At 40.7% G+C, this 105200-nt stretch overlaps 6 protein-coding genes across 9 annotated transcripts; 5 read left to right on the top strand and 1 right to left on the bottom strand.

Annotated features, from left to right (window-relative positions):
* The first annotated feature begins 2459 nt into the window (after nt 1–2459).
* Nucleotides 2460–13283, top strand: LOC122785456 (extracellular serine/threonine protein kinase FAM20C-like). The gene is made up of 11 exons (XM_044051256.1): nt 2460–2481; nt 7254–7799; nt 8392–8570; nt 9890–9968; nt 10123–10215; nt 10453–10568; nt 10820–11000; nt 11908–12017; nt 12151–12232; nt 12437–12496; nt 12596–13283. The coding sequence occupies exons 2-11, from the start codon at nt 7255–7257 to the stop codon at nt 12852–12854; spliced, it is 1704 nt and encodes a 567-aa protein (XP_043907191.1). The 5' UTR covers nt 2460–2481; nt 7254; the 3' UTR covers nt 12855–13283.
* Nucleotides 13284–13523: 240 nt separating this feature from the next.
* LOC122785455 (nuclear body protein SP140-like protein) lies at nt 13524–33217 on the top strand. 3 transcript variants are annotated; one of them, XM_044051253.1, is made up of 17 exons: nt 13524–13626; nt 14393–14548; nt 15640–15814; nt 16204–16446; nt 17026–17145; nt 17332–17465; nt 17562–17618; nt 17719–17752; nt 18611–18688; nt 19615–19722; nt 19832–19974; nt 29575–29643; nt 30707–30837; nt 31249–31360; nt 31454–31528; nt 32236–32379; nt 32463–33217. In XM_044051253.1, the coding sequence occupies exons 2-17, from the start codon at nt 14405–14407 to the stop codon at nt 32568–32570; spliced, it is 1875 nt and encodes a 624-aa protein (XP_043907188.1). In that variant the 5' UTR covers nt 13524–13626; nt 14393–14404; the 3' UTR covers nt 32571–33217. The 3 variants fall into 3 exon arrangements, with proteins under 3 accessions (XP_043907188.1, XP_043907187.1, XP_043907190.1); XM_044051252.1 differs by lacking the exons at nt 13524–13626; nt 29575–29643; nt 30707–30837 and adding exons at nt 20709–20777; nt 21086–21216 and having other exon boundaries at nt 14218–14548; XM_044051255.1 differs by lacking the exons at nt 13524–13626; nt 18611–18688 and having other exon boundaries at nt 14218–14548.
* LOC122785489 (nuclear body protein SP140-like protein) lies at nt 23723–27381 on the top strand. 2 transcript variants are annotated; one of them, XM_044051313.1, is made up of 7 exons: nt 23723–24033; nt 25310–25481; nt 25861–26097; nt 26617–26736; nt 26929–27062; nt 27157–27213; nt 27314–27381. In XM_044051313.1, the coding sequence occupies exons 1-7, from the start codon at nt 23890–23892 to the stop codon at nt 27362–27364; spliced, it is 915 nt and encodes a 304-aa protein (XP_043907248.1). In that variant the 5' UTR covers nt 23723–23889; the 3' UTR covers nt 27365–27381. The 2 variants fall into 2 exon arrangements, with proteins under 2 accessions (XP_043907248.1, XP_043907247.1); XM_044051312.1 differs by having other exon boundaries at nt 25307–25481.
* A 474-nt stretch (nt 33218–33691) lies between the features above and the next one.
* si:ch1073-357b18.4 (uncharacterized protein LOC797129 homolog) lies at nt 33692–39510 on the top strand. The gene is made up of 4 exons (XM_044051276.1): nt 33692–34368; nt 34459–34527; nt 35956–36248; nt 37545–39510. Exons 1-4 carry the CDS (start codon nt 34173–34175, stop codon nt 38418–38420), a joined length of 1434 nt encoding a protein of 477 aa, XP_043907211.1. The 5' UTR covers nt 33692–34172; the 3' UTR covers nt 38421–39510.
* A 124-nt stretch (nt 39511–39634) lies between these two features.
* ccdc97 (coiled-coil domain containing 97) lies at nt 39635–42388 on the bottom strand. The gene is made up of 7 exons (XM_044051311.1): nt 41975–42388; nt 41687–41863; nt 40926–41085; nt 40760–40848; nt 40473–40665; nt 40259–40382; nt 39635–39916 (listed from the first exon to the last, which is right to left on the bottom strand). The coding sequence occupies exons 1-7, from the start codon at nt 42128–42130 to the stop codon at nt 39775–39777; spliced, it is 1041 nt and encodes a 346-aa protein (XP_043907246.1). The 5' UTR covers nt 42131–42388; the 3' UTR covers nt 39635–39774.
* A 289-nt stretch (nt 42389–42677) lies between these two features.
* LOC122785447 (myocardin-related transcription factor A-like) lies at nt 42678–75542 on the top strand. The gene is made up of 18 exons (XM_044051237.1): nt 42678–42758; nt 45367–45530; nt 57376–57441; nt 62623–62781; nt 66613–66779; nt 67001–67117; nt 67419–67487; nt 67671–67873; nt 67999–68161; nt 68341–68614; nt 68781–68914; nt 69685–70695; nt 70870–71055; nt 71668–71787; nt 74151–74282; nt 74472–74540; nt 74779–74827; nt 74931–75542. The coding sequence occupies exons 1-18, from the start codon at nt 42706–42708 to the stop codon at nt 75482–75484; spliced, it is 3690 nt and encodes a 1229-aa protein (XP_043907172.1). The 5' UTR covers nt 42678–42705; the 3' UTR covers nt 75485–75542.
* Nucleotides 75543–105200: the final 29658 nt, after the last annotated feature.

The raw sequence follows: 105200 nt of genomic DNA, 5'->3' as shown, positions 1-105200 counted from the left end.
ACGTTTCAAGGTGTGCATATTTGTGCCTGAACAGAACTGTTTAAAAGTCTGTCTCTGTGTTTTGTCCTTCAAATATTGTCGGAGCACAGTTGTGTCCTCTGAGGGCTTGCGGTGCCATCTGCAGGAAATTAATTTCCGACTCTGTGGAGAGATGCATAACACGCAGGTATGCACACACACACACACACACACACACACCTTTGCATAATTTGTACTCTTGGCTTTTTGCTGACAACCTTTTAAAAATGATTCTCTCTCTCTCTCTCTCTCTCTCCAGGATGCAAAATAAACTTGTCAATTAAAAACCACAACCATGTCGCATCTGCGCATATTAACCCTCTCTCTCTCTCATATTCTCAGGTTGTGAATTTCTGTTTGAAGACCATCATCATCAGTGCAGTCATCGTCATGGAGACTGGAGGGGGCTGTTGCAGGTTCATCACACACACACACACACACACACTGACCACCTGAGGCTTTGTTTGTTAGCTTTAATGACCTCTGATCTCGTCCACATCTCCATGGTGATAACCGTGCTCTCGCTCTGCTGTGAAACGAGTTCAGGGAAGCCACGACAGACTTGAGCGAAACAGACACAACACTCGTAACCGGAGTGAACTGATAATAATAATAAGAAGAAGAATACTTCAGTCCGATGCACGGCAGGCTTAGCGCGGGAAACTGGACGCTCTGATAAGATAAGCAATAAGATACTTAACTGTCATTGCAGTTGTACGATGCATCTTTGCAATGGTGCAGAGTTAAATGGGCTATTATGTAAAACATAGCCAGGAAACATAATAGAAGCAGCAGCAGAATCACAGCAGTGGGGGAATTGTCACGATGAGTGAAGACCACAAAGCAGCAGTAACTGGCTGTAAAAACATTACATCCAGGAGAAACAATGGCTTACATTGATTGGCTTACATCTGCATCAGTCTTCACATTTCTCTCGGCTTTCAGGCGCTTCTCCACTGTATAGATCAGGGGTGTCAAACTCATTTTTGTTCAGGGGCCACATACAGCACAATTTTATCTCAAGTGGGCCGGACCAGTAAAAATAGTAAAATAATAGCATGATAACCTATGAACAACAAGAACTCCTTGCTTTTTTTCTCCTTTGTTTTACATTTAATGAAGGATATTTTTTACAAAACATGACATTTCTTGAGAAATATAAGTGCAATTTCAACAATATCGTGCCTAAATGTACTATTTACACATCACACTGGATCTAAAATGGCACAAACATTTAGTCACAGGTATCTGGAAGAGAAAAATATTGTATTTGACGTTTAGATTGTAATCGTAGTGTGAAATTTTAACAAATTTATCCTGTGGGCCAGATTGGACCCTCTGGCGGGCCGGATCTGGCCCCCGGGCCGTATGTTTGACACCCCTGGTAAAGATCCTTGTTTTTCTTCTCCTCTGGTCAAGATCCTTTGGAGAGGAGTAGCAATGTCTTTCAAATTTGGTTACGTTAGGTATTTGCTGTGGCTGAAGCCGCTGTGTTTACCTTACTTGGCTGGCAGTGAGCTGCTTTATTGGGTGGGAGAGCAACAATAGGTCAAAACATCAACACGGTTGATGAATAAACATGCACCGTTTTTATCAGTTGACCAGTTATTCACTTGAATGTGTTTTCATAATCTCTGATGTCATTTTACAAAATATTCCTTCAAAGGTATTCAGGCAAGTTCCGGACATTTTAAGGCGATCACAAAATACCGTCCTAGAGCTAATTATTTAGAAAATAGAAATTCAAGACGAGGCTGCATTAAATCAACAGCAGCAGGAGTGCTAAAACACTGAGTGCATTACATGAGAACAAATCTCATTTACATGTGCAGCGCTTGAAGTCAGTACGTCTGGCATTATAAAAACGTATTTAATACAGTTCAGGGTCATTTTAACGCGCTGTTAGACACATTAACAGTCTTCTGATCTGAGTGCAGTTTATTCACATCAACAATAATCAGTTTGGGGGAGAAACATTGCAAAATATCTGCTGTCACTCCTCAGTAGGTCAGTCAGTGTGATGATGTGACTGTGATGTCATCACCATTTTAGCCTCAGTTTTAAGTATAGCTACCACTTTAATGTGTTTTAATGTTCCGAGCACATCTACACACAAACATTTAGGTGCTTCAACAACCTTTCCCATCACTAATGTACACATTTTCTTTATGATTTCATGGATAAAAAGCCCAGTATATATTTCATTGGAACTAAAAAGTCAATCTTAGGTCTCGTTCTGCTTAATTTTTCCTGTACCTATAATGTTTTGCCTTTATCTTTTTTCCCTTCCTTCCTGTCCTCTTTCCCCCACATGGACATTCACATACAACACGGATCCACACGCCTGTAGCTGCAGCCAATGACAGATTGTCTCATGCGGAGAGAGAGGCACAATTAGATTATCCCACAAGCTGTCACCTTGAAAATGGACGACGGGAGAGAATACGAGAGCGAGAAACGGGGGTATGAAAGATGAATGGAGTGAAGAAATGTAGATGTGAGAGGGATGGGAATGACTCTGCTGGGAACACCGTGGTGCTTGATATCATTTACCACTCAGCTTATTTGTTGTGTCTTTGTTATAGCAAACACACTGTTGCTCTTGTTCTATTTGGTATTCAACATGACATCCCTCCTTGTGGTCTCGCACTCCTTTAACATCCATCATACCTCTCTTCTCCTCATGTTTTGTCTTGTTTCCTCCATTTGCATTTGTTCTTCTTTTGCCTTAATCTGAACCTGGTGCGCTCACCTGTTATTCCCCATTCCTCCGGTCTCTCCCTCTGTTTCACTCTCTTTCTTCCGCCATGTCTTTTCGACCTCACCCGCTACACTGCCCTCACCCCTGATGAAATATTCATGTCCGTATATAGTGGTAGTGGGAGTGCAGCAGCAGCAGCAGCAGCAGCTGAAGCCATGGGAGTCGGGGCTTTCAAAGACTTCAAGGCCTCTGAGCTCGCACAGAAAAAGAGAGAGAATGAGAGGGAGGAAGAGCGACGTTAAAAAAGGAAAGAGACAAGAGGTGAAAATGGAAAAAGAGCAAGTGAAAGACAAGTACAGAGAGACGACATGTGACAACTGAGAAAAGGAAGAGGGGGAGCAGGGAGATGTGTGAAACACCAAGGAGCCTCCTCCATTACATCAAACACCTGGAAACACGTGCACACACGCGCACACTTATTTCCTTGACTTCAGAGGCCTTACATTTGCTGGAGACTAACGCTAACCTTAACCATAACTACTACTGGCCTAATCCTAACTATAACCTAACCCAAACCTCATCCTAACCATCCAACATGTCCCATAAGGAAGACATGTCCCCATCATGTGACTGTGTAAACAGATTTAGGTCCCCACAACATGAGTAATACCTAGTTCTGGACTTCCATTTCTTTGTCACATCCCTAACCTTTGCCATAACCAGTTAATGCCATTGTGTTCAAAGCTTAATCGCGATGACAATGGAAACCACACTCACACACACACACACACACGGAGAAAAACACAGTATATGGTGCTTGTGAGGCTATTTAAAGACACACACACACACACATACACAAAATAGGCTTCTCCTGGACCCAGAACCAAGACAACAAAGCACTACATGCACACGCTTTCTTACACATTATTATGAGCAAAAGTAAGAAACAAAGGGAAATTTTAGGAATTCAGCTTTCATCAAGCCAGGATTGAATAGACCTAATGTATCCTATTCACCCTCTGGAATGCACTTTGTCTCATTATTACCCTGAGTTTGTACAACAGAGTCCCCCTTCTGCCTTATTGTGGGGTGAAGCACACGCACCCTTTAATTAGGTACCAAATTCTGGGTTGTTTCCAGGCAACCTACATTAGGCTGCAACTGCTGCAAGGGAAATGGGGCTTCAAAGCTTTGAAGGATGTTTTCACTCTTTGAAAATGGGTCTTTGTGTGTGCGTGAGTGTGTGAATGGTGAAAAGATAATCAGGAAAGGAGAGATGGAAATTGAAAGCAACAGAAATGTAAGGTATGTCATCTTGAAAGATCATTGTCGTCACTGACGGCGGTGATGATTTATTGATAAGAGCAGAAGACTTTCCTTTTTAGTGTCTTACGCAGCTGAACCTGAAGTGACCCCTGATGAGGAAAAAAGGGAGGGATTCATAACCGAGTACATTACACCACACTTCAGTGAGCAGGACTGTTCTGCGCTATGATCTTTCATTGTCGTACTCACAGGTCGATTTTCAGTGCCAGTCTCAGCTTCACTAACACGGTTTTCCATGTATCCTGTTTACACTGTAAAACTGATGCTTATGGATCTTATTGTGTTGAATTCCACTGACGATGTTCTTCCTGGAATGCAATCATGTGGCTTCAAGGGTGTTTTAAATGAACAAGAACAAGTTGTGTGAAAAACAGTCAGCAAAATTGGCTCTAATTACTACAGTGGGCGGAGAGAGAATAACCTACATACAATAGCTACAGTGTGTGTGCGCCAGGATGATTTAAAATCACTGAACAGCACATACAAATGTAAATCCAGCACTAATTTCACTCACTTCATGCCTGACATCTATGCAGTTGATAATACTGTTTCTGACAATGCACAATTTACTGCGTTTTGATAGCAAACGCAGCTGTTGTTGGGTAAAATATTTAGCCTTTATTAAATATTTAACTATGTAAATGTGAGCTGCTCTCAAAGATTCATGTCTGCAGCGGTGGGAACCACCCTGGGGTTGTTTGCCACTGAAAACAGGAAGAGGTCGTTTTGCTGTTTTTGTTTTTGGTCTTTAGATTTAGGGCTAATAAGGGTTTGGATCATTCTTTGTCATGGCACCTTTTTAAATTTGTATCCTCCAATTGGTCTTAAAATCTACTTTCAAACAATGTGCCAGCAACGGCAGCCATTAAATTGATCGTTTCTCTGCATTACAAAAATTGTAATTACTTTTGTGGAGTGTGTATAGTTCACAAAACTCTTTTCCTAACACTGTCATGCATTCAGGCGACCATACGTGCGGTTATATCAGTTTACTTTACTAACCGCAATGTTATTCTCAAGATGAATAATCACAAATTTGCATTTTACTGCTCGTGTGTGTGCGTGCGTGCTTACACATTGTGACATTTACCAGTTGTAATGAATCCCTCCCATTTCCAGCCTATAATACCACAGCAGCATATTGCTGCAGGTTTGGAAAACATAAGCGAGTTCTACTGGGACCTGCTGCTTCATGCATAATACATTCTGTCTCAGAGCAAATGTAGTTAATTAACACAGACAGACAGTATAGTTGGCTAATTAACACTGAGCGAGAGAACGATTTATCAATTCACAGTCAGAGAAAAGGATTTGCTTTTCGCAGGAAATGTAATGGATGGTTTGTGACTGGGGCAAAGAGACGGGGTGTCTTAAACGGATGAATATTTGATTTCATGTGGACTTTATAGTGTCAGTTTATCACTCTGCATGTTTCTCTCTGTGCAATCCCAGCGTCATTTATGACAAAAGATGCAGCTCACTTCCTGGGATTTTCCAAAAGGAACAAAAAAACACAAGGCGAGAACATTAAGTGCCTGAGGGAAGGAATAACATAACAGAAAAATAATAAAAGAGCTCTAACTGTGTCCTTACAGTGAATACAAAACCAACATGAGCAACTGGTTTGATTAGCTTAGCATAAAGACTGAATGAATGCTAAAAACCAGGTTTGGCTTTGTCTGATGGAAACAAAATCTCCTACTAGCAATTTAAAAGCTCACTATGGTCCCAGCTCGCCTCGCCTCGCCTCGGCATGGTTTAGGTTGCTTTTCCCGACTCAATGTGGGCGGAGTCATCACTGCACGGCTGCATGAAACTGCCGTGACTTTGTTTTTCACGCGACGCACACAAACGAGTGACTCGTGACTTGTAAAGCAGTTGTTTTCAGTGTAACTGAATCCTTCGAAGCAGTTAATTCAAACATTTTGTACAGTACGTCCTCGACCGGAGTCTTTTTAACTGATCTACAGTTCGGCATTGTTCGGCTTGATTCTTGTCTCTTCCTGTGAGGGCACTCTGACCAATCAGTGGCCAGTGACGTCATGGTACCTACTCCAGAGCAGGTACTAAAAAACAGTACCAAGTACACTAATGGAAACGCAACTTAACGGTGGAAACACACCATAATAAACATGTGCAGCTGGGTTGTTTAAACGTGAACATCTTTTGCTCAAAGTGATGTTCCATAGACAGTATAGTATGCCTGTGTTATAATGATAAGTATGAGTTGGTGATACTGTGTCAGCATTCAGTGCAGGATTTCTATTTACACAACCCTGCATTGATCCAGGTACACTAAAGATCATTTGGCAGCAGGGTACACTGATTCCCTTCCTTTTCACTGACGGTCATGCAGACACAGGCCACCGTGACCGCAACACGCTGGCCCTCTCTCTCTCTCTTCTGTTTGGTTTGACTGATATCAAACATAAAAGTGCAATTTTCACGGAAAGGAACTGAATGGGTAAAAAAAAAAAAAAGGGTAAAAACATCACCAAACTCTAAATGTGTCTCATGAGCCGAGGAAGAGAACTGAGGGAAGAAATCCAGGCCTTGAAGGGAAAGAGATGTAAGTAATTCCTCTAACCTCCCGGTTCACACAGGGAATTTGGGACCAGCGAGTCGTTCAATAATGCATTGATTTTCTTAGTGGACTTTTCTTTCTTACGGGATGTGATGCAAATTATTTGTTGACAGTTTGTTGCTTCGGTGATGCTGTGTGTGGGGAATCCATGATTCTACCTCAGTCGATTTACATGTTTGCAACGGCATAATCCGTTTGTACCGTAGGTATTCAGCGCTGTTGCATTCTGCCATTTACAGGCAGAAGAAGGATACATGAATGCACACATGTTCCTGAATGTCTCTCAATAGCTCACCATGTGTAAGTGTCAAACCTTTGAAAACAGCACGAAGAAAAAAGCACAATATAGCACCTTGTTCACTCTAAAGAAAATGCAAGTGTTGCTGTAAGAGTTACGAGTGCACCATGTTTTTAAGATGTCACTGACTGGCATTCACTGAAATCCAACTGTAAAAGATATTTTTCTGTATTTCTGTGTTTTCTGTTCACGCTTGTATGTGTATATGTGGAGTGCAACAAGCGGAAAAAGTTTCATCATGAACAGGTTTGAAGTGCTGGCAGGGCTCCACACAGTCAGCTTGGACTTTAATGTCTGTCCCTGTTTCTTACATTTCTTTCTTCCAGCATGGTGAGAAAGAACCTGGGCCGACCAACTTGCAGCATCTACCTGGGTCTGGCGTGTGTGTCCCTCACCCTCCATCTGCTTCTGGCATTATTTTGTTTGTCCGTCCTCCAGACAGCCTGTGTCCTTCCCGCCTCTTCTTCCTCTTCCTCCTTCTCATCTATTATTCCAAGAACCGATACCCATCGCCATCAGTCTGTTTCTTCCTTCTCATCCTCTGATGCCTCCTCCTCCTCACATAAGTTGCCAACTAGCAACGAGCGTCACAAACTTAATGCAAACACATTACACCACAAAGGGAAAGACTGGTTAAATGGGCCAACTGAGACTGAGAAGAAACTGATTGGAACTGGCAAAGAGTTTCCAAAGGGGAAGGGTCTCTCTGTACTGGAGGCACTGTTCAATCACCCGCTGTACAACCTGCCACATCCAGAGCTGCAAGAAGACGACTGGCTATTGAGGGTGAAAACAGACGAAGATGCAACAGATAAAGAAAGTAGGGAAGATGGAGGAGAAGAAGAGGTCGCAGTCAGTGCTAACAGTCAGTGGTGAGTGAAAATGGTGGAGGAAAAAAGCAGATCAATAATGGTGCTCCACATTTTTCTGTTCATCTTGCAGCTGAGATTTCCTCCTAGCTTGATGAGACACTTTACAGCAGGGGAGTCAAACGTGTGGTCCGTGGGCCAGAACTGGACCACCAGAGGGTCCAATCTGTTCCAATCGCAGTATGAATTTGTTAAAATTTCATATGATGATTGGAATCAAATCATAATGTGACATGCACATGTGTAACTGGTAAACTTAGGCATCATATTGTTGAAATTGCACCTATTTTTCTGAAGAAATTGTATTTATTGTAAAAAGATACTCCATTAATTGTAAAACAAATTCAGAGTTGTTGTTGTTGTTTATAGGTTATTATGCTATTATTTTACTGGTCCGGCCCACTTGAGCTCAAATTGTGCTTTATGTGGCCCCTGAACTAAAATGAGTGTGACACCTCCGCGTTTTCAGTGTGTGTGTGCTTATTAAAAAGTAAATATATATATATATCTATATATAGAGAGAGATAAATATGATATATATAAATGTTTAACTGCTGATTCTGCCTATTTATAACACCCATTTTCACTCCTAAAGGCAGAGTGCCAGTCAGGAGGAGGGCTATGAGAGAGTCACTTGGACGAGCGACGCGGAGACCCATCCTCCTTGGCTACGGTTTCACTTGGGCATTTCTCGCTGGGAGCTGTACAACAGGAAGGATCCCAACGTGCCCCAGCTGACTCACTATTTGGCAACACAACGCGTCCTTAGTGCGGGTGAGCTCATTTTGAGAGGCAAGGCTCGGGGGGGGGGGACTGGTGAGAGGACAAATATATAAAAGCAGTGACAGGAGAAAAGGGTTGAAGAAGGATAACCAGTAACTGTTCCTATATATGCATATGTATATATATACATATTTATGTGTGTGTGTGAGACAAACCTCATATACCACAATATTCCCAAAAGTACTTGTTTTTGATGCAAAATAAGTCCATCGAAAACTGAGAGATAAATCTGAATACAGTAAACTGCTGGAAAGACTCATCCACGTATTCATACAAAGGCTTCACGGACATAAAGTGATAAGCAAGCACAGGCATGAGACCCCTTTAGTGGAGTTTGAAGAATATAGAAAATGAGAACTGTAAATAGCTAAATAGCAGGCGAGTGTGTGTGTCCATGTGTATGTGTAATGTGTAGTGTCATAAATACAATCCTCCCACACACTTACATATAAACACACAGGCACATGCTCATGTTTGGTTTGCTCACCTCATACACCCCTGAATAAATAATATATTATTGAATGTGCAACACTCAAGACAGCATGTGTGTATCTTTAAATCTAGATATTGCGCTATTTTCCTCTTTAATCATAACAGTATTGAATAACCACAGGTCATTTAAATGTGTATTGCAGTATTTATGTGATTTGATGAATTACTTTCAGGATTTGACCCAGGCATATGGCAAACAAAGCACTTTTTTTCCCCTCCCCCCTGAAGGTCTTTGAATTTAATGTGTTCACCAGAAATAATGACAAATAATGATTAATAACAGGGTGGAGAGTGACAAAAAAAGCCATCTTCCGACTTATTCTCTGTGGATGTAAAACGAGTGTGTTGTAAACCAGCTGGTGGAAAAAAGGCTTTCCTTCTTTATGAGTTGCGGGGGGCCACGTTGCTTCAAAACAACAATAATATTTTTGTAGGTTTAACATGGATAATGTATAATATGCTGTGCAAAAAAAAAAAAGCCATTAAGACAGAGCATTAAAATGAATATATTTGTCAGGACTTTTAGTGGTAAAGTCCAAAATGGAGGGCCCAGTGGTTGTTTTAGGCCATCATGTGGAGAAATAGGTGTATTACATTGCAGCGAACAAACAGTCTCATTAAATGATCATTGTGGTGATGCTCTGTATTCTTCTTCACTGGGTCATCAAATGTTTTATTCACGTTAGCTAAAAATCCACAGTTACCCAGCTGTTCAATTGTTCAGCATGTTCAAAGTAAAAGTATATGTTATGATACATATGTTTGTTATGATGATATCTTCAAGTCGATGTTTATAATGTTTCACAAATGTCTCTCAGTCCAGAAGACAGGAGGCACCCAGCTCAAGCTGCTCTTATCATTCCCAAACCACGGACAAGCTCTGCTCAAACCAATGAAGTAAGACCAGTCTACGCTAATACTGTCTGTCTGACTGTGTTATTTTTCGTATTATTAATTTTTGTCCTTTGATAAGAAAATCTGTGCCTTAACACCGTCTATCAGCCAATAGCCTGAATCATGTGTCTTCCTCGGCGTGTGTTTCCGTGTGCAGACAATCCAGAGACGCAGAAACGGACGTGAACCTCTTCTACTTCTCAGACTTTGAAAGACACAACGCAGAGATCGCTGCCTTTCACCTTGACAGGTGCAGACGTTTGCAAACTCTGTCATCTGGGCAGATTTTCTAACTAACAGGTCACTGCTCCAACACTGCAATTACTAATTCATGGAGTTATTATACTGCTCATCTCTTGGGTAAGAGTAAATATTTAAGTTATACCAAGACAATCAATAGGATGGCCATGACGTAGGCTATACAGGGGTTTTATTTCTGATTTATTCTTGCTCAAAGCCTCGGACCGTAACGTATTTTTATTCTCAGAATCCTGGGCTTCAACAGGATCCCTCCAGTGGTCGGTCGACTCATCAACGTCACCACAGAGATCAAAGAGATAACCACTGACCGGAGGCTGTCAAGGACCTTCTTCACTTCCCCTGGTGTGTGTTACCCACAACTTTCAAGGGCTTTTTCAAGGTTAAGACCAGGTTTTAGGGTTAGGGTAACACTTCACTTTAGGCCCTTAGTTGTGATGGTTAAGGTTTTGAGTAAGGGGCTAGGGAATGCGCGATGTCAATGACGTGTCCTCACAAAGACATAACGTCAAGTTACATCATGTTACTTTTGCACCTTCCTAAAGCTGTCGTAACTGAAACACAGTCTCTCCCCCTCTATCTCTCTCTCTCTCTAGTGGGGAACGTGTGTTTCTATGGCCAGTGTGAGTACTACTGTTCAACAGAACACCCAGTGTGCGGTCAGCCACATGCGCTGGAGGTCTCCCTGGCTGCCATGTTACCTGACCTCGCACTTGCTCCCCGCAGGTCCTGGAGGTCACCTTGGAGACGATCTTACAGCCGTACCAAGCTCGCACAGTGAGTTCACTCATGTCTCAATCAATAGTTTCCTTTGTTTCGAATGGTAGGAGCTATATTACTTTATACTTATATAATACTTCTAACTGTGTACACTTCACTGTAGTCATGGTGTTGTTTCTTACTTGACACTGGGGAGCTTTGAGCAGACGTGAGTGTTTGCTGCCCCTCAGTGGCCTGAAAGAGCAGCAAGAACTTTGTTAAATATTAACAAAGAGCATTTTATTTGTTTAGGAGTCAGGTCAGAGGAATTACACAATCCTGAATGAATGTGCAGCCGCTGTTACATTCTATTTGCACAAACATGTTGATAACACAAGAGTAAGGACAATGACACGGGGCTCAATCATCCATCCATCTTCTACCGGTTTATCCTCCACATGAGGGGAAGCTGTGCCAATCTCAGCTGTCATAGGGCGTCAGGCGGGGTACACCCTGGAAAGATCTCCTGTCCATCACAGGGCCACATAGAGACAAACAACCATCCGCACCCACTCTCACTCCTACGGTCAATTTAGATTGTCCAATTTACCTTATCCCCATATTGCATGTTTTTTGAACTGTGGTAGGAAAACCAGAAGGCCCTTGTTCCAACATAATTTTTTTGCCTGTTTTTGGACATTGAGAGAAATTTAAAATGTGTTTCATACTGTTTGAATTTCAAATTTAACACACAAAATCCGTAAAACGACAGCGTTTTTTTCTAAATAAAACTTTTTTGTTTTTCTTTATCCTAAATTGTTAATACACTTGTTCAACATGCAGTAAATTGTAGGTATTGAAGGTTTTTCTGGAAAAATGGTCAAAAGCACTTACTCACAGGACAATTTCTGTTCCTTTTTATGGTTAAAATGAATGAATAAAAAAGGGTTAAAGTGAACATCATTGACTGGGCTGTTGTTTCCAGGTGGCAGAAGGAGCCGGCTTACTGTGACAAGGTCAAGCAGACACCTCCTTACAACCATGGCACCAGACTGGTGGATCTCATAGACATGGCTGTGCTGGACTTCCTCATGAGTCAGTCTCTACATTTTAAACTCAATCCTATAGTCAGCTGGTTTGCAGCATAATTACCTGACCCACTGTAGAATAAGATCAACTAAACTTTAATTAGTATAATCTAGCCTTGTTTTAACTGTTGTAATTACAGGCAACATGGACAGACATCACTATGAGACGTTTGAGAAATTTGGAAATGAGACTTTCCTGCTGCATCTGGATAACGGACGGGCGTGAGTTACCTTCCACTCATGTCAGCTCTGTAGAAGTAACAGCAGAAGAATTGTTTTATTTTATTATCATGAATTAGCTAATAGTCATGTTTGTCAGTGTGATCACTGAAGAGATTATTCCATACAGCACAGGCAACAGCATCTTCCATTTCATTTCTGACTTTGGTGTCGCTCACCAAAATGCTTTTTGAAAATGTTTTTTAGGTTTGGGCGTCACTCTCGGGATGAGCCCTCTATTCTGGTGCCATTGCTACAGTGCTGCAGGTAGTGCAACACCCATAATAATGACTCACAAGGAAGCTGATCAATACAGTTATGGAATGTGGTCTAACCTGATCTCATACTTCTCCAACGCCTTTGTAGGATCCGTCGCTCCACCCTCCTCCGCCTGCGGCTCTTGTCCCTCCCTGGTTTCCGCCTCAGTGACGTCATGCGCAAATCTCTGGCTCGGGACCCTCTGGCAGGCGCGGCCCCCCTCCTGTCGGAACCACACCTCGCCGCTTTGGACCGCCGCCTTGCAACCGTGCTGCAGGCAGTGCATACCTGTCAGGATCAGTGTGGTGATGTTGTTTACAATGACTTGGAAGGATATGACGAGAAACATGATCAACAGCCTGACTGAAGATAGAGAGAAACAAGAAATTATACACCTTTTACCACATCTGTGTCATCATGTTTGTAGCCTTGCAGATTTAAAGAATGTAAAGAATAATCAGCTTATTTATTTCTAATTTATTTTAAGAGTCCATAAAACCTTTGGATCACCTGCTCTTATTTTAAAAACACTGAAGTTGACAAGTGAGGAGAAAGTACAACAGCAACTTCTCTTTCAGTGATAACATATATGCCATATCCTGAATTTACAAACTATATCTTCTTACTTTTAAAGTCTGTTTTTTTACTGTTTATGCTCTGGAAACTTCAAGTCTCCACATCACTGTTGGAACAAATGGGGGGCAGCATGTTAGTTCTCATTGGAGGACAATTAAGTGGCAATAAACAATAAAGATCTTTCTGATTTATGACCATGCTTGCCCACCAAATTGCTTGTGACCAGTGCCAGTATGCAGTATAGGCAAATGCTAAGGGTGCCGCCATCTGGGGGTCGCCACAGTAGGGGAAGAAAAAAAAGTCTGACTTAAAATATTTTTATACTAAAATTATTTGGTGCTATTATTTCTTACTATGAAAAAAATATGTCCACATTGATTTAACTGCATAACAAAGCCTATTAAGTAATAATAACAACACTTAAATAAGCCGCCTCCCCACTGATTAGACTCTACCTGCTCTCTGACAATTTGACTACAATGTCAAAACCACCAAGACTTTCCAGTGCCCAGGGAAAGAAAAAAAAAGAAAAGAAAAGGAAGACAAACATAACAAAGACAGAGGTACAGTAAAGATAATGTCATGTAGTGATTTTTCTGTTGCACAACAATAGTAACCTTTAGCCTAACAGTAGCGTTACATTACTTTGTCCTGTTAGCGTAACTGTTAGCAAAGATGGCTGACATGGTTTACATTATGGGAAGGAGGTCTAAAAAGTGCGGAATTAGCGTTGCAGTTTCAAACCTTGGAACAAAGTCTCACTGGTAGGCAAGTAACAAAAAAACAAGAATGAAGATATTTATCGACTCAAGGGAAACTGAAGTTGGGAAGCACAATTTACGTCAAGAGTTTTCTAAGTGGATAACAAGCTAGCCTCCAATTAAAAAAAAGCACTATGTGCTATAGTAATACATGGGTGAGAACATAGCCCTACAAGTAGCCCTATAAAGTCATAATAACCAGAGCTATTTGGCTGCGGTCAGTAATCCATAATCATTTTGCACACAAATTCAAACATCCCCGTGAAAAAAAGGTCAACATGTTGTGAGGGCCTATGATGTGTGTGTGTACTATCGCCACTAGAAGCTGAACATCCGCGCCCTCTGCTGGCGCTCATCGGAACTGCGACGTACAACATCAGAACATCAGTCTCACATTTTTCTTATGTCACTGAATGTAGATGCGCAACGAGCTCCGTGGTCGGAGAAACGTTCCTCATTTATGATAGAAACTCTCTGTTAATCCAGATACTTTATGTTTCTATTCCTCATATACTGTAAACATCTAGCAACTCCTGGTGTTTTCTTTTCTTTTTCTTTTCTTCTCCAGTCCTGACGAGCGATGGATCCATTGGACTTCCTGGAGCCTGAGCAACTGCGGGAGTTTCTCCGCCGTCATAAAACAGAGCTGTCCTGCATGGAGAAGCCGCAAACCTTCCTCAACCAGCTGAGGGACCAAAAACTCATTCCCGAGGACAGGTACAAGGTGAGCTTTTATTTATTTGTTTTTCTTTATTTAACTTTTCCAGTACACATATCCAAAAATACCTCAAAGGGAATATAAAATTGCATCTCGTCACTCTATTATCAAAAATCAAATCAAATCTACAAGTCTTTGTTGAGGTTACAAATCAAGGCATCCTCTCTAAATGAGACTCCTCTACATCCAATGCTCTGCAGAGCACAGCAGCTTCAATCGGCCCACGAATTCCTTCATATTCATCTGCCAATAAACCTTAGGCTTCGAAGTACTTGTTCAACTTATTTTTATGACACATCAGTGACGGTGATTTACCTTTCCACTTACAAGTGTGTGTGATATTTTCCTAAAATTATAATTATATTAATTAGATCAGACATTTTTTGGGGGACATTTTTATTATATACCAGAACTTGATCCTTATTAAATGGTGTAATGTTATCTGTTTTACTTTTTAACCAGTCATACATGGATTGCCAAAACTGGGGTCACTACCGGACATGAATAAAAAAGGTGCTCAATAGTTTCACTTTCTGATTGACAGAAACCACTTGGCTCCACCTCCAAACCAAATCTTCTTTTTAATGAGTCTGCAGCTGGATAATAACATTGATCATTTTAAATTGTAATTCTTTTGCTTTTGGGTAGATTAGCCATTTCATATATTTAACATGCTTGTTTGAAATTCTTGAGTTGCTTTCGCTTGTTTTAATATTTATAGCTCTTCCAAGATCATGAAAAATAATTCTTTAAACTTGTTCCGTATAACTTTATTGCTGCATTTTTTTTATTTACTTTGGTGTTGAAAGTGAATTTATTTTTCATAAGAAGCTGCCCAGTATGAGCAGCAGGCGGGGCAGCGAGCTATCGTCACTTCCTAGACAGGCCATTTGCATTTTTCATTGTAAGCAAACGGCACCACAGTTCACTTGCAAGCAAACCAAGATCCACATTTTCATGCAGACTGGAGTTCGCTTGTTTGGTCCACACCAGAGATCGGATGAGAAAAATACTAAATCTGTGTCATTATTGAGTCACATAGCATATCATCCAACACCTTGTTTCTTCTTTATATATGTGTGTGTGTGTGTCTGCAGAAGGTGTGTCGCATGAAGAGCAAAGACAACATAAAACAGGGCCTTTATGACATTTTGGACAAGTTGGAGAAGGAGCAGTCTCAGAACATCCACCTGTTCTGGAGCAGCGTGTTTAAGGATACAATCATGAACCACTACCCGCCTCTGCGACTGCTGCGCAGCAGCCTCATGGACGGTAATGGTGATCACTGTGCTGTGTTCATCTTTTCATAGCGTTTGAGTAATATATCATTTAGACGGGCCCTGACACAAATTATATTAACTATAATTATAACATCATTCAAGTATTCCAAACTGAAACATGCAGGTGCTGTCTTTCCTTCACGTCTTTACTTGCATGACATAATTGTCTGTTTTTAATTGATGCTGTGTAGAACTGGTCTGATCTCCTCTTCTACATGAAAAATGGTGACATTCTCCTCACCGTCACTGTAGAAATTAGAATATTTACATGTGCATCTCAGTAGTAAAGTCATTACTTTTTAGTTGCGCTCTTTTAATTTTTCTTAAATATCTATTTGTGTATGATATTTATTGTACCTCCCGCCGTTGATGTCATCACAGGGTCTTTCCAATTTGACACAAAACTGCCTGAGAAGGTGGAAAAGGAAGAGACAAATGAAAGGAAAAAGAAGGAAGACGATAAGGAGGAGGAGCAAGGGAAGTCGGTGAAAAAGAGGAGGAAGCGAACAAAAAGAGTCTGTTATAGCGACGATGATGATGATGATGATGATGATGAGGAGCAGCCTGGTGCATCATCTCAGTCAGCTCCAAGTCAAAGGAAGAAGTCAAGAAAAATATGCTTCGGTGAGTTTCCTCTCACACTCTTTCTCTCCTGTAAAACATATCTGAATATTAGCTTTAGGTTTGACTGCTGCAAAGTGAATGTTGTCGACCAGAAGTTTACATCAGATCAGATGAGAAGGACGCAGGTGGATAATCAAAAGCTTTACTTAGAGAGTATATACTTGTGATCATAAGGCATATACTTAATGTGTTGTCTATGGAAAAAACACACAAGTAAAGTAAGTAAAAACTACAAATCAAACTTTTCCTGTGTCACGGAACGCAGTTTTAAGATCATTTGAGGCAAGAAATTAGTCATTTGGAATTTAAAAATGTGGTCGTAGTTTGGCAGCGACTGTGTGTGATTTTTGCCTTGCTATTGTTGACCTTGTTTCATATCGGTCTTCTGTATTTGTATTTCTCCTGCTCTTACTTTAGACTGTGTTTTCATGCTTTTACCCATAACGTGAATATGTTTATGACTGCCTTCCTTCCTCCTAAATCTGCAATGTATATCAGATATGAACAATAAAATGCACTCACGAAAAGGAATGTGAAGCTCAGCAATAGATTATAATTATTGTGGAACTTTATTTCTAGAGTCTCCTTCAAAGAAGGGAGAGAAGAGTGACATTTGGACGTGGCTCATTTATAAGGAACTGCTACCTGTGACCTGTGGATCCCAGGATGGAATGCTAAGCAGAAACAGACTGGCAAAAGGTCAGAGGGAAAATGTTAACATCACTGACTGAAGTTACTGAAAAAGAGAGTTTGTTATCATTGCCTTTCCTGCAAAGACAAAAAACCCTGTACAAATGAATTTATTATTATTATTATTATTGATTGGAATTAAATAAAGCTTGTAAGTCGAGTTGAACACGTTGTTTTTTTCTCTTTCTGTTTCAGGGGAGAAGTGTATTTCATTCCAGAAACAGTGGTTTACACCAACTGAATTTGAGAGGTTTGCAGGGAAGGGAAGCAATAAAAACTGGAAATTGAGCATTCAGTGTAATGAGACCCCACTGAGAGATCTTATACAGGTCCGTTGTACTGATTTTAGAACATGTACTGACAACTTGATTTACAGTTTGATTTGAAATTTGAGGATTTTTTTTAAATATTTAATTTCAATTTAGGAAGGGCATCTAAAACCTGCAAGCTACAAAAGAAGAAATAAGACGAAACCAAGATTGGTAATGAAATGAATAAATGACTAAATGTTGACTCAGTAATGTATGAAATTGTTTTCAGTTATTCACATCAGGCCCCTTTTGTCCTTTTGTGTCCCCTTAGGCCAAGAAATCCCTGTTCCCATTGACATCGACAGGTTTGTTTTATTATCATCATTATTATTATTATTAGTATTATAATAATAATTAACCTATTAAATTATATAGATTAACCCACGTTTTTATTATTGTGGTGGTGGCGATCAGCGGTGCTGTCCCTAAGTCTTTTTAACTGATTTACAGTTCGGCAGTGTTCGGCTTGATCCTCGTGTCGGACGTCTCTTCCTGTGACGGCACTCTTGCTGTTTTCTGCACACACTGCCATGTTGATATTGTCAGAGAACTAGTGGGGGGAGGGGGAGAGGAATGGAGCGGAGGGAACAGGCGCAGTGAGCGCAGTAAAAAGGAAAAATCAGAAAAATCGATTTTCATTTTTTTAACATCGTCCATACAAATAAATCCAATTTCGATTTAAAATCGATCAATCGCCCAGCCCTAAACGCAATGTTTCCTCCACCAGCCATGTTTCTCCCACGGTTCACATGTAACTCTTGTCATGGTAGCATGGTAGCGACACACCCCCTGGACGAAGTGGGTGTGTTTGCCTGTGTCTCATTTGCATGTAAAGGGACCAGGCACAAAACCGAGCATTCTGAAAGGGGCCGTTTTGGCAGGGTTATTGAACTGCTATGGTGCTTCATCCTTATGGTATTTTGACATGTTCACAGACATGTTCATTAGGACACCAGGGAACTATTTTAACTTGGAGAAATAGGGTATAATATGTCCTTATATAACCCTTTTTTTCTCCTGTGTAGGAATTTATAAAGAAATGAGACTTTTGAGGTGTAAACTTGCATATGTGAGCGAAATGAAAACATTCAAACAGAGCATCAGTCCTTCAAAGGTTAAACGGTCTAAATTTAACATCTTTATCCATTTCAATGCGGATGAAGAAGGAGAACAAGGAGAAGAAGAAATGGACGATGGCGATGAGGAGGACGACCAGGACCAGAGATCTTCAGATGTCACAGGTGCTGGTTAAAGAACAGAAAATGATTTAAGATGCGTCTCCTTTTCCTGTAAAGACACTAATCACTTTAAAAAATGAGGGTGTGATTAGGGTGTGATCTTATTCTCCTTAGAAAAGCCGACGCCATTGGCACGAGTCGACAAGTCGTGTGTTTTTGTTTTTTCTCCCTGATTTAATTGAGAGTTGGAAACCCGGTCCAACCCGATCTACATCTGCCCTAATTATTGATATAAAAAAAATTCTTAACCCTTTAGCAGCCACGTTTTTGTCATGATGCCACCATGTTCTTGGATGGTATTGAAAAACTATTTTCAATATACTACATGCAAAATAAAAAAAAACCAGTCTGTTGATTTATAACAGCATGGGATATGTCAATGATGGTAGCAACAGATTTTTTTTGCATTATCATTTTTTGTGCAGGGTCAAAAACTCACACTCATGCACAGCATAATATGTGCTTTTTAAAAGAAAAAGCTATAAAAAAATATTATACATTATTATATTAGGTTGAACTTGTAGATATACAACCAGATTAAATGCATGTATTATGCTTTACTGGGAGTGGAATCAAAAATTGCTATGTTTTGTTTTGTTTAAACGTCTTTGAAAAGGCTTGTCAGTTCTTTTTTTTTTTTACTATACACATTGACTGTTAACGTTACAGAGAACTTCAATAAAAGTTGCTCATTGTTGTACAGCTGAGTTTCTCCGCTGTGTCAATGTCGACTTGACTTGACTCGTGTAATTTGCTTTTACGAGGTCAATATTGTCTTGTTTGTGCCACATGTGCATTCAGGGTGTGTGTGTCTCTGTGTGTGTGTGTGTGTTCAGAACATGTGATTGGATCACTCAGGAATGGATGTTAATACCTGGTCTGAACAAGGAGTTTCATGTAGCTATGGTCAATCTGTGTGTCTATTTCAGATGAGGATGCAGAGTGTGAGGAGCAGACTGAGCCAGATGAGTGCCAAGTGTTCAAAGTGACATGTAGAGATGTAGCTGCGACCTTACACCGAAAACGCTTTGGCTCAGGTAATGTTTACTCAACCCACATGATAGTTGCTGAGATAACCAAAGACTTGTGAATAGTGCAAAGATTGTGTGGTCTTGAAGTCTTCAGTCTCTGTTCGTCCTCCACCAGGGACGCGTGGGAAATGCATTCGCACTGAGACGAGCTGGTTGACCCCCTTGGAGTTTGTGAAAGTGGCGGCGTCGTGTCAGACAGACGTCAGCTGGAAAAGAGACATCAAGTGGAAAGAAGAACCAATCAATGTTCTCATAGAGGTAACTGTGGCTGTGAGTCTAGACTAGATTCTCTGTTGTTCTCTGCATGTGGCACCAACATGCACAGTTTTAATCCTGGTGCATAATGAGGGAGCTACAGGATTTTGGTTTTTATTGAGAGCCATAATTGATTTTCTCAATGTTACTGTCACAGGACTAAATAAGCCTAAAGCATCTCAACTATTAAACAAAGAGAAAGACAATTGATGGCTTCTTTGTGCATAAATTAACTGCATGGAAAAACTGATAATTTTAAAAAAAAAACAAATATGTCGAAATATCCCATAAAGGTTGTAAATGGTTAAAGAACCTAAATTGGAGTGCAGTAGAAAAACATCCAGCGAATGAATGAAAGATTAAACTTTTGAAACGTCTTTATGGATAGAATATTGTTAAACAAGAGAAACATTTGACACATTTTCTTTGCTATTTCTACATATGAGGGAAAACATTCACAGTAATTACTGTGTGTTGTGTCTCAAATGTGTACTAATATATAGTGTACATAGTCTATATAGTAAGATTATGTCCTATATATATATATATAAATATATATGGACAGATGGATGGTCTATGGTCCTACTACAAAAATAGATGACAAGCAGCAATCCACTGCTGAAATCACACACTTTTTAAACTCTTTATTTACATCAGCAAGTTGTGAGTTATCCTAGGGCATTTTCTGTTTTGTGACATTTCTTAATGGAAACCTGTTGTTGATTTGTCTGTTCCAGGCAAAAATCTTGAGGATCCACCCACTGCTGTGTGAGTGCAGATGTTGCAGTACAGATGAGATCTCTCTTGTAAGTGTATACAAGTTTGTTTGAAGACTAATGGGGTTTTCTTATTCTGCATTAATCCTAGTTCTGCAAAAAATGTTATGTTAAATTGTTATGGTGACGGTGCACAGGGAGTCGCTGAGTCTTTATAAGAGCACTGATCACGTATGGGTGACGGAGAGCGTTTTTTACCACTATATAAGTTTACTATTACCTGCATGATTAAGGTTAGCAAAAGGCGTTGTTAAGGGTGTACAAATGAAATGAACTTGTTGAGTTTTTGGAGAGTGAATACATTTGAGAGTGAAGAGAGAGAGTTTGTGTCTTGGCAGGATGAACAGAAAAATGATGATGTGTGTTGGATCTGCAAAAGGGAAGAAGAGAAGCTGGTCATGTGTGATCACTGCCCACGCTCCTTCCACCAGAAGTGTCACCTACCTCCTGTGGACGATGCAGATGTGGGGTGAGCATGGACAGCATATTACCAAGTAGTGGTTTCATGTTTTAGTGAAGAGATTTTCAACCTTTACTCAGCTGCAGATATTGTGATACATGCTAATCTATTTACGTAATGTGTTGAAAACACAGCTGGTCACAGTCAGTATAAATGATCACAAGAATGATGGACGAGTCCCTTTTATCTTTTTCAGCACCAAACAATTAAAATACTTCAATGTGGATCACATGACTTTGTGTTGTGAGGAAGCTGGTGTTCACAGTCCCTAACAGAGTGAAAGGTTTCACCCATCTGACGAGCTTTTCTGATCAATCTGTGGATCATTGTGTTTTCTCAAAACCTATTTATTGCCATGTGAATGTTTTATTATAAAAAAATGCCTCTAGAAAATCAAATCTTCCCAAATGTTTTTTTTGGCCACTTAAACTTTCCATTCATGCCAACAAGTGCCTGTAAACTGTAAAGGTTTCAATTAATGCTTGTTGCATTTCATGCTTAACACACTAAATGACACATTTTACAGTCCTGAATTTAAAAGATGTGCGCTTTTATTTACTTTATTTAACAGTATTTCCAAAACAGACAGGTCTCAGTAGTAAAATAACAGCTGTAAATAATCCAATTAATGACGGCTGAGTTCTATTTAGCTTCCTCTGTTCGTGATTTGTGAATCCAACATAGCCATTCATATTTTTCACCTGTAACACTTTGTCTGTGCTTTCCCTGCTGAAACATGTCAAAATGGTCGATTCATAAAAAAATAAAACCATTATGTATGATTTCTAATTCAGTTCATGTTACACTAAGTTCATATTTGTGTGTGTCTTTGTGTGTAGGGATAGCAGACCATGGATGTGTACATTCTGTGTCGCCACTCAGGAATGACGTCTCGGTGACCTAGTTTCACCACTTGATGGTGGGAAACCTGTCGAGCTTTCTGAAAAGACGACTTTAGGCCCTACATCAACCGTTCTGTTTCAGCACTTGTTTCAGTATCGCACTGTTACACTATTGTTTCAGAGAACTACAGATAATTCCTTAACCTGAGGTTTGGTGCCGTCATTCACCTTCCATCCTTCAGTGATCACATATAAAACTCTGAAACAGACATTTGTTATTATTAAAAGTTACACATTACAGACTTTTGGCAGAGCAAAATAATTGAATGTTTACATATTGAGGACACAGGGAAGTAAAGGGATTTACAGTATAGCCATATACTTTTTCTATACATTACAATTGATTTTTCCCACTTCTTGCTGGATGATTTCAATCTACACACCTGAAGGTGTATTATGAACTGCCATTTTAACTTTTGTGATTTAACAACTTGGAATGATCGCTTGCTTAATATTTGAATGATTTTTAATCTTTACAAGAGTAAAAAAATAGTAATATAAATATAGTATATATTTTAAGTCAATAATTGTCACTATACAGTGAATAAAGTGTTAACTTGTGCTGCTTTGTTTGGATGTGTTCATTTTATGAATGTAGATAGATGTAAGCATACTTTTGCCCTATGTCATCTGAGATTGGCACCAGTCAGAATTCTGAGAATCTCAGAATCTCAGAATTCGACTTTAATTCGGATTTTAATCTCAGAAACCTCAGAATTCGACTTTAATATCGGAATTCTTTAATTCCGACTAATCCCAGAATTCTTAATTGGTGTCTTTAATCCCAGAATTCTTAATTGGTGTCTTTAATCTCAAAATTCTGTCTTTAATCTCAGAACTCTGACTTTAATTCTGGCTTTAATCTCAGAATTCTGACTTTAATTCTGGCTTTAATCTCAGAATTCTGACTTTAATTCGGATTTTAATCTCAGAACTCGACTTTAATTCGGATTTTAATCCCAGAAACCTCAGAATTCGACTTTAATATCAGAATTCTTTAATTCCGACTAATCCCAGAATTCTTAATTGGTGTTAATGTCAGAATTTGACTTTAATCTCAGTGACTTTAATCTCAGAATTCTGACTTTATTCCCAGAATTCCTTTAATTCTGATTTTCACAGAGAACCTGATTTTTGCAGATATTTTTGATCATCCTGTAAGGAGTTTCAAAGATAAAGCCTACCACTATGTGCTTTTTGTCAGACAACACCTGGTTAAGAATAATAGTAATAGTAATAGTAATAAAAAATATATGATTGAGGGTTAGTTAACCTTCCTTTTTGGACTATGGCCCCAAAAATACATGGGTCGAGAATATAACCCTACAAATTGCCCTATAAAGACATAATAATCAGTGCTATTTGGCTGAGGTCAGTAATACGTAATCATTTTGCCTTGAGATAATGTATGTTATGATTTGGCCCTATACAAATAAAATCGAAATTGAATTGAATTGAAATTCAAACATCCCAATGAAAAAAGATGTCATTAGGGCCTATGATGTGTGTGTGCGCACTATTGTGACTAGAAGCTGAACATCCGCGCCCTCTGCTGGCGCTCACCGGAACTGCGACTTACAATATCAAAACATAAGTTTCACTTTCCCAACGTCACTGAATGTAGACGCGCGACGAGCTCCGTGGTCGCATAAGCGTTCCTCATTTATGATAGAGACTCTCTGTTAGTCCAGAGACTTTATGTTTCGATAACTCATATACTGTAAACATTTCGCAGCTCGTGGTTTTCTTTTCTTTTTTTCTTCTCCAGTCCTGACTAGCGATGAATCCATTGGACTTCCTGGAGCCAGAGCAACTGCTGCGGTTTTTGCACTGTCATAAAACAGAGCTGTCCTGCATGGAGAAGCCGGAAACCTTCCTCAACCAGCTGAGGGACCACAACCTCATTCCCGAGGACAGCCACAAGGTGAGCTGCACAGGTTAATTATGCAATTATAGTATATAATACCAGTCAGGCATCTAAATGAAGTCCTAACCTCTCGTTCGCCCCCTTGTGGTTGGCTGACTTTAGAAAGAGCTTGATTTGATGCGCTGCAGAATCTGCATTTTGTCCACAAACCAAAATGATTCCGTTTTAATGATTTCTTAGTTATACGAAGCAAAGAAAACAGACAATATTCACATCTAAGAAGCTGAAAAATCACAGAAACTGGTTTCAATTATTTAGAAAACACTCAAACCGAATAATCGATTATCAAAATAGTTGACGATTCATTTAGTAATCTATTATTTGAGTAATCGTTTCAGCCCTAGTCTGCATTATAAATGTCAATAAATCATGGCAGCCAAAATGGCAATGGTGATTCAAATTTGATTAATTTGTTGTATTGTCTTTGAAGACACCGACCGAAGACACACATTACTCGCTGGCTTAATTATGGCCATACCCAAACCATCACTACACAACAGTGACATCAGCTTCAGAAGATAACTCCAAGTCATGCATAACATCACTTTCTGTGCCCTCGGCTCCACTTTCAGTCATTCTGCTCTTTCCTTGCTTAACTTACCCAGCAACTCTCAAACGTCAGTGACGCACATTTTTCATCATTTTTCACCTGATTTAGTTTTTTTGTTTAACCCTGTAACATGTAGGAATATCAGAGGGATGAAACTCTAAGGATAAAAAGCTTCTTGTTCCCGCCCGCCCCTGCAATGCCACTGTACACACACACACACACAGAAACATACACAAGTGCTCAGGTCTGATAGTTTTGCTTGACAGAGCCTGGTTCACTTTCACACTGCAGCTGCTTGTTTAAGGCGGTATTGCCTGTATCGAGCACTGACCAGGGAGAAAAAAAACCCAACTCATCGATTGGCCAGGACTGAAAATCCATCCACCACAAAAACAAAGAATGGTGCAACACCAAATATACACAGTCTTGGGGTTTCTGATTTTACTTTGGTGTTGAAAGTGAGTTGATTTTTCATAAGAAGCTGCCCAGTATGAGCAGCAGGCGGGGCAGCGAGCTATCCTCACTTCCTAGACAGGCCATTTGCATTTATCACTGTAAGCGAACACGGTTCACTTGCAAGCAAACCAAGACCCACAGACTGGAGTTCGCTTGTTTTCGGATGAGATAAATACTGTCTAAATGTGTCATTATTGAGTCACATAGCATATCATCCAACACCTTGTTTCTTCTTTATATGTGTGTGTGTGTGTGTGTCTGCAGAAGGTGTGTCGCATGAAGAGCAAACACAACCAAAAACAGGGCGTTTATGACATTTTGGACAAGTTGGAGAAGGAGCAGTCTCAGCACATCCACCTGTTCTGGACCTGCGTGTTTAAGGATACAATCATGAACCACTACCCGCCTCTGCGACTGCTGCGCAGCAGCCTCATGGACGGTAATGGTGATCACTGTGCTGTGTTCATCTTTTCATAGCGTTTGAGTAATATATCATTTAGACGCAGATTATATTAACTATAATTATAACATCATTCAAGTATTCCAAACTGAAACATGCAGGTGCTGTCTTTCCTTCACGTCTTTACTTGCATGACATAATTGTCTGTTTTAATTGATGCTGTGTAGAACTGGTCTGATCTCCTCTTCTACATGAAAAATGGTGACATTCTCCTCACCGTCACTGTAGAAATTAGAATATTTACATGTGCATCTCAGTAGTAAAGTCATTATTTTTTTGGTTGCGCTCTTTTAATTTTTCTTAAAAATCTATTTGTGTATGATATTTATTGTACCTCCCGCCGTTGATGTCATCACAGGGTCTTTCCAATTTGACACAAAACTGCCTGAGAAGGTGGAAAAGAAAGAGACAAATGAAAGGAAAAAGAAGGAAGACGATAAGGAGGAGGAGCAAGGGAAGTCGGTGAAAAAGAGGAGGAAGCGAACAAAAAGAGTCTGTTATAGCGACGATGATGATGATGATGATGAGGAGCAGCCTGGTGCATCATCTCAGTCGGCTCCAAGTCAAAGGAAGAAGTCAAGAAAAATATGTTTCCGTGAGTTTCCTCTCACACTCTTTCTCTCCTGTAAAACATGTCTGAATATTAGCTTTAGGTTTGACTGCTGCAAAGTGAATGTTGATGCTCTGTTCCAGTCTAAATGTTTGTGACTTTGCAGGAGATTCACTGGTGTGACCATGAGAAGTGCAACAAGGCAGTTAGTTGCTGTGAGAGTAGACTGTCTCACTCCTAAAAGACAAAGTGGCTTTGCTCAATCATTTATTTCTGTTAGAGCCAGTCATGGAAAATAACACTTGCTCTTATTTCTCTCGACTTTTTGCCGCCACACTGCTGATGTCTTTGACATGGATGTTAGAGGAGGACTGACTGTAGCCCAAAGTGAAAAGCACCAAATTAAATAAAACCACTGGTCGTTCTCTTGATCTGTCTCTAGTGGGTTGGGCTAATCCAAGATAGTGAAAACAAGGGGGGTGTTCTCTGAAGACACGCTGTACTCACGAAAATGAATGTGAAGCTCAGCAATAGATTATAATTATTGTGGAACTTTATTTCTAGAGTCTCCTTTAAAGAAGGGAGAGAAGAGTGACATTTGGACGGGGCTCATTTTTAAGGAACTGCTACCTGTGACCTGTGGATCCCAGGATGGAACGCTAAGCAGAAACAGACTGGCAAAAGGTCAGAGGGAAAATGTCAACATCACTGACTGAAGTTACTGAAAAAGAGAGTTTGTTATCATTGCCTTTCCTGCAAAGACAAAAAAAATGAATTTATTATTATTATCATTATTATTATTATTATTATTGATTGCAATTAAATAAAACTTGTAAGTCGTGTTGAACACATTGTTTTTTTCTCTTTCTGTTTCAGGGGAGAAGTGTATTTCATTCCAGAAACAGTGGTTTACACCAACTGAATTTGAGAGGTTTGCAGGGAAGGGAAGCTATAAAAACTGGAAATTGAGCATTCAGTGTAATGGGACCCCACTGAGAAATCTTATACAGGTCCGTTGTACTGATTTTAGAACATGTACTGACAACTTTGTACAGTTTGATTTGAAATTTGAGGATTTTTTTTAAATATTTAATTTCAATTTAGGAAGGGCATCTAAAACCTGCAAGCTACAAAAGAAGAAACAAGACGAAACCAAGATTGGTAATGAAATGAATAAATGACTAAATGTTGACTCAGTAATGTATGAAATTGTTTTCAGTTATTCACATCAGGCCCCTTTTGCTCTTTTGTGTCCCCTTAGGCCAAGAAATCCCTGTTCCCATCGACAGGTTTGCATTATCATTATTATTAGTAGTAGTAGTTGTATTATTATTATTATTATTATTATTATTATTATACTATGATATGTTAAGTCAAGTCAACTCTGTGTAGCACGTTTCTAAAGCACGTTTAGAAACATCCAGGTGTGACAACAAGGTGCAAAACACAAAACAATAAAACGTGATAAAAGTAAAACTGTAAAATAATAATGGTAGAAATCTAGTTGGGTCTTTAAACTGGGCATAGAAACTATGGCACTGTAGTGTTTTTAATTTAGGGAAGCACAATATTATCGGCATGATATCAGTATTGGCCGATATTGTGTTTAAAATGTATCCTGTATCAAGATCCCTTGATATGAGGCTCCTACCTCGACTTTTATGATTGTGCTCTCGTTAACTATTATTTTTTTACGTTTATTTATTTTGTACAACAAAGATCTGATAATTACACTGCAGTTGGGGCAGGGAAAGATGGATTTATATCAGTATCAGTATCAGTTATTGGCCCGAGCACTCCTGATGTGCCCTATTTTTAATGGATACAAGGGCATAGTGTTGATATTTGAGTCAAACCTGCAGCCATATAGCAACACTTTTTTTCTCCTGTGCAGGAATTTATAAAGAAATGAGAATGTTGAGGTGTAAACTTGCATATGTGAGCGAAATGAAAACATGCATCAGTGCTTACAAAGGTAAAAATGTCTAAATTTCACATCTTTACATTTTAATGCAGATGAAGAAGGAGAACAAGGAGAAGAAGAAACGGATGATGAGGAGGATGACCGGCACCAAAGTTCTTCAGATATCACAGGTGCTGGTTAAAGAACAGAACAATGATTTAAGACATCTCCTTTTCCTGTAAAGACACCGGGCTGCACTAGGTTAGAGGTTCCAAGTGTGGCAGCGGGCAAGTCTGGTGGGGGTGCGTGTTTTAGCCTTACTGCAGGAGCTGAGCTGGAAATAACAAGATAACATAAACATACACAATCCTGACAAATTTACATGATATCATTATTATTATTTATGCACAAGCATTGACAAAATTATTGAAAAATTGAGCGTGTAAAATATGCACAACTGGCCCTAAGGGTTAATCAGCAATGTCTTTGAAAAGGCATGTTAGTTGTGACTGTTAACGTTACAGAGAACTTTAATAAAAGTTAATACCTGGTCTGAACAAGGAGTTTCATGTAGCTATGGTCGATCTGTGTGTCTATTTCAGATGAGGATGCAGAGTGTGAGGAGCAGACTGAGCCAGATGAGTGCCAAGTGTTCAACGTGACATGCAGAGATGTAGCTGCGACCTTACACCGAAAACGCTTTGGCTCAGGTAATGTTTACTCAACCGTCATGATAGTTGCTGAGATAACCAAAGACTTGTGAATAGTGCAAAGATCGTGTGGTCTTGAAGTCTTCAGTCTCTGTTCGTCCTCCACCAGGGACGCGTGGGAAATGTATTCGCACAGAGACGAGCTGGTTGACCCCCGTGGAGTTTGCGGAGGTGGCGTCGTCGTCGTGTCAGACAGACGTCAGCTGGAAAAGAGACATCAAGTGGAAAGAAGAACCAATCAATGTCCTCATAGAGGTAACTGTGGCTGTGAGTCTAGACTAGATTCTGTGTTCATGTGGCACCAACATGCACAGTTTTTGTCCTGGTGCATAATGAGGGAGCTACAAGATTTGGGTTTTTAATTGATTTTCTCCATGTTACTCTTCTTTTTTTTTACGTGAGTCACAGGACTAAATAAGCCTAAAGCATCTCAACTATTAAACAAAGAGAAAGACAATTGAATGGAAAAACGGATTGACAGAAGATTGAGCTTTTGAAACTTCTCTATGTACAGAATATTGTTAAACAACAGAAACATTTCACACATTTTCTATATATACTATTTCTACATACGAGGGAAAACCCTCACAGTGATCATGTGTTGTGTCTCAATATATAGTCTCTATAGAAAGATTATGTCCACTATATACAGTATACAACCTGGACAGATCGATGGTCTATGGTCCTACTACAAAAATAGATGACAAGCAGCAATCCACTGCTGGAATCACACTCTTTTAAGTCTCAGCAAGTTGTGAGTTATCCTTCTGTGATGGCCTGCACTTGGTGCGCCACCTACTGGTTAAACGTACATTTTATTTGCTTAACAGCATTAGATGGAAACATAAAAAAGGGCATTTTCTGTTTTGAGACACTTCTTAATGGAAACCTGTATGTTGTCTGTTCCAGGCAAATATCTTGAGGATCCACTCACTGCTGTGTGAGTGCAGATGTTGCAGGGCAGATGAGAGCGCTCTTGTAAGTTTGTTGAAAAGTTGATTTGATCAGAGTAGGACACATTGAGACACTTCAGACCTGTAGGGAGTGTGATCTGAGACTTGCAAATCAAACTGTTTTCCTTCTTCTTCTTCTTTTTAAGTCTCCAGGGGCCTCATGTATAAGAGAGTGCGCCGCTTTCAAACTGAAAGACAGCGTATGCACAAAATTTGAAAAGTACGGAGCGCAAAGAAAATCTCAGATTTATAAAAAACCGTGCGCACGCCAAGCCCTGCGCACCTTTTCTTTAAACATCCCATCACACGTGAAACTGAGCGGAGGTGAATGAGTAACACACTCCGCCCCTGTTCCACCCACAAATGAATATACAAGTGACTCTAAAACGCCGTCTCTGACGCCTTCTTCCTGAAGAAAAAGGACAAATGAGGCAGCAAAGAAAGAGGGAAATAAAAGAAAAGAAGGAAAGTGTGCGATCAACGCCTCAATTAATGATGATAAAATATATTATTTTGGTTGTTTGTTTTTTAGGAATTAGTGATAAGCACAAAGGAACTAAAAGTCAGGGTCACAGCGACTGCTCTCATATTAATATTAATATTAATATTGATGCTTAAAAACTGGCTGTGCATTGATAGTTGATCCTGTGCATGTTTTTTTTCTGGTGTTACATGTATGTTTAGACATGACTTATCCGTGTGAGCTGAATTTACAGATCATTTCAACAATCTATAAGTGTCACACGTCATCATCTCCACACATTACGCACCGAATAAACAGACGTGACGATTCATTACTGTCACTGATCGTGTTGTGGAAGCTGGGGAGGGAGGAAGAAGATGCCGGTGTTCCAGAGACGAGCGCGCACCGGCATCGCCTTTCTCTTCCCATGAAAGGCGCAGCGGTGGCGGAATAACTTTTTTGCAGTTATTTCGTTATCGTATGGATTAAAATGGTCTTTTTGTGCGTACGCACAGGTTTATACATGAGGCTCACACAACAGGTGCCTGTTAAGACAATGCAATGGTCAGCAGAGACAACTGCTTGTGTAAATAACATTGCTGTCATGTGACGTGTGTCTTGGTAGGATGATCAGAAAAATGATGATGTGTGTTGGATCTGCAAAAGGGAAGAAGTGGAGCTGGTCATGTGTGATCACTGCCCGCGCTCCTTCCACCAGAAGTGTCACCTACCTCCTGTGGACGATGCAGTTTTGGGGTGAGCATGGACAGCATATTACTAAGTAGTGGTTTCATGTTTTACTGAAGAGATTTTCAGCCTTTACTGTATCTGTTGATCCATTCTGTGGCCATGTGAATGTTTTATTATAGAAAATCTTTCCAAATGTTGCACGTGCACTTTTATTTACTTTATTTAACAGTATTTCCAAAACAGACAGGTCTCAGTAGTAAAACAACAGGTGTAAATAATCAATTTAATGACGGCTGAGTTCCATTTAGCTTCCTCTGTTAGCCCGTTCTTCATGAACTCAACAGAGCCATTCAATATTTTTCACCCGTAACACTTTGTCAAAATGGTCCATTCATAAAAAAATCAAAACATTAAGTATGATTTCTAACTCAGTTCATGTTACACTAAGTTCATATTTGTGTGTGTCTTTGTGTGTAGGGATAGCAGTCCATGGATGTGCACGTTCTGTGTCGCCACTCAGGCATGGCGTCTCGGTGATCAGGTGGAGACGGAGGTCGCTCTGTCTCACCTAGTTTCACCACACTTGATGGTGAGGACACGGCAAGACTCTCTGTCTCCATCCGTCTGTCTTTGGGTCTGTCACGCTTCCGTCACTGATCCATTCTCTCTCTTACCTCACCAGGAATGTCAGTATCTTCTCCTGAGCTTATACAGCACTGATGAGTCACGAAAAATTGCTTCAATTTCGAGTAGTGCTGTAAGTGTCTTTCACCACTGTTCCACTGGTCATACATGTGTAACGTTGATGATTTGAAGGTTCTGAGGCCATCGACGTGTGCTTAATGTGATGAAAGTAAGATACAATGTCAATTATCTCATTTAAAGGTACAAAATTGAAGTAAAATTGTTTACATTTGGCAGCTACAACAGCCCACAGTGGACAAACTAAACAACATTGGAGTTGTAATGCTAACTGAAGGGAGCATAGGTTCCCCAACACACCTGGAGTGAGGAATATTAAGTCGTAACATGCGTATGATCCAGTAAATGTTGCTAAACAGCCTTACTTCCTTCAGTCAACAGATGAAGGGTTAAAATTGTCAAAACTGAGTTGTTAACCTCAATTTCTGATGAAGTTAGAGCGGAAACTAAATTAGATTTCTGATTGTTTCAGCATTTTAAATGTGAATATTTTCTGGATTCTTTGCTCCATAAAACAAAGGAATCATTAAAACTGAAACATGTTGTGTTTGTGGACAAAACGAGACATTTGAGCACATCATCATCAACACTGATCAACATTTTTCAACATTCTATGGACCAAACGATTACTCGATTAAACGCATAATAAATAATCGTTAGTTGCAGATCTAGATGAAGTGTCGCGCAGGTCTCACTCGCTGCATTTGTACCTGAAACCTGAGAGTGTTGAGCATCTCTTTCATTTTTGTTTGACACCGTCAGAGGGAGGATTCCTCCTCTGTCAACCAGACTCCGCCATGGCTGGACAGCATAGCAGACAACCTACAGGCGGAAAAATACCAAAGGATAAAGGATTTTGTGTCAGATGTTCAACACATTTTCACCAACTGTGCCTCAGAACACCAAGTAAGAACTGCCATGGACAGACGGTCCCTTCTAGACCTCTGAATTTCAAGATTGTAACAATGCAATGTTCTTTTTTCCCCCAGAATCATCCAGAAGTCCCTTCCATGGTTGCACGACTAAAGGAGATATTTAACCAAAGATTCAATAGTGTGTTCAACATTTGTGACAGGAGTGTTGGCTGTTTGCACTAAAAACAAGACCAAGGCAGGCAGTAAATCCATCAGAAATAGGGAAACCTGTCGAGCTTTCTGAAAAGACGACTTTAGGCCCATACGTCAACAAGTTCTGTTTCAGTATCGCACTGTTAAACTATTGTTCCAGAGAACTACGGATAATTCCTTAACCTGAGGTTTGGTGCCGTCGTTCGCCTTCCATCCTTCAGTGATCACATATAAAACTCTGTGTCGCCACAGAGTGAAACAGACATTTGTTATTATTAAAAAGTTACACATTACAGACTTTTGGCAGAGCAAAATTGAATGTTTACATATTGAGGACACAGGGAAGTATTCAGGGATTTACAGTATAGCCAGATTTTTATTTGCAGTGTCATAATAATTTTCCACTTTTTTTAATGGTACTTTTTCTATACATTACAATAGATTTTTCCAACTTCCTGTTGGATGATTTTAATCTCCACACCCGTAGGTGCATTATGAACTGCCATTTTAACTTTCTGTGATTTTACCACTTGGAATGATCGCTCGCTTAATATTTGAATGATTGTTAATCTTTACAAGAGTGAGGGAATTGCTCTGGTTTTTATTCTCTAATATAAATATAGTATAAATTTTAAGTCAATAATTGTCACTATGCAGTGAATAAAGGGTTAACTTGTGCTGCTTTGTTTGGATGTGTTGATTTTATGAATGTAGATACATGTAAGCATACTGTAAAAGTATGCTCTTACAGTATGTCATCTGAGATTGGCAACAGTCAGCGTTCTGAGATTAAAGTCAGATTTCTGATTTTAACCTTAGAATTCTGACTTTTTCTTTAACTTCAGAATTCTGCCTTTAATCTCAGAATTCTGACATTAATTCTGACTTTAATCTCAGAATTCTGACATTAATTATGACTTTAATCTCAGAATTCTGACATTAGTTATGGCTTTAATCTCAGAATTCTGACATTAGTTATGGCTTTAATCTCAGAATTCTGACTTTTATCTCAGAATTCTGACTTTAATCTCAGAATTCTGACATTAGTTATGGCTTTAATCTCAGAATTCTGACATTAGTTATGGCTTTAATCTCAGAATTCTGACTTTAATCTCAGAATTCTGACTTTAATCTCAGAATTTTTACTTTAATCTCAGAATTCTTTTTCTTTTTCGTTTGTTTCTTTCATTGTTTTACACGTGGCCCTTATACTCTTATACCCAATACTCTTCCGTAAGAACTAATATATACATATGATAAAACCTGATGTTTTATTTAAGGCGCGGTGTACGCGCGGTCAGGTGACGTCACTGACGCAGTTGCCAGCAGCAGCTGGGAGCTGCGCAGCCGCTCTGCGCATCCGTCGTCTGTAGTGTTGGACAGAGCGCAGCCATTTCCCTGCCCCTCTTTGTGTTTTTTTTAAAAAACCCAAACACTCACATGGTGTCCTGGCGTCTGTCCATCACGCACCTGAACTAACCTTGTGTGCGGGGGTCATGATTTCAGCTGAAGCCCGCGTCACCGACTGACAGATCCGCGGCCTCCAAACTTTCTCCGAAATCAACGCCTGCGCAGACGAACTCTCCTTCTCTCCAGCGCTCAGCTTCATGTCGTCGCCTCTGTGTGTGCGAGATGGAGAGGAACCTGCAAGGAAGCCTCGCAACAATGCATGTGAAGACTGAAGCGGGGGATGAAAACACATCCGCGCCGGAATTGTGCAGCCAGGAGCCGCCTGCACGCAGGGGAGGAGGAGGAGGAGGAGGAGGAGTGGTGGATCAGACTGCAGAGGAGCTGCAGGCAGCCGCGACATCCACTCCTGTGCTGCTGTGTGAGTGGATTTCTTCATAAAATGCACAGTGTTTGACGTGTGAGTGTCTGATGTAACGTCAGTGTTAAATAATGTCACTCTGTGCATCAGATCCTGTGAGCACTGAGAGGTTCTTCACCACAACAGGAGATGGAAAAACCTTCCTGAAGATAGCTCCAGGTAACCAGAAGCGTCATGTTGGAGCAGTTGCACAGACAATTCAGGGGGCAGGAGCTTGAGCTGAAAAAGGGCATCCAGCATAACTATTAATTACAAAAGACACACTTTAAATCAGAAATGCACATTCTTGGTTTTCAATAACTAATCCCAGCTAACAATATTTGGTTCATTTTTTATGGTTTTTTTTATGTATATATATTCAAATAACTAGTTATTTGAATAGATACACATATATGTGTATATATATATATATATATATATATATATATATATATATGTATATGTACATACATACATACATATATATGTATATGTACATACATACATACATATATATGTATATATTCAAATAACCATCAAATAATTAGTGCTGCCTTATGCAAATTACAACTCAAATGCATTTCCAAGCATTGTTTCACACTTTTTTTTATTGATAAATAATACTATGGACCACATTAAAAAGTCAATGAACGATAACAAATTAATCCAAATGTCTTTCAAACGGGGCCCTTACTTAGTCAGGGTGCAGAAAATGGTCACTGGTTGAGCATTCAGTTAATAAAGTGTGTGCAACTATACTAATATTTGAATCCTTTGGGTTTGCCTGTATTCTTATGGTGAGATTTTCAAAAACACAATAATCCTCATTGATCTGCGGCTGCTGGAAAAGCTGGTGTGAGATTATTGTTGCCAGAGGAGAGTCTTTTATTATATCCAGTGGTCCACTCACTCACTCTTTTCACCAGCTCTGTGAATATAATAATGGGTACGTTCAAAATACATTTAAACAGATCATAGACGAGACTATGCCACATATGTAGTGATTTACTGTGATAACTGTATGGAACAATTTAAAGAGTGTTTCACTCAGCCCTCCAAACTGGCAGAGTAATGAGCCTTTAACATTTTATACACTCCTTGGTCAACCAATTAACTGAAAACTGAAGGTCTATATTTTATTCACCGATGATAGAACCAAAGTTAGTTGCAGCCTTTCCTTGCAACAACTCGTATCAGAGCCTAAATAAATGATAATAAACTGAATTTATACCTAGATAATGTGTATTCCCAACCTACCGATCAATACTGATCGATAAAACAATGTTGAGATTTATCTTAAAAACAAAATCCTGCTCTACTATACAGGATTATACTGAATGTTCCCACCATGTTGCAGTTATGGGTTTAAATCTTCATTTCCCTTCCCTGTGTATTGATTATCTGATCTGTTTTAGATTAGGATTATGTGTTTAATCAGATTTAATTGACCGCCAGCTGTCTCCCCTAAACTAATATCCCCTGACCATGTGAAATAACCACAAAAAGAACTTGATAAAAATGGCGTTTACTCAGGAAAAATGTAGGATTCATCACTTATAAGAATCTAATTTAATAACAAATCACTGTTTGTATTGTGTCCTCCCCCAGCTTCAGTGATGCCGCCTGCTTCTTTGGAGAAGACACTTCCCTCTGGCTCAGACTTCTCCTCCAAAGCTGTTCTGTGTCTGATTGAGGCCGTCGGCCGCCGATGGGGCCTGTATGAAACCCGGGAGCGCTCGCAGCTCTTCCAGAGCGTCCAGGAAGAGATGGCCTCCAAGGGGCACGTACTTCCTGTTGAGAAGATCCGTCGCAAATGGAACAACCTTATTGTCACGTACAAGAGGGTCAAGGACCGCAGCCGGGAGACGGGGCATGCAAAAACCTCATGGGAGTTCTTTGACGTGAGTCTAATAATAGAAACCTGAGGTTACTGTAGGTGCTAAACGTCCTCTTCAATCAAAATGATGTCAGACAGGATCAAATATGAAAACACCTGTGTCTGACATTTATACCAGATCAGGTTCTTGTGCCAAGTAGATGTTTTCTCATGAGTTTTGAAAGGTGAACTAGTTTGATGAAACTTCTCTTTCTCCACTCTCTGGTCTCCTCTTCCCCCCCGAAATCCCTTTAACCCTTAGTGCTTACGTGGCATGGATCTGTGCCGCAAGTGCACCCTTGGTAATTTGCTCTAGGAATAATACAAAACTCCTTATATGGACATCCTGGAGGTCACAGGCTTTAAAAAATGCAGGTTTTTTTTTCATCTTCTTACGTGTTGTTGAGACAAAGTTACGATTAATTTCATATCGCATTTTTAGTAGTGATATAAAGTAGCAATAATTGTGCAGAAGTCACAAAATAGAGCGCTTTTCTTTCATGTTGGTTCATAAAAATGAGTCCAGTGAACTTTGAGCTTTCCAAATTTCACAAATTCAGTCCGATTTTAAACATTTTGAGAACCCTTTGCTCAGGTGTGTTTATATAGTTGGTGAAAGAAAGAATATAAGACACTCAATATATAGAATTTTGAGTACATTTAATTTCCATCATTATTCTGAAGTACCTTTTAGCCCTTTCAGAGCAGATGCTGTATATTATTCATTGTTGTAATATGTGCAGTGAATTGGTAGATTCATTGGTAGAATTCATTTATAAAAGGGGGGGAAAAAAACGTTCTTTCACAAATTAGAACCATAGATTGGGATTCCAATATGCTTCAGGAGCACAAATTATTTTAATATTCATAGCAGGTAAGTAGGGATGAGCTGATACAATGGTATCAGTATCTTTCCAATACTGGTCAAAATTGCTGGATCTGATATCGGAAAAATAAGATGGTAAATGTGGATATGATCTCAAAACCTTACATTTAAAGCACTATTTTTACAAGTCTGTAAAAATGTGGGCTTTTTATTTCCTCTATTGGGATTTGAATTACTTGTTGGTTTTGCTAGGTTTTAAATACATCAACACACATGTTGTTAAGAGCTTGGACATTTCAATTAAGTAAAAATGACTGTATTGGACTGATATCGATATTGTTAGAGACTCAGGGATTGTGATATATTGGTGTCGGTATCAGTCAAGTACAAGATAAGCAGCAGTAACATCAGAGATATGTTGTTAGTGCTGAGAGAGAGAGCGAGATCAGCTAATGATCAACTGATCTCTCTCATGTCTGTCTGTTCTCACTCTAGTTGATGGATGCCACGCTCTGTGACACTGTCGGCTCTCAGATCCTCAACAGCAAAAGACACAAAGGTGGCAACTCTGCCTCTACGTCCCCCTGTCCTTTGGCAAAAATTGCTGCAAAACCACAGCTTCCCCAGGCCACAACCATTGTCCGACAGAACAGTGACTTTGCAGTCCCCGGTGGTTTGGAGTCAGCTGGTCAGGGAGCTGCCACCAATCAAATCATCGGTAGCACTGCTGCGATGACCACAGTGGCTACGGCGACCATTAGCCCTACAAGTGCTCCAGAGGTCAAGCCCCTCATCGTCCTCAACGGTGACATTGTTACGACCAGTATTCATCCAGCTCCCATCATGCCATCTCCATCTTTTATCTCCTCACCTTGTTTTACGGAAACAGCCTCCTCTTCTCCTTCCCTTGGATCACCTGGTCACACAGACCTCAACACGTCACACTGTGTAGGCCGTAAAGCTCCGTCCTTCTCGACGGGTGTCATACCTTTCCGTCTCAATGCGGCACCAGCTAGCAACAATCAGAAACTCCTTGGCCTCTCGTCCTCTTTCCCACCTGTATCCCCCTGCCTCACGTCATCTGCTGCCACCACATTACCTGTAGTGTCAGGGAGTGAAGCAGCGAACCAGAAGAGAAGCGAGGAGCAAAGCAGCGTGTCTCTGCTCCACGCGATCCTGAAGGGGCAGGAGGAGCAAGTCTACCAGGACCAAGTAGCTCGCCGCAGGGTTGAAGCCAGAGAGAAGAGGCGTGAGCGGAGGGAGGTGCGCATGGCGGAGGCCCTCGGAAGGATAGCCACGGCTCTTGAGCTGCTATCGTCCAAACAGGACACAGTCATTGCCCTCCTGCAGAGACTGGCTGATCGGAAGTGATATCCACTGAAAGGCTAGAAACAGAAGCTCAGTAACCTTTTTACCGTCTACAGACCATAGTGATGAAAACCATCTGGTACTCGGACATCAAACAAAGCAGATTTAATAAAAAAAGATACTAACTGCTCACTTTTCTTCATTAAGAATAAGCGAAATGCTGTGTTTGTTGTTGCCCTGGCATCTAATAAACCTTCTCAAAGGGACAGTTCAAAGGTTAATTACAATGTTTACTGTGTAATGAAGTACATTAGTTTTGACCGTAGTAGTATAATACTCATTCCAGAGGAGCCCAGGATCGAACTGCTGACGTTCTGGTTGTTTGTCAACTACCGTTTCCAAGATTGCTTCTTTCGATCTCACCAGCTGAATGTGCTGTTTCAGGTTCAGAGCAAGTGGTCACCGGTCGTGACAGCACCCATGCGCTTATATTTTGCAGTTTACTTTTGACTTCTATTCAAATGGATTTATTTTTGCAGCCGCTTGTGGCTATTGAGTATATTGCTACTTCCGGATTGGCTTCAGGAAATAAACTGGAAGACTATCTGTCCAACTTAAGGACACAGAAGATACGAGTTGTATTACACAGGTCTGGAGCGATGCTCAAGAAAGCTAATGTCTGTTGCAAAAGCTGAGTTTTCTGTGGGATCAGAGAGTTGTTATAAATCATTGATTGAGGACTCACAGCTTGAAAGACAGACAGACCAATGGTTCAGTAATAGATGAGCTCTCCTCTGCAGCAGCCATGCACACTGATCCTCACAGACCTATCAGCCATTGTTGGAGAAGTTGATAAAGATGGACAGACAGAAACTGATTCAAGAAATCATCCAAGACCTCAGTCTGCACCAGCTACCTCATCCCCAATTCATCAAAGTGAAGAACAGTCACTCCACCGTCAGCCTCTGTGCCATTAGGTGACGTGTAACGTTAGCACGACACATCCTTTTGGTAATAGAATAGGTAAAGATTTAGAGGAACTGTTCTAATAATAAACCACATAAATATTTCCTTTGAAGCCTCACAGCATTATGTAAAAAAGTTGAAAGAATGGAGGAAAGAGCACGTTGATAAATCAAATGAGTTCAACTACTGTATGATGAGGGTCTCCCCTTCTGCTCCTGACCTGAGTTATTGACAATCATTTTTTTGCAGAACATAAAGTGTGTCCTCATTCAGGGGCAGCATCGTGTTTACCAATGAATGAATATCTCAAATTGCAACAGGCAATATTTATTACAACATTTATACAAACAGCAGTTTGCATTCATGTGTAACACTGAAAAATAGACTACAGATCCTCATTTTGTACATGTATTTACAGTTCAATGTGAGAAATTCAACATTACTACAACTGCTAGTCTTCCATATCGTCTTCCTCTTCATCGTTTTCAACCTCCTCCTCATCATCATCATCATCATCGTCATCAAAGTATTTATCCTCAGCATCTCTGCTGACAATGTCCAAGTTGTCATAGTCCGGGTTCTCATCCACCTCACTATAATAGATACACAAACACAATAAAACACAATTACAATACCCACTTAATGTCAAAGAAATATCTTAATGAAATACAAACTTGAAGAGGAGGCGGAGCACTGCTCAGCTTTTGTATTTCGTTCTGCTGACAGCTTGTTAGGTTATGCAAGACTAGGAATTTAGGAGTGACTTATTATATTATTTTATTTGAAAAATAAATACATTATTGAATGACATTCGTTTTATTTACCTAAATTAACTAAGACTGGCAGAACCATCCACTGTCCACTTAGTGTAGAAGAGGCTATTATCTATCAGTGACACCCATGTCCAGGTATAAATGTATCCTGTGGTGGCTGACCTGTAGTTGAAATCTTTGTCTTTGCCGTCAAGGAAGCGCTGATGCATCTGACTAATGAACTCCTCCCTCAGCAGAGCCTTCTCCTCAGGCGTAGGCTCCCCTTCCTTCTCCTGGACTCTGTTATCTTCAGTAAGAACACAGAGTGAGAGAGACATGCTGGATAAAGCACAGCGATGTGAGAGTAAATTCAGTGCCAAGCATAATCCCCTCTTACCATCATCTTCCTCCTCCTCCTCCTCCTCCTGTGCACCCTCTTCTCTGTCCTGCTCCTCCTGCAGACGATTCTGAATGAGACGCTCCTGGTAGGAATTGAGGAGGAGGTGGGCAAGCCCTCCAGGGCCTCCCGCTGGCGCCCCTGGTCCCCCCTCAGCTCCATCCAACATGGCTTCCTGGGAGCGCTCCAGGACCTAAAGCAATGATGATAACCCCCAATAATTTTAAGAGAAACTGCCTTCAAACCTAAACTGAACAAAAATAATGTATAAAAAAGGTAAATCTCACCTCTTCGTCAGTCAGGTACTGGCCAATATACTGTTCATACAGCAGTGGCTCCCTCATTCGCATTTGTTCTTCACTGAAATATTGACCCTCTGGGACAAAAGGTAGAGCAGAAGAACTGAGGCTTTACATTATATGCTACAAAGTATTTCAGCAGGGGAGCACATACCCTTCTGCAGGGCTCGGAGGGCAGCGAAGCGGTGGTTTCTGACTTGCTTCCTGTCCTTAGATCCTGCAGCTCTTCTCTGTATCACTTGGCTGTAGTGTTGAGCTCGTGGGTCAGAGCAAACGTGAGCAAATGCAGACAGGTCATGGGGTTTAAGACAAGCCTGGTGAGGGAGTGTAAAGAGTGATTTACATAATTATCAATACTTTATGTTAGTAACAATCTAACTTAGTTTTGCTTAAGTGAATCCAGGAACTGTAGATTTACAGTATATCTAAAAGGTGTGTGGTCACTCATAGGTGACCCCAATCATGTAAACAATAGATTCTTGGGAGACACCCAGATTCAGGATGTATGTGTGAAAGTCTTTGAACATTCTCCTGCTTGCCCATTAGTCCTTTAATTAATATCCAAATAATAATAAGCTCATGTGAGAAGACAGTAGGAGACAGTCCAGAGGATCCACAGTGGGTGAATTAGGAGTATTTTGCCTCCAGCATCCTTATACCAGGCAGAACCCCTTGACTGGATCATCCAGCTCTTGTGAATGCAAATGTCCAGTTGTATATATCATTATGTAAATAGAAAACTCTGGAGAATGTATGGACAGTACTTAAAGTTAATGTCTGAAAATAGCTTAAGTGGACATGTAAATCTCCCAAGTTTGAGAGGTTTGGAATCAGCAGACAACTTGCAGCCTGTGTGTTCTCATGTTTTTGATTCTATCTTTAAATGTTGCTTGCTCGCTTGTTGTGTGCACATACATGATACCTCTCCAGGAAAACCAATGGTCTGCTTCTGTACTGACGCAGTAGCTCCTCTTTGCGCTGCTCTTCTGTCAGTTCATCCTCTCCAATCTGTTGGCTCTTCACCGGGCTGCCACTCAAGGCAATGGCTTCTACCATGGCGTTAACACAAATGGTCTCCGCCTGGCTCGTGTACTTAACGATAGAGAAACGACCAACACAAAACACTGAGCATCGTGCTTATGACATCAGCATACTGTGGATATTACACTGTAATTGAAAACAGGCGATGCTGCCGATGCTCACCGGAGTCTCCTGTGGCGGCGGCGGCTCCGTTTGTGTGGGCCGGTGATACTCATATCTCTGGAACTGTGTTACCGGTTCTTCTGGTATTTTACTCGTGTCCTCGCTTTCACACAGACTCGGTTGTGGTTTAACGGGAGTTTCAATTTCACCCCACATGTTAAATTGCGTTTGATAGCGTACCTGCTTCCAGTAGCTCGTAAAGTAATAACAGGTAAATAACTGTAGCTTAATTCTTAAACGAACTACACCTTTCTAATGTTGTATAATACTGGCGGGATTTGTCAATAGAGTATAAGCATAAATAATACTATTGAACTGAATTACAGCTTCATGCATACGCGGTTTTTGAGATATACTTTACATGTTTCAGCTGCCACCATGTCTGTCCGTCATTGTTTTGAGTCCCTTCTTTTCCGCAACCGAAACAATGGTTCCGCCTGGGCGCCCGTACACCTGATTTTGTCGCCATCTGGTGGTGGATTGATTTCAACCATGAAGAATTGGAAAATGATTGTGAATGTGCTTGTGAGCGGAACACATTAATTAGAATACGTGAACCAAATTTAAGTTTAGACAGAAAAAAAGCTTCAAAAAGTATTTATCACCTGATGTCATCCTGTTTTTTTTTTTTATAAACGTTGTATTTTGAAAGTTTTAACAGGATATCGTGGTTTTCCTCTTCCTGTTTCGTGCGCATCGCAGCATATACTTGTGTTCCTCGCCCTGGTGAAATGGTCTGGTGTTCAGGCACTAACATGAAAACCGACAGAGATAAAAAACCAAGGTACGTTTACAAACACAGTTTCTAGCTGAGTGCATGTGTTTGAAATAGGCACAATGTCACAGAATGTTTATTTGGCTAAACATTGCTTCAAACTACGCTATAAACAGACGTTTTAAATATCAGTCAGACAAAAGTTTTTGTATACACTTTATTTGAGATAAACTAAATACATTTTTTGATTTAGCGTTGTCTTCCTGCTCTGACCACACACATCTTTCAAATCCACTAAAACAAACAAACAAATATGGACTGTTTCTTTTTCAGCAGTTCAGCTGTCTATAAAGAAAAGAGTTTGTTTACTTTCCTTTTAGGTTTGGTGACAGGCCCTCTCAGGTTTGTCAGAGACAAAACATTTTCAAGAAACTTGACAGGTAAAGTTCCTATAGCACTTAGGATCAATGATCAATCACCGCATCGCATATGGTACCTCACGATACGATATGCGATACATGGTCAAATAATATCTCGATATAACAATTCTGTGATAATCGATATATTTCAAGACAATCATATAGTGATACATCACAATATCTGAAGAAAACAAAACATCTGTGAAAAGTTAAAAGTGCAGGATTTCTCTATTTATTCACAACATCGAGAATAAAGTGCATAAAGTCTATGTATTAAACGTGGTTGGAGCGTCTCTTAACGTAGCTTTCTTCGCTGTAAACTCCCTCTCCTTTGGCCATGTAACTTCAGCTCATTCATTTGTGCCGCGAGGAGACATTAAATAGTGACGCCTGGCGAATAAAACTGACTTTTCACTTTAGAGCACTTTTATTTGCCAATTAAAATATCGATATTTGCCCTGGCGTATATCGATTATCACATTACAAGAGGAAGGACAGCTATATATCACCAAATCTATATTTTGACCCACCCCTACTTAGGATTGCAACAAATCGTTATCAACATTTGTGTTTTCTGGACCCATTTATCCTACAAATACCAGGTATGTTATTTTGAAGTAGCTTATATTTCCAGTTTACGTCACTGATTTCACAGCTGGAGCAATAAATGTGGAAGGCTGCTGAGTATTGACAACAGAAAGTCATGTCAACCTTTCCTTTTAGAGTTGCCTCTAACAGCTGTTTGCATAAGCAGCTCTCATTACATTTTTTACACTTCAGCACAAACTTAATGAGATGTTGTGAAGATGAATTAAGCCATCAACTCCCCAGTACCCCATATTGCTATATAAACGTAGCTTAAAGTATGAACCACAATTCCCTGTCATAAGTGTGGACATGCATGTGCTGTGGCTACATTTATTATAATACATTACCATGAGTAAAGACTGGAATGAGTCATAGAGCTGGTTTGGCTGACCAAAAATAACTGCGGCAGCTTTTCAGTGATACTGTCACTGAATGTCTGAGACTGTGTCTAATTTGGATCATTAGCCACACAGTGTTGTAGGCAAACAAAATACTCCCAGAGGGCTGGGACTGAGAAATGCTATCTCATTTCACTCTCTCGCCTTAACCCCAGATGGGGATATAAAACATAAATATAACCACTCAGAAAGGTTGTGCAAAAATATTGAATTATAAAGTATAATATCATTTTGGAGAATATACTAGACTTGGGTGCACCCGAAAACAAGGTTGTCATGCTTTGGATGTCTCCACATTAAAGGTTATGCATGATGCTGCAACAACATATAATGTGTTTGTTAATGTTTACATCTTTTGCATTTAAACATGATTTGTCGGGAGAGAAAGTGCCTTTGCATTTTTATATATAGCAGCATTATAGATTATAACACTAACTAATTCTGTGGCAGTTTTACTACTTGATAAAATGTCTCGTTCTTCAGCATTTATTGGCAGGTCACTTTCCTCCTTTTGTGCCACACTTGAGTCATTTTATGCTGTTTATAGTCTTTTTACTAGATTTTATATGTATATATGGTTTTGCTATGGTCTGGACCAATATTTATATTGCTCAGAGCCAATAGTATCCAGTGAGTCAATGTTGACCTCAGCAGGGGTGGTAATCGCAGAGTACCTCATGACATGATGTGATACGTGATGCGATACAGAAAAAAAGTGCATAAAGTCTATGTATTGAAAGTGGATTGGGCATCTCTTAACGTAGCTTTCGCCGATGTAAACTCCCTCTTCTTCAGCCGGGTAACTTCCAGTTCAAGTTTCCCCCGTTCATTTGTGCCGCATCACCGCGAGGAAACATGAAGAGTCAGATAGGGACTTTAGTGCACCTTAATGGATCACCAAAGTAATATTTTGACCCACCCCTAGACCTCAGCCATGGTAGCCTGGCTTAACCTATGAAGCTGAATGGTTGTTTGACAGCTAAAAAGCAAATTGGACATATAACTCAGTTGTCCTGCTGACTGTAGAGATCAAGTGCATCACACGTTTGTGCATATTTAAGTGTATCCACAGGAGCGGATATGGCCTTAGAGCAAGAGAGAGAAAGAGAGACTTGGAGGGAAATACAAAGACGCATGGGGTCTGGAACAGTAGAGTGTGTAGAGAGAGCATACTGGATCTTAATTGGGATAATATACACAATGCTACACAGCATTTGATGTGGTATATTAAGCCTCGAGATGTGTGAGTTCATGCGTTTCTTTGCTTTACAGGTACGTCTACAAGCCTCTCAGAAACGACCATAAAGACCAGGTTTTGAGAGAGAAACGAGAAGCAGATGCCTCCAGTCCTCAGCATGAAGCCGTGGCCAGTGAGCTGCAAGACTTATCTCTGCATCCCACCTCCAGCTTGCCGCCAATTAGAGAGAGGAGCGGCGGTAAGTTACAGCTATTTCCCACGCAGCAATGCATTTGCTTTCATAAATGAACAATGTCACGCACAAACATACTGCCACGACAAATGATGAAATGGTTGTTCACCATATGTGTGAGGCTCCTTTCTCTGTTGTACAAGGAGCTGTGAGAGAAATGTGTTGCAGCACAAATGTCACTAGAGGGCGTCAGATAGTTTGCGCGCTGAGGTTTTTAACAGTATCTGTGCTGCTGTGCTGAGGGAGTTTACATTTCACACGTACTAGATCACATTACATCATCGTAACAGCATGTGCTGACTTCTTCATGCATCCACACACACACGTGCTGAGAAACGTATTTTATCGTGAATACAAAAGAAGCTTCAGATGAAAGTGGCTCTGGAGCAATGTTTGTACCTGTGGGTACTGGTAGGTAGAGTAGAGTGAGGTGATGTTTTCGTACAAAGGTGGTTAACGTGCACAATACCTGAATGAGATGCAGTTTAAACTAAACATGCTTGAGACAATCTACATTCAACAATTCCTGAACAGAACTTAATTTATCTGACAAATCCCATCAATCTGCTCTCTCTCTCTCTCCCTGTCTCTTTCTCTCTCACACTCTCTCTCTCTGTGCAACCCTAGACCTGGTGTGCTCAGATGAAATGAAGGGGTTCCGGATTTAGCAATGTGACCAGCTGGCCCTGCTATTTAAACCAGCAAGAGCAAGTACAGAGGTTAAGAGGAAAGGGAGATATGATATGAGAAGAGGGGTGGGACGGGGTGAGGGAAGTAAAGAATAGGTAATGGCTGAGGACGTGGAGTAAACTGTAAGGACACGAGTAATAAAAAAGAAACAAATTAGAACATAGACTCAGCGTTTTGCAGTGAAAACTGCTCACCTTTGCCGAAAATGATCTTAAAAACTTCACGGTCAATGTGATAGTCAGCCCAAAAATGCCCAACACTCAGAGCATGTTTTGGAGCTGCTAAAATTTGTGACGGACCTTAAAAGTGAGACAGACCTCATTTTGACAGGATCAATAGTTAATAAGGACATTTTGAGTTTGTGGTGAAATAATATATATATATATATATATATATATATATATATATATATATATATATATATATATATATTTAGAGGAATATACATGGCGATGTGCTGGTAGATTTCAAGACTTTCACGGTCACAGAATAAAGTCTACATGTGGCAGGCAGTGAAGAACAAGTGTGAACAGAGAATCGTTCATGGTGGAGAAGGTGCCTGTCGAGAAACAACAGTGGTGATTAAAACCGGCAAGATGGCAGAGGTGTGTAGCACTTGATGACAGTAGGAAATATAGAAATAAAGTCCATGGCCATAGATCAGTCTTTTACATTTCATGATTTTAATCCATCATTATTGTAAAAAAAAGTTATGAAGTTAAAAAGTTTTCCTTTTCATGACCAATACCCCTATGGACACCTGTTAAAAACCTTAATGAATTTTCAAAACTGCTGCTCCACAACAAGCAAACATTAGACCCGTGGCATTAATAAAACAGATAAACAATATTCAGCAATCAGTAGCATTAGCCTGATGTCTCGAGGTAAGGGGAACTAACCCTTTGTGTACTAAAGCCTCAGAGCCAAACTTTAATTTCCTGTAGCATTAAGCAGAGGGATGATTGGTGCTCTCTCTGCAGTATAGAGTCGGGCTTTTATGAACACATGCTGACACATTAGTTCACAGCTGCTCCTTTTGGCATCGACCTTTACTGACCTCCCGTTTCGTCATTTCCTGAGTGACATCACAGCAAATCCTTATAATAGATCTACATCTGCATACATGACAGCCAATGTGGCTGAGCTCTAAGCCAAACATGTTGCAGGTTAATGAGGTTAAACATAAGGCTGAGGAGGTACATTAATATATTTTTTGTTTGTTTACCCGTGCAAACTGTGCACTAGATCAGTTGGCTCGACCACTTTACTTTGCTCAAAGTTAAGTGGTAAGTAAACTGTATACTGACGTTCCCTGTCTCCACAGGATGAATCCCAGCACATTTTGTGATGCTTGACCATCATGAGGCTGTCATTTGTTAAAAAATATTGGACAGACATAAAATAAATATTTGGCAGATTATCTTGCAATTTGATGCCGAGTGACATTTTCCTATTATTTTGTAATACATGTAATTGGGAAATATGTGTGAACATTTACTCGTGTACCAAATGCCACATTTCTCAAGCCTGCCTCATACTAGAGGATTTTCAAATCTGACCACAGACACAACAAATATATACAGACATGGAGGCGGACTGTCCCCGTTGTCAGTTAATAGCTGTTGTGTGCGCGCAATGTTTTGTGCAGAGAAATGCAAAAAAAAAGATGGAATCAACTTGGCTCGTATAAGTTGCAATTCTAAACAAAAGTACGCAACATCCGTTTCCCGGTCAACACATTCTCATTGGCTGTTGCGGGGTTCTGCTCATGCCCCAATTGCCAAGTCCTAAGTATCTAACATGTTTAATACTTACGATTTGAATCCAATGGCCAATTATCCTCTAGTGTGGGGCAGGAAATTTAATTTACACATTATAAACCAATAAAGTCAATTGATATTGCAACATTTTTGTTTTTTAAAACTGTAGTGTAAGGGTTTTTTCCAGGGTTTTTTGCCTTATGTCAGCTGGGATTAGCACCAGCAGCCCGTGACCCTTGATAAATAAATGAATGAATGAATGAAAACTATATTGTAACCAAATATATATGTTATATTCAAATCACTCTCTTTGTGTTTCTCAGTATAGCAGATCTCCTGTCACTCAGCAACTTTTGTGTGCTGCACACAGGAAGTGCGTCATTTTATGTCTAGATAGACAAAGGCAACAGCAACATTGCGCTAGTAAAGTGAGACGGCTGCAAACCGGTTGGAATTTGACTGAAAAGACAAAGACTCACCTACAAAAAAAAGTCAACTATTCTGCTCAAAAAAAGCTGTTTATGTGTTGAAATGCACTATATGCACACAAATGCTCCCTCATTCAGTCTCTTCAGATTAAGGACTCGGCATACCAATGATGTTACATCATTTCTGTTCATGAAGACCAAACAGAGCCAGAATAACCTCATCAACACAAAATCAGCAAAGGTCACGCACTGCAACTTTAAAATGCAAAACAAATACTGGACCCCTTGGAATTTGTTTACATTAGATGGACAATAATATTATAAAAAATCTCATTATTAACCAAATCAAGGTGAATTCATGGAGCACTTATTATATTTCACTGCTTTCAACAACATCCCGTGGTCCAGCTTTGATAAAGCTGACCCATCCGCCCAAACCACAGTTCTGATATCAGTTTCTGTTTATAAATGAAAAAGCAATTAACATCGGCCTCCAGTGATGCAGCGAGACCGAGCCGTGTGGGTGGGAGAGAAAATGGGAAGATGGAGATTTACACTCGGCGCCCTTAGCAACTTGTCAGCCTTTATCTCAACACTGACATCTGATTTGTGGACACTCAGATTTATGCAAACAAGAATACGCAGACACATATGTAGATCCAATTCTACTCACACTTTTATTTAAATTGTCATGTTTTAAGATACACACATAGACATAATGGATTTGCTTACCCTAACCTTAACCATCACAACTGTATGCCTGACCCTAGCCATGACCCTAACCTAAAACCAAGCCTCAAAAAGTCCTGCGGATCAGCCAAAGTGTCCTCACTTCTTTAAGTTTATAAGTGTTTTGGTCCTCACAAAGACACCCATAGGAGAACACACACACACAGCAAAGCAGGATTATCCCTGCAGCGTTATGTTTATGAGCCTATCTGAAGAAATGGCAGATCAAAGTCAGGATTCGTTTCCCTCGTCTCTTGTCTGGAAGGCGTAGGGATTTGCCTGGGGATGCCGTATCTTGCATACGATCGCACTCAGCAGTACGAAGAGCAGACGCATCGTCCTGCTCATTCAACATCGACAGGTTGCGTCCGCGGCGTCCTTTGTTTTTTAATGCGCTCCACGTTTGTTCTTTCATCAACATCATTCGAACATGACGAGCGACGTCAGGTTTCTTGTGTCATCACTGTGATGCGAACCAACAGATGAGATCAGAGCGCTCATTTATTTCTTTTTCGTGTCCTCTCGCACCTTTCACTGTCATGTGGTATTATCTCATGTCAGCTGGGACAAAACCGTAATGATGGCCATGCATGGAAGTGTCAGTTGATGTGAGCAGGTTTACACTGACATGTGGGCAGGCGGAGGAGAAGACAGCCGCCGAGCTGAAAGAGAGCAGTCAAGGATGTTTAAAGGCAGGTACAGGAAGAGAATAGATCGACTGATTGTTGGCTTCCTTTTGTTCTTCTTCTTTTTTAGTCTAATACACCATTGCTGAAGATGATGAGCATTTTGGCAATAGTAAGTAGAACGTTCTGCTTTAAGGTAGGGTTGGAAAAATTGTTTGAGCAGGCATTTTCCATTTTGAATTCAAAAGTCCAAGCCCCTTTCTTCAGACTTCCCTCCGCAGCATCAGTAACTTTCTTTACTTTTCGGTGACGCTAACTTTTTTGGAAAAAACAACAAATACTCTCAAAAGATAACAAAGACATGAAGTGAACCTGTCCAGTAGAAACGGAGCCTTCATGGCATCACTTTGCAGCCCTTTCTGGGATTTCAGTTGTCGCCACTGTTCAAGCACAGTTTGATGTTCACTCTGTTCACTCAGCCTTTTTCTTGGCAGTAGCTTCCCTCCCCAAAAAAAGTATTTTGTTTGCGACCAACACTGACTCATACTTAATTTTTGTGACAATGCATTCATTAATTGGTTAAAATCGGGTTGTGATTTTACGATTTGAAGCGATACAGTAAAAAAAATGCTCCAGAAAATGATCTCCCACCCTGCCTTTAATTAACATCCTGGAGTTGATCTGATAAGGAAAGAAAGTCTGGTTGATTTATGAATTTAATGACTTGTTTTTGTCACCATTGCAGGTTGAACATTAATACTGACTTAATTGTGACATGTAAGTAGAGGACAAATTATACTTGTGATAAAAAATGATGGCAGGAGAGGAAACTAGAGGTTCACCGATGGTATCACAATTGATTATAATGGGAACATGAATGTCTTCACAGCACAGACAATGGAAACTAGATTAGGATATTATTTTTTGCCCCCCATGTTGCCCATTCCTAGTCCACACACAGGTGCATATAAGCCACAGTGAGCTCAGATCGAGTATAAAGTGAGAGAAATTTGGCAAGGATCAAAAGGCCTCGACTCAGAATGTGTGTGTGTGTCTCTCAGTGGTGTGTGTGTGTGTGTGAGCCTGTTTGTGTCCGTCAGCGGCTGAATGACTGAGTGCAGCAACAGCTGTGACAGACTGCTTGATCACGGATTCACCGACACTTGACACACATGAGCACAGGCGAGTGCATCAGTCAGTCCTGTAGCTGCAGTAAATACAGCAGTGGCCCTTTTAACGTTGTGTATTAGCCCTGGAAGCTTTGTATTCCAATAGTCTTTTTCTTTTTTTGGGAGTGTCTGTTCAGATGAAAAGGAGAAGTCTCTCTGAAGGATCTTTGATTTCAGATACTTTGCTGAACTCTTGCTTTGATTTTACGCAGTTGTGCAGTGACTGTAGCAGCTGTCGTTAAAGAGGATTACTTTGCGCCGCTTTCGTGGATGTCCAGACTGGTGACAGCTGGAGCTGACCATCGGCGTCTTGCTCTCATTTTTTTCCAATTCTCGGGTGTCTCGTTCAGAACAATAGTTTGGTGTCACTTGCCATGCTGAAACACCTGCCCTGTGTTGGCATTGACCCCACCCCTTTCAGGCCTCAGCCAATCAGCACCAACAAGGATGAGAGAGCCATACGGTTCCAGCTAAAGCGCCAGGCCTGTCAGAGTCTCAGACAAGGTGGGATGCGTGTGCACATGATCGGTTATATAACCACACGTTCACACACGCAGTACTTTTAAAATGGATGTGATGCTGTGGCGCGTAACTCCTGGTGATGTTGTTGTTGTTGATGTTATTATTCTGCCTTTGTTTCTTTCTCTTTGCGTCCTACATATAAACATGGGCTCTGTCAACCTGACTGAGGGAGCTTTTGCGTGTATGCAGTGGCAGCACAGGGGTTTAGAGGCAAGAAGAATTGATCAAACTTGGAAATGATGACGTTCTCGAATGTCTTGTTTTGTCCACAAAACTGAAAATGATTCAGTGTTACTGATTTCTTTGTTACACGGAGCAAAGAAACCTGAAAAAATTCATATTTAAGAAGTTGAAAAATCCGAAAGCTAAGAGAGTCATCTTTCAACTTAAAGTTTGTGGGTTTGATTCCCTGCTCAGCTCGTCTACATGCCGATGTGTCCTTGGCTCCTGATGGCATCAAGACAAGAAAAGCACTATATACATATATATATGTATATATATGTATATATATGTATATATATATATATATACATATATATATATATATATATATATATATATATATATGTGTGTGTATAAATACAAACAATTTAATCAAACCGATGAATTGATTAATAGAATAGTTGAAGTTTAAATGAATAATCGATTCATGGAATAATCGTTACAGTCCTGCAGTGGTTTGAATGTAACAGACACTTGTTTTTATTTAACATTTACACAGCTTTAAAGCAAAAATGCAATAACTTGCTAAAGGCACCCTCAGGTGATGTTTGTTTTTGTCCATTAAAAAAAATGATATTGCAACTCCAGTGACTGTTTTAGTGTAAAGTATCTTCAGTGTCCTCCAGGTTTATTTTCTGAGCCGAGGTGTTAAGTGGATCAAATTCTCTGCGAATAGCAGAGGACTACAGTTGGGTCTCAGCCAGTGTGGGTGCACACACTTTGCAGTGAGCACATGAACTCAACCCATCGACTTAATCACAGAGGATTTTGCACCGATAGATAGAGACTGATTAACGCGAGATCAAAGATGTCCGCAAACCCTAGAAGACTTTCAGAGCATCCAACCCCTCAAATGTTTAAATTCCATTCTTGTCATTCTTTTGTTTTATTAAGAACTTTAATTTAACCTGACACTCCTCATCTGGGTTTGTTTGGATGTGTGTAGATTACAGTGTAGTGGAAGAGGTGCCTGGTAAATAAAAGTCTGAAGTGTTGATTTTTAGAACATGCTTTCACAGAGAGAGAGAATGCTTAACTTCAACTTTGAAAACTAGCTCGAACTTATAAAGCACACATAGCATTAGGTTTTTGGCAGGAAGGAGAATAAGTCTTACGAATATGTGATGACTATAGGTCTACCAGTATTTGAATAACCAGTGGATATTTTTCATCCATCCATCCATCCATCCAGAGAGAGAACCTAAGCACATATGGTGAGAACATGCAAACACACGGAAAGCATTTCAGTCAAACCAGGATCTAAACTTGGGACGGTCTTGGACTGTGGTAGTCCCTTAGACTACCATGTGGCCCGCATGTTTTTCTAAAAACACTGCTGTTAATAAGCAACAACATTTGTCCTACTAAAAGCAACTTCTTTCTTTCTTTCTTTCTTTCTTTCTTTCTTTCTTTCTTTCTTTCTTTCCAGTGCATGAGGCGAGCATGCTCTTTTGGGTCAGCAATTTACAGTAATGATCCTTTTAACTCACGTGACTCGTCCAGAGGGATTCAATTCAAAAGCAGTTACGACGTCGACACAAATAGAAAACTGAGCAGCGGAGAAAGGGGGAGAGGGAGGAGGAACGATAAGTCAGGGGAAGAAAACAGAGAACGCTAAGTCCAGTAATTAGGCTTTTACAGCGTGAAAAATGGACAGCTAATGCATGAGGATGGTAAAGTAGTTAAATCGCAGAGCCAGTAATAATACGTTTTAAAGTGGGACGGTAGAAAAATGAAGCTAACATGCAAATGCACATGGGTCTGAGGTTACACTAAGTGTTTTAAATTGTACTTGAGGCAGAGTTTTGAAAGATGACACTTGACATCATGTTTGCTCCTCACCACAAGAAGACTAGCAAAACCACCTGTTGCTGAGAGATGCAGTAAATATGAGGAATGAAGGACTAACCTGAAGAATGAAAAATGAAGATCTTGATAATTTATGTACCAGAACTAAAGCACTGTACATAACAAACCAATTCATACAATACCCGTGACATGTTATGTCTGGTATGTTGCACATAATTAAAATAATAAGGTTGATGTTCACTTGGAGCTGGAGAGTAATTTATTTGCAGCTTAATACGTGTCCAATATGTGATGATGACAGGATGACAGATTTATTGTTTCAGCCAATTAAACAAATCCAATCAGACGTTTTACAGCCTATCGATGTTGGCGGAGCCTGGCTCCGATAGCGGTCGATCGGTGTTCTGCCCCTGTTCGTCATGTGCAGAAACAAATCATCGCCCTGCATGGAAAGCTCCACAGTCATGGTTTTTCCTGGCCAGTAACACACCTAGCACAAATGATGGGTCAGTGGCTATATTCGCTCATTTAAAGGCCACTTTTGCTGTGTGTGTATGTGCTTTTCCCTCAATTAAAAGACTCCATGAAACAAAGCCGTGAGTTATTGAGAGTAGCATCCACAACATGCTGAGCGTAGAGGTGCATTCAGCAACCCTCAGAAATTTTAATTACATCTGCAAACACACATGCAGTCCACTAACCAAACCCATGCTAATGATTAGGGCTTTTTTTTAAAGCTACTAATGATGCATTCAAGAAAACTCACAAATTTGAAAAAATGCATGTGGTCTATTAATTGCTTGCTGGTGCTGCCACCTTGTGGTAATAGATACACAACTTTAAAGATGTCATATGAGAAGTATGGAAATAGACTTATTTAAAAAAAAAAAATCTGTGCTATTATTTATCAAACTTATTGCATCACACTGCGTCGTGATCAGTGTGTGAATGGTAATGTATAGCATCTAAAGTGGCTGCATAGGTATCTTAATTGTTGACTTATCGCTTCAGCCTCACACAAGAGGTGCCCCGCCACAGTGTTTACGTCATTTTGTTTACACTCTGTAGTAATCTGAGTCATGTTGCATCTTTATACGTCGTGTATTGTAGACTTGTGTCATTCTTCGTTTGCTTTAAACTGCCACTGAGTGTGCGACACAGTCACATTCAAAGCAAAGAGCTCACTTTCCCAGAATAGGTTGTGCATCAGCACGTTGCATCACTTGCCTGTCATCTATTGGCACACATCATTTGCCTCGAAAACAAGTGTTTTGTTTGTGTGTCTATTTGAGTGCATAGTGAATGTGGGCATGATTCATGATTGTATATTTATAATAATAATACTACTACTATGTGGTCTGTAAGTGGATGGAGATATGAATGTGTGCACTCCAGACCGGTGCATGTTTGTGTGTGTTTGCAAATATTTTCCATGCTCGTCATGAGTGGATGTGTTAGCGTCACTTTTGTTTGTCTTCTTGCCTGGAGCGGCGAGTCAAATCGTTTGTTTCTGCTGCCAAGGCATGAAACTGCACCATCCTGCGTCAGCCATGTCCTCATTGCAGAAATCAAAGGAATGTGCTTATAAGACTCACACACACGCACACACACACACACACGGGGGCTGTCTGCAGATTCTGTCACGGAGGCTGTTCTCATTTCCACCACAGTTGACAAAAAATATAGACAATTCTCAATCACCTGAACGCACACAAATTACTCTCATGTTTTTCCATATTTATATTTTATTCAAAGGTATTTTCGGGTGAAGTTTGTCAGTAAAGACAGGAACTGGGTCGTCACCCTGCCTTCAGCTTTGATGTGCAGAAGAAGGAAGAGAACAAGATACTGATCTGTTAGTGCTGTAACATGAAAAAAAATGATCAACCAACTCCAACCAACTTTAGAGCTTGGTTCTCATCATTCAACATCACACTGTACCTCCCAGCACTGAGCATGTAGAAAGCAGAGAATCAGTATTGGTCAGTATCGGTCCAATACTGCTCAAAATCACTGGATCCAATAGGGGACAGGTAAAAATGTAAAATCCAATATTATCCAAATTGCATGCTTTACTATGTACAGTAAAAATGTAAATAAAATACAGCAAAAGCATTTTGGGCTGTTTATTTCCTCTTTTTGGGAGAATAATATTTGTTACACAGTTGGAGGATTATGTCTTTGAAATGACTCAGCACATATGTGTTGTTAACAGCTTCATACATTCATAAATGGTCTAAAACGACAGTATCGGGTCAAGTTTGCGATATCAGTATCGGTATCTGTATCGGACACAAAAAAATTCATATCGAGTTCCGAGATTTAACCTAAACTGAATTGCTTTGAAACATAAAAATATAAATATTAACAGTGCTAGTACGTATCTCACACGCATTTGTCTTCGTAACAAGCTGCTGATTAAAGACACGTCCCCATTATTGTTAGTTTAAGGCACTTTTGCCTGATGAAGATACCATGTTTTGGCCCAATATTCAGTTGCTTACAAAACAAACTGGCCCTCAACCATGTTTACTTGCTGATCCCTGGTATAAATGATTAAAAATATTATCCATATCAAACTTACAGGGACGGAAAGATATCAGTGTTGTGTTGCTCCCAAATAAGCTCAAAGGGTCAGTGAAGCATTTTAGATCACATACGACTGTAATATATGAGGTATAATAGTAATCGAACTCATTATTTGTTTACAACATTGGAAAAAAACAAAATACAAATGATTGGTTTGAATGTTGTTGATGATCAGTGTGTTTTTGTCGTGGAGAATTATTGATAGTGAGTTTTAAATGACAGCAAAAATGGTTAATGTACTCTTTTAGAACAGGATGCAGACACACACTCTGCTCTGGCATAAAATGTGAACCAGTTGCACGTTTTATTATTGTAGCTGACAGGTGTTTGAAGATGTGTGTGTGTGTATTAATGCTTTAAATGCCTTTATGAACTTGCTGATCGAGTGACACTGTGTGGGGTCTCTGCCCCGTGTTACAGGAACGCCGTGTTGAAGAAAGATGAGCTATGTTTTGAACGTCATTAGGGGAAATGACTTCACTTGAGAGCAGTAAATTCAGACTATAATCGTTTAAACTCTGCAGCACCTCAGCCACAGCTCTGATGTGTGCTAATATAATAACTGCAGGTTGTCATACGGCGTTCTTTCATGTGTGAAGCAACACTTCAATGCTGATTTCATGACCCAGATAGAGCGGGGGAAATCTAGTTCTCAGAGTTTTTTTTGAATTTTTCTTGAAAGGAAATTAGTAATTCAGATTAAATTGGATGTCTTTTTGCTGCCTCACAACCATAAAATGCAAATGCCAGTTACCTTTAAGAGTTCAGTGATGGTTTTTGTGCTGAAACGTGTTTTTTTTGGACTTAGAAAATGCATTCACAGTGCACTCGTGGTGTAAATAATTAAAATGAATAAAAAGCAGGGTAATTAAAGTTGGATTCAACGCTCCTCTCTCTTTCTGAAATGTTATATCTCTGCAGTAATGAAGTGTGACTGTATCAGCAACGTGCGAGTGCTATTTAATCATATACTTGAAACAGGAAACTGCTGGTGTTTCTGTTTCTCCTCCCTTTGTAGTGTGCGACATAACTTTTGTGTACATTCTCACGGAGGACCAGACATTCGACCCCCAGCAGGGTAAATAAAAACCTCCACTATCCCTGAAACTTTATTACTTCAATACTTTTTATTCACATGCATTTTTATTGGATGGTTCTTTTTTTTAAACTTGCCTCCAAGTCATGAGCAGTGTCACTTCTTGTTTGGCTTTCTGTGACGGGTAACTGACAGAAGGGTTGATGTATTGTGACGCTGATTCATTCATGAATGTTTCATCTTTTTTTCCTGTGTCTGTCTTGGTGTTCAGTTCTCCAGCTGAAGCTGCAACAGAGAAGGACCAGAGAAGAGCTGATCAACCAGGGAATCATGCCACGTGAGTAGACCTCAAGATCCCGATTCATATTTTAGTTTACTCCAAGAATTCATTAGTTTTGGTCATAACGTATGCTGTTTGCCTGTCCTTAAACATTATTTTAACTCAGATAGTTACTAAATAAAGAATCACAGCTCCAAATTATATTTAACTGACACATTAGACCTTTCAAAGAAGGTAAATGTGACATAGCTAGCGTTACACAAACCCAACAGGCCATTTCACTATTACATCATTTCTCTTCTCATCTGATAATAGTAAAAGGGATTTTATTTGTTTTTTTGCTGAAAAAATAATTATGAATGATTTTATTTTTTGTGGTTGCATATTATTATATATTTTTTTTTATAATACCACTTTATTAACCATCATAGTGGAGTTTGACTCACCAAAACATAAACAAAATAAATAAATAAATAAAAACACCTAATATGTGGAAACACAAAAGTCTTTTATAGATTTTTTTTTAATTTACCAATAAATTTGTGTTTTAGCCCGAGTTTCTGTCTCAGTCCCATGTGGATTTTTGCCTGCGATGTCTAGAGACAAACATCAGCCCATTTGTGTGTTATTTTGCTGGGCAATATAGACCCATTTCCGTTTGTACAAATCATAGACTGTAAATAACACTATTAGAGCATTTCCTTGTTCCAGTTGTTTGGGGGCAGAGTGGTGGACAGACTTTCTGTGTAAATAACCGGGCCTGAAATGAGCTTCACCTGTTTCAAAGACCAGCTATACTGCCACTGCTGTTGAGGTTAGGCTAAGAAACAATGCAGATAAGATAAATCAAAAGATGAATTAGAGATAAATCAAACCTTTCAAATATGTTTGAGCAGGAAACTGAACATATAACCTCCATGGAGAGGAGATTGAAACAGGTTTTTTTCTACACACTCAGCACTATCACTGCCTGTGAGAATGTCTCACTTCGGCAATTCATCTCATTTTGTGCCACAAAACAGTTTCTGTGGTTAAGACGGTGACATTGTCTCCTCACAGACGTCGGTTTCAGTCTGCAGAGTAAGGTGAAGCAAGGTCAGTCTTTAACTGGCATCACAAACATCCGTGAACTGCTTCTTATCTGATGTGAGCCGACATCAGTTAACTCTCCGTTAGATCAGTTCAATAGAATTTTGAGAGTGGCTGAGAAATGATGACCTTTAAAATCAACATTAGTAATGGCATGATGTCTTCAGCTCTCACTTAAATACAACAGCACTAGTGAAGTTCATATTTGATCACACAGCATTTTTATTTTGAATTTGACATAATTATGCAAGCGCACAAGTTGTGCTTTTACCTCACTGCTCTGTTACGACAATCATAAACGTGCTATTTTCCACCAGCTCTTGCTGTTTTATTGTATACGGGCAGGCAGCACCAATAATGAGCGTGGCTCACACCTCATCTGGTTGGCATTAAAATTTAAATTCAGAAAAATTGAATTCATCAACTAGGGATTTGGAAATGTGACTTAAAAATAAAGAAAAGAAGGAGAAGTCAATGCTTGCAGTTTATTCGCGCAACAGAAGTGTGTGTATTTAGTTTAATAGCAACCCTAAATTGACTTCTGGGTGAACTTCGGTCAAAATAGCAAACAACATCATCTTGTCTCAGCTTTTAAAGAGGCAGAGGTTGAACTTGAGAGTCGCACAGGAAGAGTGAGCATGTGTTGGCTGAGGTTTGTAGCTGCCTGTTTCTATAAGCTGTGAATGTGACAGAGTGAAGTAAAACTGGTCGCAGAGGTGAGAATGTCCGTGATATGGTGAGACGCGGCAGGTGACAAAACAACAGTTGCCATCTTGATGGCATGACTGCTCTTTGAAATAGTTCAAAATAAAAACAAAAATCATTTTTGTTTTATTTTATTAGAAATAAAAATAAAATTAGAAAAGATGATGTTCTTTGCTATTTTGACCGAAGTTCACCCAGTCGGTTGTGGGTTTACTTTATCTTTACTTTATGTGGCATTTTAACAAGGACTTTTCCTCTCCTTTACTCAAGTCTTTCTCTGGAATAATTCTGTTTTGTTTCAATTCAACACCATCCCTGACTGGTTTGTAGTAACATGGTGACACACTGGGATGGATTATGGGCCAGTGGAAAGACGTTATTTAACAGAAGACATCACATAATAACCAGTGTTATTTGGCTGAAGGGCTCCTTTCAGATATAAGGGGTGAATAACATAAACCGTGGTGTATGATTAAGGAGACCAATTAAGACAGATCACATACTCTAACATAGCCAGCATTATTTGGCTTCAGGGCCCTTTAGAATATCAGGATAAATAACATATTTGTGAAAATATCAGCATCAGGGCCCCCGGGGGTATTAATATGTTATGCTTTTATAAATATAACACACTAATACAAGGCTTCTTCTCAGTCTATGAAAAGCAAAATGTTAATTTGAAAGCAGTTGTGCACTAAAACAATGTGTAGTATGTTCAATTTGACCTTTGACATTGTCAGAATTATGATGAACTTTTTTTAAAAAAGGATTTGAAAAAATCCTTGACACTTACAGTACAATGCCCAAAATCCAACTTGAGTGCTGGCAGTATGATCATTTCCATCTGCAAATTGTCATTCTTGCATTGACCATGACTTAAGGGACAGCTCATGCACACAAAAGGTTATTTTCTCTCTCTGACTTAATTCCATTCTGCATTTCCTTGTCCCATTTTTCTCCTCTCTCTCTTCCCTCAAACCATTTCCCGATTCTGCACCGTCTTCCCATCTATTTCTGGCTTTTTCTCTATTTTAGCTCCTACTTTCAAAACCTTACTCGGTTCTCATTCATCCATCCGTCTTTCCCCAAAATATTACTTTACCGTTCCTTGTGTTGCTGACTGACAGACAGGTTCTTGTGGGTGAGAGGTCATCGAGGGTTGACGTCCCCAGGGTTAGTTAGAGTGAGTGTGTACCAGCAGTGTGACAGTGCTCAGCGACGTGAACTGAGGCTTGAGCAGGTACCAGCAGTCCTGCCTCAGGTTTGCTTATCTAGTCACACCACTAATGTGTATCTGTAGCCCTTCGCTCTGTGTGTGTGTGTGTGTGTGTGTGTGTGTGTGTGTGTGTGTGTGTGTGTGTGTGTGTGTGTGTGTGTGTGTGTGTTTGTGTGTGTGTTCTGAGTATTAAGACAGTGACACATTTGCATAGTATTTTCACTGGTGAGGCGTTCACTGCAGCCACCTTCACTTGTTAAAGGTTCAGTGTGTAACATAAAGAGAAGGAAATTTAATATACTATATTTGTATAAGTGGATCATTGCTTTGGAATAAAAATACTATGGAATGAGCCTTTTATATGTACTTCGGGCAAGAGCCTAACTTTACCAAAGCCACCAGCAAGGCAAGGCAAGGCAAGGCAAGGCAAGGCAAGGCAAGGCAAGGCAAGGCAAGGCAAGGCAAGGCAAGTTTTTTGCATAGTACTATTCATACACAGGGCAACTCAAAGTCAGTCACTCAGTCATCATCTAACCGCTTTATCCTCCACCAGAGGGTCGCGGGGGGTGCTGTGCCAATCTCAGCTACATCGGGCGATAGGCAGGGTACACCCTGGACAGTTCGCCAGTCCATCGCAGGGCCACACACAGCTAGAGACAAACAACCATTCACTCTCACACTCACTCCTATGGTCAATTTAGAGTGTCCAATTTACCTAATCCCCACATTGCATGTTTTTGGACTGTGGGAGGAAGCCGGAGAACCCGGAGAGAACCCACGCACACACGGGGAGAACATGCAAACTCCATGCAGAAAGGCCCTTGTTCCAACCGGGGATCGAACCCGGGCCTTCTCGCTGCAAGGCGAGAGTGCTAACCACTACACCACAGTGTGGCCCGGGCAACTCAAAGTGCTAGACATAAAAGCAAGCCATTAAAATCAAAAATCAAAATGAAAATAGTCTTTAAAATCATGAGAGATAAGAGTGTGATTTGCCAATAAAAAAGTGCATTTAAAAGACAAGAATGAACTTATAACTAAGAAAAAGCTGCTGGAAACCCTCATGTTTTCAGGCCTGATTTTAATGAGCTGACAGTCTTAAGTAGACCTCAGGTGTTCAGGAAGTTTTCTTCCACAGGTGAGGAGCAGAATAAACGCTGCTTTACTTTGTTTGGTTCTGCACCTGGGAAACACACAGTAAACCTGTAGCGACCACTCTTCTGTTTACAGTATGGCCAAGAAGAACACTTATCGTGGGTTAAACCATAACTAATTAAGCTACTATTCATTTTGCTTCTTCCGTGGTGTAGCAGTTTCCAAAAAAGTGCCTGAGATCGGTGGAATGTCTGTTCCACCGATCTCCTTATGTTTTAAAGAATGGGAACAGGAACTGTTAGAGACACTGTGGCATTAAAATAGCAGCAACCAAAGGAAGGAAACGTCAGGCACCTTTTTGCACTGGGGGCTTGATTTATTACCAAATGGCAGTAAACATCTGAAGCTGCCTGTTGATGTAGATCTCCACAGTCCACTACCTGCAGTTAAACACAAGAAGTGTGAACGTTCATTTACTGTAAATCAAAAACATATATATATGTATGTGTATATATGTATATATATATATACATATATACAGTATATATACACACACACATATATATATATATATATATATATATATATATATATATATACACATACATATACATATACATATATGTACATATTTATTATTACATAATAGGGTGAACTTGCAGCAAGAAATAACCAGTAGTGGAATGTTATGTGAGATTGAATACGCATGCCTGGAACACTATACAGGTGACATGGACCCTCATTTTAGCATGAATGGAACTGTGGCCGTTTCCACACATTTGGAAATGTGTGGTCTGCAGACACGGAATGGCGAACGTATGACAAAGGTCTAATGGATAGAGATGGATCATAAATAATAAGAGCTGAAATGAATGGGTCAAAAACTATTTTGCGCCGTTAGCTAAAAGTAATTAAAATATAAAACGGCATAATAAAAAGGTCAAATGGGATGCAGTGCTAGTGTGAAAAGAAATGATGCCAAAATGTCAACATGATATAATTGCATTCTCCAGACTGAGGACTACCTATAGAGGAAGGATTTAAGAGTAAAAAGTCAACAGACTGGAATGACATCAGCATGTTGTTGATTGTTGAAAATGTAACTGACCATTGGTAATTGTGACTGCTTCCAGATACGTCAGCGGAGCCATCACTGCAGGCCAAGCAGCTGCAGCTAAAGAAAGCTCGCCTCGCTGATGACTTGAACGTTAAGATCTCCCACCGACCCGGGCCCATGGAGCTGGTCCACAAAAACATCCTGCCTGTTCACTCCAGCATTAAACAGGCCATCGGTAAGTAAGTGCTGCACCTGCCAAGAACGAACCAGGCTTCAAACCGCGAACCGCAAATGACGCCAGCTGTTTTTAAGCTTGCGAGTGTTGTGACTTCTCAGGTTTTGAGTCATGGAATTTTCCTCATCCTTTTAATGAGCAGAATACATGAGAATAGCTGTCCTCGTGTTATATTTTATCATTTCCTCTCATTGCCATTGTGGATCTCTCGTACGCATGCATTTTGGGACTGAGCACAGAAGCAAGTTCTAACGGAAACACTGACTTCATTCACATGCTGTCTAAAATAGATGAATCATTCATCACGTCAAGAGTTTTTCTTGAAACTTTCAGCAGAACTACAATTAACTCCTCTCGCAATTACTTCTATCTGGTGGAGCCACAATATAAATAATGATGGATAGTAATTAAATCTATCTTCAGGCTCCATCTGTTTGTGACATGCTCTCCGTTTCAACAGCTCATGTGATAAACCTGTTGACCTTCATTACTGGAGTTTCAACCGTGCTTCTCTTCAGCGCACACTCGCTTTATTTATTCTTGTGTCTTACCCTCTGTCTCTTACCAGAGCTCTTTAGCTTTGTTTAGTGCTTTATATCCTCGTGGGAAAAAAAGTTGCTGTATATTTTTGATGTTGAATCAAATCAAGAGTGAACACCACTCCAGATTACGTTATTTCCAGGTGTTCACGGTCAACTGTACATATTTGAAACTTGCGTAATTGTCATTTCACAGGTTTTAACATTGATAATTAAAAGTATATTGTTGTACTTTTGTGTGCTTTGATAACTATAGGTGTGGCTACTTCAGAAAAGTGAGATATATACAGTTTCAAACAGTATGAAGTGTTGTCTACATTTCAGTAATGCACTGTAATTAAATATTATTAAGTAACAATAAAAGTATAGTATTAATACACAAAAATAACTGCTAAATAATACCAATATACTGTATGAAAAATACTACTTAAAAATAACAGTAGTTTGGCATTACTTCTTTCAAGTTACAGTAAAATACAGTTTTTGTTCTGGCAGGTAAGGAATGCAGAGAGAATATCAGTCCCTGATTTATTTTAAAATGTTATCATTTGTTTGTAAATGTCTTAATGGCATGGCGGCCGCTTACCTTACTTAAACACTGAGGGGGATAGAGCCGTTTCTAATATGTGAGTGCTGCCCAGACCCCAGACCAATTTAAAAAAAACAAAAACTTCTGAAGACTTATCTTTTCTCACTGTTTAGTGATTTACCGAATACAACAGAAGGAGAACATAATATTGTTATGATAAAATATAATAAAACATAATCAAATTCCAATGTATTATATATCATAACACACCCACAGTTTGAGGCTCTTGACAGGAAGTCCCTCCTGACCCCCTCCTCCAGCTTTCATCATGTGCCCACTCACACACACACACACAGTTATTTGTGTGTGTTTGTGTGTGTTTGCATTTAATACATACACAACAGCATGTCACACAACTCAGTGTTCATGGCTCAAAAGGCCACTGCTGTGACAGGTTAGACATTATCTGTTACGTTACCTGCTAACTGAAGACTTGTGTAATTGTTCTCGGTTTGTAACCTTCATTTCAAGTAATGAAACTGATTTCAAACTATTTCCTCAGAAATTACATATTATATGAAACAAAGGAACGGTAATAACTAACTTAAACCTAAGAATAACACTGCACACTGTCTAGTTACTCATTAATTAAGTCATTAGAAGAAAAACAAACTTTGGAATTAAGGAATTACAAAATGTGAGATCAATTATTACATATCTATCTTGTCACTCATTAGGGGAAGAAATCTGAGACAGTAGGGTAGATTGGTGTGTGAAGGGAGGATTGTTTGGATTCAATCACGCACTGCATCAGTGGATATTCATCTCTGTCAGATTGCCATAGGAAACAATTACATTTCTGCCCCTTACTGTGGGAGTGCTGGGAACACGAGCGTCACAGAGATACAAGCACATGAAGCAGGACACTATGACACACACACACACACACACACAGCAGAACTGTGCATCGATGGGGGGAAGTCATCACATTATTGGATCAGAGGGTATTAAATCAGCCCCATGTTGTCTTTTCATCATTGCCTGCTGATGGTCAATTAATGGCCAGTGGTGAGTTTACATCGCTGTGTGCTTCAGCCCATATTACCTCCTGTAATTTAATATCACACGTCCACCAGCAAAAACTCCATCGTCTGGGGGATCATAGCAGCAAGTACCTTCACTTATTAAATCCCTCTGAGGACTCATACGTCTGCATAGTAATAAATAGATTATGTTTTATAGCCCAAAGGGGGAAAAATGTTTTGTTTTTCACGTGTGGATTTCAAGCTTTATCTCAAAACATTTTGTATCATTAGTAGCACAGGAACTATGACATAATGAACAGCTAATACATTCATATCGTAATGACATTCCTTAGAGAGATGCTATCTGTCTCTTAAAATCTGGTGTGAAGGAGCTGGCTGGATTTCTGTGGTTGCATCGATGAATGCGGGCGATGACGGAGATAAAGCTCGGCTTTATGCAGACGGCAACACGGACAAAAGAGAAGATGTCATCTTATCCTACATACACTGACTCTCACTGGCCTGATGTGAATGCAAACAAGACAAGTTTATTTAGTTTTTTTAAGTTGCTCTGCACACTCCGTGTGGGGATAAACACAGCGGGTGACATTTCTGGAGCAGACACTGGAGATGAAACTCGCTGTGTGAGAAGCGTGTCGTCGTATTTCACACTGTCACAGGAGCATTAACGCGCACATGTGATAATTTTTGGCAGACTTTGGGGCTGTTGACAGGGACAGAGCGTCAGCTCCGTGGCAAAGGTGCCGGAAGTTTAGATTTGAAATTCTGCTCGTCCGCCCGTCCGTTTTCTTCATACTTGTTGGATGGTGACACCTCTGTACTGTAAGTTCAGTCACCTACATTCAGGCTGGAGGACACCAGCTGTCACTCATGTGTCCTCTACTAAATCACCTATTTTCCTCCAAATGGGAACAGCTCTAAATTGCATGCCCCGCCTTTCGCCCTGTGTCAGCTGGGATCGGCTCCAGTGACCCGCGACCCTCATGGTGTGGATAAAGCAGTAGACGACGGATGGACACTAAGTTTTATTGTAGAAGACCATAAACTAGCAATTGAGTTCATTTGTTTTTATGGAGAATGTTTACTGATGTAATGACTTATGTGAGAAATGTTCCCATAGACTTTTATTCCAACGGAGTTCTTTTTGCACCCCCGGTGGCTATTCGCCATCTTCTTACTTCCTGATTGACTTAACTAATAAAACTATGTCAATTTTTTCTATATTGTCCATTGATTTATCCCAATGTCTATCACACTTCTCAACAAGGAACCAGGTTAATTCTATCATTTATCTCAGTATGACACATTTTGCACTGTGAGTACTGTTCTTTCATGCATTGTTTTTTTTCTGTTTTTGTAGTTTTAATATCAGGTCTTGCCTGATAATTAAAGTGTCCTTTGTTCTTTTACTTATTTAAGGCCAGAATCAATGTTCATCTCTCTGTGAAAATGATGTGTCCTTTGTTAGATGTGTGTTGTCCTTTTGCTCAAGAAAACTTCACTTCAGAGTATATTTGATCATCCAATCATCTTCTTTGAGGGGACGCTGGAGCCAATCCCAGCTCAGACCGGCTGAAAAAGGCTCCATCGACAGTTTGCCAATCCATCTCCACGGCTGAATAGTCGATTGACACTTACTATGTGACTTGTCATTGAAGTAATGTCCTTTCTTTCTCTCCACCCATAATCTCTCTATTGTCTCTCTCTCCTCTGCCAGAGACCCAGTTTCCAAAGGCTCCAGGTGAAAACTCATCATGTGACGAGGACAGCAATGACAGCCTGTCTCCAGAACAGCCAGTAGGACAGGACTCGCCTCTGGGTGTGGGACCTCTGCCCTCTCTACCAGAGACGCTGGCTGAGCGCAGCATCCCCTCTCCCTCACAGGTAGGTTTTCCTCTGGGGGAGAAGATGGCAGCGTGACGGACATGTCATGTATCATGGATGCGAGATTGTAAACCTGAGTACAAATGCCATTACCGCTGGGAGCTGAGAAGTTGAAAATGTCATCATTATAGTTGTAGCTATTATGCTAGACTTGTAAGTGAAGCCTTCACATGATCGCGACACTCAAGTCAGCACGTTTAAATCTTCGTAATCTACTTCAGGTCCCTCCTTCAGCTCCTCTGCTGCCTTCGCTTTCTGGATCCTCCCCGCCATGGAAGCAGACGAATGGAGCAGTGACACCGTCCGCCCAGAATATCCACGTCACCTCTCAGATCACCGTAAGTGACGTCTCTCGAAGTCAATCAAACAATAAGTGATCCTAGAATATAATAATAAAATAAAATAATACGGATATACTCAGATCCAAAGCTGCTGTAAGCAATATTTTTACATCAGTAATGGAATTGAAGCTAAAACCTAGACCCTAAATAAATGCTTATTTTGAATTTAGAATGTATGCTTACACTTTTGCCACTATTTAATGCAGCTAAAAAATACTTTTACCACTTGGTATAAAACCAAAAGTTTAGAGTTTTGGGAAAACTCTCGGAATCTATAACTCTTTTTCTTTTTCTGCAGTCGCTGCCTAAATCAAGTTCTCATTGCTCTGGACAAAAACACAAGAAATCCAAGGACAACAAACCAAAGGTAGATTTTTGTGTCTGTGTTTTGTCAGTGTGTGTGAACACATTAGACTTGTAAATAAAATACTTAGGTAAGGTAGTTATTACAGATGAAACACTTGGAGGAGGACACAAATATTAGCCATGATAATCACCAATGCGCTGCTAAAATACTCATCTGTGCTGTTGTAAATGTCTGGAATTTTAGATCAAGAAGTTAAAGTACCATCAGTACATCCCGCCAGACCAGAAGGGAGATAAAGAGCCTCTTCCCCATCTGGACTCATCTTATGCCAAAATTCTGCAGCAGCAGCAGCTTTTCCTGCAGCTCCAGATCCTCAGTCAGCAGCAGCAGCAGCAGCAGCAGCAGCAGCAGTATAACTACCACACCATCCTGCCTGCACCACCCAAGTGAGTGAGGAGTTTGTCAGTTTATCAAAAGATAAAGACCATGTAGAGGTTTTAACTGAATTTATCCGTAATAAAGACTGACGAGATCTCTCTCCGTTTCCCAACTCTCCCTTTCTTCCCGACAGTCTTCAGGAGAATCAGCAGCCGACTTCCTCTTCAAATTCCAGGACCACCTCCTCCCCGCCTCAGCCCCTCGCCGCCCCCTCTGTCGGTCACAGTAGTCAAAGTCTGCCTTCTTTAGATGGAACCAAACCAGTGTCTCTACCTCTGAACCTGGATGAGATGAAGGTTAGATTGGTTAGCCCCCATAATACCTCGATGTTTTACTTTCTAGAGAGAGAGACTGATTATTCTGTGTTGTCGTTTTCCTGCCCATTTGTTTTCTTTATCCCCACATCTGCACCTCTCCTTCCTTTCAGTCTTGTCCTTCAGTCCTCAGCTTGTCTCTTTTCTCCGTCCTCTGTCAGGTGGTTGAACTGAAGTCGCAGCTGAAGCTCCGCAGTTTGCCAGTGTCTGGCACCAAACCTGACCTCATTGAGCGGCTGAGGACTTACCAGGAACTGAATGGAGGCAGTGACAGTTTCTCCTCTCCAACAGCAGGGGGTACCACAGGGTCAGGGTCTGAAGGAGCAGGAAGGTCCTCACAAAATGCTGCTGCAGGCAACAACAACGACAACAACAATGTGTCACTACAGCAACCATTTCAGTGCCTTCAGACATCCTCTCTGACAGGCCACTCAGGTGACTGACAATTTCTTTGTGATTACACAGAATCAAAACACTGTTGATTTTCAGAAGTATGAAACAAACCATCGAAGCAAACAACAGACACTGAATGATATTTGTGTCAAAACGCCCACCGTTAATCTCTGTGTGACTGATGTGCGTTGTACTACAACACTCACAGCTACTCCTCAGCAGCTGTTGAACTGTAGTGTGAAGGTCTCCCCACCAACCCCACCCCTGACCCTCTCTGACCACCCGTCAGCCACCAGCAGTCCAGAAGACACCAGCTTTAACAGCGATCCTTTGAGCGATATGGTAGGAATTGATTTCATTTTGACACGTTACATTATTCTTGACTGTCCAGGGTCAACCAACCCCGCCTATCGCCCGATGTAGCTGAGATTGGCACAGCATCCCCCCGCGACCCTCTGGTAGAGGATAAAGTGGTAGATGATGACTGAGTGACTGACATTATTCTTGTGCGACACCAGAAGTAAAAAACACAGGAGGAATATCAGCTTTTGCATGAAAAATTCAATATTTGTGATGCATCAAATGTGCCACATTTTACATAGAGTGTTAGTTTTGTGAGAAACACTTTAACATGCGGACTGAGAGTCTATTAAAGATCGTGATACATTTACTTAGATCACACAACTACAGATGGTAAAATCAGAGCCCGACACCCATTTTTCTACACTTTAATAATAGAACAAATGTGGTAGAAATGCGTCACTCTCTTTCTCTCAGTTATCGGCTAAAAAAAAGATAATTTATTACTTGCATTTATCAGAAGTATCACCTACGAGAACAGATGCACAGAGCTACACATGAACGGAATTTTGGATCCTAATAAACAAAAAGACGAAGTGTAGTGTCTTTATATAAGAAGTACAGTATACAGTATTTTAATTATATTAGTAATGTAGCAAAACTATAAATAAAACGTCAATCGCAACTCAATTTAATGTACAATTGCACATTATGACTGGAATATCTCGCCGAATCAAGCCCTTTTGTTTATTCATTCATTTTTGAGGTTACTTGTGATGATGAATGTTTTCATTTTCTTCCTCGCTGTCTAGATGAGGTCACCTCTGAGCCAGCTGAGTCTTCAGCCGTGCTCACCTGCTCAGCTGCCGGTGAACATTAAAGACGAGCTCGCGTGCTCCACTCCTGCTCCGTGCCCGTTCTCACTGAAGCCGGCGACTCTGGAGAAACACTGCCTGGCCTCAAACCGCGCCTCCACCACTACGACAACAGCCCCACTACTGACGATTGACAAAGACAGGATGCTGCAGGAGAAAGATAAGCAGATCCAGGAGTTGACCCGGATGCTGAGGCAGAGTCAGAGGCTGGTGGATCTGCTGAGGATGCAACTGGAGCAACGGAAGAGAGCAACTCGAGTTTCTGAGCCGGTACTTCTTGTAAGAGTAAAACAAGAACCCTCTGATCATCCTAGTGTCCCACTCTCCTCTGGTCATCCTTCACCCCACCCTCAAAATGTGTCTCTATCAAGTGACACGATTTTCACTAAGGTTAATGTCAAACATGAGGTCACCGAGGCAGCGAAAACTATGCAACCACTGGACTCTCAGGAGTTACAACAGACTTACCCTCAAACTCAGGAGACACCGGAGCAGATTCGACCACACGCCGAACCACAGAAGAAACACGTACGACACAACTGTCTCCAGCAGAAGACGCTGCAGCTGGTCCAGCAGCAGGCCATACAGAAGCTCCTGCTGCAGCAGCAGCAACAGCAGAACATGCAGAACACTAACCACGTACTGGAGAATCAACAGAACCTGCAGAGGCTCTCGCAGCAGCGGAAGAAGAAATCTCACAAGCAGCAGCTCAAACAGCTGCAGAAGCATCAACAGTCCAAGCACCTGCAGCAGCAGATGCAGCTGAAGCAACAGATCCTGACGACACAGCAAAAAACACTCTTACAGCAGCAGCAGCAGCAGCAGCAGCAGCAGCAGCACGCGTTTCAGCCACCGCAGCAAATCCAGATGCAGACCACGATGCATTTGAAGCAACAGCAGGTAGTGATGCAACAGAAACAGAAGCTGGCGCAGCAACAGTCTCCACAGGTAAGGACAGAGTTCTGCGTTATTCTCTTTACAAAACCTGCTCATGAAAGATAAAATAGCCCTGACATTTTATTGAAACTGTTTTGGGATGCAGGTATTGACACATACACAAGTTAAAATGTGCAAAAGTCAAGATTCTTCCTCTTGAAGTCCGTTTGTACATTTTTATCTCAGGATTGTATCAAAGAGCAGCCGGGCTCAGCCGGCTGTTTCCTGCCTCTTTTTAAGAGCGACTCCACCCAAGCCTTGGTCACAGACAGCAATGGTAACCACTTCCTGATTACACTGGGCAATCCTGTCACTGAGAACCATAGGAGAGAGCCACCTGAGGGCAAAGCGAACGGTCACGTCACTCTCCAGGTAAATTATCTCACCTCCAAGTGTGAAGCCAGACGTCATGCAAATTGGAATGTACATCTTATTGTGTTTTGAATGGTCGTATAATACTGTAGTATAATCATAGTGTTTTTAAAGCAAGGAACGACGTCGTCTGAAATCATCTATTATTGGTCAAGTGTACTAAGAAAGAGGAATAAACAAGATAGAACAAGCAATGACTTAAACAAATGCACACAAGTGAGGTAGATTATACAGATGTGAACATAATCCTGCATATAATCAAACATAGAAATACCTGTAAAGAGAAGGACAGCCAGAGGTTAGAAATCTAAATCTCACTAAACTGCTTCTCATTTTTTAACTTTTCTGAAGTGTTGAAAAGTCCTTTCTCAAGTTTTGAAGAATTTGGCTTAATAGATATTGAATTTACTTATAGTATAATCACGAGTTAAACAGTTGCCACGTTAGAGTTAACATCGTCTCTTCTCCTAATATCATTCATGATGGAGAGGATGTTGTGTCAGATAAGTGTGTATAATAGCCTGTAGGTGCTCGGGCTGATTGATTAAAACTCAAAATGAAATGGTCATGTTTCTATTATAAGTACTCTTTGTTTGTTCCATCTCTCACCAGCGAGCACAGTCCACTCCAGCCAAGCTCTTCGGTCATAACCCTGCCCATCGTCTCAGTGCTGATATTCAGCAGTCTGAACACAGGATGCACCTGGATGTTACGAAACAACAAAACCTGAAGGTGAGGTGTGAATCAAGACTCTACAGTAGCTGAAGGGTAGAAAATAGTAAAATATATGAATAGAATATGATAGCGCGATGCATAATCCTACATTGTTTGCACATCCTCTGGAAAGATTTAAAAAAAAGGTCATGTCTGTGGATTATCTGGACACATTCACCTCTGCTGTATTGGTTTCCATCCCCGGTGCAACTCTAGAGTACACTCTGTTAATACTCCATAAATAGGGAGACAGAGACATGTGTGAAAGAGAACCGCTCCACTGAGTCTGTGGAAATGAATGACAAATACAACAGTCCTTGATAAGACTGTCTGTCACTTTGCTAATTACTCAAACGACATCCTCCGTTAATGTGATTAATGTGGTTAATGGAGGAGGAACAGGGACTCAATTGCATTCGTGTCTAATAGAGACATTTGGAGCAAAGCCTGTCTTAAAAAAATGACAAGATTTGGTAGAGCGGTTCATGCTGACTGCACAGATTGCTTTTGTCAGCTGTCTTTCCTCCATCTTTTAATCATTGCTTCTGAAAAGTACTGGGCTGGTCGTGAGCTTAGGTTTAGAGTAAGTTTAGAGCAGAGAGAGTGTGTGTGTGGAGTGGTTATTTAACCGTGGACAGTTATCCTGGGGGATCGTCTACACCCACGGTGGGGTACGGAAGACTGTGGACTTGGAGCCTCTCAGCAGAATTTCTGATTTTTAATAAAAAACACCACCCAGTGTAAGGCTTTTGTAATGATCAAATATCAGTTTTTATGTTTTTATGTCTGTAATGGTTAAAACACCAGTATGTAGAAGCTCTTTAACCAAAATCATATTTTTAATGCTAAAATATTGTAAATTATTGTTATCCATGAATTTGATAGCACTTTATAGTTTGGCATACTTGAAGCACAAACAAGCACATTATAATTTGACATCTGAATCAAGAAATAATAGTTATTTACTTGCATTCCTGGACAGAAAATTTAATTTCAGTGGTTGAATGTTATGCTTGATTAATATCTGACTTCTCAGAGAAGAAGCCCAGTGAGCCAGCTCAAATTTGGGTATAAAAATGGTGAATTTAGTTTGTAATTTACCAAGTAAATAACAATAACATTTATAGTTATAAATCTTTGAAAAAGTTTTTGAAATATTTCTAAAAGATTTATAGTTTCTCCTTTTTATGACAAGTGGTCTAATAAATGTGTTAAGCATAGTATATATATATATATGTGTATTAAATCAGCCACAGCATCTGAATATCACTAAATTCAACAAAAAAAAAGACCAAGAAACATTTAGAATGAACATTTCAAAAAGCAAAAATGAATTCTCAAACAGTTCAAATGTTTGTTAAAAATCAGATGCTAAGGAAAGTTCGAATAGTCAAAATAATGGAAAGATTATAAAGGGTTATCACGGCGGAGAAGTGGCTAGTGTTGCTGCCTCGTTGTAAAAAGACCCGGGTTCTTGTCTTGGTTCGAACCGAGGCCTTTCTGCATGGACTTTGCATGTTCTCTCCCCGTGTGCATTGGTTTTCTCCGGTTACTCCAGTTTCCTCTCACAGGTCAACAACACGCAGAGGTTAATTGGACACTGTGGGTGTAAATGTGAGCGTGAATGGTTGTTCATCTCTGCCGACTTGTCTAGGGTTTACCACACCTGTCTCCCTGTGTCAGCTGGGACTGACTCCAGTGACCCGCCGAGGATAAAGCTGTAGACCAGGGGTGTCCAAACCTTTTTAACGAGGGCCATTTTTTTAACAGTAACATTTACATACAAATGCACTGTTTTATAAAAATGTCATTTTCATTGTCGCAATTATCATTCTTAAATGGAAATGAAACCAAATCTAAGCCACGCAGGAGTGAAGAAATGTAAAGAAAAATGGCCTTTCTTTCCACATCTGGAGTCAAATAACATAATATGAGATGAGTGCATATAGCTGTCTGTCACAGGTGGGGTTTGAACCGATTTTTTGTCCCTGGCCATAAATAATACATTATAAAACTGAAGCTGCGGGCCGTACAACATCTCACGAGGGCCGTTGTTTGATGATGATCAAATGATATAGAGCAAACAATGGAAACATTCACTATAATTCATTGACACATTGCAGTAGAGGTGTTGATACAGGGTTTTTTTTGAGTTTCGTGGTGCTGCACCTGCCAAAACCTTTAATTAGGGACCATTAAAGTTTTTAACAGTGAAGGATGTTACTATAAAAAAAAAACTGTACACTCAGTGCAACAAAAGCACAATGTAGATAATTAGTCTTATCAGTGAGCAGAGATTTATTTTGATCTAAAGAGTAATATGTCCGCTTCAAAGTGCTGTTCCACGATGAGGATTTCTTTTCTCTCCTTCATAAAAACAGGATGGAGGTCTTCAGTTATCTGCAGACCAAACACAGCAGGTCGCTGCTCAGTGTTTGTCTGCACCACCCAGCATTCAGCCTTTCTTCAAGGACCAAGAAAGTGCTCACAACTCATCACCCGCCTCTCCAAATGTAAGTGATTTACAGGAGACACCAGTGAATGGATGAGCCTTCAAGATGAGGAAGTCTTGTTGACTTTGGATAAAGAAAAATTCTATATTTCCCAGAATCTGTGCTTGGAAAGTCAATAACAACCCTTTTTTGTTGTTTTGTTTTGTTTGGTTTACTATTTCTCACTCTGTTTTTATTTATTTCCTGTAGGAGGTCTGCTCGAGTCTGGACGTCTTGTTTAGTCCTGTGTCTCCGGCTGCTTCGTCACCTGATAACAAAGTACGATACACTGCAAGTCCTGAAGTGTCATGGCACAAAAGATATAAATTCATCAAGAACTTTACACACTAATAACATTATATAGTGTTGTATTTTTGTCCCCTTATTATCTTTTGGGTTAATTTATGCATCAAACCTTGTGGTATTAAGTGCATATGACAGTATATGAATTTATATTCAGACTTAAATGTTAAGGTTCTCTCTCTCTCTCTCTCTGTCTCTCTGTGTATATCCCTAGGATACAGAGCATGAAGATGATTTTATTGACATCATTTTGCAGACGGGAGGTAAGATGCAATAATATTTTCTTGTCTGTTTGTTTTCAGAATGATTTATGACACTGTGCTCTCTTGCTGAAACTGTGAGCGCCGCGTGTGTTTCTCCACACAGGAATTTCATCCCCCTTCAAACCAATGACAAACTCACCTTTGGACCATCTCAGTCAAAACTCCTCCCCTCCGCCCTCCCCGCTCCAGCTGTTGCTTTCTTCCCCCATCCCACACGGCCGTGACACCCCCCAGCCCACTCCCTTGGCGCAGCCTCAGCTCCAGACTCTGGTTGACACCATCGAGGAGGAGAGGCAGCACCTCAGTAACGGTGGGAGTGGACGCCTGGAGGACTTCCTTGAGAGCACCACAGGTAAGCCTCTCCTGGGGGTGGAGCCTGGAGGCCTGTTGACTTTGATCGATGACCTCCACAGCCAAATGCTGTGCACCCCCAGCATTCTGGACAATCCGCCGTCTCCCATGGACACCTTTGACATGGTAGCTGAGGACGAGCACGTCCTGGATAGTATGGATTGGTTGGACCTCACTGTGGGAAGAGAGAGCAGTGAAGAGAGCCCTACACTGGACCCATTGGGCCCCCAAACGCCACCTAGTGTCTTTTCCACAGACTTTCTGGACAGTTCAGACCTGCAGATTCACTGGGACTCCTGCCTGTAGCCAAATGGCGTATTTCCCCCGGCTCGCCTCGCCTCGGCACGGTTAAGTTGCGTTTCCACTAGCACAGTACCTGGTACCAGGTGCTTTTTGGCGGCCACTGATTGGTCAGAGTGCCGTCACAGGAAGAGACAATCCTAAAAATGTGGGTTAATCTCCAACAATTAGCAGGGAAATGTCTAAAATGTCAATATTTAACAGAGGAGTCTGGTGTCTTTAGCGACAGCAATGCTGATCGCGACCGGTCGGCCGGCATCACAGACCGTGCTGCTGTATTTCAGTCCAGTGACTGTGTCAGAGTCTGTGCTCCTGACAAATAGATTTAATGAACTGATTCCAATGATTCAGTTACACTGAAAACAACTGCTTTACAAGTCACTAGTCACTCACTCCGTGCAGTGAGGACTCTGCCCACGTTGAGTAGGTACTTTTTTTTGTAATGGAAAACCAACCTGTGCCATGTCGTGCCATGTCGTGCCATGTCGTGCCATGTCGTGCCAAGTCGTGCCAAGGTGAGCCAGGACCATAAGGGCCATAAGATACACAGGGGAGCTCAAACACACACAGAGGTTTTGCTCAGTCTGCTTAGGGCACTACCTTGACTGCCATTCATGTGGACAGCCTAATGATAAAGTGTTATCCCTATCCTTAACCAGAACCACAATTCAAATCTTAACTCTAAACGTAAACAGTTATTAGGTCCACGTCCAACTACTGGTCCTGAGGAGGTCAGTGTTGATGTCAGAAAAGGCCCTAAAGAGGTAGCACAACACAAAAACACACTTAACACAACTATATGACTGATTGCTGTGGCTTCAGTATTTGATTACAGCACTCTCTCTATATATCTTCCCACACACTGGTTTATTGAATCCTCAAGCACTTTGACCTTTATCTTATTTACACACTGCAGTATTGACTTTCTTTTGTGCAGACAGGTGTTAGGCAGGTCCTATAGCTGGTCTACAGTTGCTTCTTTAGCAACAGTTTTTCACTTTTTTGACCCAGTAGGTGTCATGGTACTTTAAACTAAGCCGTGTAACCGTTGCTTACACACAAAGTTATTTTCTGCATTTGTCCCAGACATGATGTTACTGTCGTAAGGTCAATCAATTCATGTGACCTTTATCTAATGAGGATGCAACGTCTTTCTTCGCTGCCTCTTGTAGTAAAGATTATCTATATTTTACCACTTAAGGAAAAAAGGTTATAGGTAATCAATCCGCAAAGTTTAGGTCAATGACTGTTTTCCAGAAACGTAATAAATGGTGGAGCAGAGATGTTGTTTAAAGACAAAAAAAGAGGAAATAATGAGCAGTCGTCTTTTTGACTTTCTTTCAAAGCAAACCTTCTTTTGCAAATCTGTTCAAAAAATGTACTTTGACTGTGTTATTTACAAAAATGTACACACATTTTTCAGTTGATGTGTAACTGTTCTCTGAATGTAACCCGTGGGAGTAATGATCATACATTACTGCACCTTAAATGAACTACACATTGTGACATTGACTCGTCGTATAACCTATTGCACTAAATTTACGGGAAACTCCAGCAGTCTTATAAAGTCTTAAGACACATGGAATGAAAATCCTCATAATAAGGTTTTGTGACACCTTTCTTGTTTATTTAAAGAGTGATGATTGGTTGTCCTGTACTGTATCAGTACTATTGCTAGTGGGGAATATACATTTTATTTTTCTCTTTGAGATTTTACAGCACACTTTACTATAGCTTTATATTTTATTTTATTTTACAGTGTTTGTGTAAAATAAAATGAAAATATTGCATTTGTATGCTACTGAAATTCAAGTCGGTTTAAGTGGCCGCCGTATTTTTATCAAGCCAAAATGCAGGTTTTACTGGTCATATTGAAATGTGACAGGGATGCAAAGTGGTGCAACTGAAAAGTCCAAACTGTCACGGTGTTATTTATTGTAATGGTTTGAATGCTACACTCTGGAATAGTGCAGACTGTAGGTTTTTATTGTCTGTACATTACGACCTCCTTGATTTTCTTAGTCAGCTCAAACCCTGGCTGATTTGCTGTAAGGAACAAAGTTTCATGACTGTGCAACACAACTGTTATTGTTAAGAAAAAAAAAAAAGTAAACTCAACTGGTGTCTCTCTTCATTTAAAGCCGCAGTGTGTAACGTTTGGTGATCTTCTTTTTGTTGTTGATGTTATTCTGCTGTTTGTTTGTTATTGTTCTGCTGTTTATGTGAAATGATTTGTATGCTGTGTCCTTCATCAAATAATTGGCTCCGTCAAGCAAAACTATCAGACCTGACTGAAGGAGCGTTTGTGTGTATACAGCAGTGAAGAGGCAGGTGCGGGTGAGAAGCATTTATCAACATTGTGTGTAACTATAGTTAAACTGTTGTTTTAGAGAAGCATTATGCTGTTGTGGAATTTGTATGTTTTCCCTGTGTTGGTCTTTGAACAGGTAATCCAGCTTCCTCCCACAGTCCAGTGACACACAGGTAAAATTAATCCCAACTCGGAATTAACAGCAGGTTGTTTGTATGCGAGTATGAATAGTAAGTGTCAGATGGATGGAGTGTGTGATTTTGTGTATGTGTTTCTTACATGTCTGGTTTGATCCCAATATGAGAGGAGATTTTCTCTCATATTTTATATATTTTAGATTTCAGTTAAAGTTTACGTTAAGATGCAGGCTTTTAATAAGTGAAATTCATTTATTGTGCATAATAAATCAAACTAAAACATACAGACATGGATGCAGAGCAAGTGAAGAGCTAGTAAAACAACACTGTCATTCATATGCCCACAGCATGAGTAATACATGCCCACATGCACATGTGTTCACAGCTTTTCTTCTTTGGCATCTGCATTGACTTCAGTTCATTTGGACAGCCTTAACAAAGCTTTGTCTCTAATCGTAACCATGTTTGCTTCATTAGGACCGAGATTTGATTCCCATGTGGACGACTGGTCTTGACAAGGTCAGTGTTTATGACAGAAAAGGTCCTAAAAGGGCAACAAATACAGGCACACACACACACACACAGGTGGTAAAATGTGGTTTGAGCAGGAGGATGATAGCCCTGTGGTGATGTTTGGAAAAGCTGCCGGAAAGTGGATGACTGCGTTCACACATACACACATAAACACATAATCACATAACACACGTCTTCACCAGACCAGGATCTGGGTGGGAGGCAGATGATTGGCTGATAACAACTCCCTCCAGCAGCTAATAGAGGGGAGCAGAGGATGCCAGGCTGTAGCATCCATTCCACAGTGGGGGGTTTTCCCGAGACCTCTCACTGAAACCTAAAACATTGACATGTGACATAATAACAGCTCCCACGTCTACATTTCTGCACAGTCATGTGCCTAAACAGCAGCAGAAGAAGAAGCCATGTGTGTTGCCCATCTCCACTTAATTTAATCCAGTAAAATTTACTCCAACTTGTTGTGTTGTGTGAATCACGAGAGATTCTCTTATCAACACAGAGCAAGTTGATCTTGCTATAATTGTACCTTTTCTTTCCCGCGAGATTACTTCCTAGTGATGGTGATGTTATGAGGCATGAGCACACTGCAATATACGCATCAAGATCATATCTTAGTTAATGTTTTATTCGCTATTAATCGGACCTTGTTGTGAGATCAACAAAGCTTCTTAATTAAACCAAATTCATTAATTTTCTAATCCTAATTCCTCTTTTCATTGATTTTCTAATCTGATTAAAGTTTCCTTGTTCGAATTAATCTGGTTAAGGTTCGTTAAAGTTAGAGGGGCTTCATCAGCGTAAAATAATAACCAATTAGTCAAATCTACCACATAAACCAAGGGGAAGGGGGGAAAAAAGAAGTTTATGATGATGCTTTTGACTGACAGGACAGTTTTGGCGATTTTGTTTTTCAGACTGCATTTTGAAAAAATAATTACCAACTATTTTGATGCTTTTTTTAAATAATTAAAACCATTTATCTGCTTTTTCAGATTCCTAAATGTGAATAACTTCTAATTGTGTTGCTCCACGTAACAAAGAACCAACCAAGTCATTGATTAAATAAGATAATAATCGACAGATTAAACAATCATGGAAATAATTACACTCTCGGTCTTTTGCGATGACTAAGCCAAAAAAAATCACTTAAGTGAAAGCACTAAAGAATAGGCGAAGTGACAGCCTTTTGAAACCTCAGCTTATTTCAGACCAAACATCACCACGTGAAATTAGTTTGTGGTTAGCAAGAGGGAACAACAAGTAAAAACACTTTGGGATGGCAGTAGGAGAGGAGAGAAGAGAAGAGATGGTGCATGTATTCTTAGCAATATCCTCAAGGTCGAAGTAATCTTACGCCAGATGACAGACAATATGCTAAATCTGGACCGCTCCAATGGAAACCTGCTGCGACGAAACGTCACGCACACTCTCACGCATAGTAATACGGACAAGAGCTGTCACACACACTGCACACACAATGGTGTGCATCTAACTCAGTGAGGACACGTCTTACCTTTACCGTCACAAGCCTGCAGAGCTAACTTTTGTGCACATTACATGTTCAAGGACACACACACACACGGTGCACTGCACTGAGTTCATTGCTGAGAAACTGCTGAGTCGCTGTGTCTTCACTAATCAATTAAGGGAGAGTTCACCAGTGGGACGACACGAAAGGGTTCCGTCGATACAATTAGCAGAAAATGGAATCACATGAACATGATGGCTTACTTCTTCCTTACTCATGAACTAAAGGATTTGTACATACACAAGGATTAGCTTAGGCTCTCATCCACTGCTGTTTTCACTTTCAAACGCTTCGTTGTACCTTATCTAATAATAAAAAACAACGATGATAATAATAGTTGTCGTCAGCCGTGCGTCTGCAGCAGTATTTCCATCCTCTCTACCAGAACTTTCAGTCACCTTTGTGTTACACATGTTACATCCTTGCTCTGTTTTGTCTGTCAGCTTGTGCCTCGGGCTCGTCCTCCAGTTGTCCCCGGTAACCTGCCACATCCTCGTCATCTACCTGCCTGGATGTGGGAATTGTTGTTTGCGCTGCCATCTGCCTGGCCCGCTCTGCCAGTCAAATGTCTGTCTGCAGCTCGGCGTTGCCACAGGTCATTGGTAAGTTTCTGTAATTAGAGTTAAACATTTTTTTACACCTTACATTCAGACTCTCAAACAGCTTTAAAAAATACAGTTTGTTTGTTGTGTTTTCTCCATCTGCAGAGTGTACCGCACACACACACATGTGGGCTCATCTTGCCAAATCATTGACCGCTGCGGTAAACTGAACTGTTGTGATTCAGTCTGCGTTCCTTGTGTGACCTCACGTCCTCGCTAATTCAGGAAATTCAGCTTCACAGATCCATATTTACAGCTGCATAAGCCTCCATCGAGTCTCTTCCGGCCTTTTCACATTTCCCATAAACCCCCAAACTCATCAGTAACATTTTTAAGTAGTGTCAAACTTTTTTTTCCCCCCTCTGCAACGCCGAGCGGAGAGATCGATATAATGACGCTGCGGAAACGCTGACATCATGACAACACAACACACAAAGGGAACAAAGGAAACGCAGTTAAGAACAGTGAAACAGGGGTAAGGAGACGGAGCGTTCGGAAAGACGTGAGAGGGGAACAAGAGGAGAGAGTGGAGGAGTGTGTGTGAAAGAGAGAGAGATGAGAAGGAAAGGTGGGGGAAGACAGAGAGGTGAAGAGCAAGACAGTAGAGAACAAAAATAGCTGCGCCCCATTATCATCACCTCCACCTGTCTGGCTGTCGCACCTCCAATTACTGCTGCCACACTGCTGCAAATAGCACACGATGATGTGTGTGTGTGTGTGTGTGTGTGTGCAGTTGTAATTTGTATATTCAGATATTCAGGTACAGCATTTTTTTCTCTCCTGTTGTTGTACCTTTTCACGGCTGTTTCTGCAATCTCAGTCGCTAGGTTTCGATGCCTGAAGGTTCATTGTATGTAAGTGTGTGTGTGTGTGTGTGTGTTTGTGTGTGTATGGGTGGGTTGGTGGATTATAACTCTCCTGTTAACCAGGAGAGAGGCAGCCTGGTGAGAGAAGCTTAAGGGAAAATCTAATCCTTGCCTTAATATGACAGCAGCAATTTCTGTGAACCAACCGTCTTTGTTTAAGTGTTGTGTGTTTGTGTGTGTGTGTGTGTCTGTCTGTCTATGAAGGTCTTTTTAAACAGACGTAACCCACACAGACACACACACGCACACATGCTGCTGAAAACATTCAGACACTTTGCAGGAAGACGCGCTAAGTGTGACTTCATGTGTCGTCTTAAGCAAAAACTGTGAGCAGCCGATGTAGGTCAGGCACACTGCAAACTGAGTCTCTGACTTCTGCTTGAAACCAAATGATACAGAGGGGATTACACACAGACAGTGGCAAGCCACCCACCCGCACACCCACACACACACGTTTGCTCTTCATCCATAGTAAGGACCCTCATAGACATAATGCATTCCCTAACCCGTTACACTAACCTTAATCATCTCAACTATATATCTACCTAAACCCAATTCTGACGCCAACCCTAAAATCAGGTTTTATTCCCCATAAAGCCCTTTAAAAAAGTGAGGACCAACAAAAATGTCCTCACTCTGTATGACTCTTTTTACGGTCCTCACAATGCAACAAATACAAAAACACACACACACACACATGTTTGCTCTTCATCCATAGTAAGGACCCTCATAGACATAATGCATTCCCTAACCCCTTACCCCAACCTTAATCATCACAACTATATATCTACCTAAACCCAATTCTGACGCCAACCCTAAAATCAGGTTTTATTCCCCATACAGCCCTTTAAAAAAGTGAGGACCAACAAAAATGTCCTCACTCTGTATGACTCTTTATACGATTTTTGGTCCTCACAATGCCACAAATACAAGAACACACACACACGTTTGCTCTTCATCCATAGTAAGTACCCTCATAGACATAATGCATTCCCTAACCCGTTACCCCAATCTTAATCATCACAACTATATATCTACCTAAACCCAATTCTGACACTAACCCTACAACCAGGTTTTATTCCCCATAAAGCCCTTTAAAAAAGTGAGGACCAGCCAAAATGTCCTCACTCTGTATGACTCTTTTTACGGTCCTCACAATGCAACAAATACAAAAACACACACACACACACACACACATGTTTGCTCTTCATCCATAGTGAGGACCCTCATAGACATAATGCATTCCCTAACCCCTTACCCTAACCTTAATCATCACAACTAAATATCTACCTTAACCCAATTCTGACGCTAACCCTAAAACCAGGTTTTAACCCCCAAAAAGTCCTTAATGTCCTCACTCTGTATGACTCCTTGTTTATGTGATTTTTGGTCCTCACAATGCCACAAATACAAGAACACGGAACGCCGTTCGAACAGCACTGAGTCTTGCCGCACACATGTGACCTGACAGAATGGAAAAGGAACACACTGAAGTCAAATTGTGTCCAACAGCGGGTTTTGTGTGCGCGCGTCTCGCTTCAGTCATCAGTGTTGGGCCCGGTGTCCTCTGAGAGAGCAGTTTATGTCTACATGTCCTTGCCATCAATCTCCTTTTCTGTCTTTGTGTGTAAACTGCAGAGGCAGCATCATATGGCTGCTGGCAGCTCCCAGACTTTCTTCCTCTGCTCAACAAACTGCTGAAACCTTGCCAGAGAGAGAGAGAGAGAGAGAGAGATGGGAGGGTGAGGGTGAGGGTGAGAGCTAGAGAGCTTCCATCTGTTTACATTGATACATAGTTTTTCTTGTCAGGGTCTCTTGTCATCATCTGTCCTTTGGCAGTCAAAGTGACAGAGTAACAGTCGTGCATCTGAAAATACAATCACAGGAAGAACATTTTAACAACCTCGAAGCGGCTGAATGGGGGTCAGAGGAGAGTCGGGGGAGAGGACAAAAGTGTCTTAAGTGACTTCCCTCTAACTGTCACTTAAGACGTCCCACTGTGTAATTATCATGCAGCAGTACAAGTCAACGAATACGAGCACCACATGTGCACAGCAGGTGTTAATGTCATACATAGTCTATATAGTTGAGACATGAATGTGAGATAGAAGTGTCAATAACTTTATTTCAATGCTTTCAACCCCTTGGTGATGAATGTTTCTTTAAGTCGGTGTGATTCTCCGCACAAATGCTGCCTACAGCTGCTTTATATTAACTTTGAAAATAAATCGATGTAACCTCAAACTTCATTAGATGATGCCTGGGTTGCACCTCCTCCTCCTCCTCCTCCTCCTCCCTCTCCATTTTCTCCTTGTCAGAGCCACTGTGTTCCCTCCTCTCTCCGTGTGTCATGTGACGATGCTCTGGTGTCTTAAGATGTATGACTCTGATGCAGGTGTGTGGCTATGACCTGACTTTTGTTTCAAGGTGCACATGACCCTAAACTTCCAGAGAAAGAAAGAAAGAAAGAAAGAAAGAAGGAGGACAGAGAAAGAAAGAACTTTCACACCCTAACCGGGGTATAGTGTGTTCCAGTCACAGTCTTACACACCTACTTTATTTTATTTTATTACATACCTGTCATGTTAATGGAAAAAAAGGCATGATTTGTAACTTTTAAATATAAACAAATGTCTGTTACATTCAAACCATTACCAGAAACCAGAAAAGCTGAGTCTGATTCTGAAAACATAAAGAGAGATTTATCGGTAACATTAGCGTCCATTAAGACAAAAATCACTATCGCTGCAGAACTGTGCCGTATATTTATTATTAGAGCATATAGTGTTATCTCCAGCATTCAGAAATGCTTTGCTTTAGCTGTTATTTTCTGAAATCTAGTGAATTGTTTCGCCTTATCGATCAGTGCAGAAATTGTAGTTGCATCAATGATTCTGGACAACTGGACTGCATGGCTGTGAATGGGTGAATGGCCAAACTGTAGTGTGGTGGTCATCAAGACCAGGAAAGTGCTTTGTAAATACGAAGCATTTACAGTAGCAGCACTTTACCTCTTCAGCACATTAGGCAGAGCACAGATACTGGAAAGCCCCACAGCTGTGCTCTCTGTGTAGTTCGCCTGCATGGAATTGAATTCCAATACATACTTCGGCAGAGTGTGTGTGTGTGTGTGTGTGTGTGTGTGTGGGGATCTGTGCCGGACGAGTGTGTGAATACAGAGCACATCAGCAGGAAACGACTTTGTTTTGATGTCTGGGGAGAATTGTTGTAGAGCCTCGTGTCACAGTGGATTTAATTTCATTTAAGGGGAAAAAAAAGTACGTTTGTGGATTGTTCCTCAGTGTCCAACTCGGCTTGTTATTACAATGCTCCTTTCATATTTTCTAAAACACTCTTTGAAGTAACCCACAGTTTAGCCTCAGACGCAGTTTCTCCGCGTTCCGTTCACCTCGGCACAGGAATGCTACAGATAGTGACCTGAAAAGTGCTGCCACCGTGTTATAAATGAGGTTGGTTTTTACCTACAAGGAGAGGTGAATAAACATTATCCGTCAGCATCGCATTGTTGCTTTTACCTCTATCTCTATTCTGCCATGAACCCAGGACAGTATGTGCGACAGTTTAAGCATCCTCACTCTGGGGCAGCTGTGGTTCAGTGAGTAGCGAGCGGGTCGTCCGATCCCCAGGGTCCTTCATACTCATCCTGAACCTGAAATGACTGCACCAGCAGATGTAGCACTACATATAGATGTGCTGTTTGAATATGTGTGTGAATGGGTCAGTAGGTGGGAGTTTAAGGACCTTTGAGTGGTCATCAGGAAAATCGAAATGCTATAAAAAAAATACTGTTTACCATTTACTCTCTGTCAGTGCCACTTGGTTTCATATACATTGATATGCAGTCTGAATAAAATATCTCCTTTCATTGGAGCCTGTCGAAACAGAATGTTTCTCTTTTCCTCCTTTCATGGCGCGCGCTCCATGTTTCGTTGTTCGTGGTGATCGGACGCCATCTTGTTCAGGCTGGTTACCCACATGTGGTAATTGCCTCGCAGATGGGAATGCTGTTCCTCTTGATGAGTAAATGGTAAACGCTCTGTATTTATATAGCACTTTTTCTCGTCTTGATGACCACTGAGCGCTGCTTTATGCCGCCATTCACCCATTCATTCCCACATTCATACAGTGCATCTATGAACAGCACTCTTTCTGTCACACATCTGTCATGTCATACCCATGCACAGTGCAGCCAGAGTTGTGATGATTAACCCTTTAACACCGAACGTATCGCAAGCGCATTCTGCATTACAGTAATAACACGACGGTTGTGTTGTGCTGTGTTGTGTTGTGTTGTGTTGTGTTGTGTTGTGTTGTGTTGTGTTTCTGAAAGCTGAGAAGTTGCAAGTCAAATATGTGGTTATTACGGTAATTTCACTCACGCTGTTGCAGAAAGCCATAGAATCTGCGGTTTTTTTTCACCAAAGAGGAAATTTCTGGTGTTCATGTTTTGTTTTGTTTTTTAAATAAAACTAATTATTATATTTAACTATTTCAACATGCAGTAAAGTTGAAAATTACTGCCAGATATTGAAATTATTCTGAAAAAATTTGCATTTTCTGGCCCTTTTATGGTTAAAATAAGCAAAAATCACTAAAGGCAGGCTTGCACTGTGCAATATTTGGCCTATTTTGAGCTGATTTTTCCACTTGTGCGACTATTTTTGGGGATCGGGCTGAGTTTCAGGTTAATTGTGTGTCGTTTAGTATATATGGGATAAGGAGCAGCGATCCAAGCGGAGCAGTCTGCCCGACTGTCCAAGCAATGGACCGTATAGTGTGTGCACGGATAAATCGACCAAGTGTCTTTATTGGCAGAAATTGAATACAGTACTCATAAATGTGTTTGCGTGAGTGTACACTGATGCCTTTTATCTACAGCAGCCCAAACTGACGAACCAGTGTGCATGTATAGACAACTGTACCTTGCGTCTTCATGTCTCTGCAGATAAACTCTGGGTGTAAATCTGAACGTTGTATCTGCCTGGAATGGCTTGCAGTTAATACCGTCCAAATGAAATGTGAGGAAAATGGTGAGATGTATTCAAGAAAGGAAAAAAAAATACACATTTTCTCTTCAAAGACACTGACCTACTTAGAGCGTTTTTTTAATATGCGCCTCCACATTTCTGCATTTGTCAAGGAACCACCAGCAACAACAAACACAGAGCAACAAGCAAATAACAAGTAAAGCAACAAGCAAATACCATGAGGGAGAATCACCTCGCATCAACAAGCAGCAGCCCATGTGCTTGGACACACACACACACACACACACACTCTTACACTACTCTGTGTCTGCCAATGCGGCATAGGCAGGGCAGGAAAAACGCTGACACGGTGCGTGTGGTGGGGGTGATAGTGGGAGTGGGGCTGGGGAGTGTAGAGTGTATGTGGAAACACTCATCAAAGCTATTAGCATCAGTGTGACCCCATTGGCTGCTGTGACAACAAGAGCTGAGCTTGCAATGATCACAGCTCCGCAACGGCATGGAGAGAATGAGGAGGAGAGAGTGATTCCAGCCAGAGCACGCGACACATTAACATGCTCATGATATTAACACGTCAACATGGCTGGAGGAGCTCAGTTTAGCATGGAAAAGCAAAAGACGCAGTGTGTGGCTTTTAAATATGAACTGCGTGTCACATTGAAGGCATTGACTTCACACGGTGATGATTAAGTTCCACACGGCTGTTTAGATCAGAGGTCTCAGTCGCCACTTAATTTTTTTTGGTTATAACTACCATATTTAGTATCACAAATGTATTGCTATCATGAACTAAATCTCACTTTTATTTTGAAATTCTGCAAAATCTCTATCATTTTGATATCATGATGAGCACTCGAATCGAAAGGTCAGCTTGTGTCACCCTCTGACATTCACTCACTCGCTCACTCTCACTTCTCTTCTACCACTTTATCCTCCACACAAGGGTCACGGGGGTTGCTGGTGCCAATCCCAGCTGATATGGGGCGAAAGGCAGGGTGCACCCATCACAGGGCCACATATAGAGACAAACCACCACACACACACACAGGAACATTGAGCTAGTAAAGTGAGATGGCTGCAGACGAGTTGGATTATGACTGAAAACACAAAGAAACACCGATGAAAATCTTCAGAAGTGAATTCTACTGCTCAAGAAAACCCCGGCTGTTTAAGGCATAAACTTGCCCCTGTCCACCCCTGCACACAAACACTCCCTCAGTCACATCCGATAGTACTGCCTGACAGAGCCCGTTTTCAAACGACTCAGCATACCAATCATATTTAATCATTTCAAAATAACAACAAAAAGGGCCAAAGGTTACACACTACAGCTGCCAGAACTATAGAAATTGAAAAGTGAAAATGACTTGTATGACGTACACATGAGACCGTTATATAAAAAAAACCCATAAATGACTCAGTCAATGAATCACCAAAGTCATTAGGATTCACGCTGTTGTGATCGCAGAAGTTGACCCAAATCGCATGGCAACCCAAAGGTAGACGATCAAAGTGATGGATTCCCAGGCCGTGAGCTGCGTGCCTCTGGTGAGGATAAAAGGATGAGAGTCTTCCAGAAAAAGAGTGTAGAAGAACTGTTTAATATGTCGACAGAGGGAGAGAGAAGAGCGTGTGCTTTGTGTGTTAGAAAGAGGTGGGACCGAGTGAGAAAGAAGGGTGAGGTGCAGACTATCTATAATTAGCAGAGGAGGTATTGTTTTCCTGCCTTGTGATGAGTGGGGGTGGAAAAGGTAGAATGGTTTGCAAGCTTATAGTAAATCTATCCAATGTGCATAATTGCTCATACAGATGCACCAGACACACCACACACAAAATACTCCTCTCTCACCATTTTATGCCCAAGAAATGTCTGTTGGCTCTGTGTCATGGCTGGGACTCGTCCCATTATTATGATCATTATTCAGGAGCTGACCTTATCAGTCTGTGATTTATTGCTGACTCCAGTACAGTGTTATTATCATCAGCCCCTCCAATCTTGCAGATTCGGTGGCCTGACACCTCTGCATCGCTGCAGCCTTATTCAATGAGGCTTCTCGCGCTGCATATAAACAATAAATAATGTCAGAGAGAGAGAGCGTGTGTGTGTGTGTGTGTGTGTGTGTGTGTGCAAATCTCTTTACAGAGGTTCTCCCGTAAGAAAAAAAGCCAACATTTTTTTTTGAGGGTGTTTTTGCCTCAATGCTATTTGTTTTCCATACATACTTCAATGAATTTGTGATTGTTTTGTTTTAGACCACCGCAGTGATGCCCTTCAGCCAGCAAGATCCAAACACTTAATCCAGCGTGTGCAAATGAACATTTGTGCCAAAGAGCGAGGATTCTCAGGCAGCGTTCCTTAAGATCAGACATTCACAAGCCAAACAAGGTCGGTGACGTCGCAGCAACCCCCGACCTCGGACCTGTGAATTGTGAGTCCAAGTGAATGTTTATAGCAAATTTGATGGAATTTTCCTCCAGACATTCTCGCGATATTGACATTCAAAGGAATGGGATGAGTCATAATAGACTCCGTGTAGAAATGGAGGAAGTCTTCCGGTTGCAAAACACACAGACGTCACCAGGAACCTGGCACCTATTGGATGATACCAGCACTGGTGTCCGCCCGTGTCATGCATAATCATTTATTTCCCTCTAAATCAGAGGTCTCAAACTCACGGCCCTCCAATTGATTTGATGTGGCCCTCCAAACACTATCAACTTAATAATGTGTTATTTATGCACATTTTTTTAATTAATAGCATTTTAGTTGATAGGAGCAGATCTATGGAGCATTTTGTGGGCTAGCCTCAGTGATTTAAATTTGATGTGGGTGGCTGAGGGTAGCCAGTGGAGCTCAATGAACAGAGGGGTGATATGTGACCTTTACAGCTGATTGAAGGTCACGCTGCGTTCTGGATCATCTGTAGCAAATACATAAAAGCAAAGGCAAGGATTTACAGGAAATCCTGTCCACCATATATATAACTTGTAATCTATAATTGAGCAATGTGCACGAAACCTCGCTCCAACACCTCCTGGATTCTAGACCAGGAATTAAAATCTATGATACTGCAACTTAATGCCTTCATAGTTGCTGCTTCAGCTGCTTACAACATGCAGCCCGAGGCTTAAGCTGCATGCAGAGAAAACAGCTGGCGATTTAAAAATAATTCAAAAATGTAAAGAGAGATTTTATTACATTTATTTAGACATAAATATCAAAAAATATGAAGTTTCATGGTCAAAACAGATATCTCCTGGTCTTCTCTGATACCGTCTTGTTTGCCATAGAGATGATGCAAAGAGCAAAGGGTGTCACGCATCCTCGGGTAGAATCAGGAAGAGAAAAAGAAACAGACCTTGACGCTGAACCTCACATGGATGATTTCCTCTACTGAGACAAGTGGGGCTAAACTGAACAATCATCAAGAGATATCCAGATAAAAAATGGAATGTCAGACACAGCTAAAGGGGCTGAAAGCAAACGAATGAAGACAGATTGTAGATTTTCAAGTTGGCCCTTGAAATGACCTACAAATGCTGGAGCACAAAATGATGTTCCACTTTGACAAACAACATTTACAGGCTGTGAATTTACAGTACATCATCATAACTGTCGCGGAGAGCAGAATATTTAAGCACGGTGTTGCTGCTTCTGTGGAGCTTCTGTGACTAATGACAGAATCATTCATTTCCACCGAGACGGTATAAAACTCATTTGTCATTTGTGCTGTAAATCTTTAGGAAGAATAAACATCTAACCTCTTCGTCTCTCAGGTCATAAGGTCATATGATGACAAAACCTCGCTCATTCTCTCAAAGTAAGGTTTCATTATATGTTACGAATTTTATTCCTTTTGTTTAGTGGAAAAAAATCACAAATAATGCTTTGGCGGAAGAAAAGTAATTTTTATGATCACTCACTATCGTCTGACTCCACCTCTGTATGCGATGCTGTATCTCTCTATAAGCTGGTGCGTACTGACCTTTACGTTGACCTTCACGTCACACAAAAACAAACAGTGAGCGGCGTGATGGACAGCGGGATGGATGGTGCGGTGGTTCTTTATGTTTCGTACCTGCTGTTCATGCGTGGCTCTTGTGTTACTGTGTTGTCTAAAGAAAGCCACTGCTGCCACCACCGTTTATACGTCGTACTCCTTCTGTTTCCGTGACAAAGACCGGGCAGGGTATTGTGGTGCATGTGCAGAAAGTGTGCAGAAAGTCTGACTCCAGTCTGACGCAGGAGTAATCGGACTATGAATTTGCATTATCCAGGTATGATAGTCCGACTAAGACTAGCTCGATTTTAGTCGGACTAACATGTTTACGTGACATTAAGAAAACTGAATTATTGTTATTAGTTATTAATTAAAAAACCCTTTGAAGCCGGTTGTTTTTGTGAATATAACATATCGAATTTGACTGATTGATTGATGGAATTTCTGTAACCTTCTGCCACAGTGAATTTGGCATTTGTAGACTGAGTAGATTGCTAAATATCTCCTTCACTTCTTTTACTGATGATATTATGATGTTCTGTAGAAACAGTAGACAAACACAAATTTGACTGCCTCACTTTTTTCATCCGTTATAAATTCAAACTGTGTTTAACTCCCAGTAGCAGTGTGTTGTTTTCGTGTCTGTGGTGACACAGAGTGATGCGTTCATGACAATTGACAGAGGAGAGGCAAACGCACCAGTGAAGTCCGACATCTTTAAGTTAGGGAATTATTCGTGGTTCTCAAATGTTACAATAGAACCTTAGGGAGTGAGATACTGAAGCAAATATGGAGCTAGAGTTGTGCTTTGAGAAGGATACTATACACCAGAGCTTTAACTTTGTGACTTTTGTTTTCTACCTGTGTTCCACTCCTGTCATGATGATAATTCAGATCAGAACTTAGCTGGTGTGTGTGTGTCCAGAAATGGACTCCTGATGGAAATCCATTTAAGGATTTCTTAAAGCAAACTCACATTGCAAAAGGTATTGGCAAAAGGAAAAAGGAGAGGAGGGAGGTACAGTATGTGATAAAGAAGCCAACAGTGTCTTTATGACGGATAACCATCGGTGTGGAAAAGCCCCATGGTGCTCAACCACATAAATTGAAGTGATTGCACAGTTTCTAGCATCAATACCCTCAACTGTACACTCCTTAATCTGTGTGTGTGCACACACCACTTTCTGAAGCAGCCAGTCTCACGTGTGCACTGACCCATCCACTCACAGCAACATGGTTATATTGGCTGCAAAGGAGCCAAGAGAACGTGTACCTGTGCATGGGAAGTTAGAGGTTTTATTATTGATTGATTTTTAATCCATGAAATATCTAATTCCTCCGTGTGCCACTCGTTCCCTCTACAGTAGTAAAGTGTAAAGTGTGCAAACAACAAAGCACAAACTTAGTAGTTGCAAAAGAGTGCAATAGAGTTGAAGCCAAAATAAAGTTCAGCTGTTAATATCAGCAGGAGGGTTGCGTTTCTGTGTCTTGATGGTGCGTTGGAGACAAAACAAAGACAACACATATAGATAGAAGCAGAAAATTGATAGAAAGGGGAATTCAGAAGGATTTAATTGCTAATTAATAGGATAATGTTTGGGCTGTAACAAACTGTAAAGCCTTATGGGACTCATACAGGGGCGCCTTATGGCGCTGCCTTTAAACTGCCTTTGGATCACTAATTAATTCACACCCTGCTGCTAATTAATTAGCCACCGCTAATTAAACTGAAAGGCACCTTCTTTTCACCCAGTCCCCTCTGTACCTCAGCTCCTCTCCTTTTTTTTCTTTACATTTTCTCCATCTTTGTGTCGTTCTTCTCTTGATTCAACAGCTCATCCAACAAACCAAATGTCTGCTTTCCCCACAGTGTCTTCATGGCTGACAGCTGATGCTATTATTGTGTTATATGCTCCGGGCTAAAAGTGAAACATCTTGCTATTTGTACCTTTAAATGGTTTCACCAGCAGGGGGATTGTTAGCAGGATGTCAAATATAATCACTCTCTAAATCCCAACACCACACACAGCTGATAGAATTCACCTCATGTCTCCCACACAGTCATTGGCACCGTGCATGGAAAACAGCTCCCACAATTATGCGTTTATATAATAATCATGCGATACTTTTAGTTTTTACCTCGGTGATGCAAATAAACTAATCTCTAGCTTTAAAAACCACAGATGTTTAAGAGGAAAACATGTCATCTTGTGCAATGACTCACAACTTTCACGCCTGTAATTGTTTTGTCAGGCAACATCGGTGGATCGCTGGCATTGAAATGCGTCACGACCGCTGCCCTGCAGCTGAACTGCGGGGTTGGACACACAGAAAAGCAGGGAAAAGCTCCTCGGCCTTGCACAGGAACCTTGAAGCCCAGCCGATGATTGTGTTTGTGCCATATGTTGACTGATGAGTCAGGGGCTGGAGTGCTGTGCGATTGTGTCCTCACATGGATGAGCCCGGTACGAGTGTTGGTCCCCGTGTGTGCACACGTCGGCCCTCTGACCCCCTCCACAGTAACTCTGTCATGGAAATGCATTGCATGTCAATTTGACCGTGGCCTTTTATCCACACAGGAACAAATGTGCGTGACAGTTCAGTCCCACGTGAACTCGTATGAACTCACAACTTTTCCCCACAAAATTGGATTTAGAATGAGTTATTATAAAGCAGCTTGGCTTGGGTTATAAGCAGTTAGGAGGTATTGATGTATGGTATAATGAGCAGCCGTAGCAGTTTTCACACCGTAAACTGGCACATACTGTAGTAGCCGCGGGTTATTTTAACCCTGGGTTAATAGCTGGCTGAGGGTATGTGACACACAGACATTAATCCATTGTTAACTGTCAACCCCGGTCAAATAATTCTTACGCTTGACACACTTGTTTATTTCTCTGCTGAGGACGTTATGTTTTTGTCCATGTTTGTAATATAAATCAAAAAGTGAAGTGAATGTTGGTTAAATATTCTTGTGATGTGGGTTATGGCTCACTGGGCAGCCACTGAGCGTACCTTGGGTACCTTGCTTAGGGGGCACCCCAGCCCTGGCAACCAGCAAACCCTCCAGGTACAAGCCAATTTCCCTTTCCAGCTGCTCTTTCCTGTTGTATTTGTGCTAACTATTAGAAATATGAACAGCTTGATCAAGTACATTCTGCATATTTTTTGCTCCCTCACCAGGTTGAAAGAATCTCATCATTCAGTCTATAATGTACAAATGTGCTGTCCAGGCAGGTTCCTGCACTCAGGAGCAGTGTTAGGCGTAATAAGTTACACAATACATCGAACTCCTTTAAAAAGTAATAATGTGACTTTACGCATTGTTTGGTAAGTAATCAGTGAAATTGCTTGTTGTATTTTCAAACTGAATCCACTTTATTGCACCGATCATCATACGATCCCCGCCAAAGGACATTAAAACAAATCAGGATCAGCTTCAGTGCACATGCAAGGAATCCAATTCACGTTTTCCATTTCTCCGTGTACTTGAACGCACAAAAAGACACCAGGACAACACATGTACTGGGCTAAGTCACAATATTACAGTGATATATAACTTACCATATTTGAAGCCTTTCAGAAATGAAGTGCTCCAACAATTTCAGGCCTTCATTTTTAATGAAACGCACCAAAGCGCCCGGATCTTTGCTTCATGTACACATGGAACAGTTCTTTAGCCCCCCCCCACCTCCACCACTCCAAACAAAACTTACACAAGACACAGTTTACTCACCCATAACCTGGAGATTAGCACAATCCTTAGAATAGATCGCCAAAGGAAGTGAGGTCTTGCAGCGGGTGGGTGGGTGCAGTGCTTCCCTGCACTTTAAATATCCATCCACTTACATCAGTTACGATGATGATCGCGGTGATAAAGGATCACGCGCCACTTTTCCCAGGCTGCAAAGTGATTATATTACCAATGGCAAAGATAATGAAAGTCATACACTATTGATTACAGCTGAGATAAGCCTTTATGGTGGTGGTGTAACATTTAAGGCCATCAGAGTCGGAGTCGGGGATGGCGGGGGGTGAGTTAAGTGTCCGTGCGTGTCACTGGAGTCAGAACAATGACCTTGTAAGGGTCATTAAAGATTGATTTGGCCTAAGGTTTTATTCATGCTCTCTGCTACGTTGATTGTTCCCAGAGTTCCGACTGAATTGGGGAAACGAGCGTTCAGTTTGGTCGCCCTCTTTGCTCGGAACACTGAAAATATCTGAACTCATCTCACTAGAAACTTTTCGTTCCACCTTAAACGTTAGACAATGAGAATCTTTTGAACCTTCCTACTTCCCAAATCATTGTCTATTTGAATCTATTGTTCGTAATCTGTCTTTTTGAACTCGTAAAAGAGATCTCGAGCTCAGTGGGACTTAAATAAAAGTTAAATAAAGAGTACAAAAACCCCCAAATGCACCACACATAAACTTTATCTTCAGCTGCTGAAAATAACCCTAAACATGACATATGGTGTGACTGTCAGTGTGTGAGTGTGAAAACTAACGTGAGAAAATATTTCTATTTTTATCGAGTACATTTCTTTTCATCATTTGAACGGGTGAATGTTTCTGTGTATGTTGGATGAACCCGGTGACACAACCCTCACGTGGGGGATAAAGTAAGTGTTAGAACACGGATGGGGGGATTATTTTTTAATTTTGTTGATGCAGACATCCTGAGTGGCGCGGCTCACTTCTTTATATCTGACATGAGACGAGACTTAAACCCATCTGAACAGTAAACAGAATACTCTGCACTCTTTGAAGCCTCACAATTACTAATGGAACCGGATCCATTTTTGTCCTGGTGTGTAAAAGGACTCCTTCACTGCAACCTTATACAAACCCACGAGTGAGGAAACGGTCAGCTTGAATGTCAAGGTGCCGTTTTATTGTAGAGCCGATCAATTACACATCAATTCACGTAAGGCTCTGTGTCGTGGTCACGCTCTGAAACACACAGCCACTCTCAAAGTTAGCATCAGAGATCGTCTGAATGTTGTATGTTACAGTATTTTCCATGCCTACAGCTGCAGGACACTACTTATTAACATTATTAATACTGTTTATTATTATTATCATTATTAAACAGTGTTGCAGAGTCTGGATCCACAGGAGGGTTTTTAATGTTAAAGAGAGTCTTCTAATTATAGTAAAGGTGTTCTGCTGCTGCTGCTGCTGCTGCTGCTGCAAAGTGACAGGTTTGAACCTTGAATAATCTCGCTCACATGTACAAGTCCGGGTCATTTGTTGCTGACCCCCAGCCGTCCTGTGGCAGATGAGCTCACGTCGCTGCCTTCAGGCCGCAGAGACAGACCGATGAGGCACAGAACCAACAGACTTAGGAATTCTGCCGTCGTTGCTGCCATTACGGCTCTGAATGAATCATTTGTGTCGCTGCTCGGCTTGTCTGTCACTGTCACTGTCAGTGTAATTGTAGTTTGGGTCTATTTTTTTTATTTAGGAGATAATAAAGATAACTTTCTTTCTTTCTTTCTTATAATATTGTATGGTACCTTGAAATAATAATTTGACACTATACATGTAGGAGCCATGAATTGGGCAGGGATATTAAATAAAGGGAATCACGTGCTTTGCTTCTTCTTTCCTTCGTGTCAAAGGGGAGTTTTTTTCTCTCTCCACTGATGCCTAGTGTTTGCTCATTGTGTGAATTGTTGGGTTTCTCTGCTCGCTCTAATGTAAGGTTTCTGCCGTACTATGCACAGTTCCTTGTGCTGTGATTTGGCGCAATACAAATGAATTGAATTGAATTGAATTGAATTGAATTGAATTGAAGTGAAGTGAAGTGAAGTGAAGTGAAGTGAAGTGAAGTGAAGTGAAGTGAATTGAATTGAATTGAACCTGTTCACCTGTCATAGTGAGCGAGGGTGTGAGCTGGGACGCTGTCATTTTTTGTTGAACGCTATTACTTTCTTTGTCTGTTTGTTTAGCGCGTCAGACAATCAGGCCCAACCTGCAAAAAAAGCCATCACACCATCTCTATGAAATATTATAGTATAGAATATTTGCTCACTGCTGCTGTGGCTCACCAGGATCCTCTGCCTCCATGGATGCTGCTCCAGTGCATCCTCTGTGTGTGTGTGTGTGTGTGAAACAACCGTGCAGCTCCTCTATGAAGCAGAGTCTTTGTTTACCTTGCTTAATAGAGAGTCTCCTCTTGTTTTTGTTTTTTTAAATGAATACTATGAATTATTTTGGCTAATTTTGAATATTTCAACCAAACATTTGAGCAGTTCCCTCATCAAGAGGAGGACATGCCATCGCTCTGTGAACATCAGGGAAAGTATTCTCCTGTATAATATGTCACGTATTTACGCACTATAAAATATAAACCAGATATTCTCTTGTTCACAGCTCTTCACTGAAAATAAAAGCGTCTCTTGGTGTCTTCGTGGCTCGTAGGTATCGTCGACTGCACGAGTTCGAATGTTTCTGTAAGTGTGATGAGATGGTAAATTTAGAAACGATAAACAGCCCCGGGGAGAAGCACAGTGAGCTCATGGTGATGTCATCAACGGTGCAGGACTAAATATGAGTCACCCATAAGTTTAAGAGCCTCGGTGATAACAACCCACAAAACATCTAAACTAGGCTAATCCCCTAGAATCCACAAATATTAACTGTGAACGCACACACGTATACACAATCACTGGAAATGAACAGGAGATTGTGTTAAAATGGAGTGAAATTTAAGTTGACTCCATGCATACGAGTGCACGACAAGAATACTGAGCGCCACAGAACGTCTGCCCTGGATTTTACAAATCTGCTTTATGTCACAAATCCTCAGCAGGAGGAGACAGAGTGAGCTAGAGTTAGAGTTCACCGCCAACAATTCCTTTGTTTTCTTCTTCTAAAGCTCTCAATTTCCTTCCAGCATAGACTTTCACTAAATGGACATTTTGGGTGCAGTCCCACTGCATAAACGACCCTGACTGAATGAGACCGTTCACGTTTCTATTTTAGTCAATGACAAAAAGACACCGAATGAGACACGAACCAACTGCACAGTAAAGCAACGTGACGACAAAATTACAGCCATGAGACACAGTCACTACAAAGCGAACAAAGACGTGCAGGATGAGACTCAAAATCAAATCATTTCTAAATGCTTTATTTGTGCGTGATGGAATAATCAAAGCAGTTATCCATTTTTCACAGCATCTGTGCAGAGCCGAAGTTTGTGCAACACCTTTGTCAAAATTCCCCATTTCCCTCCGCTCCACAAATCCCACCTTCATCATTCTTTGTTTACCTCCGGGTGACCTTTCTGTTTATCTCCCTGTGTCACACGCTCTTCCTACATTTTGTCTCCATTTTGTCTCACTTCTGGAGCTCAAGTGAGGACAGATCTAATCTCTGCGTGAGTGACTGAGTTACTGTCTCTCTATTTGACGCAGACAAACACACAGAGTTTGCGGGGCATATGAGACTGAATTAGTATGAAACAGAAACAAAACAGAACACTGACCTGCCACAAAGATGCATGGGATCATTCTCTGTTGACATCTGATTCGTCGCTGTGCAACCATTGTTGCTGTACAACCAGTTTTCTAAAGGAATTAAGAACTAGTGTTTTGTTTTTTTTCCCCAGCAGTCACTGTCCTCACTGTCATTCATAGTGAGCTTGAGTTATGGCAGAGCCTGAAGCTGCATCTTCGGTCTGACGGACTCCATGCTGCCGGGATGTTACAGAATCAGTGTCTGTCCGTCTGTGCTCGTACTGTTCACGCGGGTCAGGTTTGATTACAGGCACCAGATTCTTTGTCTCACTATGTCCTTGGACTTGAGTAAATCTTCTGGATGATGTCTTCTCTTCCCTTCACAATGCCATGCACACTGTCAGAGTCCATCTGTGGATCCTTGCAAATCATGCTGAGGGGTAAACACAGACACTCCAGAGGTCTCATCTTGGTCTTGACACAGCATGACAACTGTGCTCAGAATCTTTGTTATACTGAGTGTGTGTGCACAAATGATTGAGAATATTTTTGATTTTCATGCAAGAAAAACCTTAGGTTGCTTTTTGTTTCTTTGTTTTTACTATTTGAAACTTACCTTTGAGGGACAATAGAATGTGTTGGATTAAGGGACATTCTATCGTAGCTTAATGTCCGAAAACAGCGATCAATCATCACCAATTTCTCATGTGCATCTCTAGTCATGTCCAATTTTTACTTCTCCAAAAATCAAAGGCGAAACCACAAAATGATGGATGCTGTCTTTGTTAAGTATCTGTTAAGTGTCAGACGCACTCGGCCTATGGAGAGGACAAAGCTTGACGCAGACAGCATTCATAATACTGGGGTTTCCGTTTTGATTTTTGGAGTGGACATGACTAGACGTGTGCATGAGAAATTTGGTGATGATTCATCGCTGTTTCTGGACATTATTGAGCTACATTAAGCTTTTTCACGTCACATTATGTTACGCTAGAACCGTCCTGTCTTCTTTGGCTGCTTAGACAGTATTTTTTTAGCTGTGTCATTATACATGTCTAGTCTTTATATTGTCTTGTCTGTTTTTAATCTAATTCTGTTTATTTTACAGACCATTTCCCCCTCTCCAAAGAGTTGTAAGTAAGAATGTGTTCTGTCCTGCGTGGTTACATAAATAAATAAATAAATAAAAGTAATATATAATATAAGTAATAGAAATATGATGTACAGTGTTTCTCCAGCAGGGGGCATATTCTAAACACAAGAGTACAAAAAAAATTTTAAACACAAAAAAATATTTTCACGTGAACCAGGACTATCTCTCTCTCTCTGTAGTTAAGTAACTGGTGTCACGTGATCATCACCTGACGCGCGCGTGCCTCTCACCGGTTCACCTGTAGTAGTAGCCACAGCCACACTCTCTTTCTCCCTCTACTTGGATATTTGGTGCCGTCTTCAGCCACAGAGGCAGGAAAATAACCTGTTGTCAGTGTTTTAAACGTTACATCGAGCTTCAGTCGTTTCTGATGGAGGAAGCTTTGTTTTTCAGTTTAGTTTTTTTAAACCACGGCGCTCGAGACGTCATGGCGTGTGACGTCACACTCCACCGAGTCACCATGCTAGGGAAGTGTTTTGGTTCGTGTGTTTGTGTCTGACATGGATATTATCATCGGGTTTAACACGAGCAGAAGATCAGAGGAGGAGGTTTGTCAAGATTCAAGACTCATTCTGAAAGGTCAGTGTATTTCTGTCTCTTTTTTTTCTGGGTTTCCAAGTAAAGAGCAGACATTTGTATGAACATAATGTATAATTTAATGCACACACAGTGTTTCCTATACATTGTGCCACCACTTCAAGATTATTGAACACCGCTGCTTGAATTCAACACAAATTAATATCAGTTAATGTCTCTTTGACTATCACTTACAACTTAGCTGAAGTTAGCATGAAAAGTTGCAGTTATTGATAATTAGGTCATTTCAAGGTTCAAGGCTTTTATTTGCCATTTGTGCTTAAACAGACACTCCAGGCACATTGGAAATCTTGTGCGGGTTCTACGAGTCAGTTGTAGGAGACAGAAACACAAACTTAAGTATAAATATAAAAGTATAAAAGTAGACCTCAAATTAAAATCTATACAGAGTATGAAATAATAATAATAAAAAATTTAGAAGTTGTGGAAAAAAAAAAAATATATATATATATACAGATATACAGCAGTGTTCATTATGAACAACCTCGACAAATGGGTACAGGCCACAGTAGCACTGCTGCAAAAGAAGAAATCTTGTATAACTCCATGTATTATTTAATTTATTTGTTTTACTGCTGTTTGTATACACCTACTATTTCACAAAGAGATGTTAATGTTGCTTAGGCCTACTTAAAGTAAAGTCAATCCACTATAATTATCTTCAGATGAATATGTGGTACTTTTGGTGAAGGTTTCCAAGGCAGCAACACAACCACTCATGGTTAACTTGATTTTAATAATGTGGTGTCACTATTGCACCATTATGTCAGTGCTGCCACCCTATGGTTAGAGATGCACTGCTAATAATTAGTCGTCAGCTAAGTGGAGCATTTTTCAGCACTTGCTTAATTTCAGTTTTTATTCTATATTGTCATAAATATTGTTGATACCTGGAAAATTGTGGTCATTTTTAAATCACGTCACCAACACCTAATCTGGTGTAGTGTACACTCCTGCTCGCTTGTTATTTTTGCTGGTTTCTTAATGATTATCTGCTGTGAATGCTTTGTTTTGCCTAATCAATCATGGCGTTCTCTGTGAGTGTGTGACTTGTAAACCACTACCTACAAATAAATGGAAATACGGGAAGATTGATGTTCACGTCAGCAGTGAAGACACCAGATTGGGTCAAGCAGAGGTCACAGATAATTATTTGAAGTTTGTGAACTTGTGCTAAAACAATGTCGGACTGCCTAATTCAACTGACATTGTGTTCATCCTACCTTGGATGAAGCAGCTCTCATATCTATTAGTCTGACCTAGTATAACGCTGGATTTGCAGATATACCTGTAGCTTTAACCCTATCATGACTATTATGATCATCAGGCCGTCTGGATTTATTTTGATTGTATGGCTGTAGAATTGTCAAAATTGTTCAATGACTGTGTGCTTCTGCCCCTTTTTCCAAGATAACTTTCACTTTTGATATTTGGCAGTTATTCAACCGTTTAGGAATTACAGTACTGAGAAGCTGATGTCACAAACGTGTGATGTGCTGGTGAATCTTGTCTGTGATTGGGCGGTCGTTCTGAGGGCTATGGTAATGACAAGTACATGGGTGCAAAGCTCTATTTCCTTGATTTCCGGTATCCATCCATCTTCTACCGCTTTATCCTCCGTTGTGCAGGGTGCATAGGGCGAAAGGCAGGGTACACACCCTGGACAGATCACCAGTCCATAGTTGACATAGTGAATTTTCTAGATATTGCATATGGTCTTGGTGTTACGATGCTGAGAAGTATGCATGCGGGAGGTAGCTATTGGAGGTCAGCAGATGGTTAACTACAGAGAGCTGTAGTTGAGGGCCGCTGCCAATACCAGCAAAAGGCGGGGAACACCAGACAGGTCACCAGGCAATCACAGGGCCACCGAACCCTGGTCCTCTTGTTGCAAAGGCAAGAGTGCTAACCATTACACCAACCATGTAATGGTGCTGTCACTCTCTTTGTCTGCTCATTGTTTTTGTGGTCTTTGTATCACAATATATTCCAATACAATACGATGAATTAGGGCTGCAATGATTATTTGACTAATTGATTATTAATCGATTATTCGATTTGATAACCAGTTTGAGCGTTTTGTTTTAGTTATTGAAACAAGTTCTCTGAGTTTTCAGCTTCTTAAATGTGAATATTTCCTGGTTTCTTTGCTCCATATAACAAAGAAATCATTAAAACTGAATCTTTTTGGTTTGTTGACAAAACGAGGCATTCAGGAACATCATCATTTCCAGATTAATTGATGATGACAATAAATATTATGGCATTTGTAGATACAGAAAATGAAAAGAAAAAGCTGAAAATAATACTAACCCAACCACATTGACAGTAAATACAGTACATCTTGTATCTTGCCATAATTATCATAGGACAATTAAAAAGAAATTACAAAAAGTAAATTGAAGAAACTGTCTTAAATTATAAATGTTTTCCCTGTGAAAACCCGGGCTCTCTGACTCTAAATACTGTATGTAGTGACTGATGTCAGCTGAAAGATGTTGGCAGAGGAACAAAACCTCTTATTTTTCATCATTAAAGTAAATAGCTACTTGCATAGAAGACTGGCAGTAGTGGACAGCCTAGTTTACAAATGCCTCAAAAGAATCATCAGTTTTTAAAGTGCATTAGTGGTCACCATTGATCTGCTATTGGCAGGGCATTTGTGTTCATTTGTACTTTACCCTACCACAAAGAAAATACACACCGTACAGTATAATAGAACACTGTCCCAACTTTATACATACAAATATAGAACTGACAAATCTACGACAGGAAATTCAAGACTTCGCATAGATTTTTTTTGTCTCGTTTTGGAGCTGACCCACATTGTCCTACTGCGAGGTTAAAGCCCGTGGCTCTCCTTTCACAACAGACATTTCCTGTGTTGGTTCCTGACGAGAGGAATAGGCAGGTTGAGCTCTTGGTGTGTTATGATTGAAGACGAGGGATCACAGTTCAAAAAGTGCCAGAGTGGGGAATTAGATCCACCTGTGGTGGTGGTGAGGTATTTTTATATAAAGACAGCTGCAATGGTGATAGCAGGGTGACGTTAAAGGGACAACCACTCACTGACAATCAGGAAAACATGATGATAGACTGTAATCCAAAGAAAATGGGCTCTACCCAGGATTTTGCTTTGACCCCCACAGTGTGCAATTATCTACTGGATGTGGATGCTATTTGGTGGAGTACAGAGGACCTTCTAGGAGCTTTAAAAACCAGGTTTTATGAATTAAAATTTTGTGAGAAATCTTCAGTAAGTGGCATTTGCATCCTCTAAGTCCAATTTTTTTTGTTGATATATCATTTTTAACCTCGTTCATACCTGCTGTGGAGTGCCTGCTATATTTCACAGGTTTTGCCTGTAAAGTCATGAAACATACTTGAAATCCTGCTCTGCACTCAACTAAATACCAAAACTCTTCCGTTTGAAGCCGGGAATTTGTTCGTGAAACTGAAATGCTTAAGTGTTTTTATTTTGTTTTGTGTTTGTTACATATGAGACAGATATAGATGCTGAAACTGTGAGGAAAGATCGTTATCATTGTGTATTTTTGCTGTGAGATGCACGTGGCTAATAGGAAAGAGGTCTACTCCCTAAGGCCCATTGTTGAGCGATGGCTCAGGACTCATGGCCTGGTCTGACTTACCCTCCCATAACACCAATGTTTTTTTTTTTATTTCAGTTCCTCTCTACCATGAACTAATCTATAGAGAGTGACAGTCAGAGAAGACGAGCAGCTATAGCGAGCGAGAAGAAGTGACAGGGAGCGAGAAAACGCCTGCACTCACATGAGGCAAAACTAAGGTGGAGTGACAGTTGTGGTGTTGCACATGCGCCGTAATCTGGGAAACATGGAAGGTAGTTTGATAAGAGGATTGGAAGACGAGGGAGAAAGGGATACAGAGGAAAGGATGTGGAGGTAAAGAGGCGAAGAGATTTGACGTGGTATGTGCAACAAAGATGAAGAACAAGGCTGGCTGTGAGGAAACGTTTCAAACCACAAGCAGGAGGAGAAGATGGGAATGGAGAAAGTTGGAGAGGAGAGAGAGAGAGCATCTTTTTATTTTTACAGCTTACATTAAAAACACTACAATGTGGTTTAAATACAATAAAATGTGTCACTGTGGCAATAATATTCATTTCCCAGCCCCCTTAATCAATCAAACACACTTCATCAGTAATAAGGTGAATTTGTTCTACATTTGTGTCAAGAAGCAGTCTACATGATATTTAGTGGAGGAAACTAATAAATCTTATGAAGCTCAAACTGTGGTAGAAAACCGATCATTATGGATAATTAAGCAATCTAGACCTCTGATGTAGACTCTACCTTTAAAGATGGAGAAGGAGGAGGAGGAGGAGACTTGGTGGAGGAAAGATTATGTTCTGATAGAACACAGCCAGAGAAGCGGAGAGTGAACTGACTTAAGAGAAATCGCCATTCAATCTGTTTTCTCTGCCCTCTATCTCTCCCCGAGAGATAGAGGGCATTCCATCTTCTTGCCTTTCCATACCTTTTATCCCTTTCTCACCCATTTTGCTTCTTGGCCAATACCCAATCTACTCCCATGTCACACTGGCTCTCCCTGAGCTTTGGGATTCAGTGGCTTATATGTTTGAGGGTAGATCTCTCTACAACATTCACAGCAACTGTGAACCCTGAACAAATGTTTTCTGTATTCCATTAAAGAGCGAGGAAGAAGGGGATTAGCTCATTTGTGGGATATTGCATAAGTAAAGTGTGAGGCGACACGTCGTGAGTGTGCATGCATGTGTTTTTGACATGGGGACTTCAAGCGATGTGAGAGTGCTGCCGCTGCTGAGTATAAATCAGTGAGCACAGATGAGCTGCAGGCAAAACAAAATAAAAAGAAATATGGCTCATAGACATGCAGGTCTCTTCTGACCCAGTGAGTGAGACAAAAGAAAATCAAAGGAGACCGGAGGGAGAGAGAGATTGAAATAAAGGGAGATGTGGTGGCAAAATGTATAAACAATGTAAAAACAATCAGTTTAAAATGTGAAAATTGAAAATGATTTCAGTGACTTACTCATGACCAACATTTTTACACAGGGTATTTTTCAGGGTGTGTATTATTTTTTTTTTTATGCAAGAGCATGATTGTGTGGTCGAGCGAGAGAGGGAGCGACGCAGTTGTGCATCGTTAACGTCTGTTAACGTAACTGCATACATTCTTTGTTCTCTAACAAGTGTTTTCTGCTGAGGTGTTGGAGTAAAGTGCTCATCCCTGCAGTTACTGCCACAGTCACTTCTTTAGCTAAGTGGAAATGGTCCTCCCATGGACAGTGTTTGGCTGCGCCACCTTCCGTTTTTCATGTGCTGTTTTTTGTCTTGCGGTATACAAAAAAAATTCATCTCATACTTAAAATAAATAACCGTTTTTCGGTATGAGCAGATGTACCGCCCAGCACCACTTGAAATACCAAGCAGTATTTGCTTGCTGCTTTAAGTCCAGTGAGATACTGTCATTAGTCATATTCAGTATTTTATCT

This window comes from Solea senegalensis, linkage group LG19 (assembly GCF_019176455.1).
Source record: "Solea senegalensis isolate Sse05_10M linkage group LG19, IFAPA_SoseM_1, whole genome shotgun sequence".
NCBI classification, from domain to species: Eukaryota; Metazoa; Chordata; class Actinopteri; order Pleuronectiformes; family Soleidae; genus Solea; species Solea senegalensis.
The sequence above is the reverse complement of the archived record's forward strand: the minus strand, read 5'-3'. Positions and strand labels throughout refer to the sequence as shown.

Excerpts from the sequence above, each read along its gene's own strand:
- LOC122785456 (XM_044051256.1), top strand. The coding sequence starts at position 7,255 with ATGGTGAGAAAGAACCTGGGCCGACCAACTTGCAGCATCTACCTGGGT. Across the intron at positions 7,800-8,391 it reads GTCAGTGCTAACAGTCAGTG|GCAGAGTGCCAGTCAGGAGG; the intron begins GTGAGTGAAAAT and ends TCACTCCTAAAG. Across the intron at positions 10,569-10,819 it reads GACCTTCTTCACTTCCCCTG|TGGGGAACGTGTGTTTCTAT; the intron begins GTGTGTGTTACC and ends CTCTCTCTCTAG.
- ccdc97 (XM_044051311.1), bottom strand. The coding sequence starts at position 42,130 with ATGTGGGGTGAAATTGAAACTCCCGTTAAACCACAACCGAGTCTGTGT. Across the intron at positions 40,849-40,925 it reads CCTCCGAGCCCTGCAGAAGG|AGGGTCAATATTTCAGTGAA; the intron begins GTATGTGCTCCC and ends CTTTTGTCCCAG. Across the intron at positions 39,917-40,258 it reads GACAAAGATTTCAACTACAG|TGAGGTGGATGAGAACCCGG; the intron begins GTCAGCCACCAC and ends TATCTATTATAG.
- LOC122785447 (XM_044051237.1), top strand. The coding sequence starts at position 42,706 with ATGGTCTGGTGTTCAGGCACTAACATGAAAACCGACAGAGATAAAAAA. Across the intron at positions 68,615-68,780 it reads CTCTCTGACAGGCCACTCAG|CTACTCCTCAGCAGCTGTTG; the intron begins GTGACTGACAAT and ends CAACACTCACAG. Across the intron at positions 71,056-71,667 it reads ACGGTCACGTCACTCTCCAG|CGAGCACAGTCCACTCCAGC; the intron begins GTAAATTATCTC and ends ATCTCTCACCAG.
- LOC122785455 (XM_044051253.1), top strand. The coding sequence starts at position 14,405 with ATGGATCCATTGGACTTCCTGGAGCCTGAGCAACTGCGGGAGTTTCTC. Across the intron at positions 15,815-16,203 it reads GCGCAGCAGCCTCATGGACG|GGTCTTTCCAATTTGACACA; the intron begins GTAATGGTGATC and ends ATGTCATCACAG. Across the intron at positions 19,723-19,831 it reads CCGAAAACGCTTTGGCTCAG|GGACGCGTGGGAAATGCATT; the intron begins GTAATGTTTACT and ends GTCCTCCACCAG.
- LOC122785489 (XM_044051312.1), top strand. The coding sequence starts at position 23,890 with ATGAATCCATTGGACTTCCTGGAGCCAGAGCAACTGCTGCGGTTTTTG. Across the intron at positions 24,034-25,306 it reads TTCCCGAGGACAGCCACAAG|AAGGTGTGTCGCATGAAGAG; the intron begins GTGAGCTGCACA and ends GTGTGTCTGCAG. Across the intron at positions 25,482-25,860 it reads GCGCAGCAGCCTCATGGACG|GGTCTTTCCAATTTGACACA; the intron begins GTAATGGTGATC and ends ATGTCATCACAG.
- si:ch1073-357b18.4 (XM_044051276.1), top strand. The coding sequence starts at position 34,173 with ATGGAGAGGAACCTGCAAGGAAGCCTCGCAACAATGCATGTGAAGACT. Across the intron at positions 34,369-34,458 it reads ATCCACTCCTGTGCTGCTGT|ATCCTGTGAGCACTGAGAGG; the intron begins GTGAGTGGATTT and ends TCTGTGCATCAG. Across the intron at positions 34,528-35,955 it reads CTTCCTGAAGATAGCTCCAG|CTTCAGTGATGCCGCCTGCT; the intron begins GTAACCAGAAGC and ends GTCCTCCCCCAG.